At 37.8% G+C, this 144,179-nt stretch overlaps 7 protein-coding genes, 1 long non-coding RNA gene and 3 other non-coding genes across 15 annotated transcripts; 7 read left to right on the forward strand and 4 right to left on the reverse strand.

Moving 5' to 3' along the window:
- Positions 1-28,513: 28,513 nt before the first annotated feature.
- Positions 28,514-32,951, reverse strand: arf2a (ADP-ribosylation factor 2a). The gene is made up of 5 exons (XM_020931781.2): positions 32,863-32,951; positions 31,127-31,284; positions 30,935-31,045; positions 30,725-30,849; positions 28,514-30,648 (listed from the first exon to the last, which is right to left on the reverse strand). The coding sequence occupies exons 2-5, from the start codon at positions 31,272-31,274 to the stop codon at positions 30,490-30,492; spliced, it is 543 nt and encodes a 180-aa protein (XP_020787440.1). The 5' UTR covers positions 31,275-31,284; positions 32,863-32,951; the 3' UTR covers positions 28,514-30,489.
- A 631-nt stretch (positions 32,952-33,582) lies between these two features.
- On the forward strand, positions 33,583-40,870 carry wnt9b (wingless-type MMTV integration site family, member 9B). The gene is made up of 4 exons (XM_020934394.2): positions 33,583-33,676; positions 34,053-34,306; positions 36,579-36,844; positions 40,409-40,870. The coding sequence occupies exons 1-4, from the start codon at positions 33,591-33,593 to the stop codon at positions 40,868-40,870; spliced, it is 1,068 nt and encodes a 355-aa protein (XP_020790053.1). The 5' UTR covers positions 33,583-33,590.
- On the reverse strand, positions 40,182-55,644 carry LOC129408619 (uncharacterized). The gene is made up of 4 exons (XR_008632044.1): positions 55,507-55,644; positions 48,716-48,859; positions 40,774-40,854; positions 40,182-40,519 (listed from the first exon to the last, which is right to left on the reverse strand). It is a non-coding gene; the product is annotated as an uncharacterized LOC129408619 (long non-coding RNA).
- An 822-nt stretch (positions 55,645-56,466) lies between these two features.
- gosr2 (golgi SNAP receptor complex member 2) lies at positions 56,467-61,600 on the forward strand. The gene is made up of 6 exons (XM_020934585.2): positions 56,467-56,634; positions 56,834-56,898; positions 57,839-57,947; positions 58,467-58,599; positions 59,454-59,594; positions 60,784-61,600. Exons 1-6 carry the CDS (start codon positions 56,606-56,608, stop codon positions 60,943-60,945), a joined length of 639 nt encoding a protein of 212 aa, XP_020790244.1. The 5' UTR covers positions 56,467-56,605; the 3' UTR covers positions 60,946-61,600.
- A 123-nt stretch (positions 61,601-61,723) lies between these two features.
- Positions 61,724-88,008, reverse strand: gpatch8 (G patch domain containing 8). 4 transcript variants are annotated; one of them, XM_055152540.1, is made up of 9 exons: positions 82,934-83,001; positions 80,179-80,197; positions 76,353-76,425; positions 70,162-70,203; positions 68,034-68,101; positions 67,655-67,741; positions 67,399-67,542; positions 67,172-67,302; positions 61,724-66,589 (listed from the first exon to the last, which is right to left on the reverse strand). In XM_055152540.1, the coding sequence occupies exons 5-9, from the start codon at positions 68,058-68,060 to the stop codon at positions 62,641-62,643; spliced, it is 4,338 nt and encodes a 1,445-aa protein (XP_055008515.1). In that variant the 5' UTR covers positions 68,061-68,101; positions 70,162-70,203; positions 76,353-76,425; positions 80,179-80,197; positions 82,934-83,001; the 3' UTR covers positions 61,724-62,640. The 4 variants fall into 4 exon arrangements, with proteins under 4 accessions (XP_055008515.1, XP_020787701.2, XP_055008514.1 ...); XM_020932042.2 differs by lacking the exons at positions 70,162-70,203; positions 80,179-80,197 and adding an exon at positions 87,852-88,008 and having other exon boundaries at positions 82,934-83,011; XM_055152539.1 differs by lacking the exon at positions 70,162-70,203.
- Positions 88,009-88,629: 621 nt separating this feature from the next.
- map3k14a (mitogen-activated protein kinase kinase kinase 14a) lies at positions 88,630-103,537 on the forward strand. Of its 2 annotated transcripts, none has more exons than XM_020934383.2 (16): positions 88,630-88,773; positions 95,137-95,403; positions 95,811-95,889; positions 96,372-96,591; positions 97,006-97,359; positions 97,442-97,576; positions 97,653-97,782; positions 97,941-98,069; positions 99,112-99,216; positions 99,991-100,148; positions 100,782-100,932; positions 101,320-101,616; positions 101,695-101,801; positions 102,434-102,572; positions 102,652-102,752; positions 103,246-103,537. In XM_020934383.2, the coding sequence occupies exons 2-16, from the start codon at positions 95,151-95,153 to the stop codon at positions 103,405-103,407; spliced, it is 2,520 nt and encodes an 839-aa protein (XP_020790042.2). In that variant the 5' UTR covers positions 88,630-88,773; positions 95,137-95,150; the 3' UTR covers positions 103,408-103,537. The 2 variants fall into 2 exon arrangements, with proteins under 2 accessions (XP_020790042.2, XP_055008516.1); XM_055152541.1 differs by lacking the exon at positions 88,630-88,773 and adding an exon at positions 90,826-91,925.
- A 189-nt stretch (positions 103,538-103,726) lies between these two features.
- Positions 103,727-106,629, reverse strand: LOC110167787 (apoptosis regulator BAX). Its single transcript, XM_020933171.2, has 6 exons — positions 106,516-106,629; positions 105,936-105,978; positions 105,678-105,836; positions 105,164-105,299; positions 104,983-105,087; positions 103,727-104,894 (listed from the first exon to the last, which is right to left on the reverse strand). Exons 1-6 carry the CDS (start codon positions 106,544-106,546, stop codon positions 104,796-104,798), a joined length of 573 nt encoding a protein of 190 aa, XP_020788830.1. The 5' UTR covers positions 106,547-106,629; the 3' UTR covers positions 103,727-104,795.
- A 181-nt stretch (positions 106,630-106,810) lies between these two features.
- On the forward strand, positions 106,811-108,553 carry rps11 (ribosomal protein S11). The gene is made up of 5 exons (XM_020932541.2): positions 106,811-106,953; positions 107,393-107,533; positions 107,728-107,803; positions 108,032-108,161; positions 108,367-108,553. Exons 1-5 carry the CDS (start codon positions 106,822-106,824, stop codon positions 108,488-108,490), a joined length of 603 nt encoding a protein of 200 aa, XP_020788200.2. The 5' UTR covers positions 106,811-106,821; the 3' UTR covers positions 108,491-108,553.
- On the forward strand, positions 107,566-107,649 carry LOC129408782 (small nucleolar RNA SNORD35). Its single transcript, XR_008632105.1, has one exon. It is a non-coding gene; the product is annotated as a small nucleolar RNA SNORD35 (small nucleolar RNA).
- On the forward strand, positions 107,884-107,967 carry LOC129408783 (small nucleolar RNA SNORD35). Its single transcript, XR_008632106.1, has one exon. It is a non-coding gene; the product is annotated as a small nucleolar RNA SNORD35 (small nucleolar RNA).
- LOC129408781 (small nucleolar RNA SNORD35) lies at positions 108,218-108,299 on the forward strand. The gene has a single exon (XR_008632104.1). It is a non-coding gene; the product is annotated as a small nucleolar RNA SNORD35 (small nucleolar RNA).
- Positions 108,554-144,179: the final 35,626 nt, after the last annotated feature.

Raw genomic sequence — 144,179 nt, forward strand, 5'->3', positions numbered from 1 at the left:
CTTTTTACAATGTTTGTCTTATTAGAGGAAAACACAGAAAGGTTATATTTTGTACCTTAAAATGATTGTATATTTTATTATAATATATGCATTGATGTGGACTACAAAAAGAAAACAACATATTAAAGAAAGCTATTCACAGTTTTCAGAGTTTCTTGTTCATTAAAATGCTACTGAGATTAGATTTTAGACATCTAATCATATTTTGATCTCAGGTAATGAGTTGAAGCAATTTCCGGAATCACTAAAATGAAAAGAAAAAACATGCTTGAATACAAATAATAGGAAGCAGAGGATTTCATTATTCCCAAACCGCAGCCTTCTCAATATGTCCTGGTTATAATAATAGCTGCAGCCATGTCTGTGCTGTTATTACAAGCCAGGCTACCGATCGATAATGCAGAGTGAATTTGCAGTAATACGACCACAAATCTTCTTTTCTTTCCAGCGGCAGAGTGAACACAAAATTTAAATTATGCAGGAAAGCGTTGCCCAATCAGAAAGCAATTGACTGGTGGATGTCATGGTTACAGAAAAGGGTCTTCTCATGTAGTTTTGTACTGTTCAAATTGTGCATGCTAAATCTGTACGAGCCATGAAGCGTTTTAATGACCTCCTAGCATGAATTTCCACAATTTTCGTCAATTACAAAGAATAGCAGGAAATTATCTCCCTAATTCCAAATAATAATATGCAAACAAGTACACACACACAAACACTCACACACACATGCACACACAGAGTAACAGACCTTAAATTTTTAGAAATTTGAATATAAAAAAGGATCATTTTAACCTAAATCTGCATCGCTCATCTCCTATCTATCATAAAATTGCGTATTTTTTGCTTCAGTCTTATTAAAGGAATGATGGTGTCATAGAGAGAGCATATGATGATTATGCTAATGGTTGTAAAAGAGAAGCATGGTGCATTGTGGGTATAAAGTACAGGTACATTGCTCCATCCAAGAGCTGAAATCCTGAGACAGGGATTTGGCACACCATAGGAGAGGAATATATTAACACGAAGGGCAAACAAACCAGTGATAAAAGATGACCTTTGAACTCAGTGGAGCTGTAAAACCAACACAGGAGCGGAGGCAGCAGTGATATATCCATGGAGCAGGTTTATGGCTGAATTATGAGTTAGCGCCAGTGTTAAGGGTTATCTTCAGCAGAAGTGAAATTTATTATTACATACAAGTTATTCATATTTTACTGTATTGTAGTTTAGGAGTACAGGGATGGCACATAGACAACCCATAGTCTGTATAAAGAAGTGGACTAAGAGAGGGTGACATCTCCCTTAGCGTTTGACTCCAGTCAAATGAAGCTCACTAGGCTAAATTTTGAGCCGCGTTCCATACCTGGAATTCGGACCGCGAGTGTCAGAGCAACCAAAGAGCCAATCCAGAGTGATGCTGTTGAAGGTAACACGTTCCTGCACCACTGGTTTAGCAGGGAATGGGCACTTTGTGAAGCTGTCAATCAAACCTGTTGCTAAAGGTAGCAACAGAGACCTCGAGGAAGGAAGGCACCTGATGTGTGACATTTTATTACAATTCATATCTTGATTTATGGACAAAATAGCAAAATGAAAACTCAGGATCATGTAGAACGAGTTAATAAAAACATTTAAAAACCAAAATGATGAGCCTGACAGCAGCAGTTGCAGAGAGAGGGGCAACGTTTTCTGAATAGAAAGTGAATTGGATCCAGAATCGATGGAGCTGGAAGCACACCCATGCTCACTTCTTATTTGGAACGCAGTGACTTGCAGTGTAAAGATGACCATCTTTGAAACCTTCTCTACATTTCATATGTGTATATCTTTGGTAGTGGGAGAAAGAGGAGACAATTACAATGTTTTGACACAGAAGTGGTAGCCATTTTGCCACTCTGCACTTGACAATGTAATAAAACAAAATAAAAATCGTTTAGTAGGGTTATTAAACTATACTCACACTAGACAATACCAAAAACTGGTATCAAAACTCACCTGAACAACTATTAATACTGGGAAAGTAGCTTGATCTATATAAAAACTAATAATATAAGCCCACATGGAAATTACCATTATGAGCTGAAACTTGCATTAGAAACTATTGTCTAACAACAAGGTTATTATTACTGTGATATCAAAACTGGTTTCAAGCCATTGGAATTTTTAATATTGTGACAACACAATGATAAAGTGCAGACCAGGGTGTTTTCACAAAACCGTTTTCACAAAGACCGCAAAAAAGAGGTGGTCTCTGTTCGCTTGAATCCGCACCAAATGACCAACTTTGGTGCGGTTCCTCTGGTGTGAACGCGAACCCGGGTCCAAACCATAGACAGCAGGTCCAAACGAACTATGCGAAATGCATCATGGGAGGAAACGCGTCTCCTCTGCCTGAAGTGACGCACTGTACGACTCCAGCCCAGTAACAGATTGTTGTCCAGACGCAGCCGCGATTCATTTCCAAATAATTTTACCAACAATGGCCAATACAGACAATGTAATACACAAAGATCAGAGCAAGTACGTGCAATCGTGTGGCTCCAGAGTGAGTCAAAAAGAGAGGTCCCGGTGTTCCCCGTGTTCACGTAGCAACCAGCATTTGTTATTTTAGGCTTTAATTAACCAAATAATTTTATGGCAATAGCCTATTCAATTGATACAACTTTAAAAACTCCCTGTTTTTAGCCTAGTGTGAGAAATACAGTCGGACTAGATCCAAACCAGAGTCCTGAACCAGCGGGGGCAGCTCCGGTTCAGGCCGGGCTCAGAGGAGCTGGAGCGGGGAGCCTCGACCTGAGGAAGCGCTTTCCCCGGGAAGAACCAAATGCGCGGAGGACGGACGCTCAGAACAACATATAACAAACCAAACTGGACTCACGCTTCTGTCCGGATGCTGCACCACCTCGGAACCAGCCGCGGTTCTTGAGCGCGGAGGACAGGAGCAGCCCACCCGGACCTGTAGTCCACAGCGCATTCTCACTTTCCCCGCAAAGAACCAGCGCGCAGACGACGTAACGTCGACGTAACCCCCTTAGACCCAGTCCATCAAGCACTGGTCTTGCTCGCCACCGTTTGGAACCAGCACATGGAGGATGGAGCCTCTGACCAACGCGCTTGTAGGACGACAGAAGACCAAGGACCAGACCCCAGCCCCGTCCTGAGGAGCTGCGCGCTACTGTGAGCGCTGTTGGCTGCTGCTGTTACCTGAACTCTGGGCTGATGCGGTGAGTTTGTACAAAGTTCTACATGTTGCTGTTTTATGAGTTCATGATGATAATTTGAGATGAGGACGGCCCGTGGTATTAACAGGGAACATCGGTGTTGATAACTGGAGGTATCGCTGTTTTCTTGGGAAACAGAGACACGTCAATCGAACCAGTTTTGGTTCGTTTGCCGGTGTGAAAGCGGACCACACTGGAGTGTATTTGCTACATAGTAACAATTTTATTGCCTGGTGCGGACCAAATAATCGAACTAGCGGTGTGAAAACGACCTAAGTGTATTTCTTGCAGGAGAAATGTTTATTATTTACTCATTTGAAAATCAAACTGCTTTTTCGCTGTTGTTTTATGTATTAGCAGTAATTTTAGCACAGTCGATTGGCAACTACTTTGTTGTTTGGAAATCCTAACACCTAGCAAACTGATAGAAATAGCATTCAACATATTTTTGGTAAAGGATTAAATGAAAATTGCACATATCTGAAGGCTTTGGCACATATAAAGAAGCTCAGTGTTGGTTTAAGTGGGCTTCTCACCATTCTATAAATATTCCAAAAATAGAAATGAATAGAAAATGTGAGAAGCAAAGCAACATAATAAAAGATAAATAAAGTCAAAGATGAACACAAATTAACAATTTCTATTGATATGTCTGCTGTTTACAGGCAGAAAGAATAAGCAGTGAGGAAGCCAAAGAGATTCAGTCAAATTTATACCAAAGATATTGTTAACAGTAAAACTGTAATGTATTTACTACCACCGGCTGCACAAACAAGCAGCACACAGTGTGAATTCTGGGACTGGTACAGCTGGAACAAAATGTATCTCTGCTACAATCTAATCCTTCTATATTTTTACTACTACCAGGGAATACAAAATACAAATAGCAAGCTTGAATCTATGTGACATAATCTACTTTGGCCAAAAATTGTTTTTGATTCTCTCTTGTTCCTGAAATTTAATTTAATTTAAAACAGACCAACTTTTCTTCTTGTTTTCATATTGCTTGAATAGTTCCGCATGTCAGTGAACATTTATACATTTGCAGGTGTTCTTTTCGCTACAGACAACTTGGAATGCTTCACATAATTAGATCTTATCACATTGTGTACAGTATAACTGGTCAGGGCAAGACTTCATGTAAGAACAAAATGTACAACATAACAGATATGCCCCTATGGCTTGTTATCTACTAAAGATACTAAACAGAAATTAGATCATTAGGATAAACTAAGTTTGAAGGTGCACTATGAAGGTGGAGGGTCAGCTACTGGGTTGTCTCCATGGAGATGTTATGTCTTTTCCTGGAATGTTCCACAGTACAGCATTAGGTGCTTTCACACCTCTGGGCTTAAGCAGGCTGCAAAAATAATATTGATAGCCGATCAAAAAAATGTTGTCCAGTTGACAGAATTGAACTTCTCCTTTGCAAGGCAACACAGCAATATCTCCATGGAGACAAGCAGGTTTCGGACTCTCCACCAGAAAAGTGCATCTTTAATAACCATATTTGTTTAACTCTTAATGATCTGCCAAATGAGTACAATTGTATTGCTGTTATACTGTTGGTATAGGAGATTGCGTATTTTGATGGAAATCCATGCTAGCAGCGCACCATGATGTAGCATTTCATGGATCGGTCAGTGTGCTTAGGCATGTAGAAGAAACAAAGGGCTGCTCTGCATGGCCCTGGACTGCTACATCAAAGCACAGCACAGAGCAAAGAAGAAATCAATACAGACTCATGCTATGTTCAGGCGCCATCAGGTATATTCAAGCATGAAGAAAAAAATAGGGACGAAGGATAGAGGAGAGGAAGGATACGGAAAAGAGCGATGGGGCTCATTTTGAAGGCTCCCTCCCCTTCTCCCTCCACTGCTCAGATATGATTTGACCTTCCGCCGTTAAGATCATGTCCTACTTTCTTCCCAACTATCTCGTCTTTCGTCAAGCAGAAATTATTAATCTAATTCAGCCCTTCTAGTGCTTTCAATCAACTCCGCATTGTGCAACTGTCACGCATCATCTTCGTAACAATGTCTTCCTTGACGGAGAAAAAATGAACTCTTAAACATTACTATCATTAAACTTGGCGCATCACTAGGCATTTTTCATCAACATGCCTGAAACCATGACGACGACAAGAACAGGTGACCACGTTTTCCTGGGGGATGAGTGACACCTTGAGGGCACAGTGTAGGTTTTCACAGACATTTTCTCATTAGTATTCTACCGTCTATGAATCATTCAAAAACAGAAGACAGACATTACCACAACACACACACCACACACGATGTACACACTCTGTTTCACTGTGGGATAAAATACATATACCAGCACTGCAGGTGGGAATAAGCAACAGCACTGAAAAATTCAAATTCAGGAGGTAGATGCGTGTTTTTGTTGAGAAATGTTGACACAAGGGATTTACAACAGCAGTCCATCAAAAGGCTGTGGACAATGATGCCATCCATAACAATACAATTTACAATTTAAATGCAGTCCTGAAGCAGTAAAACAAATGTTATTCTACATTCACATTATTATTATTAAAGGCTGAATGTTTGGTGTTGACCCACAGAGTAATCAAGTCTTGACTCTGAAAAGGTATCTATTGGAAAAGTACAAATTAAAGGTCCTAAATTACATAAAAAGGACTATTGTGAACTTTAAGCCATTTTATAATGCGTTTTCATTCACACATTTGTGTCATCCTTTATTATTAGTTTGTCTACATCTCCAAAGATCAAGCTGCTCTGTTACACCTTGTGATGTCATGAAGCGGTAGTTTTCACGTTAACAGCTCCATTTTACATCTAGCTCAGTATAGATGGACAATTCTAGGTCTGAAATCACCCAAATGATACTAGAGAAGGTGTATGGAGTTTAAAAACACAGTGGAGCACTTATATTACTACATGACATCACAAGGTAGAACAGAGTATTTTCCATTTCCAGACAAGAACTCTTGATCAGATAAGGATACAATATTAAAACATAGATCAACCTTTTGAGCACTTTCTATTTTATTTATGACTATTTTTAAAACCTCCCTTTCGACCATTACGAATACTTAAATTATTATTTTTTTAATCATACATCTCTGTATGTTCCATATGATTACGTATATTTACCTCTGTAGGTAAATATATGTGGAACATATTGTGCAAATTCAATTTATGTTAATAATACCAAAGAATTAGTTCTGGACTAAAGCTGTCAATCATCAACTCAAGTGACAGTAAACAATGCATTTTTTACATTTTTATTGAAGTCAGTGAAAGGCTATTACATATCTCCTTTTTCTTTCTACACCTCTCAGTTCTCTCTCAACGTGTTACCAATTTCTCTCACCTTTACAAAATGTAGTAAAAGCGGACCGTAGATATTCAAACAACAACGGTATTTCCCAAATCCTGACTCAAATGTTTTCCAAATATGGCTGAAAAGCATTGGAAACATATCTAACTGTGATTTTTCTGACAAGCACCGCAACTGCTGATAGATTAACAATTAACAAGAATCACACTGGCAAGACGCATCAGTCACTTTTTTAGTGGCAATGTACTCTGTATGATGAATAAAAACATTTTAGAAAAAAGTAAAACATGAGCTGCAAATATAGATATAGGGAATTAGGTATTAGGACTGCAAGATTAGACTACCACAAACAACAAAATACTATATCTTATCCAGCAAAAAATAAATAAATAAAATAAATGCTAGCTAGTTTAGGCCTGAAAAACCCTGTTCTGAAATACATGCAATTCTTATAGTTTAAATTACAGTTTTTGTGTTTCTTTTAGTCAATTATCCTGGACACGTTGAAAATGTTTGTTAGCAGGTTGTTTTTGTTGCATACTATTAAGTCTGGGAATTTTGCTGTTTACAGAAGATATTTCTATATAATAGCAGGTTTTGCTATTTGCTAATTGCACGCCCTCAAACTGCCCTTATCAAAAAAGTTTTTTTTTATCATAAATAACACACAACATAGGCTTCACACTGTCTCAGATTTACAAACATGGCATGGAAACAATCATTTGTACTAACACTCACACAAGAGCAGTGCCTAATGAAACATGTAAACACTTGAAAAGCACTTAGTTTGTGTGAACCAACCCGACCTCTACATCTTTGAGGCCCATCTGTATTCTGCCCAGCCCCTGTTTGTGTTAAACATGCACACATCCAAACCACTGCAGACTGCTAATGCAGAAAGGATCAACTTCAAATAAACAAAACACACTTTTCCCCTCCTGTGTTCGCCATTGTGACTACAGAGGTCCTTGAGAATTTGCATGTCTTGTTTGTCTGGCCTACTATATGGGAAATCATTTTAGAATTGCTGCCATTTTAATTTAAAGAACACCAATTGTGCTCATTTCTGCTATATAATTATCATCTATGGCACCTATGAATCATTGTGTTATAATTTTAAATATCAATATTGATTTAACAACAAAAAAACAAGTCCACTTACTTCTGTGTTAGAAAACTGTGGAGTCTAAGCTGACCTTGCCAAGTTACCACATGCCAAAAGTTATCCAGTTTGTATATAAAATGGTCCATTAAATGTTCGCGTAGATCATATCACGTAGATTACAATAGAATTACCGTGCTCCAAATGTGACTTTGCTGTTCTCTCTTGTTGCAGGACAGAAGGTGTAAGGAAAAAAATAAATAAAAACTTGCTGTTTTAAAACAACACTGGGAGAACACCAAGCAATAAAAAAATCCCGGTGTGGCCCAAAATAATCCTTTCTTCTTCTGTTATTTGTCAAAGCTCTGCAGCAGAAGGTCTCTTAATGAATCCTGTAAATGCATATCCCCACTAGAGCAAGCATGGCATCAAATATTCTATGAAGTTATGAATATTTGAAACTTTGTTATGAAATGAATAGAAACCAGAAGGGTAAGGCTGAAATAATGTTATTGTGTGAAATAGGAGGGGTCAGAAAAGAGCAAGAGATAATTTGATAAACACCTCATGTAATTACATTCATAAAACTTCGATTTCACCCGCCCATTACTCAGTTCTGTTATTAGAAAAGCAATAAATACAAATGGCACAGGTCTGAAGCACCGTGTGTGGTCTGTGTTTGGCAGAACACACTAGAGAGGAATACATCAGTGCAGGTAGGAGCTTATTGATAGTTTACAGTGTCATCACGCTGGGGATGGTTACAGTGGTGACACAATCCAGACATTAGCAAACACAAACAAAAATGTTTTAAGATAATCTGGAAAAAAATACAAAAGGATTTAAAAAACTCATTTTCAGGAGCAATGGCATAGCATTTGGAGGTGCAGCCAGTGCGATGCACCAGGGCCCACAGCACTTTGAGGGCTCATCGCGGGCTATAAACAACTGTCAACATAAACGACCGTCCAGAATAGAGTAACAGATCTTCTAACAGAGTAGTGCTTTCAGTTAGCTTCACACCGCCAGTGAGGAATCATCAGGTAGCTTGGGTATTAAAACACAAATCTTTTTGTTATTTTGAAGTTGGAGAAAAAATACCATCAAATCTTCAACTTCATCACTTTGAGTAGAAGTAAAATTAGCCAAAACAGTACTTAAAGATGCATTTCTGGGTACATGTCACACTCTCTCTGCATGCAAACAAGCAGCAGATCCTCTAGCCAAACAGTTACATCATGCACCTTTAACAGAATTCTATACATTAATTGCTAACATATACTTGTCAGCAAACCAAGTATCCTCAATACTATCGCTTAACTGTGGTTAACATTGTAAATAAGAATTTGTTCTTAATGGTTTGCCTGGTAAAATAAAACTTATGGACGCTTGACAAAAATGTAATATATTTCTGTATTTCCCAATGAAAATATTCATATGATATTGTGGCAATCCATCAGAAATGTGCTATAATGTGCCTGTTAATGTCTTATTTTATGATCCATAAAAGTGAATGAACTGTTAAATTACACAAAGGTGGAGAAATCACACTTTATACCTTTGTTTGGAAAGCAGCTCTTAAAAATAAAACAAAAATTTTAAATAACAGACAGTGAGCTTCCATTATTTCTATTTATTATATGTCTTCAAAACTACAATTTTGACACATCTTACATCTTACATACAACACATCTTAATACTGTTTATTCCTATTGCCACAGTAACTTACAGAATTAAAAGTACACAACTTTATTCATTACAACTTGGGGACAAAAGATATACATAAAAGTAGTTTGTGGAAATTTGTGTTTTTTCAGTGTATATCAGTTTGTGCTGTGTGTTATCAATAATCAATACTTTTACATCCAGGTACATCTTGGATCAGTCAATGGAAACACAAAGCCACACCCATTATTTCACAGAGGGAAATAAACAGTGCAATTTCTACACCCGTTTCCTTTAGAGAAACGTGAATGTTGAGTGTCTGCCAGCACAGAGTCTGCTGAAAATACTGGAACATTAGATGTGTTATGCAGAGGCTTGGCGATACTGCATGCATAATGGCTTACAGTATCAGTTTGCCTTTGAATGTTTAAAGAACAAGATCTGAGTCAAAAATACTCAAGGTACATGGAATTAGTATTAGTCATCGAATAAGTTATTTATGTTTTTGCATCAATTTTTTCATGTTAAAGGAGTATTATGTAAAGATTCTAATAGAGGGTCCATCACCTGTTTGTTCCTATGGATATGCTATTGCTTTGCCTGGAATGTCCCACAGTATGGCATATTGGCTGGGTGACTTGATGAAACAAAAAAATGTAAAAGACAAACCTATCATATTGATCAATCACGATTTTCGATTTGATTATCTTTGGCCGTTTTCATTATGTATTTCAGAACATAAATTTGCCATTAAAGAGTCCCATTTTTTTCCCTCCAAAGTGTGAACTCAGCTCCGAACAGCATGCTTTTACTGAGAGACGATTGGCTGTGGACCTCTCAATTAAAAAGACCCAAGCTGATCATTAAATGAATGGAACTGGATCTCGATTAAAATGTTATTAATTGCACAGCCGTAGCATGGCAATAAATCTATCCCTCTATGGAGACAAGCCAATGACACCAAAGTCACGTAGTGAAACTTTAATTTTCTTTCATCTTTAAAAAATATTTAGTGTCAAATGTGAGGGACAGTTACTTTCACTCTCTGGGGTAATATATTCAGAGTAGGTCAGACAAACACACGACACAATGTGCACACGTGTCCATGAAATGACACCTGAAAAATGCATGATGGCCTTGGGAAAGTTAATATAAACAGCATCAAGAATTTAAGCAGCGTTTAACCCCAGCCCCTCACAGCTCATAATCATGTTACCCCTTTGCTTCAGCTCTGCTTTCGTAGCTCCTGTTTCCTTAGTAACAATGGAGGAATATACACAGGACTGGGAGCTATTACACTCTCCAGGTGTCCATCACAGGCTAATAAGGTGGGAAATGGCACATACAGTACCATGTACTTGTACTGAATACCATATATAGTCACCGCACTTAAGGCCAAAATAATGTACATGAACTAGAAACTTATGTTACGTTATGTCAAGTGCAAGTAACTGCATTGTTTGTTTTTTCAGTACAATCATGTGACAAAAGACAGATTTTCTTATTGAGTACACTGTCATCAGCAAATGTCTGTCAACACATCATGTCCATCTTTTGCAACTCATTGAGAGCACTCTCACTGCATCAGCTGGTATCATCTCGGTACAGAATAGAAGCAAGCTGAAGAACACTGTAAAGGTCCCAAAATTTCTCCTTCTGTGAGCAGAAAATTATGAAAAGATGCACCAAGATCCTCCAGGACCCATCACACCCCATGTTCCCAGAATTCATTGGGCTCTTGTGTGGATATTGTCCAGGCTGCAAGTCACAGAGGAAAAAGGACACCTTTGTCCTAAGGGCTGCTATCTCCCTGAAGCTAGCTGCCCTGACAAGGGACCACCTTACTTTTTTGACCAATTCAATTCAATGGAGATACTTGCTTAAAATGTGCTCAAATACCCCATACAGGAAATAGATAAGCAGTGTTGTGAGTAGGGCTGGGTATCGTTAAGAAGTTGCCGATACAATACAAACCTTGATACACAGGCCACAATACAATACATATCTCAATACAGTTAATTTTTGATTTGATGTGATATATATTTCAATTCAATTTGATACAGTTCAATAAAAATAAAGGCAAAATCATGGCTGTGATACTAAAAGTCTTTGTTAAATCATTTCTTGAGCAAAGTCCATATGAAACATGCCCATTTTAATCCTCAAAACAGTGAAAATGTCCAATGTGTCACCTAAACAAAACTGTAGTGCTGTAACAAAATATTTTAGTAAAATATACCAAAAAATGCTCTTGGCGATACAGCAGCCCACGATATTGATACTGTACCCTCACATTAACTGATATGATATATCGATATTTCAATATTTTTGCACACCATAGTCGTGAGCAAAACTGTCTTGAATCTCTATGATTTGAGCATGCATCTGACCCAAAATGCACTTATAAGATGATAACTATGCAAAAAATGGGAGATAATCTCAAGATTCACTCCAAAAAACTTCACCTCACTTGCCTTCTCCATTCTGCAGGAGTGCAAGTAACACCTTATATCAAAAAAATAATTAGCTTTAGACTTAATAAAAATGTTGGTCAACAAAGACTTCAACCGATTAAATCAACTAAAACAACTAAACTACTAAAGAACTAACAGGATTAAACCTAATCAATCTGTAACATTATAATTAGAATTTATTATCTAAATTAAACCAATCAATCCAGTTGTGGTGCATGTGGCCAAACCCATGACTGTCTTCATGATATATTACTTCTGGGGTATAATCTTTTAATAACAAAAATCAAACAACATAAAACAAAAAGAAACAAAAGCCCAATATTAGACAACCTTCAAATCTCCTTGCTGTAACCTGCTCTAGCTTTGTCACTGATTACTGCTGTGTGCCATCCTCAGCGGAGCTCCTGTTATTGAACAAGGTCACGGAATAGGAGGCAATTTTAGTGGGGCAAATTATGACCAACCAGTGACTCACTTCTACCGCCAATATTAGAAAAAAAATCAAACCAAGTCCTCTAGCGTCAGCACAACCTTTTTCACACCTTCTGCTTAGACGACAAATTTCCATCTTCGCTCACAATCAAAGAAAACCTCTCTACTGTGCATCTGTCTTATCTTTAGTATCTCATATCACGGGCTTCAAAACTGCTGATGCAATATGTACTATTTTAAACGCATGTGGTTTCCATTTCTGGTGTTACAATGAAAGATGAGTGCAGCTACAGTGACCAGGAGAAACACGGGATGTGGGTTTGGGACTGAAAAAAGAAAAAAACGTGACCTTTTCATAGTAGATGCTCTAAGTGTTTTTGGCAGTAACTTAGGCTTGTCCACCCAACTCGCATGCAATGTTTGTGCAGCTTCACTGGTAAAGCAAGAAGCAGACATTTTCTTCTTGGCTAAGCTGGACAATTGCAGGTTCATGAAGAAAAAAACATTTATAAGTCATTGCATGTATATTAGTGGCGATAACAAGCAAATGGGATTCTTGTGAGTAGAGTAGCTCCTAGTGGGGAAAATGAGAAAGGAAGGAGGAAAGATGCCATATTTGGCAGCATGACTTGCATTTACATGAACTATATATTCCTGCAAAATTGATAGAGCAGGCTGAATAAAATGAGGCCAGAATTACAATATAAATTTGAAGGGAAAAAATTAAAAGATAACCTCCAGAGCAGGTATAATGCTATGCTATGGCATCGCATGTTAAATTTTAACAGGAGGCAACTTAAACTTTCTTAACTTCTAAACATGATATTTTAAATTACACATTAATGAAGCAAGTTTCTGCTATAAATCATGAACAAAAAACTGTGCTAGAATCTGCTTATTTTATAGGACATCAACATGACAAGTTGATGGCACACATGAACGCTCAATACAAAAATACAGCTTGCATTGATTGTGGTGACAGAAAAAATATCTCCATAGTAAATCTCTTATGAATAGGAAGTAAAATGCAATATTCTAAAGGCATTCAGAGGGATAAAAATGAGCTTCAGGTCTTTACTTGCCCAAACAATGAAAACTATTGATCGATAGACTGCAGCAGTTCAGAGATGCTCTATTCACCAAGTGGTACTTATTCACAAACAACTTTGAGTAAGTGGGTGATGGAAAGTTGGTGAAAGATTGGTGTTTGTGGGACCAGAATGAGGAGATATTTTCCAACATTTTAGTCCAGCGAGTGGCAGAAGGGAGACTGCTCTGGTCCAAATCATCAGTTTGAATGGCTGTGTTACTGCCTGAGCTTCATATCTGAAGCCATGGCAGGAATTGGCCACTAGACTTTGGATTTAGCAAAAGCACTGAGTAGGTGACTTGTGGTAAGCATGTAACCTAGACAAAATACATTTTTCAGTAGTTACTGTACTAGTCCACTAACCCAGGTCATAAGATTGATTCCCACTCATACAGAGTATGAGTATCTGTTCTGCCATTAGGCAAGAATTATCATGCTGAGTATGAATGTCATGAGAGATTGATGGAGGTAGGAGAGACCTATGGCACTTATTTGTTACCTCACTTCTGTCAGTCTACTTTAGGGCAGCTGTGGCTACAGCAGCAGCTTCCCACCATCAAATATGGAGTAAATGAATAGTGACTACAGGGGAGGCTGTTTTATTTCAATGTCAAGAATGCCAAACTAGTATATAAACATATTGTATAATTTATCTAATAGTTCAAGAGTTGAAGAGGGCAGATTTCTGTTAAAGAGTGTGCAGCGTACGAGTGTACAGAAAACATGCTGTACTTCTACTGCAAAAGCAACTCTTGCTGTACTTATTATTTACCTACACTGGCCATGAATACACTGAGTCTGAAACAGCAGTCCAGACTAAATGTCTTTTATATGTTTATATGATTGGCTCTCTAGCTGTGAAGCTGTGTGCATGCCTCAGAGATATAAAGAATGGAAAAACAACTGAGGAGGTTGAAGAATTGTGATCTGAAAATTCACAACATAGGAAACCACACTTGAACACACCATACACTAAACGCTATTAGCTATCACTAGCTTGCCCTGTCTAGCCATGATTATATGAAAAGTAACAGACTTGCAGCAATGCATTTTAATTTTTAATAGTTAACCACAAGGAACAATTTCACAACACAACTGTTGGGACAGGGGGAGTTGTGTGACATGATCTACATGGTCTATGTTTAGACTGCCGCTGTCCTGTGCAGATGTGAGGCTGACACAGACACGTCCCATTTTTCATGCATGTATTAAGAACAGTCTGCAGCACTGCTATTTCAGTCACAGCAAAACACCAGGTGAGAATCAGAGGTATTAAACTGCTTTGTTCCTGTGTTTGAATCTGGGAAGTGGGGTATTGCCTTAAAACAACAAGAAGATGCCTGCTGAGATGAACCGGGCCTTTGCAGTTTTTTTATTGTAAAGTTTACTTTGAAATGTTTCTATTTTGGTTTTGTCAGATGTGGTTTATAGGTGGTGGTTTATAGGTCAGGTTTGATATTCTGTTTTATTTTATGCCATGTATTTCAGTGTTTGTTTGTTTCATTTGCAACACTATGTTAACGGTGCTGTTAAAAGTGTGAAAAAAAGCAAGCAAATATCAGAGGTCAAAGTGGAGATTTGCCACAAGGATAATGACAACAACTAGCATGCTAGAAGTGCAATTCCTGGTTCTCTGACAATATAACAGACTTTAATTAGAAACAGACAAAACACAGAGGTTATACAACATAGCTGCACTGGGGAAAGACAAATGTCACTTTAATAATGTGAAAGAACTCAGCTTTCAGCCCCTAAATATCTGTATATATTTTATTGCAAGACAAGTAAAGACAATTTATAATTATGTTTGACCATGTAATGTATCAATAATATATTCACAGATTTGGGATTTTGAAGAAACCTTAAAGTCAATATGTAAGCAGTCAAAACAGAAATCTGCCCAAATGTGAAAACAAAACACTTTTAGCTTAATTAATGTATGAATGCTGAAAGAGTAAATTTAAATTAATAGCATAACCTTTTACTTCATATTGATTTACAAAGGTAGGACTCTTCTGATAGAAGTTCCCAGAGGTGCACTACATTCTTCAACAGTATCTTCTCTTGTTATTCTCTCACAAGCACCCCTCTTGGGACTTTCTGAAACCAAGCACCAGCTCAATAGCGTTCTCTACTTCCCAAATTAAAAATCACTACACATCACTGAATGGACTGCGCTACAATCATCAAGTAAGGCAAAGGACTACTGTCAAATCAAGAACTAGTCTGATTTAAGTAAACGAGACAGCGATTTTGTCAATAAAGAATTCATGAAGTGTGTCATATGCAATATTCAGTCGATGTTTACATTATACATACTGGTTCAACTTTGATCCAGCCACTTCAACACAATCACACTTGAGATTTATGTATTAGACATTAATTAAAAAAACAAACTGATATTGCCCCAATAACTCAGGACAGTAACTTCCGATTCTGAGTTGCTTTTTTTTTTTTTTTAAATACATTTAAAATATATTACTGTCTTACTGAAAATAAAGTCCAAACATGAAAAAACTGTTGTGTCCTCCGGAGACCATTGTTGAAAATGTACCGATCCATAGCCCGTAGAAACTGGAACCCACCAGATTTATGAGATGCATGAACAGGTGTTAAGTTAGAAGTTGAATTCTAGTCTGTCTCGTTAATGTATCAAAACTAATATACTCTTTCAGTCCCAATTCAACAAAAAGCATGAGAAGAAATATAATAAACTAAATCAAAATTCAACTGGACTCTAGGAAAAAAGGACTGCCCATGGCACACCACTCCACTGGAGAATAGCTAAAACCCATATATCTGTCATTGTACAAGAATTATTACAAACAAAATTGCAAATCGCTCTGCATATTCAAAGAGAAAACACTCTGTTCCAACTTGTCATGTCATGTGGTAATACAGGAAGGACTCCACTGTCATTTTAAACTCCATACACCTTCACTGGAATCATCTGAATAATTTCAGCAAGAGAATTGCTTATCTCTACAGAACTAAAGGTTAAAGGAGCTATTAACTTGAAAACTACAGTTTAATGACATCACAAGGTGGAACAAAATATTTGGAGCTTTGGAGATGTAGACAGACTAATAATAAAGGATTACTCAAACATGTGTGAATGAAACAAAACACAATGCCAGCTATGTTTTTGAGGAGGTAGCAACGTTCTAACATGGCTTAAAGCTCGCAAGCTCGAGTCAGCTTTGCTGATATCTTCACTCAGTTGTTAAGGCTCCAGGGTGTTCAAATGTGCACTGTGAACTTGATTTTAACACATAAATCACTAATGGACCTTTTTCCAAATTCATTCAGTCATTTTGCGTAGAGCTGTCTAATATTCCTCCCCTTCCTATATAAATGTATATGTCATATTTTAAATTGTGAATCAATAACGTCCTTGAAAAGTGCTCACTGTGCATTTGAGAGACATATGAAAGAACAAATCATGACAGTGACTTAAATGCAATATAGATAAATTGCTTGTATGATATATGCAAATTATACGTGGGTGTACAATGGGAATGTTCAACTTGCTATGAGGAGATCTCTGCATGAAGCAAGGACACCATAAGGAACAGCTTGCTGCTTTGGAAACAGATATTGGCAGAATCCCACGCCACCGTCACACTGTATTTCAACCAATTTATGCACGTCTAACTGGGTCCTAGAATTTCCAGTTTGAATATTATGTTAATATTGTCGTTAATTAAGTTTAGCATCTTTACAACGCAGGCTAACGCTATTCCCAGCAGGGGCAATTACTCCATAAATGCCCTTAAAGCATGCAGCATCTCTCTGTCATAAAACATTGCATCATCGCCAGCCAATCACAGGGCTGCAGTCATGGGGCTTTGTGTGGCATGGACTTGGGAGACGGGCAGGTGTGATCCTACAATAACGATAGCCAGTTTAAACCCATCTTCCTCTCCATGATATGGATGATGTTTGTGGACAAATATTGGTGGTGACTTTTGACAATGGCTTTAAACAAAACCAACAATGCATAAGGCTGCTACAGGTTTGCCCTTAGTAAACATGTGACTAATGGTTTGACATTGTCCAATGAAAAAAGAGAGTAAACAGAACAACAGGTGCATTGAAGATATGTTGTATATACACCAGTGCAATTATGCTGTCTATGCAATAAGTTCAGCTATAAAACTAAATAACTAATATGCATTCAATTTACTAGGAACAGAATAAAAACAAGATCATTATTAAAAGAAAACCAAAAAAAAACACCTAAATCTAGAGAGCGATATGGACAAAAATTAAGATTTTTTATTTTTTTTTTACTATTTCAAAGATTCATGAGAATACATTACAAGGATTCATAAACGGTGTGATATAAAGTGACTGTAAATGTTTTGGTTGTAGTTCTAGTATCTAGTCTAGTAATCTAGTTAATCGATTAAGAAATAGGAATATTACATTTTAATATTATTAATTAGAGCCATGAATAGAAAGAAGACTACACTGTTTGGTTTGTTTTTTATGTAGAAACTGGGAACTCTTTTTGCAGCCAAGTTTTGCTGCCAAATTTTATTATGGATAATATTCTTGACATTCAAATTTTCCATATATCCAAAACTACAACTGCAACAGTATTTCAACATCTCCTTGTAAATCCACATTCTTTAATTTAGTAAAATTCTAATTTAGATTTTGATCGTAGACTTTGATCATAGGTGAAGGAGATCTGAGAGTCCGTACTTAGACTGCTGCCCCTGCAACAAGGCTCCAGATAAGCGGAAGAAAATGGATGGATGGATCATAGACTGCCCAGTCAAATGAAGCTCACAAGGAGTAAGTTGTAGGAGCAGTGATATGACTGAACTACAATTTTTTTTATTGACGGGTATCTCTTAACAAGTTGGTTTATTTGCTTATTGTGTTGCAAAATGATTGAAACTTGTATGCATGTGTTAGTATGTTTCCTTCGCCTCAGAAAATGCATGGAGTTACTTCTTGATTTCACTTCCAGTATAATTCCACTGGCTTGCTTTTCCGGGCAGTGGTCCCATTTTGCATGTGCACATTATGACAGTCTACTTTGAGCAGTATATTCACATATCCATCGCCATTTTGCTCAGTCATCACAATCATCCACAATGCTCCTTCTTCATGACTATAGCCTCTTTACACAGCAGCAGCAGCAGCTCATCAGCTCTGACTCTGGCTGCTGCAGAGCCCTCCTCCCTAGACCCCAACTCCCGCTCGGAGGATCAGCTGACAGCCGTGTGTGTGTTGACATAGAGCTAAGCTGAACATACATGATATTACATGAAACCATAAAGCCAAAGGATCCGCTGTCTGCATGTGCAAATCTATATTAGGATAAGCACGGACAATACAGGCAAGCACAAGCTTATGTGGTCTAATTATATTTAAGTTTTATGGAGGATACAATGTGTAATAGGCTTTATGTACTTGCGATCTGGGTTACTTAGTGACACCACCATCCTACTATTCTACTATTTGAATCAAAAACAGCCCACAATGTAGATGATAATGATGAAATGATAAAATAATAAAATAATAATAATAATAAGAAAGCTATATATTGAAAAGGGATGTAAAAACAAGTGTGAAAATCGATTTTATTTAGTAGTTCACTTTAAAATTCTGTTTAAACCTGAATGCCTAATTAACATAATCAACATACTAGTATAAGCTAGATAGGTCACTAGGTCACCTTACCAAATGTGAATAAAACAATTTCCAAATTTTGAAAAACAACAATACTGAATAAAGCAGACTATTTAATGAACTAACATGGTAATAGTAAATCAACCCAAATTAGATATCTCCCAAATTAGATATCTACATGATGTAAGAAATCAACAAAAACTATAGCCTAGAAACCATAGCTCAGTGGTTCAAAGAATTACAAGTCAGACTTCTAAGAACACCCGTCACAGTGAGATCCCGTGTCTAGCACATGTACCACTGCTCTAGCCGCCTCGCGCCTGTAACGCCTGTGTCTGAATCCACCAGGGTCTTTGCTAATTTCCTCTGTGCTTTGAGGAAAACGCTAAAAGTGTCAGACGCTAGAAATTAGTCCTCTCATTTTAGACTGAAACATTTGAAAGGTCAACTGCAAAACGCAAACCCACGAGCAGAGAAAATGACCAGACAATTAGAAGACTATTTAAAAGCGGTCGTGAAAGCAGCTTAGATAAACATGCTTAAAGAGATGTATGAAATTTCCACCGTAGTAACAAGTCCTTCTATTGCTTTAATCATTTTGACAACACACAGACAACATGCAAATGTAAAAGCCAGTCACCAACAAATTGTCAACTCACCGGAAAATAGTCGAAATAACCCTTTTTTGGGCTTGCCATCCTTAGAAGTTCCCTTAGTTTTATCTTTGTCTTTCATGTTGCCTGCCTCGCTCCCACCAGCTACCAGACTGTCCCTGGGTAATGGTCATGCAAGTGAGGAAGAGGAGGAGGAAGAAAGGCGGAGAAAAGAGGAGAGGGAGACAGAGGAGTTATAGGGAGGGATGCAGAACAGTAATCTAGTCCAGCTAATAGTACTATGGAAATTTAAAACGCTACTTTAAAGTTTGGTATTGGCTATGTCTTGATGGCATACTTTAAAAACAGCAATAACAATCCTATAAGCGTGTTTTATCAAAGCACTAAACAGCTTCCTCAGGGTGTAACCTTCCTATTACCCCATACACAAGCTCTGCTGCATGCATTAAATTCACAAGAAAACATTTGTTAAACAGGGATCAGTGGCAGCTTGGAAATGAGAGCAGGAAAAATATTGTAGTTTATTAGGGTAGAGTTATAAACCAATATAGCCAGTCAAATCCAGTTGTGTTAAGGAAAGGGAATTATTATTATAACAGCTGATATTGGCTCAAGGGATTCAGGCATCTTCAGACGACCCACCCATCCAACCATCTCCAGTACCATCCCCCATTTAGTCAAAGCAGAGCTGCCAAGTTCTCACCATTAAACTCTCATTACGCCTGACAGCATTTTTTTGTGATTATTTCTCTTGTAAAGTGGACTTTCTGTTAACTGGACACTTTGGGCTCTGTCTATAGGGAGCGGTCTCACGAGTCACCTCCCTCCACGCTCACACCCACCCGCACCACCTGCTTCTCTCACGCTGCTCCTGTCTCCTGCACCTGTCTCCTGCCCCTGTCTCCTGCTCCTGTCGCCTGGTCCAGTGCCTCTACATCCACAACACTCCTCTAGCACATCACACGCCTATCCATCGTACCTACTGCCATTAACTGCTCCTCAAGGGATGTCTCTCCACAAGCCCCCGGCCCAACCCCCATCCTCTGCTTTAATAACACACTGAGAGCTACACTAGCGGCTCCGTAGGACAGCACAGAGCCCCCGTAGCACTGAGACCTGCAGGAGAAGTGTGTATTAAGAAAGGGAAGACATGCCTTGGGATGGTGCATTGCCCATGCTGCGACACGGACCGCTGCAGCTCAAAGTGATCGCGTTTCCTGTTTCCCCCTCCTCTCGTTTGCTCTCTCCTCCTCCCTGGCTTTGCCGCTCTTCACAAAGCTCGTAGGTCTGTCCGTCCTCGTGCCAGTCCCCGCACTCCTATTCGCTCCTCTCCTTCTCCGTCCTCCTTCCCTTTTGTCTTTCTCGCGCTCTGTCTTTTCTCTGCGCTTCCACTGGGTCCTCCTTTTTGTGAGATGGCTCTGCTCCAGCGGCAGAGCTCCTGACAGCACTGCGCGTGTGTGACAGCAAGCACGTGTGAGTGTGTGCGTGTGCGGGCGAGTTTGGGGGGAGAGAGAGGGGCGTACTCTACAGCGATAGGTGCGAAGGGATGCTGTGCATGCCGGTGCAGTGCTGATCAGAAAATCAAGTGCTAAGAATAAGGCAAAATATGGCTCATAATCAATTCACACTCACATGCTTTTTTCTCCATTCCACTTTCTCTCTCTCTTAAAGACATAGGAGCTGCGCTGCATTGCTGGTGCCTGGGGCTCTGCTCTCATGATATGGTAATAGCTTACAGTCTAGGGACATGGTCCGATGAGGGACTCAGAAGCTGAACTAGCAGGGGGGTGGGCGGAGAAGTGCTTGGAGCATCTACTGTAGCAGGAATAGGGCGTTGGAGTGAGAAAATTGAAGGTCGGGGCTGTGAGTATAGGGTGCATATAGAGGCAGGGTGAGCTCTTGAAATACCCCCTTGTGACAACAGTAGCTAATGATGAAGCTGTGTCAAGCCCTAGGCGCACTTGTAGTGGATTGGCATGGCAACCAGAGGCAGCAGCAGCAGGTGAGAGTCAACAGCAGCATCAGTGAAGCATGTGGCTCTGCCTGCTGGGATGTTGTTTGTGAGCATAAATTAATGCTATTCATGTCACAACAAATACTACAGATGTATCATGCTGAGATGGGCCAGGCCTACCTCTGTATGTGCACACTTTATGGAAATGCAGTTAATGTTTTCTACATGCTTTGGACACTAGATTGTAATTAATTTTAAAAATAAAATGCAAACTCTTGTTCTCTGATTGTGAATCCTTGCAACTGTTGTACGCTTGCGTGAGTTCCATGAACAGAACAGCCTATCTCAAAAGTGCTTACCTTAATGGAGAATATTTGCATACTGTCTTGGCAATATTCAGTTGTGTCCTGCCAGGAGTTTGACCAGTCTTCCCCCTCAAGTCTCTCTTTCTGATGAGCCTTTTTCCTAATTAATCCAGACACAAAATTCAATATGAGACATTGACATAAGAGTTGTGTTTAGGCTGAATAATTAGGACATAAAGTTATAGAGCTGTCTGGAAAAGGTCGTTAGACGATCTCTAATATAAGCTAATGAGCAATGATGAATTAAAGGAAGTACAAAGTGTAAAGTAGAAAGAGTGTGTCAGTAAAGGCCAAGAAGAGCCTCTTCTGTGATGAGAGATATGAATAATGTATTGCCCGGCTGCCTGACGACTTACACACTATAGAAGGTCCATCACGACTGTAGCCTTCAGGAAGAGGGTATGAAGGGCAGAGGGCATATTCTCTGAAAACAACATATGTTTAGATTAGACAGTAGTGGACACAGAACAAACAAAACATGTAATGTGTGTTAAAGAACATCTATTGTGCTGATGTCTGCTATATAGTGATAATGTACAACACACGTGGATCACTATGTTATAATTTTCACATTTTAAATCGCAATATCTAAAAAACCTAATAAAATAAATAATTCGTCTGACTTCTGTGTTTGAAAACTGCGGTGCCCAATGGGAGCAAATGTCAAGGTAAGTGTTATCACAACAAAAACCCGTGAAGTTGTGAGAAACTCCGATTAAGAGGGTAAATGAGAAGGAGAAACAACTAGAACATGGTTAAAAGTCAGTTTTGCATAACAGGTCTGCTTTAAATGAAATAGCATAGAAAATCCTGTATCATATTAATTGTTCGCACTAGGCAATCCTGCAATTTTTGATAATTTTATTTATTTATTAATCCTTTAGTTAAATTATAAGTGGAAATGTGCTTTAGAATTTTGTCTTGTTTAAATACATTAGCAAGATTTTAGGTTTTCTAAATGTATATGATTACCTCTTGATAAACTGGACAGTCAAGTATAGCCCTAAATACATTTATCAATTATTAAATTAGTCATTATCTAAATTGTTTTAGTTGTTAAAGTGAGTCCTGAACTCTATCTACCGTACACTGTTCTGTCTTAAGACCAGTGTGTGCACCTCAAATGCTTGGGTAGCTGTGTTTGTGTTGCAACATGTGACAAAAAAGGACTAAATAAAGATTCTAAATTGGGGCAGAAACTGGTGCAATACTAGAGTAAAGGGGACATTTCTGCACAGATAGAGTTAACTTCACCAAAATGCATGTCCACTCATAACAGAGAACTCCAGGCCATATTGATGACAAAGGGTTTAAACCATGTATGCCTCATTGATTTCATCTATTGAGTCGATGTGAGAAGGCGCTTATTGCAGATTTGTAAATAGCTGGATAAGCATTTCTGCAGTTGGGTGGTTTGTAAAGGCCTCTTCTTTTCCACTGTCATCTTCCAGACTGAATTGTTGGACTATACAATCAAAATAATGATTAGGTTCTCGATTAATTCATGGTCTGAAAATAAACATTTGATTTCCCATATTTACAAAAGCAGTTTGTCCTGGATGTCCTCTTTCCTCTCCTGCTGGCCGGTCTGCGCCCATCGACCCAGAAAGTCCTCAGTACGTCCTGTGATACAATAGATCCGCCTTCGCTTCAGTGGAAAATGGCCATCGGAGGTTGGAGGGCTCAGAGGGAGGGGGCTGTGGAGCAATGTCAAACAAAGTGTGGCTAGGACACAGCACAAGCAGCCAAGAAAAGTGGATTGCTTCTTATTGTTTAGAGGAATTCAAGGTAGCTAAACTCACAAAACACTAAAAGGTTCTACATTATACTAATTTGACTCATGTGAGCTTTTAGCCATGTTAGAATGTTGTTGTTTCATCAAAAACATATTTGAAGTTGTGTTTTGTTTCATTCACACATTTGAATAACCCTTTATTATTAGTCTGTCATCTCCAAAGCTCAGAATATTCTGTTCCACCTTGTGATGTCATGAAGCAGTAGTTTTCAAGTTAACATTTCCTTTTAGCTTTAGTTTAAAAGAAATTTCTAATGCCAGGGTTGAAATTATACAAATTATTCTAGTGAAGGTGTATGAAGTTTATATAAACACAGTGGAGCACTTTCCGAATTACACCACATGACATCACAAGGTGGAACAAAGTGTTTTCTGTTTGAGAGAAGAACACACCGTAATATGGGCCCTTTAACGTTTAACCTTCATGCTCCACTACACAACCTCTACTTATGCATTAAATTATATGATCTGCGCAGTAGGTCTAGAAGTGATAAAAAATAAAAAATAAAGTATTTTATTTAGCAATAGAATTGGCATTAGCATTTAATACAATTTTCCATCTTCTCAAATAAAGAAACTAGCCAGGATGTTAATTAACTACAAATTGCTTTACATTACACATACATTTCATGATAATAGAATAGGCTATAACATGTAACATGTTTTGATAAATTTGCTAAAATAAACGATATCCTTCACATGTAATGCTGATATTGTGACATTGCACCAGCTTTCATTAGCAACAGAATTAACATTTAGCACAAATTTCTATCTTCTCAACTAAGGAAACTGTAAAGGTGTTCTCTCAAAATTAATTACACAATCACACATACTAGTTATTTAGCTAGATACTAGTTATTTAGCTATAATCCGGTGCAGAACATCTGTTTTTTTTTTGTTTTTTTATGATCTTAGTGTCTCTGCACATTGTCCCTTCAAATAAAGACGAAACTATACTATATAGGCTACAAAAAGGCATAATGGTGTAATAATTAAGAATTACATGTTTTGCAATGCCAAAATATATGCAGTTATTTAAGCTGCACGTAGACAGTATTAGCGCAACATACTTCATTACATTATTCAATACAAGACATGTCCGTGCTGTATTTTTATATGATTTAAAGGTCAACGTTAAGTCCAAAATTAATATTTGTATAGTATTTCTTACCTGTTTGAACTTGAGCTGTAATGCCATAATTACTTGTGATAATCACTTACTCCACGCTAACGCTAAACCATGTGGCTAAATAATAAGCTAGCTAGAGTTTGTCTTATTATTTTTATTTTATTATAGACCTATGTTTAAAAGGTAGGAATAACAACCACTACACAGGTCTATACACACACACACACACACACACGTGGGTGTGGTGTGTGTGTGTGTATATGTGTGTATATATATATATATATATATATATATATATATATATATATATATATATATATATATATATATATATATATATATATATATATATATATATATATATATATATATATATATATATATACACACATACATACACAGTCTATAGGTCAGACTCAGACTATTGTGCAAGAGCTTCAGACAGATGTCTAACCAAAAACAAGAACACCCCTGCAAAAAATGGTAAGTGGCCTTAAAATATTAATTAATCGTGCCCATATTAAGAATAGCTATTTTTTTGGGTAGCATCTTCATACTATCTCATTCCTATACGGTTTTAGCCTTAGCTTGATGCATTTCCTGTGTTAGATGCGGATGATTTGAGGGCAGATTGGACATATTGTGTGTGGATGCTTTTGGATTTATTGCCCACTGAGCAGCACCGTCTGTGACCCCGGCCTGCCAATGAATATATGTGAGGATTTATGGTATAGGCTACCACAGACGTGTAACTAGTCTACTGACAAAAACATTTCATTTTTGGGTTGCACGCACCTGCCAACCACCTCCACAGATATTTGGGTTTCATCAGACTGTATGCCCACTGTGGTCACCATACATTTTTACTGTAAGGCAAGTGGCAAATGCTTAAACTACTTCACCACTGTTCCCACTGTTTAGTTAAAGATGCGCTATGTAACTTTTCTGGGGGAGGATACATCATATGCTTGTCTCCATGATGGAAATGTGGTTTATCTGGAATGTTTCCCAGTATGGCATTAAAATTGTTTAACTCCATGGAGACAAGGTATTTGTAAAAACAAGGATTAATGCCATATTTTTGGAAATTCCGTGTATAATATAATAACATAGACTGTAAGCTATTTATAAATGTATGTAGCTAAGCCACTAGAAGTTGCATTCCAAATAGTAAGTGTGCATGGAGGCTCCATCCAACTGACTTTACATGGGAAAACAGTCACCCGTCTGTCTGTGATTGCTGCAGTGAGCCTCATCATTTTGGTCTTAAAATGCTCTGTATGATCATGGTGTTTTTATTTTGCTATTTTGTACGTGAATAAAATCCTATTCCTAATATGGAACTCATCTTCATATCCGCTCCTATGACTGCTATCCTCATGTGCTTCATTTGACTGGAGCCGAAAGCTATGGGTGATGTCACACTCCCTTAGTCCACTTCTTTATACAGTCTATGGATTGGATATGAGTGTACCACATATGCATGAGGATTTGCATTTGCTTGAGGCTAAAATATTATAACAATCATTAATCTTAGACTTTGTACATTCTTCAATATCTCCAGTGATCGATAAAACTACCTTGGGGTTGTCTTTGTAGGAAGCAGCTTCACTGTGAGGTCAATGAAGGGCCAATGTGCTGTGAAAATAACAGGTGTGATTCTACACATCAACGCGCAATTTAGTGAATCTACTGAGACCAGATTTAAAAGGTCAAGTGTAAGCACAAAGAAAGGAGAACGTGGAGAAACATATATGATTTGAATTATGTCTAGGTGAATTCTGACTCATTTCAAATTCTGAGCATGTAGGGATTTAAAGGGCTCATATTACACTATTTTCTGATCCATTTTATAATAATCATTAAGCCCTAGAGTTTCCGGTCTCTTCTAAACAAAAGGTAAAAGGCAGCTGTTAACTTGAATACTACCACTTGATGACATCATAAGGTGGAACAGAGCATTTTGAAGTTTGGCGGGAAAGACAGACTAATAAATCACAAGTCCATGTATGACCATTCATAACCAAAATGCCTGTCAATCCATTTTATCTGTCAACATTAAAGTATATTACACAAAATTGTGAACTTTAAGTCATGTTAGAATGTTACCAACTGTTCAAAAACATAACTGGAGTTGTGTTTTGTTTAATCACATATTTTTTAGTAAGCCTTTATTATTATTCTGTCTTCATCGGAAAAGCTCAAAATGCACTGATCCACCTTGTGATGTCATGTAGTGGTAGTTTTCAAGTTAGCAGCTACCTCATACCTTTTGTTCAGTGGAGATTGGCAATTCCATGCCTGAAATCAACCAAAATGATTCTAGTGAAGGTGGATGGCCTTTAAATACGCACACTTTTTGTATTATCACACAACATCACAAGATGGAACAGACCGTTTTACATTTGAGAGAAGAACTCAGCCTAAATATGCAGGGTTTTGGTGTTAAAGGTGTGTGAAATGAAACAAAACACAACTCGAGTTGATGAGGAAACAACATTATAACATAGATCAGAAAATAAAATAACATGGGCTCTTTAAAATCTCAAATATTTGCATACAAGTCCCTATGTACTTCTCCCATCTATTACCTACATGCAAATTTGTACCCAGCCCCATGTCCTCTTCAGTGTCTACACATGGCTGGCTCTATAAATACATAAAGTGCTGTTTCCTAGGTAACTGCTCAGTGGAGAAAAGGCCACCAGAAATCGAGATGGAGAGGAGCGATAAGTGGCCGCCGTGGCACTTTGACAGTCAAGCATGCCGTCATGCTACCATGACATGTCGCCACGCCAACCACCAGAGGTAAGTGGTGATTGTTACCGGGGAGCAGACAGGGAGAGGGCAAAAGGGGCTGTTGTGTTGGGACATGGGGTTTTAGGGGCTCAGAAATATGGACTTTTCCTAATCATTAATATGAGAGGGGGTCTATGTGAGACCTCAGTTCCAGAAATGACAACTTTCTGTTGACTGGCCTGAATATTTATTATGGGGTATTTTGCCATCTACTTTTTATCTTTCCTAGCCTATTAAGTAATTTTTTCAGAATTTTAGGACACCCCATCACCACCTTATATATTGGTTTTAAAAGCTGTGCTGTGGTTGAAAATTAGTCACTTTTTTCTTTTAAACATTTTGATACATTGACGAAAGGCAATAGAAACATTTCACCATTGATCATTATATTAGTTCTTGAGTAATCTTGTATCAACCCACGTCCTCCCTTTTGGCAAGGGGCGTCAGGAGGGGGTCTCACCCAGATCAGTGTAGGATCGCCACTGATTATGAAATGCAATTATTCAACAACTACCATTTTATTTCGATAGATTAATGAAATAACTCTACAACAGAATGTGACTTATCCAGTTCAAGAAAGAGTATTAATATTCCCTTTTATTTTTCCTTCATGCTCTTTTCTTAATAATTTACTGTTCACCGCTCATTAAATAACTCTCAGTTTTGGCTTTTACTTGGAGTAAGTGTTTTAAATGTGACTTCACTGCCATCCAGTGGTTACAGTAGGGCATTGCGACTACAACAGAGTTGGTAATGAGCCTCTTGTTCGGTAATTACTCGACGATGATTAATGTAAAATTAGCGCCATTGCACTAGTGTGTGACAATTTAAAACTAAATATTCTCAAAAGTCCTTAAAATGTCACCTATACACAGAGAGATGATTGTCTCAGTGAAAACATGGTTTGTTATAGATATGTATTTATTATAGCGCATGTTCAAGTTCAGTATCTGTTAAGGTTGCTCATTTGTTTAGAAACATTCTTGAAAAGTTAAAGCTTCACGAGTGGACATGTGAAACATTTTGTCCATTTTGTTTCCAAATAAAACACATTTACATATTTATATACAGTGTACATTTGGTTTTACTCCTGGAGTACCACTATATTAATTAGGAATGCATCCAACATCTATTCAACAAAATTAATTAAAACTTAAAGGTGCATTGTGCAATTTTTCTGGTCAGAGTCCGTCAAATGCTTTTCTTCATGGAGGTGTTATTGCTTTGCCTGGAATGTTTCACAGTATGGCATTAAACCTTTCTATCATCATGGAGACAAAACCAGACCCAAGTTACAGGTCAGGTTTGTGGAGAGGCCGCTCATAATGAGAGATATGATGTCTAGGTATTTTTGAGCTATAAAACCACCTGTAATTGAGCTGTTTAATGTCATATTGGGGAACATTCCTAGCAGAGCAGTCACATATCCATAGAAACCACCACGTGATGGACCCCCAACCAAAAAGTTATATAATGCATCTTTAACCAAAGACCTGAATACTGCTAATGCACTGTTCAGGACTGGACCCTTGTTTGAACATATCTTTATAGTTAGTTCTTTTTAGTGTTTTTACAGACTGCCAATATTTCTCTCTTGTTCTGAATAATTATTGTCATTGTTTAGGCCTGTCATGATAACACATTTTGAAGCACAATATATTGTTATAGAGAAAGATTGCAATAAACGATATTATTGAAACTGCTTTAGTAACTCACACAATTAAAATAAAGCAGGATAATCCCAATAAACCCATTTGTAAAATATTCACCTTCACTAAAAGGTTGAGCTGTAACAAATAAATAGCCAGGAGAACCGATAATTAGCCACAGAAATGACTTATTCAACCCTCTGCAGCTCAGATCTTTTCTTATTACAACAAAAATAACTAAAATCCCCAATTTCCTAAGAAAATGGCCACAAGATAAATACTGAGCCCCAAATATATTGTCTCATCTTTCATATGTTGAATGATAAGTCAGTATAGTGATTATCATGACAGATCTAACATTGTTATCATTGTGAGGGCTTTACTAAGATTTGTGCAAGATATGCAAGCTGTGCCAATGTTAAAAGGCCAGGAGAAAGACACCCTGTTTACCCACATGCCAAATGTCCAGTTCAACATCTAATAACAAAAACTGGTTTGGGAATGTTTGAGGTCTAGACCAGTCCAACAGCACACCAATACAATAGACCCTTTTCTTATGTAAACTGGTCTCAAGAGAAGAAAGTCAAAGGGCAGCACCTGCTACCATCTGTGCATGCACAAGTTAAACATGCAAAGAGAGTTATAATAATTATACATTACCCAAAGAAAAATACACAACCAACCTTAACAGAGAGAAAAGGGTGTCACAGAATAGAAACCAAAACACAAAGCTAAGAATACACTGTAATTTCCCTTCATATATGTAAACATGCACTCAAGCATTTATTGCCTCTAGATTTGTTCTGAAGTGAAGTTCAAGGTGCTTAATGATAAAACCTCAACACACAAAGCTCATCAGTGCCTGTTTTTTTTTTGTTGATGTCTGTTGTCTAAATGAATGACAAATAAATTCTAAGTCAGTACAGGGCTGTTAATTATATTGATAGCTGTGTAATATTGGAAGATAGTTGCTTCAGACCTAAAGTCTGGGATGGACTTTTTTTGTGGAAAGACCAATGCAAATGGTTTTGTTGCTGGCTTGAACAGATTATGTTGGATTAAAAGTAACGTGCTAGTAAAAGGCACAGGAGGGATGCTCCTACTCACATGCATCCTTCAGTTACAGGATTATTCCACAAACACACGTTTACACAGCCCACAGCTGGCCTAAAGTCCAACAGAGAAGAAAAGGGGAAAAAGACTAGAGATCCACTGAGTCCAATCACTGCTTTAAATCGTCTTGAGCTCATTGGAGAGCCACTCGAGTCCCTCGTACAGACCGTCTCCACTGGTGGCACACGTAGACTGGATGTACCACTTACGATTACGCAGAGTGTGCAAGGCCAGGGCATCTGTGATTTCTGGGGCAGTCAGTGCATTAGGCAGATCCTGCAAAATAAATAGTTATTGCATGTTACAAACTCACAAAAGATTAAATTAATATGTTGTGCTGTGCATCCATTACCTGTTTGTTTGCAAATACGAGAAGCACAGCATCCCTGAGCTCATCCTCGCCCAACATCCGATTCAGCTCTTCTTTGGCTTCAGCAATGCGCTCCCTGTCGTTACTGTCCACCACAAATATTAGCCCTGGAAACAGAAACATTTATTATTTACATAAACATGCATCAAATCTGGTTATTTTATAATGATCTTGTAATTATTTAGTGCAAACCTTGTGTATTTTGGAAGTAATGCCTCCATAGTGGTCTGATTTTGTCTTGACCACCCACATCCCAAACTGTAAAACTAATATTCTTATATTCTACAGTCTCCACATTGAAACCTATCAAACATAAAATGAACATTGTTAAAACACTGTTATTGAGATACTAGGTGTACATTTCTCACTTGCAATGAAACTTACCAATAGTTGGGATTGTGGTAACAATTTCTCCCAGTTTCAGTTTATACAGTATGGTTGTCTTTCCAGCAGCATCTAGTCCAACCATCAGTATTCTCATCTCTTTCTTGCCAAAGAGATTTTTAAAAAGAGCTGAAAGAGACCCACCCATTTTTCGTATTCTAAAAGAAGAGAAAGTGCATTTCTGTTTAGCAAAAAGAATGCTGCTGTAAATCATGGAGAAAGAAAAAAAGTATTGAACTGTTACAGTGGGTAATTGCTTTGACAGTAAATTATTTATATACATTCCTAATACAGAATACTAGCACTTGTGTGAAATTTCAAGAATTTAGACAGCTGCTGACGGACAAGATAACATGTTTTGACTTGTTCTGTTTTTTAATATTGCAGCATAGAATGGTTATTTTTTCATATATGTAATAATAAATAGATAAAGTTAAATTTACTGAAAACAATTAAAGCCTAACTGTAACTGGTAATCGATATATGGCTATTGTTTATGCTTCCTCTGCTAAAGAGCTTTTAATGACGTGTGCATGTCAGCTGCATTGTGAAACATGCAGCAGAACAAGCCCCTCTGAAACTATTAGCCCCACGTATAAAAAAAAGTGATTCAGAAAACATACACATTTTAGTAAAGCAAATACAATGTGCACTAACCATAAAGTAATTACTGACTGTACATAAATCAAATCAAAATTTTAAATGGGAAAATATTTTAAATATTAAAAAAAAAAAAAAACCTAGGGCACTCCAAAGGTTTGAATTCAGATGTAGAGTTTTACTTAAATCTGCACTGATATAGCCAAGGACGTATTATTCTTATTTTAATTTGGTAGTAAAGGCTATTAAATAAATTTGAACCTTTGAAATGCCTGTTTTTTCAACTTTGCATATGTTTTTGTATATTTCTGAAGTGCCCCAAGTAATTATGGCATTATCTAGAATTTTTTTTATAAAATGTACTCAAATTAGAAAACTGAGAACACTAAAACCTACAATGGTAAAACAAAAAGGTAGTTCTCATACAGCATCAAACTGTCAGGAAGAGAGGTTACTACTCAGTAACAAAACCAGTAAGGCAGGTTCAGATTACCAAGACATGTAGGCTTATAGATGTGGAAAATTTCTTTAACACACTTTTTTAGTATTATTGTTGAACGTGTATATGTGGGGAAATCTGAAACATATGGTATAGGGTACAACCGATTGTGGCAGCAAAATCAGGCTTGGGCTCAAATAACATACAGGGAACTGTATTATTCATTGTAATCCAAGATGACGTCTTAATTTTGCAGAGGGGTGGTAAAGAACAACAGGCTCAATAATGCACCACCCTATTTATAAATGCAACTAAATACCGCATGTACCACGCCTTTGTGCGAATGTCATATTGCAAGTATGTTTAAAAAGGAGGTATTTTGTGATTTAGTACATCAATGATCTGGTTAGTTTTTTTCAGATTAATAACAAAGATTAGACACATTCAGAGATGTTCTAGTGGGAGACGCTTTTTTAAATTGAAAAGATAATGACTCCAGCCTCGTATGATATCCAGATGACAAACGAGACATTTTAGCGAAATACAAAACAACTTGAGCTGTCTTTTCTGAACACAAACTTTCAGCAGCGTCAGTAAATACCCGCTGTTTTAACGTGGCGACTGGACTAAGGAAACGTCGGATATTACAGCCCATGGTCTAAGGAAATGTATAATAGTTATATGAGAAAATGCATACCTGAGTTTGTTTGACAGGAGTCAAGTCTCCAATCTACAAATGTCGCTGCGTTTCCGGGTTGACGTGTTCTTCTTGTTCTTGTCTCAAACTGTGGACCGCAGGAAAGTACAACTCCACCGCCTCCAAGTGGCAAAGAATATAATAACATAAAGACCAATACAAATCCATTTTGTATTATTTCTAATTTAGCCACTTCATCTTATATTTTGGCTATATCAACAAAACATAATGTCCTTTTGCCTTATGATACACTAAGCGAGCAGCATCTAAACAGCCCAGTGTCTGACCAATCCTGGATACAGTGTGCTAGACCTTATAATGTGAAAATCATATGCACCTTGGAAGAAGAACAAATTAAAGTATCTTTATGGTGGCTTTGAGGGTGCTGTAATCCCAGCCCTAATAAGACTACATACAGTCTAATAAAGTTAAGACAACACTTAAAACCCATTGACTGTACATAAAGAAGCACGATGCACCTGGGTGGCGATACAGTGGGAGGTGACATCCAGTAACATTACCGAGGCTCAATCCAATGAGGATGCTGCAAAATGATGCGCGTATCACCCCCACGCCCCAGAGCGCGCCCTACCTCTAGCGGACCTCTGGGCCCGGCGCAGCGGATTCAAAGTCTGTGTGGGGCCCCTTAAAGAGGTGCGCCGAACAGGCGGCAAAGACTTTCTCTGTTCAAGAAACAGCGAGATGAAGAGCATCGCCAACCCGGCACCATGGGCTCCAGGCTTCCACGGACCGCCTGCCTACTGCGACTTATCGCACTGTGCATCCTCCTCTCGCACACCGCAGCTTATTTTGGGTCAGAAAGTTTTTTGTTTATCACTTCACTCACGCTACTTAGTTTGTTTTAACAACGACAGGTGTATCCTATCATTTGTAACTCGTAAACACGCATAGCACACGCGTAAATACGCTCAAGTATTATGCATAACAAGCAACGACTTTGAGTAAACCAAATGTGGTTTCTTTGTTGTTAGAGTTATGCAAAGTGTTAGTGTTATACAAAAAGTGCCAGGCTCTTTATCCAGAGTTTATTACTTAGTGAGGTGGGCATTTGGGTTGGAAACGTGCGCATGCCGAAATGTAAATTAATTCAATTGAAAGAGGGGTAATAATTGCAATTTTCATGCACTTTTTTCAGTGGCTTTTAACATCTGTTTCTTTTTCATACTTAGGCTGACAGGTCGAGAACCTTTGGTGTTTCTTCCCGGGCCCATTTCCAACGACGCTCCTAATGGAAAGGCTCACCTGAAGCAGTGCGAACAGATGACCCTGACCCGGCGGCAGAAGAGGCTGTGCCGCAGGGAGCCGGGTTTGGCCGAGACGCTGCGTGAGTCCGTGCGCCTCAGCCTCCTGGAGTGCCGCTACCAGTTCAGGAATGAGCGCTGGAACTGCAGCCTGGACGGACGAGGGAGCTTACTGAAAAGAGGTGAGTTTAAGAAGGATTTTGAAGACTACTGTTTGTGATTTGAAATTGAAATATTAGTTATTAGAGTAACAGACCAAACTCATGGGTCAAAGAGAACTAACCAAGGCATGCCAACACGGTTTACATTGTCTTGTATAACTTGGTATATTCATATTTTACCCAACTTAATCAAGGGTATATAATAATGCTGTAATCCTTTATTCACATGTTAGAATACACACAAGAAAAAAAAAATGGGTTAGTTACTATACATAAGTAGCCAAGTATAAATGTTAAGAAATTATAAACTTCTCGAATTATTTTAATTCTGTTGTCCTCAGGAACAAATTGTTGGCCTATTGTTTAACTATGCACGTTACTATGTTGAGACTTGTAGATACTACTAATGATGTACATACATTCTATGCTTCTCAAATTGTTTTGTAGGTAATTTTATTCATTGTAAAGTTAAAACCCTCCTGAACAAATTGTAGGCCCATTGTTATGATGTTAAGGCATGTTATACAAGCAAGTACAAGATTAAATTTGGTTACTGTGTTTAGACTTGTAGGTGTCAGACTATGACTGCAGTAAATCATAAGCTCATGATTTAGTAGATCATTTTATTAATTGTAATTCTCTGGAATTCATTGTAAGTGTACTGTTAAACAGAACACAACTGGTTTCTATGTTGACACTTGTAAGTATTAGTCTATGAATGTAGAGTAAATTAAAAGCTTCTCAGATTGTTTTAGTAGATATTATGATTGTAAGTCTACTATTAAATTGTTCATAGATGTGACTGACTTGTAAGTATCAGCCTAATATACAGTCAATTCTAAGCTTCTCAAGTTGCTTCAGTAGGTTATTTTATTAAACTTTTCCTGATCAAATAGGTCTATCAAAACTTTTTATTGAATCATTTTATTGAATCAGTTAAATTCAAGTTTATTTATATAGCATATAAAACAACTTCAGCTGACCAAAGTGCTTCACATGAAAGCCAACCAAAACTTCCCAAATCAAATAGACCTATCAATCAGTATCAAAACTTTTTATTGAATTGTGTAGTCCTAGAGATCAGTATTGCATGTGTGAGACAGCTCTCCACTTGCCTTTTTTATGCTTATACATATTATATAGTAGATTATTGTATTAATTGTTTTGTTCAAATTCTCTTGAACTCAATGAAGTTAATTATAAGCTTCTCAAATTGCTCTATGAGGTTATTTTATTAATCGTTTCCTTCAGTTCTATTCAACTTTATTTATATAGCACATTTAAAACAACTTCAGCTGACCAAAGTGCTTCACATAAAAGCCAACAAAAACTTTCCTGATCAAATAGACCTATCAGTCACTATCAAAACTTTTTATTGAATCATGTGGTCCTATAGATCAGTATTGCGTGTGTGAGATGGTTCTCCAGCTGCAGTGCTTTGATGCTTATACATATGGATATGAGTGTGTGGGAGAGCATGAACAGGTCAGCGCAACTAATGAGGGAGTAGAGAGCCAAGAGTTGTGGTGTGGCTGAGTCCGCTGTGGCTATTTTTATATGCGGAAAGCGCCCATTCCCAGAGGAAAAGGGTGGCGCGATTATCCACTTTCATCTTGGAAAAGCCTTCCTAGTCAAAATAATAATTAATTGGTTCAAAATACATGTCTCTGGGGTAAGCAAACAACATTGAGTAACCAGAAAGAGATGCCCAGGAGATAAATCATGACATAACAGTAATGTGGTGGTAGTGGATAACTTGTAAACATTGTAAAAGTCAATCAAAAGTTGCATAATTTGAATTGCTTGTTTTGCATCTGTACAATGCAGTGTTGCCTAAGCTGACAATTATGCTGTATTTATATTAAATCTTTTTTTATTCTAGCATCTTATTTATACAGCCCTTTTATTTGATTATATCTTAATAATATGCTTCATTGTTTTATGTTGCATATCGCCAAAGCACATTCCTAACATGTTAATTTGGTAGCACTTTATAATAATATAGTTAGTATTGAGATTCATGGTATCATTAATTTTGTGGCAATGGCAATGAGCTCTTTCTGGTAACTGCTTAAAAACTATTTGAATTAAAAGTTTTAACAATTTTGTTTAGGACAGATAACAGATAAAGTTTAGGCAAGCAGTAAATCAAGAATCCATTTACTTAACCTTTTTATTAATAGATTAGATTACATAGATACATTTAAGGGCACTGCCAGGATGTGGACTACTTTTATTAACTACTCATTTACCCATCACTGAACATTACTGATTTGTTTTATGTCCCCTCTAGCCTTCAAAGAGACCGCATTTCTCCTGGCTGTATCTTCGGCCGCTCTGACGCACGCCCTCGCCAAGGCGTGCAGCTCGGGGCGCATGGAGAGGTGCACGTGCGATGACTCCCCGGGCATCCAACATCGCGAGGCCTGGCAGTGGGGCATATGTGGAGACAACCTCAAATACAGCACCAAGTTTATCAAGAAGTTCCTGGGCCAGAAAAGAGTCAGCAAGGACTTAAGGGCACAGGTTGACGCCCATAACATTAACGTTGGAATTCGGGTAAGTGTTAACAAACAGATTGCAAGACAAATATATATTGCATCAGTTCATGGGTTTGAAGTTATGGTAACAGTCCTCGATCGTCAAAGCAGTTAAGCAATTAAAATCAAAATATTGTGTCTTTTGAATGGTGAAAGGGCCTCACAAAATCCTTCAAATCAGGAAGGAATCGTGTACCTGAAATCAATGAATAGATATTTGATGACTGAGTATAATCTCTGATGGTAGGTGAGCTGTATATAATTCTATGGGAGATTTACTATTTTTGAAAGGAATATCCAAAACTAGAAATCCACAAATATTATACCTTGTCTTTATTTGATTGGCATCCACAATATTGATATCCACAACATCTACAATATTGATAATATGGCTTCAAATCCTTTCAGCTGACGACAATCATGGCTTTGGGATTTAATGGTGTCAACTTCTGAAGCTTTCTGCATAAATAATTTCACTTTTGTTTAGTTATGACAGTGAAGACAGTGCCAGTTTTTGTTCCATAGATATAAACCCAGTAATTACAGAAATATTAAATGGTCCATATTACACTATTTTCAGATCTATGTTCTAATCTTTTTTTTTCTCATCATACACATACCTGGAGTTGTTTGTTGTTTCATTCACACATGTTTAATTCACAGATCCTACATATTTAGGCTGAGTTCTTCTCTCAAACAGAAAACTCTCCGTTCCACCTTGTGATATCATGTGGTGATACAAGGGAGTGCTTCACTGTGTTTTAAACTCCATACACATTCACTAGAATCATTTGGATAATTTCAACCCTGAAATTGGCAATCTTTAAGGTCAATGCTAGCTGTAACTTGAAAACTACCTCTTCATGACATCACAAGGTGGAAGAGAGCATTTTGAGCTTTGGAGATGTAAACAGACTAATAATAAAAGATTAGCTAAACATGTATGAATGAAACAAAACACAAATCCAGGTATGTTTCTGAGGAAGTAACAGCATTATCACATGACTTAAAGCTCACAAGAATCAGTTTTGCAAAATTTAGGACCTTTAACCCTAAACCTGGTCACCAAATCTGTAATCGAACAAGAACAAATTCTACCATAGCATTCTGTTCTGCCGTCCAGCTCCGTTTTAAAGTACAGTGATTCTACAATGTTGTGATGCCACGTGAACACAACATTATTCAATTTAATTTTATCAGCGCTTTGCTGTCCCTGCGGCAAGAAAAACTTTACGAATCTAGACTCACTATGATTAGTTGAGACGCGCCTTTTCATGACAATTATATGTCTGATAGAGTACCATCAGGGGTAGTAATGTTATGCAGTGCCAGCCAAACAAGTGCCCCGTTATTTGGGATATAATATAATTTAATAGACAGAGCAAAGCCAGGCAGTTGGTGAGGTAGTGGTGGGGTCTGGGGAGACAAGTAGACTGGCGAATCGCTGGAGCCAGGTGTTACTCAGACATGATAAAGCTTGCTGTGCGGGCCTACAGGAAAATTAAAGGTCTTCCGTCAGTTGGGAACGATTATAACTGTGGCCTCTTTTTAATATACGAGCAAGCATTTTTTTCCAGTTACTTCTTCAATAAATCCTACTAATGTTCTTAACCACCAGTGTCTACAAGTGGATTTGCCCCAGGGATTTGTGTAGCGATCCAATGAGGGTGGTTTAGAGTGAGAAACAGGAAGGCTTTCTTATCTTATCTCATCTAAGTTTATTGTTTTCCACACTTTTCGCTAATGTGGCTAAAATACAGAGGTTGTGTTAACCAAAACATGGTGTGGCCGGTGCACCCTCATTTCTCAGTAAAGCCCTAAGGGGATCCATACCTGTAAAAGAAGGAGCTATGCGAATACCTTTCAACACAAGACTACCCTTTCCTTCACCTCAGCTTTAGTCTAACCTCTCTAACCCCAATCTATCTTCCAATTGACTGATCAGTAGACATGTTAACCACACAAGACACTACAACGTTACTGGGTTTTGTTTTAAAGGTGAATTGTGTAACTTCTAGTGGAGGATCCATCAAATGCTTTTCTTCATGGATATGTTATTGCTTTGTCTGGAATGTTTCACAGTATGGCATTAAACCTTTCTATCTTCATGGAGACCAAACCAGACCAAGTTACAGGTCAGATCTGTGAAGAGGCAACCACACTTACAGTCAGAATAACTGTTTTCTGTTCTGTTTTACACTGTGTCACCTGTAATTTAATACATGTAAGGCAAAGATGTTTAATGTCATATTGTGGAACATTCCAGGCAGATCAGTGACATATCATTAGAAACAAGTAGGCTATGGTCCCGCCACCAGAAAAGTTACACAATGCACCTTTAAGACAGAAAATTCTTATCAATGTTTTTCCGTGAGCAGGCATGTAGAGAGAGGAGGGTGGGTGGATTCCTCAGTCTGCGCTTTTTGTCGCCTCTGCCTCGGGCTTCAGAAAAGCTAGAAGTAGACAGAGCTAGTTCGAACACATTGGAAACCTATAAGAATCCAGGAAAGCTGTCCAAAATGAGCAATGCACACTAAATGAAATACAACCACCCCCCTCATCTAGAATCCATAGTGTCAGAAATTTTGAGCTAAAGGACCACCTCTAACCCCCAAACCCTCCCTGAAGGAACCTGCTCACTCCAGCTCAGATAGACCTCCCAGATAAGAGGCCAAGCAATGAATCAAATGGGGAAGAAGCTGACATCTTTCTACCTTTTTCCCATCCTTTATGCTGGTGGGTCTCAAACTGGGGTTAGGGTCCAAGTTAGAACAGCAGCTAATACGTATTTTTTGCCAAGCAATTAAAGGGCCCATATTACGCTATCTTCTAATCTCATCAATGTTAGACTGTTGTTTCCTCATCACAAACATACTTGTGTTTTGTTTCATTCACACAAACCCTGCACATTTAGGCTAAGCTCTTCTCTCAAACAGAAAACACTTGGGTCCACCTCGTGATGTCATGTGGTAATACAGGAAGTGCTTCACTATGTTTTTAAACTCAATACACTTTCACTAGAATCATTTGAATAATTTCAGTCCTGGAATTGCCAGTTTCTACTGAACAAAAGGTAAAGGTAGCTGTTAACCTGAAAACTACCAATACATGGCATCACAAGGTGGAACAGAGCAGACAGATGCAGGATTACTCAACATTTGTGAAGCTAAAACTATTACACTTACAATCTAATTGATAAAGAATATTTAAACACATTGAAGGATTAATTGGAGCAGTTTTGTAGACCTAGTCCTAATCGTACACAGAAGATCATAGTACTCATATGAAGTTTCATTATTATTCACTTTTCACTACGTGTATTCTGGTTTCTTTACTTTAGTTTTGGTTTGGTCCCTTTCTAATCCTGGCCCAATCCTGGTCTAGTCCTGGTTTAGTCCCAGTTTAGTCCCAGTTTTAATGTAATGATTGGGCAAGTGTGAACACACTCTTACATTTGACCCATCTGCCAATGCTACTGGGGCAATCTGGTAGTTACCCATTGCCAGGTTCTCTATTGTATATTAGCCTACACAATTAATGCATATTTTAAGATGGTACTTATCTCCTTCCTCTCTTATAACAGGCGGTGAAGAGTGGTCTGAAAACAACCTGCAAATGCCATGGGGTATCTGGTTCCTGTGCTGTCCGGACGTGTTGGAAGCAGCTTTCCCCTTTTCACGATACGGGACGGCTGCTAAAATACAAATATGACAATTCAGTGAAAGTCCTGAGTGTAACCAATGCCGCAACTGGAGAAACAGAACTAGCTGGGCCACGGAAACACAGACAAAACCTACGCACTACTGATCTGGTGTATCTGGAGGACTCCCCTAGCTTCTGCAGAGCATCGCGATACTCAGCAGGGACAGGGGGGCGGACTTGTTCTAAAGACACCACCTGCCAGAGTTTATGCTGTGGGCGAGGGTACAATACGGCCATGAGACTCACCAGTTTGTCATGCCACTGTCAGGTGCGGTGGTGCTGCCATGTGGAGTGCCAAACATGTGTCCGAGAAGAGGAAGTATACACCTGCAAAAATGCGTAGCCAGAGGACAGAGAGATTACATTGAAAAACTTTATAGACTTTGTGGGGACCGGAGATGACTGGAATGACTAAACTGCATCCCTCTTGCTCAAAGCACTGAAATCTCTGTCCTCCTGAAATAGTGGGATTACATTCCTGTACTGGACTAAACTGGATGTTAATAATCAACAACAGAAATTCAAAGATGGGACACTGTGAAATGTACTTTAAAACCATATGAATTTTATTTTCTAATGGAGATGTTATTGCTTTGCCTAGAATGTTTCCAAGTATAGCATTAGACCTGTCTATCTCCATGGAAACAAACAGATCCTGCCATGGGTTATGTCAGTATAGAGGTGACCCCGCTCAAAGTAAGAATCCATGTATTTTCCACATATTTAGAGCAATAACAGCACCCATAATGAAATAAATACAATATACATTTAAAATTATATCATGTGGAACATTATAGGCAAAACAATAATATTTCCATGGAGAGAAGGAGGTGGTAGATCTTCCATCAGGAAAAAAGAATACCATTTTCCCTTATTACATTAAATTATTGGGCTGTTTTGTCATGTGAAACGTGATATTGGTCCCTTTAATTAAAGATTAGTAAGGCCAAAAGTCAAAACAAAAATAAATTAGTAATATTGAGAAACAGGTAGTAATTAAAATTAGTAGTCCAAAAAATTCTGAATTTGATATCGCCTTACAAATATCGATTCTGCTGATATACTGGTTGGACATATAAATCGATATTTATTGGTCATGGCTGGCCCAGAAAGTCTGAAATATTTGGATTTTGATTCATACAAGTTGTTCTGTCAAGATAAATAACAGCTATGTAACACATTTGGGTCAGTTTTGTCTTATTTTATTTTTGTTTAAAGGAAATAAATGCTGTTTTCAGTCTCTGCACTGGTATCGGATCTGAAAAACATGGTACATCCCTTATAGTAATACCATACTTGTTACCATCAAATACTGCCATCATAAACAAAACAAAAAAATCTCCATCACAGTTGGTTAACATTGGTGCAGTTTGGGAAAAGTTTATGTAAATACAATATCCCTTGAGTATTTATTGGAAGTTCACCGAGTCTGCCATACTGCTGTTTTATATTGCTTTAATCCTATTATGTTACGAGATGCCTCTAAGGTACTTTTTTATAAAATATGCCTGTCTCTTTAACTGCTGTTCATTCATTTCTAAGGCTGATAAAAGCACTTAAGTTGCTCTTGTAAGTAGATAATTTTATAGATGTATGATTACTGATATGTTTTGTATGTGTTGCTGGAGTAGACTGGTATATGCCACTAAAACTATGTACCTTTACTTCATGCATGATCAGGGTTATTGTGTAAAGAAACCAACCGGGCTTCGGTTGATCTTATGGAAATGTCTATGTAAATCAAAGCCTAATGTGTTTTGAACAAAAGAGAAAAGTGCCTTAAGCAATCAAACTTGTAACACTATCTTTGAACAATGCCATAGAGAATAGATGTGAATCAATATTATTATCAGGGGACTATGTTATTGTTGGTATACACTTTCAAGTATTGAAACACAAAAAGCTTTCAATGCTTAACATTGAGTTTGCCATTAAATTTAAATTTGTTCATGTACCTAAAAACAACATCAAAATAGTACTCCTTACAACCAAAATCACTTTATTCGTCATCAGCGTATTAAAGATACAATACGTAACTTTTCTTCTTTCAGAAAAGAAAACATAGTGTACCTTTAAGTTTAGAATTACAACTGTATATATCACTGTAAAAATATTTTCTACCTCATTTCATCTTTTAGCAAATATCAAAAGACTTCATGACTTTATGCTGTAGATACGTGAGCTTATGTATATGATATGCTTTGTACAGTGTTTCTGTTAATATTCTGCTAATATTCTGGTATTCACTTGATCTTGCGCATTATATTTAAAACTGGTTTATACTAAATAAATTTAAATACATTTTTACATTGCAGTGTCTTATTGGTTCACTTTAATGCAGTTATGACACACCCTCAGATACATTAGTATATGTGTTTTGGCAATAGTGACAGCTCTGGGCCTATGCTGTGGTAGAAGAAGTACTCAGTTTTGTTACCTAAGTAAAAGTACAGTTACTGGAGGAAAAATCTACTAATAAAAAATCTACCTATATCATGCATATTTTGAGGTCTTATGCTCTTCAAATGTATTGATTTTAATACAGATTTAGGCTAAAGTTTGTTCAATAGAAACAACTGAGTCAATACGCTTTCTTTAGCTGTTTTTACTTGTATAATTTTGTTTGCTCAAATTACTGTGTTAAACTAAATCCTTCAGCCTTTCCAGCTAGTCTCAGACAATGATAAAAAATACTTCTCAGTCCAGTTGAAAAATGTAGTGGAGTAGAAAGTACAGATACCCAAATGTTGTGAAGTAAAAGTAAAAAGTATCCATTCAAATACTTTTGTTACATTCCACCACTGGGCCTATGTCTGTGTAATCCTTCAGTCGTCCATACAGGATCCATAGCAAAAGAAACACAAAAGTTTCAGAGTGAGATTTCCAACCACAGCACATACATGTTTTGTCCCCATTCTCTGCATTTGACCCACCAGCCAGTGTCACTGGGGCATTGTGGACCCATAGGAGCATTGAGGACCCATCTCCATGATCTTGAATTAGGACTACCTTAGCTGGAGGATTGCTGTTTTGGGTTAACAGTAGTCATTTTGCATGCTACCTTTTTTTAATTTGTTTTTTTATACAGTATGGTATTTAATTTAACTCTAATCTCCATGGAGACAAGCAGGCCACATTACCAGGCTAAGTTACAGGTCAGGTCTGTGGAGAAGTGTCCCCGCTCACAAAAATGAAACATGTTTTACGGTAGTTTTGAGAAATGATGCCTGTCATTGAATAAATACAAGATATAGTATGTGTTTAATGTCATACTGTGAAACATCCCATGCAAAGCAATGATATCACCATGGAGACAAGCAGATGGTGACCCTCCACCAGAAAAATTACACAGTGAACATTTAACTTTATAAAAAGAAAATAAGTGTGGAAAGTCTTCTTTCTATCATGGACAGGTTGATACTGAAGAATTTGTACTGATTGACCAATTATTTCACAATAAAATCTCTTTCAGTGTTTATCTTTTTACCTTTTGCGTGCAATAGACTGAGTGAATTCACCTTCAATTCAAATTTGCAGACTCAAGCCACCAAAACCACTTCCTGGTGATGCTGCCCCGCCCTTCCTTTAATCTAAAATCATTGTGGTCTTGCTGCCTGTGTCACCCACGGCAACCGCCCGGGCATCAGGTGAGGGGGTGTGAGGGGAGGTGAGGGGAGGTGAGGAGAGCAGGGGGCACGTGTGGGCAGGTGTTGTGCCTCCAGCCGAAAAAAACTGACAACAATAATGAAGTTGATGACAAGGATGATGATTCAAGGAAAATAGCTGACTAGCGATTGACCTATACATTTAACAGCTCTCGAAATTAACATTTAACTTTGCAACTTGTAATAAGATGCAATTTATATATGATTAAACTTGAATCACAATAATAACTAGTACACTTAGGAGCAATACAGAGGGCCATTATATAAGACATTTAATATATCCTCCAGGGTCTTTGAAGCTCCACTTTAATTGCTATCATTACATGTTATTATTCATTATTGGAAAGCCTCACTTAAAATACAGGGGAATTAGAAGACAGTTTGAAATGACTAGTTCTTTTCATGGGGTTAATGGCCTGAAAGCATCTCACCGGGTACAGTGGGCCGTATAGTGGAATGATTGATGCTTGCCGTGTCTCGGGGCAACTGCTGCTTATGATTTATGTAATAATCTTTAAACAAGGCCCTTGTTGCAACACATGTGAGACAGCGGCTATGGAGATAAGTGTGTAGTCATACAATCAGTGTAAATGTATTTGAAACAAAGCTTGATTCGGATTTGTTTAAAGGTGTATTGCGTAACTTTTCCGGTAGGTGGGGTGTCTGTCATCAGCTTGTCTCCATGGAGATGTTATTGCTCTGACATGAAACCACTCTTTTTTGCATTTATTGAATTACAGGTGGTTTTATTGCTCAAAATACTTAGAAAAACAGGCATTATGACTGTGAGCGGGGTCGCCTCTCCACAGATCTGACCTGTAACTTGGTCTGGTTTGGTCTCCATGAAGATGAAAGTTTTTATACCATACTGTGAAACATTCCAGACAAAGGAACAACATTTCCATGGAGAAAATAATTTGATTTGTTAATTTCCTGTATGGATGACATAGGTAGAAGGATTCTGTTTTAGAACTCTTTACTTCCTGTATTTTAATACTTTTTTTAGTATCTTATTTTCCACAAGCTGCCACTTAACTGATGTGAAACTATGATAAATGTTTCCACAAATATTAAACCAAACCAAATAATAATAATTAAAAAAAAAATAAGATAAGCATTTTAAGGTTAACATTTACACTTAATGCTGTTTAATGAAATGATAAGAATGGCAGATTTCTATAACTTTATCATGTAATGGAATTCATTGTTGCTGTCACATGGGAATGGTGGCATTTATCTGGAAAATTTGAAAAAAGAAAGAGTGACAAAAACTCTTACTACTTTCCAATTTTTTGTGCAATATGAACCAATAGGCTTACTGTACTGCTAATACTGCACTTAAATGGGGTACATGTAAATGTACATGTATGTACAGTATATATGTATGAAAAAAATAGAATTCAATGCAATCTCAAAAGATGTATGTAATTAACAACAATGGTTAGAAATATACCAGGGTTAGTGTAAGTACAGGTTTAAAAATCTACTCCAAAAAGTCAGATTACCCAAAAAATACTCAAGTGTTTGTAATTCATTATTTTCTACGCCTGATGAAGTCAAATCAGAGCTATACCTAATAGCACATATAAAGGTTTTTAAAGGCGCACTATGTTTTTAGGTGAAGGGTACGCCGCCTGCGCGTCTCCATGGAGATGCCATTGCTTTGGCTGGAACCACAAAATGGGCTTAAATTTATCTCTCACCACAGAGACAAGCTACTTGGCAGTGCTTCAGGTCAAATCTGTGAAAAGGCAAGCAATGCATGTTTTTCCAAGGTGTTTTCATGATCAATAAACACCTATACTTGAATAAATGCAAGATAGAAAAATTAAATGACAAACGTTGGAACATTCCAGACAAATAATTGCTCATCTGAGTATTATCAGTGGTAAACATGATGAGGCAGCCAAAAAAGGTTTAAAAATCTAGACCAAAAAGTGACGCAAAAACATTTTTAATTCATTATTTCCCACCTCCAATGAACTCAAGTCAGCTGTCATAACAATACCTAATGGCACATAAAACATTTCATTTGACGATTGCTGTATTTGTTTTGCCCCCGTGTGTCACATAGACCTAGACTGGAGGCTGGGAGATTTGAGCGACATATAAGCAGGATAACAGGGGGATAGCTCATGGCCCTGGCAGCACTCCCCCGCTGTACCTCTTGTTGTTTTATAATGAACTCCTAAAGCTTTCATTTCCCTCAGTGGCTTGGGTGGAGGGGGGTCCGGGGATGGGGGCTGGATTCGCACGCACAAGCCCCAAGGGAGGCTGCTTTGCTGGGCTACAGAGAACCAGAGACAGGTGACGGCTGTACAGAGAGAGACAGACGAAGGGTTTTTGCATATGGCTGTGTGCATACCTGCCCTGCACACCTGTGGTCACTGGCTGTGTGTTTGTAGTTGGATTTGAGCTACGGGCTTCAGCTACAGTTGCTAGCTCTGTTGTCACTATTGCGCTGTGAATGACAAACACAATGTAAAGTAATGCCTGTGTAACTCTACCTCACCTGTCTGGTTCAGGTAAAGGGTGCTATGCCGACGGAAGATGGATGGACACAAATGTATAGAGGTGTAGCCAGAATTGTACTTCAGTGTTAAGAAAATAATATCACCCACGAACTATGAAAGTAGTCTTCAGTATATTATGGAGAAACTCACTTGTACTTCAAGATTAGAAAGAGTGTATGGAAAAGCTGGCTAGACTTTGTAACACCAATAAGATCTGATTTTATCTAAGAAACCATCTTTATTCCCCAATTTTTTTTCTGCTACTTAGTCATGTCATTGTTTATTTTATTTTTCTTCACAAGAAAAGAGAGAGGACATTCTTTAAAATACTTCTAATTGTAAACTGTATATATGTTATGCAGAAAAAATTAGCATATAGTAAATAATCATAATAAAGCAGTCATCAAGAACTGAGCAACTTATTTTTTATTTAACTGATTTTGAAGGTGCACTTTGCAACCTGCTTGTTTCCACACAGATGTTATTGCTTTGCCAAGAAGGTTCCACAACAGGGCATTAAACGTATCTATCAATATGGAGACAATCTACTATTATACTACTATTGATACTTTGCAGCTGATATTAACATTGCCTGTGTGTGCTAACTGGATGCATGTTCTGTCTGAGGCTTTGTTACACTTTAATCTGAGCTTTATTTTAATGCTGGAATTACAACAGGTGAACTGATTTTGCTCTGTTAAACAAGTCCCTCTGAAATTTTCAGTTTTTCAATCACTCTCACATTTTTGTTGAAACACCTAAACAGGAGATGTTTGATTTTTTTGAGCACATGATCACAGGCTCCTGTTTAAATCAATTTTGTATTTTTTCTTGAGTTTTCAGACAATCTTAAAATGTATTGTTTATTGTCTCAACGGTAACTGATGAACATTCCACCAATACACATATATGTAGAACACCCCCAGAGTGACATCACTGCAAAATATCAATATTACTAACACAACCTTGTTCTATTTGTAATTTTTTTAAGGCAATATTTTTATTTTTATTTTTAAACAAAACACTGTCTGAAAACATGTACACTGGCATATTAACATTTTTGCTCTGTAATCTCTACATTGCTATGGTCAATGGTGTGATGGATGCCCACACCTTTGCACAACTTTACAAGATTTATTTGAAGTTTTATGGACAGACAGAAAGATTTTATCCATAACAGCAAACATACCACATGGGTTTATGGATTACTTATTTATATAGGAACAGTAGATTCTTACTGAAGCATAGAAATCCTGGTAGATATATTGCCAAAGGACACATAGCGGTTTGTAATAGGAACCTGGGAGCCCTGAGGCAAACCTCTAGACTATGCACGTTTTTGATTTCTTATAATGTTGTTTCCTCATTACAAACATACCTGGAGTTGTGTTTCATTTCATTCACACGTTTAACACACAAATCCCGCATATTATGGCTTGAGTCATTCTCTCAAATAGAAAACACTCTGTTCCACCTTGGGATGTCATGTGGTAATACAGGAAGTGCTCCACTGTGTTTTTGCATTCCATACATCTTCTCTAGAATCATTGGGATAATTTCAGACCTGGAATTGCTAATCTCCACTGAACAAAAGGTAATAGGAGCTGTTAATTTGAAAACTACCACTATATGACATCACAAGGTGGAACAGAGCATTTTGAGCTTTGGAGATGCAGACAGACTAATAATGAAGGATCACTCAAACATGTGTGAATGAAACAAAAGGCAACTCCAGGTATATATCTGAGAAGGTAACAACAATCTAACATAACAAGAGTCATTTTTTGTATAATACAGGACATTTAATCTTCGTCCTGGACATCACAATGAGACACAATGTAAATGACAAAGAGGAAGGTACATAAGGTAAAATGGATTTGGTGTGGTATTAGTTGAAGATGGAGAATACGCTATGTGGTAGGAATTTGGTATGTGAAATGAGTAACGCACTTGCTCAACCCATAACAAGAACATGGACTGCCTGGAGCTATGACAAGGCTGAGTGCATACCTCTATGGGGGGCAGGAGCAGAGGCAGAGGGTCGCTGCGGTGACGGTCTCGGGTCACCCACACAAGATGATGAGACAGGGAGGTGTCCAGAGATCCATAAACATGTAAGGGGTAATTAGGTGGGCAGTGGGGTTGAACTGACAGCTGAAACAAGAAGACAAGAAGCAAAACCATGTCAGATGTTGTAAAATGTACATGGTTGCTTTAAAAATGTATTTCACATTTGTTTAGAAATTATTTATTGCATCAAAAAATATTAGCAATATGCAAATTTAACTTGAATTGAGTTTCTTATCCCACATACTGTTTGTTTTCACTGAGAGCTTGAGAAAGCACTAGTCTCACATGACACAACAGAAGAGATGATATACTAAACATGGACCACCCTTTAGTCCATAGCAGTGATTTCCAACATGCGGGTTTGGACCGAGAAGATGGCGAGGGTCAAACTGAATACATTTTTTCACAAAGCACACTGTCAAGAGCATTTAGTTAAATCAAAGTGTATGTGGGGGGAGTAGGACTAAAATGTTGAAATGTCTAATCAGATTACTTGTGATTTATGGAGTACTGAAGTAACTGATTCAGTAATTATTAATAACTTATATATGAAATCTTATCACATGCTGGAACAAGGTATTGTCACAAATGTTACCAAAACAAAATGATAATTGTGATTTCATTAAAAAATACTGTTCTTCTGGGTTATGATATTTTCAGTCTGCATATTTTTACATTAATTTGGTTAAAGTTGTATTAAAAATATGAAGGTACAATGGAAATAAGCATTTGATAAAGTGTGGAGTGAAGACAAGAACAACATGTAACAGTCATAGGTTGCTGTTACATATTTAGTAAACGGGTTCACATTGGCATTTTGTGATGTATGGGCTAAACATGTGATAAAAACATTGATTAGGCCTATTACCTGAATTATTATGGTAAAGTATTGATACGTTGCAGATGTCATCAACAGGGAGAGTGAAGCTATTTTCAAGCTATCTTAAAACTTTTTTGACTGTTTGATAATGTTTACGTTGTGTCACCATGGTAACTGATGAACATTCAGCCAATAAAGATACATGTAGACAATATGTTATTATTGCAACTTAAATAAACTGGACATCTGGACTATGCATGCATTAATTAGACTATTTAAGACACAACTCAGTGCAGCAGTCTCGGAACTATGAAACTGGAGTAACTCAACATGGAAGCAACAAGCATGCCAAAAATCAAAAACAAAAAATTGACATTTCTGGCTAAAATATAGTTTATTTGTATATTGCTTATTTGTGTTATGCATTAATTTATCCATCTATTACACAACTCATAATGCAGTCATCTCAATACTGTGAAACTGGATCAACAAAACAAGTCAGATATTTACATTACAGTTACAGTTTTGGTTCAGCCCTGCAGTTGTGATCTCCTGCTGGGAAATTCCTGGGGGAGGCTGTTCCCATGATACACAGACACCTGGGTTTGCATCCTCTACACCCAATGGTCTGTGATATGACCATGGACGTGATAAAGCCCCATAAGGCACCCACAGAACAGCCTCCTCGCTGTTTGACGCTCGGCACTCCCTCTCTGACCTCCATTCGAATGAAAACACAACTTTCTCACACAAACAATGTCCATGATAGGAAAACACAGATAAAGCACTAGGCCTGGTGTTCTCTCAACAAGCTGCACCTCTGAGAAGAAGGTTTTGAATAGTTTCTAAGGACTATTTACTAAATTCTCTAAATGGCTGTAAATCCTGCTTTAGTATTATGGTGTCAGAGCTCTGTGTAATTTTTCTGGAGGAGGGTACGCCACCTGTGACCAGGGAGATCTGGCTTTGCCTGGAATGTTCCCCAGTATGTCATTCAAGTCAACTAAAGTAAAGTTACATAGTGAAGCTTTAAGTTGCAGCTGACCGGAAGATCACTGGTTTCACTCCCTTGTTGTATCCTTGAGCAAGACATTCGAGGTGCCTTATAGTGTACCAGTGTAACAGAACCAGCATGAAGCCTCACATTGAAAGGACTTAAAACCACCAGAATAAGTTTTGGTCCAATAATAGATCAAATCAAATACTTGATATTCAGATAGTGGTTCATGTAATAAGTGTTCATGTTTAATTACAGTACTGACTGCAGTAGCCAATTTACTGTGACAACACTATGGGACCAAGGATAAAATGTTGCCTAGCTTTCTCTGTATCTGGTCAAACATACTGCCCCCATGTTTTTATATTGTGTTAATTTTATTAGAAAGCACGTTGGTCCCCTCACAACAGTAAAGGGCTCTATAAATAAAGACTGATTGAAATAAAGATTGATTGGTGTCACTATGAAGGTTTAACAATGTGTAATGTTATTGGGTGGGCGGATAGGGGAAACTCCATGCCAGGTTGCCATGTTTGTGTGAGAATTATCAGCGCAAAGACGATGTGGACAGTATCTCTCATCCAGGAGTCCCAGGTGGTATGGCCACAGGGCTGCTGCGTGGGGCCCAGCAGATGGATCCTGGCTTTGAGGTCAGACTAAACATGCAGCTGTGAGACAACAGAGAAACAATAAAGCAAAGAGCGCCATCTTATATAAAAAGATCTAGTAAAAGAAATATTGTTATAACTTGAAAAGACTGTATTTACTCAGCTGAGATCACTTTCACTGTGGTGCACATAACACAATACACAAAAAGAGGTATGAAGAGCTATAAAGTTGTTGTGTTGTTTGGCAAACGTGAAAAGTGACACCATGAGTTCTTTCAGTGTTGCATATACACTTTTGAGCTGTGAATTACAATGTGGTTAGGATAAATATAAACAGAATAAACTGTTGCAGTGAAATCTAGGTCACAAAAAACATCTGCCTTTTGTGTGATTTACATATAGCATTTTGTTTCATTGTTTCCTACTTGATAATATATTGTTTAACCAGGCTTGGGACTGGCACAGTATGAAAAATTGTGGCAGGAAATTCAAAATGCATGTGCAAAAAGCATTTTGGAAATGTAAATCTCTTAATAAAAAAACTGTATAACTTTAAGATTAACAAAATAATTAACAATAAGTCAGACAAGTTAAACAAATAATAAAAAATCAACACTCAATTGTGTCCTATATGTACCCAAATCAAATTGGACACATTGGCCCATTTAAATACATCACTGTCTCAACACTAACAGACACTAACTGATACTGACATAAAAACTAGATTCATTTAAACAATTATTGATAAAAAGGACATATTTGACCTTTCCTGAATAGATTTAGAATGGGGGAAGAAAAGGCTTACGCTTTACAGTGCTTTGAGCTCACTATGGAGTAAAATAATAATGAACGGTAACCTACTACTGTTGCCACAGCTGCCCTGGGGTAGTCTGACGAAAGCAAGTCTGCCAATCTGCACCATCAATCACCAACTTTCATTCACACACATGACATTCATACTAAGCAAAGTGTCTTGCCTACCAAACTTGGTCCAAGTGGGAATCGATCCTCTGACCTCTGGGTTGGGGGACCACTGCTCTAACCACTGTCACACATGTAGCACTGAATAACTACTACCATGTGCTGAAAATTACATTCTATTGTCTAAAAATATGTCTTGTAAAATGATCCATGGAATATCCAAAATGGTGTTGAGTATCAAATCTTTAATTTATCAGAGTGAAGTTTGAAATGTTAGTATTACAGTGCAGACCAAACTCACTGAGGGTACATCTGAGTCTCAAAGGGGTGCGAACATAATAATACATAAGTGGGCACCTGAAATGAGGGTGTAAACATGTTTAATTGAAGTTGCAATGCATCCTTTTTCACCCCAGTAGACCCCAGTAGACCCAGGCCTGCGGTAGTATACAGCACTGTATATAAAATGATGATCAACATTATTAAAGGTGCATTGTGTAACTTTTCTGGTGGAGGGCTCATCAAATGCTTTTCTCCATGGAGATGTTATCCCTTCGTATGGAATGTTTCACAGTATGGTTTTAAACGTATCTATCTTCATAGAGTCCAAACCAAATCAAGTTACAGATCAGATCTGTGGAGCGGCAACTCCAGTCACAGTCAGAACGCCTGCTTTTCAATGTATTTTTGAGCTATAAACCACCTGTAATTTATTAAATGTACGGAAGAGCTGTTTAATGTCATACTGTGAAACATTCCAGGCAGAGCAATGACATATCCATAGAAGGAAGCAGGTGACCGGCCCCGAACCAAAAAGTTACACAGTGTACTTTTAAGACAATTAAGTTTAAAGTCTTCCTCCATATTGAAAACTGAGTCAAATTGGACACGGGGTGCATGTGGGTTAACTGTGACAGGCTTTCATTTAGTTTCATTCATTGTCTCATCAAAGCTTCAAAGTTAAACTGATCATCTCCCGAGGCGTCTCAAGGAGCTCAGTGTGCCTCTCAAAAATGACTGGTATCCAAAAACTGTTGACCCAAGGCGCTTTCTGCTCCCCATAATTTGCCTCCTCACTTTGTCTGTCTTGGGCAATAAGTGTTGATGTATGTATTATATTGACGGGAAAACATAATTAAATATGATGAAGGCAACCCAATAACATATAATTTATTCTTAATGAGTAAAATAGCGGTGTAAGGTAGTCATGGTTCACTGAGCAGTTTGTTCTTTCTTTCTATTGTGTCTCTCCCCTGGACAAAAGGCTGGGTTGATTTCAGGTGATTTCAGTTTGAACCCCAGGAAATGCCATTCTGTTATGAACTGGTGACCACACAGAAATGTTACTCAAGTCTAAAGACCCTCAAATCTTATGATATTAAAGATTTATAAATGTAGGCTGCACTGTCTGGACCCCTCAAAAGTCAAACACGTAAAATATAAGTGTGATACAGATACAAATATAGAGTTCATAATTGTGCAAAGTTTAAAAGGGCATATTCTTAAATCAACAAACATATAAGGCAACTAATCATTATTTTAGTCAACCAACCAACAATTTTTTGTCTGGAATACACTACTATAAATGGTAAATGGTCACATTTTTCTATAGCGCTTTTCCACCTTCAAGGCACTCAAAGCGCTTTACAACAAGGAACCACTCACCCATTCACACACACATTCACACAGTGTACGCAGACACTGTGGGCAAGGTGGGTTAAGTGTCTTGCCCAAGGACACAACGGCAGCATTCATCTGTGGGAGCTGGAATCGCACCAGCCAACCTGTGGGTCAGTGGATCTGACTGCTCAACCTGTGATGTTTATGTCAAGAGCTGGATTCGAACCGCCAACCTTTAGATCAGTGGGCGAATGCTAATAAATAGGATAAATTGTTAAAATATGCTAAGTGAAGACCTCTAGAAAGAGGGCCTTTACAAATACAGTCTATTATGCAAATAAAAAAAACTGTTCTTTTACTAATTATTATTAAAATAGTCAACAATTATTTTAACAGCTGATTAGTCAAATTGTTCTTATTAGAATAATTGTGACTGACTTGCAACTTTCAGTCACATTAAAAAAAAAAAAAAAAAAAAAAAAAGCTGAAAAGGGGTGACTTGTGATTTGATCCCTGTGATGATCTGCTATTGCGGTGAAATTGGTGTGTTTCAGTATGTTTCAGTTTAATGCTCTATGTTTAATCACCAAGACGCATACACACCTACTGGTCAGGTTATGTTCCGTTATGAGTGACAGTTGGGTTTAAGCGATCACAATGAAGTGTGAATACTTTAAAGTGGCTGATGACTTTAGTTACTTTTTAATAACGCAAAGGCATTCAGAGTTTAAACCAGGATAAAGTCAAAATTGTAATTTTGGTTTTGGACAATCATGCATAGTTCCCACCCAAGATCCAATAGTTTAGGTATAGCAAGTTTACTTTTACATTAATATAGTATTAATAGTTATTTGTACTATTCAGAAATACAATTTGTTACAATAGTTTCTCAGCGTGTATGTTTATATTTTATTGAAATAATTTCCCCTTCAGTATAATTAAAAGTAGCAATTCACCTATGTGCTTGTCAACAACAAACAAGTCTACTGGTAAATAAAATGTATGATAAATATATTTAAAGATTCACACAGTGAAAAGACTGTCTCCATTAATTTTGATATAAATTTGTGCTGATGTAGGCCACCTGGAGTTCAGACACTGCTCTCGCCTGTGGTGCTCAGGTGTGCAGGAAGACCAGTAAGCTTGTGTCACTCTCTCCCGAGGGCTAAAAGACGAAGGACAGACAGTGAAAACCCCACGACCTCCAGAAACAAAGCTAATGCTATACTCGTGTACGCTATGGGAAGGATCCTCTGGTTTTCCTCTGTGCAGGTAGTTAAAGCCATGCACCTCCAAACCTGGTGCCCTGAGGATGTGTTATGACAACCAAAAAAAGGAAAAAAGTTAAACTGCTGGAGCAAGAAGTGGCATGAACAGATCCCAGAGTTTTGACATGCGGGGGCTGGTGAAAAGGACCACTGTTGGAGGGAGTCTAGCCTGGAGATACAACCATCAACTCAAGTACCATCAGGAAAACTGTCTGAGATGTCTACTGAGCGCCAGGCTGCTTGGTAGGGTAAACAAATACATAGCTTTCACTACAAAACAGGAGCTTGTTACAGTTCACCGCACTGATTGGCTTAAGATGCTAATCAAGGCAATTAGTACAGTTAGCTTTGACCATAGGGAGCAAGGTGAGGCATTAACATGTCAAGTAGCACCCCAGGGTGTTTATCTCATCACCAAATTATTAGGGGAAGCACAGTTGATCTGGGAAATTTAAGTATGCAACATTCACACAGGCAGTCATTGATGATAAACTCACCTTCTGACTTAAGACGATTCTTCATAGAGATCTTTGTAATGTGACCTCCAGTTGATATCATTAGTCTTGGAGTCTCCAGTGACTTCAGGCGAGAAGGAAGCTCAGGATGGACAGGCTGATATCATGACACCTATTTGTGGAAAAAAGAGGATAGGCTAATTAGAGTGAGTCAAGGTGAGCTGACATAAACCACCCCCAGGACATGTTTCGCAGAGTCTGTCCTGTCAAATGTCAACAGATTGTGTTATAGTCCTGTGGGAGCTTGGGAAAAGGATGTCTCATATCACATCTTCCAGCAATAAAAATAAAAGAAACACTAAATCAAACACATGTACCACAGAATGGAACATTACACAGATATGGAGATTGGCATCGTATTTTTTCCAGTCTCAAATTTGTACCTATTTATGCAAGGCTCAGATGAGCTTCCTTTCTCAAATGAGAGTACTGAGATCTGAGTAATCTAGGAGGCTACTCGTAAGAATTAAAAGAGGTGAGTTATCTTAGAAAGGGGTTGAATAAGTCCTTCTCACACTCAAATCCATTTAATAAAATATGTTTATCTCTTTGATGTTTGACGATATCTAATAATATTACTAAAAAAATGACTCAAAAAGTGAATAAAATAATAAGATTAAGACTATACTTAACAACAGTTTTGCATAAATTCACATTTCGGTCTTGTCGCATGTTAAATGTTTTTCTGTGGTCCAAATTTACCTGCGGCCAAAAGAAAAGAATCAAACAAGATCGTCTATTGTCGTTTAAAAAAGCCACAAAGTAACACTTTTAATGACTAATGTGTATCAATAATATATTATAATATATATTTATATGCTCATATAGATAATTAGATATCCCGAAAAATAAAAGTTTAGTTTGCGTTTGTCAATAGAAGCAGAGTAGACCCTCTTATTTTTTCAAATCTCCGTTGACGCAGCACTTCCGGTTTACGACTTCCGTACACAGCTGATGACGTGTTCACTGCCCTGTGTTAGCCGAACAGCTAACTCGGCTAAGTTACCTGTACGATCTGAACTGCCCTGGGAAATAAAGTTATAAATCACAAACTACACGACACAACGCACGATATCGAGACATGGAGACGCTTTATCACCAAACCAATAAGTGAGTTTGTTGCCTTTTTCCCAGCCGTTTACTCAGAGCAGCTGTTCTACCTGTAAGCAAGAAACAGATGAAAAAACAGCATATGGGCCAGTTACTTTTTCAATAATAACACATCTTCTTCTATTCGTTCAGTAATAACACATGTGTTTAAAGAGTTGTCCGATGTTAATGTAGTCCTTATTTATTCATTTTTGATCAGACAAATTCAGGAGGTCCAGTCACTGATGGGAAACCTGGAGAGAACAGACCGACAGTCAGTGCACTGTGAGTAACTATAAAATAACCCATTCATTATTGTGTGTCACTTCTATCACTTCACTCTATCCAATTATTAAGAGGAAACTGTACTATGATTCATTCTTGGTGCCTGTTTTATTTGCTGACTGTGATGGTGGATTGACAGTTGGCACATTGGCCCTGGGTGGTTGTTTTTGTGGCTGGTGGTGCCATGCTGGTGCCAGGGCAGGAAGCAGCTGGGTGGGTGCAGTGACAGATGCTTGGGAGGGCTTCTTTTTAGATAATGGTGGGAGCATAGACTGTATACAGTATATGGGTGGGAGCCAGGCAACAGACACACCCCATGTCTTCTCAAAGCATGACATCAAAAGTTTAGGGTAAAGGGAAGTATCTGGGAGTAATGAAACACTAATGGAATGATTCAGAAGACCACCATATGACCACCATTGTTGTGTGCAGATGACAAAACACAAAAGAAATATTTACTTTTTATTTAGTAATGCAAAGAGGTATTATAACTATTAATTGTATGAGTGGCTGTTATAACTTGTAGAAGGTGGAAAAATACACAATCAAAGTATAGTTCAAACTTCAAAGTATAAATCAAAAGTTTTGACACGACGTCATCACACAGTCAAAGTCCCTATGTTTTAGTGTTCTTTGTGGGTAATATATCTGTAATTACTGGGCAACAGAAATAAATAAAAAACACCTGGTGGACTTATATCTGCTACATCTTATCTGTTGATAAGTCAGTGTCGAATTGATTTATTTGCTATAAAAGTATAAATAGCTATAAACAATTTAAGACTATTGCCTCACTTATTGGCTTCTATTCTCCATTATTCAATAATTACAGAACATAAAATCAAATCAAATCCAATTAAACAAATTACACTTTACTGAAGAATAAAAAAAAAAAAAAGATAATTACAGTCATAAATCAATTTTTATTTTCTATTTTTAGTATTAGAAAATGAGCTGTTTGGAAGAATCGAGCAGATCTTCAATCAGTTAGAACGTCTTGAGATCCTCGCCAGCAAAGAGCCACCAAACCGCCGGCAGAACGCTAAATTGTAAGTTGGGATTAAATCAATTGGTGGTGAGCAAAAAGCCCCAGAGTTGGCAGTACCGAGGGGAAGCCATATATCTCATAATGACATGGGGGAGGGAGGGGGAGGAGGGCACAGGGAGGGAGGGAGGGGAGGGGGAAGAGGGTTGGGAAGGAGGGGTGTATGGGATGAGACAGACAGACAGTCCCGTCCTGGCCTGTGGCGACATGGATCTATGAAAACATATCCTCGCAGTCTCCCATCATCACCAGCATTCCTGTAGCATTGGGCAAAGATTCATTTTGAGTTGGGTAAACAGGCCCTAGGGGACAGAGTGCACCCCATCCCACGACTCTCCTCTCTGATCCTAGCTGATTTTCAGAATAGGCAAGATTTACAGGGAAAAATGTGTTATTAGAATACTTTATGTGATTAAATGCTACAGGCAAAGTCTGAAAGTTATAAAATGATCTAATCAAAAGTTTTAGATCATATAAAGTATTACAAACGTCATAACTAAATAACTTTCTGTGCTTCCTCCAGACGAGTGGACCAGCTTAAATATGACACTCAGCATCTTCGAACTGCTTTGCAAAATTTCCAACACAGACGATACACCAAAGAAGCCCAAGAGCGAGAGAGAGAGGAGCTGATGAGCCGAACCTTCACAACCAATGCAAGTTTAATACATCAAACAGGCACAATATTATGACCATCAACTCGTTATTGTTTTAGTCTATAGGGGGCGACATTACTGTATAAAGATTATATGTGATTTATTTTACAATATCTGATAGGAAAATACACAAAATGTTCTAAAATGCCCAAAAACTCACAATTTTCAACATTGTTTTTATTTGATCATGATTCATGTTGTATAGCTCTTTTAGAGGTATCTAAGGAATATGTATATAGATTTCTCCAAAGGCATCATCTCAGTTAAAGGCCTTTTTTTCTGAACTATGAACTATGTCCTCATCAAAAACATATGTGGAGTTGTGTTTTGTTTCATTCGCCCATGTTTAACTCACAAACCCTGCATATATAGTTATTCTCTCAAACTGAAAACACTCTGTTCCACCTTGTGATGTCATGTGGCAAAACAGGAAGTGCTCCACTGTGTTTTTAAACTCCAAACACCTTCTCTAGAATCATGTGGAGGATTTCAGCCCTGGAATTGCCAGTCTCCACTGAGCTAAAGGTAAAAGGTAGCTCTTAAAAACTGCTTCTTGACATCACAAGGTACAGAGCATTTTGAACTTCGGAGACTAATAATAAAGTGTTACTTAAGCATGTGTGAATGAAACAAAACACAACGTCCGGTATGTTTTTATAACTACATTATAACATGGCTTAAAGCTTACAAAAAATCCATTTTGCATAATATAGGTCATATAAACTGTATACTGAACCTGTTTAAATATCAACATAGTGTTCTGTTGTATTGTGAAGATTATCTGAAGTCAACTGTAGTTTTTATTTTCCACAAACATATACAACCTTTAACACAGTGTAATTTCTGTTTATCAGGATGCTGATACTTCCATACCCATAGATGAGACTCTACAGTTAAACTCGAGTTTGCACAACGCACACAGAGGCATGGATGACCTGTTGGGCAGCGGCAGCAGCATCCTCAATGGACTGAGAGATCAGAGGGGCACACTCAAGGTTTGTCATGTTTTCACAGATAATCAATCCACAAGTGGGCTCAATCTAGGTTGAGGCAGACCCAGAACGTGGACAAGTAAAGAAGATTGCCTCAAGAAACTGCACTGTTAAAAAAGGAAGATAATTTTCTTAAAGGTGCACTATGTAACTTGTAAGCTGGAGGGTGTGCTTCTTGTTTGTCTCCATGGAGATATTATTTCTTTACACAGAATGTTCCACAGTAGGGCATTAAACATATCTGCCTTGCATTTGTTCAATTACAGGTGTTTTATAGCTCAAAAATACCTTTAAAAAATTAACTCTTACTATATGCAGGCTTGTGTCTTCATAGATCTGACCATTAACTTGTCGCCTTTGTGATAACCAAGTTTATTTCCATACTGTAAAATACTGAAGGGAATACAGTAACATCACCAAGGAGACAAGGAGCTGGCAAACCCTCCACCAGAAAAGTTACACAGTGCACTTTTAATATGAAATAGTAACCGTCTTTTCTGACCTGGTTACTAAAATCAGTCTTATTGTTATTGCTCATATGTTGTTTCTTCCTCACAAACATACCCAAGTTGTGTTTTGTTTTATTCACACACAGATCCTGCATATTTAGTTGCTGCTGAGTTTTTCTCTTAACTGAAAACACTCTGTTCCACCTTGTGATGTGATGTGGTAATACAGGAAGCGCTCTACTGTGTTTTGAACTCCAGACACTTTCAGCCCTGGAATTGCCCATTTCTACTGAAAAAGGGTAAAATGTAGCTGTTAACTTGAAAACTACTGCTTCATGACATCACAAGTTGGAACAGAGCATTTTGAGCTTTAGAGATGTACAAGTAGAAGACTAATAATAAATGTGAATGAAACAATACACAACTCCAGGTATGTTTTCGAGAAGATAAGAACATTATATCATGGCTTAAAGCTCACAAGAATCCATTTTGTATAATATAGGACCTTTAACTAGACTTGAGGCTTTGTTTCCAGAGTGGGCATTCTTCAGGCCTCCTCTTATCTGGGTGTGTCTTACCATCAAAAACCCTCTGACGAAGTGTCGTGTCAGTGCCCCTGTTGATCTTTAGTCTATACCAATTAGTGCAGCTTCAACATGTATTTGTTTGTAGTGACTGGTCTTGTAATCTTTGCATCTTGCTAATTACTGTTTGAACAATCAAGATTTTATTTTTGTGTGCAGGGAACTCATAAGAAAATGTTGGATGTGGCAAACATGCTGGGGCTTTCTAACACAGTGATGAGGCTAATAGAGCGGAGAGCTACCCAAGATAAGTTCATCATGATTGGAGGGATGCTGGCGACCTGCGTCTTTATGTTTTTAGTGATCAGATACCTCGGCTGACCCACCCCCTACTGGATAAGAGCGGAAATATATCGTGGACTTTGTATTTTTGTCATCCCTGATTAATATGAATAGTGGCACAAAGGTAAAAAAAAAAAAAATGAGTAGTTGCCTAAACACCATTGCAGTTTTTGTGTAACATACTTCAGCCACAAGATTCATCGATCTTAATATCTAATATTTAAACCCACAGGAATTCACTGCCATATACGCAGGATTTTCTAAGACCACTTATGATGAAAACAGCTTTATGATTTTATCAGTGTTAATGTCATTCTGCCTTCTCAAACACAGTTTATCTTATTTACTTTTCTAATTCTGCACTTAAATTTCTTTTAAATGTATACAAAATGTTTACTATATTTCAAAGGTAGAGTTTGGCAAACAGAATATTTAAATTCAATAAATTGTGCATTTCTATTCTGTTAGGTATTTGATGATTATCAGAGAAACACAGCTTGGAGACTCATGTGCCATGATGGGCCGCTACTGTACACTCACCGGGACTGTAGATATTTTAAACTATTTCATTATAAAAGCATTCTACTTCATGCATTTTTCAAACTTCATCTACACTCAGTCTCTTTACTACCTTCATACTGTTTAGTACCACTGTGTGACTGACTAAATTCATAATAAAAAATCTCTATTATTTTTCTTTTGTTCAGCATGTGTTTGATGAAAGGGTTAACCGTATATAGACAGTAAAATAAAACCATGTCTCTAACGTGTACAAAACAAGGACACCATCTAGTGTTCAGAGAAAAAAGGACACTACTTGTATATGAACTCAACATTTTATTTGCCAAAACAAAGTCGTTCTTTAAAAAATAATAGTTGCTACTGACATGTTGTTAATGTGTATGTTCTCTGCAGTCTTTACAAGGATAAGAGAAATTACCTGGATACATGTGTTGTCCATTAAACTTGTTCTGTTATTCAGTAGCAGTTTTAACCTCTACAATGGTTACATCAGGTTAATCTACAGCAGTTATTTACAAAATTACACAAAAGCAAAAAAGCTCTTCCTAAAAGAGCATTTAGGAAAATAATTTAAAAACGGAAAAAATACAATTATTGCAGTATACTACAATCTTATTGTTACATGATGCAAAAAAGCATCATTGTCATGTACAGATATCAGTGCAAGTCATTCATATAAACCCTTACCACAATAAACATTAGCTTTACCTCAGAGTAATGCAGACAAACTCAGCTTCACTCTCTTATTTAAAAAATGATGGTACCATGTTTGGAAACTAGATCTGAATTTAAGATGGCCATCATTACTGGACTTCACATTATAAGTAGAAATAAGAGCTAGCAGGCCATTCTGAACTGCATGCTTTGACTTGATGCCGTGACCCTCTTCCTGACATGTTTTACTTAACAAGTCAGCCATTATATGTATTTATACTTCTTTGGCTGCAAACTGAGCAGATTAAGAAACTCATGTGTAAAACAAAAACTCCAGTAGTTTGCTCGTTTAAAAATGTTCTTATTAAACACCAGTGTCAGAGGTATTATAAAACACCTTAAAGATTTAGGTCATTACCAAATGGTAATGGCTAAAGAACAGTTAATAAAAGTTAGTGTCTCTTAGGTTTTCTCACTGTAGGCCAGAAGAAAATGATTGGATCATGTGACCAATAATATGACAATTTTATATGGCTGGTTTGGTAAAATGTGCATTACTCAAGAGCCATGGTTAGGGGGGTGTTGGAGGTCCTGTCCTGAGAAGATGGGGTGGAGCAGTGGGTGCAGCTGAAGCGCTGCTGCTGCAGCGGCTTGAGAGGGCCGGGGGGTGAAGAGAGTGGGGTACAGAGCCGCATGGGGGACATGGTGCAGGGCCAGAGGAGTGTGATGAAGAGCTGATGCCGGGATTATGTGGATGGGCTGTCCAGAGAGGAAGGCAGTGGGGTGAGCTGGAATGAGGCCAGCATGTCCCAGAGAGTGTCCTAAAGAGTGTCCGAGGGAGTGCCCTAAGGGCGACAGGGAGATGGGGGTGAGGTGGTGCTGAGGGATGTGGTGCACTTGGGCGAGCTGGGCATGGGCTGGGTGTGGGTGGTGCGGGTGAGCAGGGTGGATGCCCATGGCAGCAGCTGTAGCAGCATGGTGCTGCAGGATGGCATGCTGCACTGTGGTGATGGAGGTCCCAGAGGCCACAGACACAGTGGGCTGTTGGATGTGGATCTGCTGCAGAGTGGGGGGAGGAGGGGCAGGGGCCAGGTTAGCTGCAGCTGCTGCAGCTGCTGCAGCGGCTGCTGCCGAGGGAAACGTCTTCACCTGTTTGGCCAAGAGCTGCTGCTGGATGTGTTGCTGAGCGGCCTGCTGGAGCTTGCTGTATTTCTCCATCTCCTCTGGGGTGAAAGTGATGGGCTGACTCTCCAGAGGAGCCAGTCCATCTTCCTCTGCCTCCAGACCGTCCTCCTCCAAGGGAGGGGGGTAACCAGCATAAGCGTGCATTGGAGGCTGCTGCTGCATGTCGGACATGAGTGGCTCCATCATAGGGTTTTGAGAAGGGTCCTGTTCAGTCTCTCCTTGATATGGACCCATTATCATGGGTGCTTCCTGTTCAAACAGAGGCCTGGGCTCTTGAAGCATCTGCTGCTCAGTGGTGGGCTGCTGAGTCTCTTCTGACAGAGCAGTGCTCTGAGGAGCCTCCTCCATCTTTTGCACTGGTGGAGCTGGGGGCGGAGGTGGAGGGGGAAATTCTCGAATGGGCTCTACTAGAATGACCTCACTGTCAGCCTCTGAACCCTTCCCTTTGTCGCCCTCGTCTGGTCTGGTGAGTGGAATCACTGGCTTCTTTCCTGCTTGTAGTTTACCAAAGAGTGGTAGCATGGCTTTGTTTCCCAGAGTGGGGGGAAGTTTGGGACCAAAGTAACCCTGTGGTGGGTCCTTTATTTTACCTCCAGTTTTAGTTCCTGGGACAGAATCATCAGAACTCTTTTTGGACTGTACTTTTTCCAAAAGCTGTCGAGCTGTAAGTGTGTTTTTCTGTTCTCCTGCATCTCTCGAACCACCTGCTCTCAAAGTCTGTGAACTCGATGAATGAGTGCCGCGGTTAAGGCCTCGTGAGGAGGATGCCCGAGGCGACTGGGAGCGGTAGATACGAGAGCGGTTAAAGTCTCTGCGATGTGTGTCACTGTCCGCTCTGCTCCTGGCCCCTCTGCGATGGGGTGAGCCTTTGGTGGAGGACGAGGAGCGACTGGCAGAGCTGCGGCTCCGGCTGTAGCTCCGCCTCCAGGACCTGCCACTGGTGCTGCGGCTCCAGCTGCTCGAACTCCGGGAGCTGCTGCGGTGGTGCCTCCGATGCCGCTTGCGGCGGCTGTAGCTGCGTGAGCGAGAGCGTGAGTCGTCGGAGGAAGAGGAGGAGTACTGATGCCTCCTGGACCTCCTGCGGCCCCTGCTGCCCCGTCTCTCATACTCAGAGTCTGAGGAACGTTTGGAGTGGCGGCGGCGGCGCCCCTCGGTGCTGTAGTCACTGTAACTCTCAGAGTAGCTACGGCTTCGGTGGCTGTAGCGGCTGCTGCCTCGAGAGGAGCGCTCCGAGCTGCTGGAGTAAGAGCGACTACGAGAAGTCTGACCACGATGTCGTCTTCGACTACTGCCCCGCCTCTCCCCGCGCCGGGGGGAGCGGCTATGGGAGCGGCCTGACTCCTCGCTGTGGTGCCTTCGGTCTCTGGGACTGGACTTGTGATGGCGTGAGCGCTGGTTTGAGCCCCCATCCTCACTGTCGCTGCTGGGGGGTCGACCAGAGGCCGGACTTTTCTGGGCAGACGTGGAACAGGAGGCACTTTGCAGCACACTCACATCGGTCTTCTGGCGCTTGGTGCCACTGTGCTCCTCCAGTGAGTTTGGTTTATCACTGCTTTTTGCAGACGCTCCTTCCTCTGCTCCAGATTTAGAAGGCACTTCTTTTATAGCACGTTTCCTCTTTCCCGGTTCAGCTCCAGTGCTGCCAGTGGCTGTGCTCACTGTGGTCGGTTGAGCCGATGGCACTTTATCCTCGGACTTGACCTTAGGTTTTTCTTTCTCCTCACCTGCAGCCTCCTCTTGGTCTGGACCTTTATTTTTACTTTTCTTTCGCTTGTGCTTTTTCTTCTTTTTAGTTTTTTCTTGGGCTGATTCCCCTTCTCCTTCAGCCTCTTCACCTGCTCCTTTGTCCTTTTCTTTGCGCTTTGAATGTTTGGACGACTTCTTGTGCTTTTTCTTTTTCTTCTTTTTCTTGGCACTGCTACTTGACGCCTTCAGTGCATCACCTTCTGATTGTACCGGCTCTTCCTTTGGAGCTGCCTTCTCTGTGTCGGTGCTTGAACCAGGTTTATCGGTGGAATCAGCTTCAGTTGTTGAAACAGTTGTTTGTACCTTTTCATCTGAGCCTTCAGGTTTAGGAGATTTTGATAGTTTTGCATTTCGCACTCCTTTATTACGAGACAATTTGAAATCAAAGTAAAGGGGATTACAGCTGTAAGACAGAGAGGGCTGGGCTTTAGTAAATTCAAGAAGCTCAGAGGGCCACTGTAAAGTAGTGCTTTCGTCTTTGCTCAAAACAGGGAAAAAGGGACCAGTGGGTATTTTAGGGCCCTGGTCTGAATTTACTGCCTCTTGAGTGTTGTCAGTTTTAGGTGGAGAGGTAGTCTCAGTGGATGTTGTGTTCGCTGGACATGCTGGAGTTTCCTCCTTTTTCACATCTGGAGGTGGAGGCTCAGCTTCTGGTGCAGATGTTGGGTTACTTTCAATTTCTTTTACAGTTGATGATTCGTTCGTATTTTTCTTGGACTGTTTCTTACTGCGAGTTGATCTAGTTTCACTGACTGACTTATTTTCAGTGGTTGTTTTAATTTCACTGGTTTTACTTTCACTGTTTTTTACTTCAGCTACATTGGTCTTCACCTCATTTATAACTACTTTAGATTCAGTTACATTAGTCTCTGTCTGTTCTGGGGTGACTTCAGTGGTTTTCACCTCTTTCTCTTCTTTTTCCTTGTCTTCTTCCTCTTTGCTTTGATTTTGGTCTGCTGCTTTCATGAATAACAAGAACTGAAAGTGAGGCTTCACCCGACAGTGAGCAGGCGGTATATAGTGATAGTACTGAGGTTCCTGTCCACAATACCCTTCCTCTTTTTTCATCATCATTTTGAGTTTGTTGAGAGTCGAAGCTAGAGACGCCCCATCGTCAGGCTGTTGTTCCTCTTCTGTGGGGACAATTGTAACTGCCTCTACTGCTTCACCCCCTTCAGATCCTGGTTTAGGACTCTCTGTACCTCCCCCCGCCACCTCCTCCTGTCCTGCAACCTTTTCTCCATTTTGACTTTCACCTTCCTCTACAACCTCCTCGCCATGATCGGTGAACACTGCAGCCGCTGTCTCAAGCTTCACAGGTGCTTTCTTCGCAAATGAAAAGGAAACACTAACTTTTGATCCACCGCTGCTTGGAGTAGGGGAGGAGGAACTGTTTTTACCAAGGGAGAAGCTGATGGTTGAGCCTTGCTTTGGGGAAGCTTGTTCACTTTTTTCTGCATCTGGGGCTTCCAATGTAATTTCAGGCATGTTTTCTAACGCCATGTCAGAATCCTCAACATTTTCTCCATCCACAGCTACTGTAGTAGTTTTAAACTTCGGTCCACTTCCAGGAGTACTGAAACAAAAAAATAAAATGGATGAAAATGTAAATTAATATTAAAGGTCCTATATTACATAGAATTGACTCATTTGAGCTTTCAGCCATGTTGAAATGTTACCTCATCAAAAACATACCCGAAATTACGTTCTGTCATTCACACATTTGAGTAACCCTTTATTATTATTTGTCTACATCTCCAAAGCTCAAAATGCTCTGTTCCACCTTGTTATGTTATGAAAAAGTAGTTTTCAAGTTAATGGCTACCTTTTGCCTTTAGCTCAGTAGAGATGGGCAATTCCAGGCCTGAAATCATACAAATGATTCTAGTGAAGGTGTATTAAGGTTAAAAACACAGTGGAGCACTTCCTGAATCACCACATGACATCACAAGGTGGAGTGTTTTCTTTGAGAGGCTTGTGTTTAAACGTGTGAATAAAACAAAACACAACCCCAGGAATGTTTTTAATGTAGAAACAACATTATAACATAGATCAGAAAATAGCCTAACATGGGCTCCTTAACATTAATTTCAACAGCAAAAGTAGCAAATGATGTATCTGCAATCCAACCATGAGAGGGCACTGTATGCACGCTTACCTGTCCTGCTGTTTCCTTTGCTCAGCTAGCACATGCAATCTCCGCAGCATTTTCTCTTGCTTTTTTCCACCTTTCCGAGAACGTGAAGACACATTTCTTGCAAACTCTCTCTGTTTTAACTCCTTCAGTCTCTGTATTCACAAAACAGACATACTCTTAGTAGAAGTATTTAGTATAATACTAAACTATTTCATTGTTCTTATTAAGGCTGGTCTTGTCTGGTATACCTGTTTGTGAGCATGGTCATATGAGTTGATGTGGTTGTCAAATTCCTGGTGTTTGGTGTACTGCTTGTCACACAACTCACAGTAGAAGTTGGCTCTCAGGTCTTCCAGAGCTTTAGCAATTGCCTTTTCTTTTTCCACCTGGTCCTTAAATAGACAAAGGGAAGTGTTAAAAAGCAGAATTTGCATCAATGATTTGCATGTACTATAGATCACTGCTATAGACAGGCACTGTCTCTAAAGAACAAAACAAATGTACCTTATATTTCTGCCGTAGTTCTTCTGTATCCTCCTTTTCAATTTCCAGAACTCTTCTCTTCTCTGTGGCATCTTCTGCATAATCAAGCTACAATAACAAGATACCTCGAGTTACGAAACTGTACATACACTTAAAGTAAATAAAGCAAGAAGTCATTTGTACTCATATGCCCGTCATGTGTCTCATAAAATAGTTCTCAGAGGGTATTGAGGAGGGGAGACTGCATTATTTTGCCTGGAATGTTCCACAGTATAGCATTAAATTGAACTTAAATTAGTTTCAAGCTAGATCTGTTGTTACAGCAATTTTTATCATCTACAGTAAATATACACACCAGAACTGTGTATTTCATGAGTCTGGTCTATAAAAGGCAGCTCACCTCCATCTCCATTCGTCCCATCCCCATAACGTCATGTTTGATGATAATGGGCACAGGGTCGGTGCGTCCTGAGAAAAAAAACACAGAGCAAAGTGTTAGTGAAGTTTTTGAAACTTGGTCATGTGACCAGCTCGGAGACAGCCTGCTTATAGAGCATAGGGTGCTGGGGTTAGAGAATTTTGCCTTCAAGTGCAAAGAGACCAAAAAGCTACAGTGAACCAAATACTGGCTATTCTCACAGCTTACTGCAGCCACCAAGGGCAGTGTTATTTGATCTATCCAAATAGATTTTATAAATGTTTCTATTGAGATTGTGTTTATGCTTAGATGTTTTGTCAGTGTGTGATATAGAACAGTACAGTCCTCATCCCCCTCCTGTGCCTCTTCACTGCTGCAGTCTTGTTAAACCAGAATGCCAAGTTTATCAAGGACAGCCTCAGTGACTCTGTGTGTATTGATGTGTGTCGATGTGTCTTGGAGTGTGTGTTGGTGTGTACTAATGTGTGTTGGTGAGTGTTGGTGTGGGTTAATATATGTTGGTGTGTGTTGGTGAGAGTTGGTGTGTTATTGTGTGTTGGTAAGTGTTGGTGTGTGTTCTGTGTGTTGGTGAGTGTTAATATATGTTGGTGTGTGTAGTGAGTGTCTTGGTGTGTGTTAATGTGTGTTGGTGTGTGGAGTTGCAACATGCCTGCGTAGCCACTGTCACTGCGGCACAACCGGGAGAGGAGCAGCCCAATTGAATCATTTCTTTCTAAGCTTGACACGGCTGACTGCTGCAAGTCCTTTACCATGTCTATGAGTCCAAATGTCCCTTGCTTCAAACCCCCTTTGTTAAAAATGAACTCTACTTAAACTCTGTCATGTAAGCTGTGAAAAGAGCAAGCTCTGAAGGAAATTGTAGAAAAATAAACAAACCAAAGACAACCAAAAACAAGAATGAAACATTAAAGATATAAAATATATAAAATCAAACTACTTTGGAGATTGACACATTGCTTAATCCACTCATAATCAGCCAAACAAAGCAGAGAGAAAGACAGAGTAAAATTAAAAAGGACACAAGCACTGAACTAACGGCAGAGTGACGTCACAGGCCAGGTATCGCCATGGTGACAGTGCAGGGGAATACTCACCTGGACACACATGGGATGGGTGGGAGGAGGGGGGAGGACAGACAGACAGATAGACAGGGGAATCTCATAACAAAATGCATAGAGAATTTGGACTAATCTGCTGCTCCTGTTGCCAGCCAAATACAATAATCAAACGTCCTGATTATCAATTCAGTTTGGTTTCAGTTTTTTCCTCCACAACACATTTCAATTAGTTTCTCCCATGAATTAGTTCTTGATGTATACCATTGGGCATATGGAATTATTACAAACTCTTAATACTGGCAGATTATGCTACAAATTTATCACATTTAATATTTGTTTACATATATGTTTTGTTTTATCATCAAGTATCTCTCCACTGTCTTGACTCCATCACAGCCCAATGACATGTCTGAAATCATAGATGCATGGTGTACTGACGTATAATGGCTGGCCTGGACTCGCAGGCCCACTGCAGTGCTTGATGGGAGGGATCTATGGCAGTTTCAATATTAGAGGCATTATTTCACAAAGGAAGTGAGAGAAGAGGGGCAGATGGTGTAATTTCTGTATCACAAGAAGACTACCTACTAATCACAGCATCAGAACTGAAACCACAACAGAGTGGGTGTGTTAGCCACTGCAGTGGTCTGTGTGAACGGGATCCAGGATTAAAGATTAATGAACAATTATAGTCATCCCAAACTATCACCAGTCCTCAAACACAGTGACGATACTTCCACATTACCCATTCCAGTGGAAAAGAAAGGACCAGACAAAAACAATGTGCATCTAGATCATCACAGGGTGTGAATCACAAGGTTAAAAACTGAAAACAAACAAAATGACAATGTTCTAGAAGTAATACGTATGCATGATATATACACAAGCAGCAGGATGAAGACTAATACAGAGAGAATTGGAAGCCTATGTAGCATTGGTGCTCTGATGAGAGGTAAATAAATTATGGGAGAAATCAAAACAAAAGAAAAAAAAAAGAAAATAATTCAATTGGGGGATAAAATAACATTTACCACTAAGTTTACCATCAGCACAACATGGGCAGGATCAAATAGCTGTAAAAAAGAAACACCAATTGGTTAAGCAGGAAGATTGAGGCACATAGAGAAGGGAGGGTGGGGTTGGGAGTGTGGCTGTGGGCTTTCAGGGGCAGAACTACAGGGGTGTCATGGCGTCACCCCCTACCCCTCATCCCTTCACTCAGGGCTCGGCGCTTACAGGGAACCTCTCTCACCACTCACTCGCCCAAGACCTTCTTGATTGGTTTTGGTTTGATCACGTTACAAAAATGTGCCCAAAATGTAAAAATTTTTAATTAAACTAATCCTTGACTAATTATATTAGCAAATGATTTTTGTTAAAGATGCACTATGAAACATTTCAAGAGGAGATGTTCTTGCTTCTCCTGGATTATTCCACAGTGTAGTAAGTAATATACAGTAACGTGTATTTATTGCTCAGCACTGCCAACATACAATCTTACTGTAAGCAGAGTCACTTCTCCACAGACTTGACCTGTAACTTGGCCTGGTGGCGGTTCTTGCTTCCTGCTTGGAGATGGAGTTTAAAGTCATAGTGAAACATCCCAGACAAAGCAATAAAATTTCTATGGAGGCAAACTGGTTGTGGGTTCCCCACTAGAAAAATTACACAGTGCACCTTTAACAAATAAAAATATTTTATTTTAGCCTTTTAAAGTATTTTACGCTTGTAGCAACAACCACCATTTTCCCCCGTTGAGTTTTTTTGCCTCTCAAACAGTTGTGTCAGCCCAGTTAGCAAAACTCCCTGCTATTACGTGTATTTTTTGCTAGCGTGCAGCCAGCAAGTCAAGTTCTGAATGTGCTTAACCCGGCAGCAGTGATGACATGACACACAAATGTACCTGAGAAGAAAACCAGAGGGCTTTGAGCAGTGCTTAGAGCAGACTCTGAGTTTCAACTTTCTACTGTATGTCTACATTAGGGCTGGGCAATTAGTTTAACTATAATCAAATACAACAGATTCAGCCATGTCTGATTGTCAATGATTAATTGAGAGGTTTACAGCCAATCATCTTACAGTAAAAGATTTTGGACTTTTTGGTTATTAAATGGTGCTTACTGAAAAGCCTGTCTTGTATATGTTCATAAAATCAACACTGAAATTTTGTTTGGTAGATATGCAATGCCACTTTTCACACTATCACGTAAACCAATGATTGCTTGTTCTTCCTCCAACACTGCTGAAAGCCCCAAGTTGAGTGGCAGTTTGAGGCAGGCAGGGATACACCTCTGGGACAAACATGCTGTGCAGGAGGGTAAAGAAACAAGGGGGAGGATGGGGGTCTGTGAACAGCCATGGGGGGTTGAGACGGTGGTGAGGTGGTCCCTGTAAGTTGACTCTTTGGCCCGGTCAGTAGTACATACACACACATACACATGAGTTTCACCGGTTTTGAAGGTAGAAACAAGCAAACAGGCAGAAAGGGGGGGGAAACTGTCTACTCTGCAAGCCATTCAAAGTTGTAGTTACAGCCAATCAGATACCCAGATACGGCAGCCTTGAAAGTCAGGGAAATCTAGGTGTTTTGTGGTGATTGACACTAAAGGGTGTAATGGTAGAATCATAGCTTCCTAGATCTACCTTGATTTCAAATGATTTTATTTTTGGGCTTTGTTTTTAAAGCGGAAACACTCACAATACTTAAAAGGTTTAGTGATTATAAAGCGAACAGTAGGAAGCTGATAGGGGCCATTAGCCTACGGTACACTGTAAAAAGGTTGTTACAGTAAAGTCAACTGCAGAGTGGGAGAAGGAAAGCACACCCACACATACACATACGGACATACAGAGGGTCCCAACAAACCTTACCTAAAAAGGGGCAAAAAGGACAAAAGAAGAATAAGAACAAAGTCAATACAGTGAAAACTTAAAAAGGGGAGACAATGTTTTGCAAAACTCTAAACTTTGTAGTTGTCAGAGAGGACAGGGGAGGAGAGGAAAACGGTGATCTCAGAAAGCAACGTAATGGTATGTTCATTATGGCGTTATTAGCTCAGGCTGGGCAATATGGTGATAAAAATCAAACTGAGACCAAACCCACTGACGATATGCTATTTTGGTGATTCACTACTTCTCTATAATGTAGCTGTCTACTCAAATTTTACTGTTGGTCCACCCACTTCCCCTATTGGTTAACCTTTGTAAGGCTATGAGTGAGTGACCGCTGGATTCGACCAATCACAGTGAAATGTGAACTTTCAGAAGATGCAGATGTATGTATGTATGTGAACATGATTTTTGATAAGACTGAAATCGTGATCTGGTCCCAAGAAAATTATTAAATTTTTCCCCCCATATTGCCCATCCCTATTTCAGAATGTACTACAATATTTACACCAATTATTCACTACTCTCTTGCTGCACAAAAGAGCAGGCAGCTTACATAACAGATACCAAAAACGCCAGTGGCAAAAAACACAAACATGAACCCTATGACTCGCGATGCCCTCCAGTCCACACATGAGCAGGAGATTTTAATAGTATCAGTTCACGGTCACCTTGATAGCAGACCCCAAATGATACAACTACATGACACGCAACTGTTAGCTCCTCTGCTATGAGGTAGTGTCCTGGTAAGAAGCCATAGGCCGACTGAGCGGGGCTTAGCAACTCCAAAACAACGGGAAGCACGACCATATATGTACATGAGCAGAGGAACCAAGCCAACTATGACATAAATCAGTCAAACGCTTGAGCTTTTCCAAAACTAGAGGTAATGCAGCCAATGACTATGTAGCAGATCACTATAACATCTGCTAAACTTCTAGGCGCTCTGCTAGTTACTTATAACCAAATTATAGGGACTTAATATTTTGTTGCAAATTTGTATTACATTCTACAGGCCCATAATATCTAATAGACACTAGAGGCAGGTAAAGCTACTAAGTTACTAAAGAATCTCATGATTAATTACATTTCACAATGTAATCATAAAGCACAAGAATTGCAAGAATTTTAGAAACAATAAAGAAGTCTTCTAGTCAATTCAAAACAAAAGTGCATTTTATCTGTATGTTTATGTCAAATTAACTGTATCATTAATTCACTAAGTTTGTTTTTATGAAGATGTTCACATAATAGGAGACTCGTAATCTATTACTCAACGTAAATGAAAGTGAGTTTCACTGTTGTTTGGGTCATATCAATAATTGAAAATGAAATATTGTGATATCGTAGTAATCATTAGAAATATGCAGCTCTTTATGATACTATTGATACTTTACAGCTGACAGTCATCAACATTCCCTGGGGGTGTGAACCTAACAGAAAGCACTGCTCTGTTAGAGGCTCTCTCACTCAAGTCAGACTTTAATCTACGTCAAATTGTGTTTGGTTTAGAAAACAATCTGACCAAAAAGAGCAGACTGTGCTGGAACTACAACAGGTGAGCTGATTTGTGCTTTAAAACATGTGTCTTAACACACATAACACACATATTACACATAAAATTATAGTCATGAGCTAGCTAAGTAGTCACTCTCACCTAGTTGTTGAAAATCAAACAGCTAAACAGGACTATGAACGCTTGTATTGATCACAGGCTCCTGAAAAATTTGCTGTTTAAATCCATTTAGTATTTTTTTCTTGAGTTTTTAGACTCTGATCTAAAAACATTTTTGACCATGTTTCTGTGTGTGCGCTTTGTGTCTCCATGGTAACTCCTGAACATTCCACTAAATAGACACACATGTAGAACACCCCCAGATCGATGTCACTGCAAAGTATCAACAGAGAGCAGGAGCCTGGCCTCTTATGAATTATCAGGTTCTGGATCATTTCTATTTTCTATATTCCTAATGAAACTGGCCTTTGCCCCATCCTAAGTATGACATCACCACATACCACTATCTAAAAGCCACCAATACGTTCACTATAATGATGTTTTATTACAAAATATTGTTAGTACATGACAATTATCAAGCATTTCTATCCATACTATAGGCTTGTCATGCATCATGTGTTTGCAAATTAAATTCCATTGACATGGTTAAGACAGGGATGTAATGGAAGTGTTATTGCATTAGGTACAAATTGGGTTAGTCTGCAGGTCTGAACACAGAGCTCCCTATAATCCCAGGCACATGCTAGAAAACCATTTATGCAATAATTTCTTAAGGGTTAGTCAAAGGGTGGAGACCTGCTTCTGAGTAATTATTTATGTTGCTCAAAGCTGACTTAAAATGTACTTTAGGGCTGGGATATTAAACATATTTGAGAGTCATTTCTTTTTGTCAGTGAGTGACAAATCTTCTGTTAGTAAAAGCATGTGGTTTGGAACAAAGTTCAGACTTCGAAGTAATAATTTTGTCTTTTTGTGTTAAATGGGGCAATGATGAAAAATAAAGATGAATTGAAAACTGATCAAGCAATATGTCGGAAATAAATTGATTATTTTTATTATCATATCCCCAGCCGTAATGTACTTAGGAACATCGGTTACAAGCTGAGAACAGTATATGAAAAGATGCTAGAAATGTTAGAGCAGTCAACCTACAAACAACCAACAAGTGTAGTTTTAATCAAATTTGATACAACCTAAAATGCCACGGAAACAGGCTTAAAAGTGCACAGCATGACCTTTATTTCTCAAAAAGCCTTCTGGGAAATAGGCAATGACTTTGCTTCACTCAACAATACAGCATTCACTTTAATTGACAGTGACAACTGAAGCTACAATGGCAAGATGAAGAAATCAGACAAAAACAGAAGCTACGAGGAGAGGGCAGCAACAGGAGGGCGCTCGGTGGAAACATGCCAGGACTGAGTCAGACCCACTGAGCCTATGAGCGCGGCTAGCTAGTGCTAATGAGCTGCTGACGTTAGCCAAAGCAGCCCACACGCCTACTCCCACTCCAGCAAGTCAATACGGACAAGGCTATCCAATTACAGCTGCCGCAAGCTGATGTACAACGCTCACCCACTTCCACAGTTTATTGAGCCACAGACTGCAAAGAGCTGAGGGGGGGAGATAGACCTTACAAAAGACCGCAATGCTTCAGTTCATATCTGTGCTATTAGAGCAAAGTGAAAGGACAACGATAGAGCTGACTCACAAAAGTACATTAAACATGCACTTGGTAACTTTTCTGATGGCAGGGTCTGCCTATTTGCTTGTCACCGTGGAAATCTGATTGTTTTGCATGGAAGGTTCCACGGTACGGCATAAAATTTACCGTAATTTCCGGACTACTAAGCGCACCTGAATATAAGCCATCAACTAAATTAAAAAAAACAAAAACTCATATATAGGCCACATTGGTCTATAAAGCCACAGGTGTCCACATTGTAACTTGAGATATTTACACAGAAAGATGTCACTCAGAAATATTTTTAATTTTTTTTAAATTATTAAATACCGGTACATGCTTTTTCTGAACAGTGCCTGTAACACGGCAGTAAAGCAACAGTATTACGGACAGGATTATCAGACTATGCCACTTTGTGCACTACTGTGCATGTCTCCGGCAGAAAGACCTGCTGTCCTGTCTGATATCAGGTCAGTGTTTTGTAGGATTTCAGCAGATTTCAGGCACTCATCTGCATTTAACACATGTGGGTCATTATGTCATATCCCATGGACTAATGTTTTGGCATCATAACTTATTTTATCACACGGTGATAGACAGCAGCGCTTTCTGCACTTATTCTGAGTCTGTCTATCTCTATCTCTCTATATGTAAATAAACATATATAACATATAATAACATATGCATTCTTTCTTACTGTCAAAGCAATAACATCTCCATGGAGACAATCAGGTGACAGACCATCCACCAGAAAAGTTACACGGTGCATCTTTAATAGATTATGTCTATTCTCTGTACTTTATATAAAAAAGTAAATGGCAAAGTAAATAGTTTCAGGGCTAACAACATCTGGGAATGGTCCAAATGTTAACATACAAACTCTTTTGCAATCCAAATATGGAGCAGTTTTTCTAACCTACAATGATATGTAATCGAGCAACTTCAAAGCATTTTCTTGAGAAAAGCAGTATCTCAAAAAGTAGAATAAGCAAAACCAGCATCAGAAAATTCGTCAACATAAAGAAAATAAAATTGTTTGGTAAAAAATAAATGGGTAAAAAGGGTAAAGAAAGCAGAAAGTTGTAGTTGGGTATACCAGCTTGTATGTTTGTGTGTGTGAAGTGTTGCCTTACCCTGCATTGTTTTGCCCAGGCCTTGCCCCAACTTCCATCCATGTTTCTGTAGCAACCGGTGCCCGATGTTATCCTGGCAGAGAAAACAGAGAAGAAAAACCAAAAATATTCCAATAATAAGAAGAGCTTTTACCCGCTTTTGCACGGGTCACAGTTCATTTCAAAATAAAATAATAAAAAATAAAAATTCACTCAAATCACACTATCATCACAACCACCACCAACACCAAATCTCATTTTTGCCATACACATCTACAGCATGTAACGTCAGTGTCTTCTAGCACAGATAGTGGTAAGGGCAGTGACAGTTTCTAAAAGCTTTTCGTCCAAGGTAAACAGAAAATATATGATTGAACTAGAATTACATCTCTAGGTGAACCTTTTTAAATGAATTTGTCTATAATTTAACACACCAACTTATTATATCTAAAGGAACAAGGAAGGAGGAGCGGTCAAATATATGTATCACGCATACATATATGAACCACTGATAGGGCGAGCTTTAAGTCCACAAAGAAATCAAGTGACACAGTACAGGTATGGAAATCTTGCATTGAACAAAAACCAAGACCAAGAAACTCCAAGCTTGCTGTGATACCGTAACCATGACGAAAAGGAGGAGGGGGGAGGCACCATGAAACATTTAGCAGCTGTCACAACAAAATAAAATACAGCGAGGAAGAGGAGGAGGAGGAAGAGGAGGGAGAGAGAGAGTGGTGTGAGACTGGTGTGGGCCTTGGGTTACCATTACAAGGCCCAGGGTGGACAGAGTACAGTACAGTGGAGGAGGGTACGTGAAGGCAGACATTGTGTGTATGTGCCCCCGAACTAGTTCAAAGAAGTAACTTTTTGTGCATGTTTTTATCACATTGTTTGGTTTGTTATCAATTGTCCACTCTAGTTCAAATACAAACAAAAATGATACAAGCATGTTTGTAATATTTGTTCAAGATAAGTTAGAATTTCTTGTAAATAGGCGGGTGATCTGTTGATTTATTTTCTAACTTTCTCACCCAGAAGATAACATTAACTATTAGGAAATGTACTTAAAGGGCCCATATTACACTATTTTCTGATTTCTGTTATAATGTTGTTTCCTGGAGTTGTGTTTTGTTTCATTCATACATGTTTAAGAGAGGAACCAAGCCTAAATACGTAGAGTCTCTGTTCCACTTCGTGATGATGTTGGATGATGTGGTAATACAGGAAGTACTCATCTGTTTTTTAAACTCCACACATCCATACGTCTTCACAAGCCATGAAATTTCCTATCTCTATTGAACAAAAGCTAAAAAGGTAGCTCTTAACTTGAAAACTACAGCTTCATGACATCACAAGTTGGAACAGAGCATTTTGAGCTTTCGAGATGTATACACACTAAAAATAAAAGCATTACTTAAACGTGTGAATGAAACAAAAGAACTCCAAGTATGTTTTTGAGGAAACTAATCTAAGCAGCTAAGCTAACTATGCTAAGATGGCTTAAAGCTCACAAGCATCAATTTTGCGTAATAAAGGACCTTTATTTTATTTTAATTAGCATTTATTTATTTTTTTATTAAAGTATTGCTCTTATTGAATGTGAATGTGGATTAAACATTGTTACAACTATACTAGCAATGACTAATTTATAACAAAGCAAATATGTAAGAACAAAAACGTGCACAGGTAGAAGTCTTAACTACATGGCATGTTGGAGACTATTTACCACTAGTATGGGTCAGCAGGAAAACATAACATTAGGTGAAATGCAAGACTGTCCCACCACTACACACTAGATAACATCCTCAAGCACAAATAAACAGGACACAATGAGACTTCGTAATAAAAAGCAGTGTTTTTGGTTTTCAGTTGTGATTATAACTAGTCCAAGCTTTGGCTAACATTCACCAGAGTGCTGCATTCTACCAAACAGACATACAAACCAAACAAAAAGGATATTTATAATCACAAAGAGATCGATATCAACTCTCACACAAACAGAAACGTGAAGTGGTTTGGAACAAAAACTTTAAATAAAAACAACAACAGCATGCAGCTTTTTGTTAAATCAACTTTAACAAAAAGAACTATTGGGGTTAGTAGTGCACTGTGGACACGGACAGAGGGGCAAATGGGGCAGGTGGTCGAAACAAAACTGCAACAGTGTTAGATTCAAAGTGGATCAGGCACAGAGAGAGGGAGGTGAGGAGGGCTCTGGGGGTAGGCAGAGCCACCCGCGCCACAGAGGAGTGAGTTTAGGACCATGAGGTGAGCGTAGATGGGTTAGTGCATGTGAGGGATGTCAGACACTGGCAACACGGCATCTCCGCCCCAAAACGTGATAATATACAAGGTTAGATTGATTTACTGTGTGGTGGTGCTTCATCATTGTAACTAGGTCTGGATTGTGGATCAAGATTATTTGTGATTATACAAGTCAAGGCCATTTAAATTCAACCTATATTCTAAAAAAGTATACACATAATGATTATTTGTGATTACACAGGTGGTGACATTCTAAAAAAGTATACTGTGATATAAAGTGTTTTTTAGTTTCTTGGTGTCATTTTTATGCCACATCATTTTTCTTCATATTAATTTATCATTCAGATAAATTTGATTTCAGAAAGCTCATTACAAACTGGTGGAGTCGTAATCTATTAGATAATGTCAATGAAAAGAGATTAAGATTTCTGTTAAATTGGGATATAGTTGTTAAAATTGGTTTCTTAACACTAAATCCTGATATTGCAACATTCTTAGCTGGAACAATATTATGGAATATATATATATATAAAAGGAAAATCCCCAAAATTACAAATGATAAGTCTTTTTGTTTTAACCAAATGTTTATATGTTATACAATTCAATACAAGTCTTAGTCAGATGGAAAACCATTTGATGACTTAAAATTCAACACATTATATAGTTCCCTGCTTATTGCAATTACTATGAATACTACACATTACTAATAAAGTATGTAACAGTGTAGCCAGTACTAGCCACTATGATAGGTCACAGAATAGTTATCTGTGTTTTTGCTCCTGTCCCCAAACAGGCCGCACTTCCTGGTTGGTGGAGGCGGCTCCCACTGATAGATGAGAGTGGTGCTGTGCTCACTCAGTGGGACTGTCAGATATTTCCGCAGCACGAGAGATAAGAGAGGAATCTGAGCAGCTCATCAGAAAAATACTGCCTTTATGAAGCTGTAACCAGGCCAAACTACAGACAGCACAAACTTTACGCCAGTCTGTCTCCGCTTTGTTTCTTCAGACAATTTAGTTTTATTGTCGAGAGAAGGAGAAATACTGCAGAATGTGCTGCAGTGAACCCCTCCCACCAACATAAACCACTTTTATGTCCCTCACTGCTAATGGATAAGCCAGCAATTAGGCTCTCCTGTATATACACTAGACTAGATGCAGTCTGCATATTTTAATCTATACTGTTTTAAAACAAGTATTATAGTTAGAAAAAAATATGAAATTATTAAATCTGAATTTTAGAAGGATGTGACCTGTTTGAAAAGTCTAATCTAATGACATGGGAATATGTGTGTTTAGTTTTCTTTTTTTTGTTGTTGTTGTGATGTTGATTGGATACACCAAATAAAATACTTGTACTCATATCTGAACATTTTAAAATATTAAAAGTTATATTTGTAACATCTGATGAAGCACAAGAGGGTAGCTGTACATTTGGGAGTTGCTGGGCGGAGATGAGGCGCAGGCCACGTGTTGAAGCACAGATGAGTGCACCAAAAGAAGAGACAAACAGACGGATGAAAGCAACGGCGGCGAGTCCAACAGCAGTGCAAGTGGAGTGAAGGCATTTCCATACGAACCTGGCTTTAAAATACTGGGCTGTCAAAAAAACAGTCACACGTGACACAACGTAAGAATCCAGCCAAACGCTTTGAACTGCAGTTCTACTAGCTTCTCTAAGTCTTACAAATGCAAATCTCTCTCTGCCTTTAACAAACACAAATAGTGTACAAACAGAAAAGTAGGCATGTCATTATATCCACCAACTGACTGTTAATACAAGAGAAAGAAAATAGAAAACATTATCCAGAAGTCTACAAGAGCGGGTGGCTTTAAAAGTACACTGCGCCATGTTTGGCACAGTGCAGGGCCAGAGGTATGGGAGGGGCAGTGATATGCAGGGGACCCCACAGGACCTCAGAGTGTTCGATCTATTCTGTCATTCAGGTTATCTGTACAATGGAATGAACACCACTAAAATTTATTTTGAATGAATTCCCTTTTAGGGTTTCAGACATATCTCAGAGGCTTATGCTTAGCTAACAAGTTGCTTAGCAGCACTGATTACAGAGTAAATATAATGTACTGCATGTCTCTAAATGTGCTCAAAGTAACATAAATTAGTGGGGATTAGATTACAGTGCTGTAAAATGAAAACATTAATTTTGTCATTTCCTTTTACTTACCTTTCAAACATGGAGGCCAAATTCTGTAAGTTTAACAAAATATCACATTAATACAGAGGATTTCTGTTTTATGCAAGGAAATGTTATCTAGGGATTTGACTGGCTCTGAGACAAATACTTTGACCAGAGCTTATTCCAAAATGGAACACACAAGTGTTATTATTTAATTGTTTAATGTGCCTGTGTATAATTAAAATGTTTAAAAGTCCTTAATATTTGTTGTGCTGCCTGTAGCTCTGAGGATGCCCGCTGCATATCGCTCTTGGATGAGGTTCAGTGAGGGGGCAGGTTGGGAGGGGTTGGGTGGGGCAGGAGAGATGGGGAGAGAGATGGGTCTGGGGGAGGTATAACTGTTGAAATGATTTAACAAGGAGGAGTACCGAATATTACTACCAAAGTTAAAACATGCAATGCAAAACAATGTTAGAGAGTCAGAGCGAAGACCAAAAGGGGAAGGACAGAAAGAGTAAATAGATCCCAGTAAAGTACCACACACCTCTAGCTGCCTAGAAATCACACACAATAAATGGCAGGGGCAGGGCTCTGCGCAGCTGGACCAAGGCATCTACAAAACTCCTAAAACTACGTTATAAACAATTTACTATTTGGTCACACATCGAATTAACTTGACATTTGTAAGCAAGAAAGATAATTATTTTCCACTTAAATGTCAAAGATTTTAACTAAATTGCCACATTATATAATTTAATACAGTTTACTTTTCTGTGAAATGCCAAATCTCAGCTGTCAGTGCCCCCCCACAAATAATAGCGCAGGAGCCAATGAGCCACTCAAGCCAGGTGAGCAAGCCTCCTCTCTCCATTTAAATCCTCTCTTCTGCACCCACGCATCATAGCAGGGATTTGAATAAGCTGTATGCAACATTGGCAGACTATGTGTATTTGAATGAGGGTTAACTTAGGCAATATTGGATTTAAAGCTTTAGAAAAACACACGAAATTTGATCATTATAGTTGGTAACATGATTTATAATGTTCATTTTGACACAGGCATATTTACAGTGTGATACAATTTCCCTGCAAGGCATTAGCTGCTTGAAATGCCAAATAAAAGGTTGCTGGCACTATGTGGAGGATGGCTGAATACATTATACTGTAGTTGGGTGTAACAGGAGCCAGGGCCTGCTCACCACAATGCTTAAGAGTCAGCTTATGGGAAGGGGAGCGCTTCAACGACAGAAAGAGGGGGAAGACACTGCCTGCGCTATTATCCATGTGCCTCTTCAGCGAAAAATGCAGTCCCAGTTGCACAAGCACCATGCCAGCACAGAATGACAGAGGGTACTGTACACCGAATAACTGTAGTAGAGAAAGAGCATAGAGTGAGGATAGAGAAGTGAAAGAGAGAGATAGAGAGAAGCGTTACAAGGACCCTAAGATAGGAGTAAGAAAGCAGAGCGTGCAAATACAAACCGGGTCATTGCTGCTTAGCTAATAGGGGGCCAATTCGCTGCAGGAGAGAAATGTCGAACACCCCAAGTTGTGTACAATAAGATAACTGTCCTATAGACACAAACACTATACATCAATTCTAGTCTATGTAGACACACACACGCAAGCACACACAAACGTTTCCTTTCACACCATCTAATGTGCAACTCTGTTTGTAGGGGATATAGAGAGGAAAAAGTACTGCGTTGCTTTGTTGAGAAAATAGTCTTTCATAGCTATTAAAATGTAGATTTGAATACAAAAAAGGGAATCACAGAGCAAGATAGTCAAATTGATGTGCAATGTTGTAGGAAAAACTATTATGCTTTACAATGGCAGTGCTGTATCCTCTCTATTTGTTGTTTTGTAGCTTGGAGGACTAACAATGGCTAATAATGGAAAACATCAATCTGAAGTCTATGTAAAATCCATAGATAAAACAGGAAAGTCTAGTATGCACAGTTTAATTATTCACAAAGAAAATGTAATAAGCAAAACAACACTGGAAAAGGGAGACTTAAGTATTAATGGAGATGGAAGTGTATCTAAAGGTTAGATGGTAACACTGAATGCAGCTACAATACTTGGACACATGAGTGAGGTAAGAAGGTGTGGTGGCTCTTAATATTTTCCCTGGACCAATCATCCAATCATCCACAGCTGGTCCCATGGTGCAGAGAAGACGGGGGTGGTCTTACCGATTCTATGGGCTTGTCCAGGGACGCCTGCTCCAGCTCCAACTGGCCCTCTTCATACTGGTCAAAGTGATTTCCCCCCTGCACACACAATACACTAACAGTTACTCAGTATCAACAAGATTGAACCTTTATTCAAGTTATGTAAGTGCTCATCACATGTAATTTTAACGGTCCTATATTACGCATCGACTCTTATTAACTTTTGGCTAATTAGTTTTAATGTTGTTCTCTCATCAAAAACATACCTGAAGTTGTGTTTTGTTTCATTCACACATGTTTGAGTAATCCTTTATTTATCCTATGTTTATTATTTATTAGTCTACCTACATCTACAAAGCTCAAAATGCTCTGTCCACTTTGTGATGGCATGTTGTGGTAGTTTTCAAGTAAACAGCTACCTTTACCTAAGTAGAGACTGGCAATTCAATTCAAAAAAGTTTGTCAAATTTCCATATGAAAAATTTAAAACTTCAATTTCAATTTCTTTTTTCTATTTTTTTTTTTTCAATGACGCAAGACCTCTCATTCCAGGTCTTAAGTTATGCAAATGATTCTAGTGAAAATGTATGGAGTTGGGACATCACAAGGTAGAACAGAAAAGATATCAGCCTTAATATGCAAGATTTGTGTGTTACACATGTCTGAATGAAACAAAATATAACTCCAAGTCCGTTTTTGATGAGGAAACAACATATCAGAAAATAGCATAATTTGTTCAATATTAATATTTTTCAGTGCTCCAGGAAAATATATATTTGTTCTAACCAATTTTAGAAAGCTCATCCGTGTAATTGAAAATAATCGGATGATTGAAAGCACCACAACAATTAGGGCTATGTAATGAATTTAATTTTAATCAAATTGAGATATAGAAATGGTTTCCAATCAGGAGATATTTGAATCAAAAGGTCTACAGTCAATCATCTGTCAGTAAAAACATGTGGAGCAGAGTCCAGACAGAAGGATCTGACATGGACTTTGGTTGTTAAATGGCAAATAATTGAAAGTCTGTCTCTCGGTTTATGTTCCTGAATTAAGATAGAAACCAGATGTAATTGTTTTAATAAAATTTTAATTCTAAACGTGATTGATCACTTTAATCAGTGGACTACAACACTGATCAAAATTGCTTGAAAAATAATTTACCACTTGAATGGGGAATAAAAGGACTTACAGGGTGCAATATAAATCTATCCCATGATAAAATGTTTTCCTATCTTTACTTACACCTACCTTTCTCTGCCAGTTTTACAATTCAGAACCAATTGTGTATAGGTCTGTCATGATAACAAATTATGAAGCACGATATATTGCTGCAGATATATACTGCGCTTATTGAATCCACTAATAAGCCACAGAAGTCACATATTTTACCTTTTACAGTTGAAATGATATTTGATTAAAATAAAAAATACCCAAAATCTACAAAGAAATTGTAGTTCCAAATTATATTGAACAATAAGGCAATATGATAATTACTGTGACAGGCCTAACTGTGTACAATATTCTTTACTCGTCATAGAAGAGTATCTTGAAATGTAATTTTTAGTTTTTGCACGCTGATAAAGCCAGTGACAGGCTGTGTTACCAAGCACATTCTGTTGCATTTTAAAAACCTTGATTCAATTCGCCATTATGTTTTATTTACTGCTGTCAAAACACTGACAGCTTAGAGCGAGAGGCTGCTGCTGCCACCCATCCCAGAGAATAGATTTCAATCAGAGAAAAAAATAGAAAGACTTGGGGCAATAGAATGGAGATTCACAAAATATTAAAAATAAACATGAGGGGCTTTAGAGGTCTAGATTATTCCAACACAACAAGAACATCATTTCATTTTCCGCCACAAGCTAGGAGTGAATTATAAGACAACATGAAGGATTTCAGTCTATTTCCTTGTTGTTAAATTTATTCCAATGGTGACAGCAGCGTGCAGTGAGCAGCGCCCCCTCAGATATTTGTTCCTTAGATTGCAGGCATAGCTCCACATTCATGATCCCAAACATTACGTGTGCATTGTGCCTCGTGTATAGGATTGGTGGTGAATAATGGGCTGCTATTGGGACCAAAAGGAGAGTGTTTATGGAGCTGTGTGGAGCTCTAGACAGATGGCTTCCTCTCGTCGTCAGCAGAGGAGACACCAAGGTCGTGTTTAAGAGGCTGTTTATTCTGACCTTCACAAAACATAACAAAAACATAACAACAACATCACCAAACAGTCCGGGTATTTAAGCAGATGTAGGATTGCCTGGAATCAACTAATAGAAAAGAAAAAAAAATCATGCTTTCATTTCTGACTCTAAATTCTTATGTGCAGTGAACTGAATAATAAATTAACAGGAATGCCCTTTATGATGCAACTCTCATTTATCCAGCATCATAACTAGGGCTGCACAATATTTCACAATCAAATCGAAATCTAGATAATAGAAAGTCCTCTGCAAAGAACAATATACTTTTTAACATTGAAATTTCATCACAATACCTGTCACAAAAATATCACTTAGAAACCAAATTGTGCAGCTCTAATTATAACTTTAAAATGTTTTCCTGTTTTTTGTCATCCATTTGAAAAGATACTCTTATAAACAGTAGTATACAGTATCTGTAGACTGATTGACAACTAGTATTAAATACTTTCATTACTTAATCAGTCACAATCTGATAAAAATCTAAATCTGAATCCAGATAGATTACCAAACATTTTCGTTGAACCTAGTTAACTTTAAACATAGCATGGGAATCCTGAATATTTTGAAACATCGTTTGAAGCAACTGCGATGGTCTATGGATTTCCCGGTCGGCAGTGATGAGGACATGTCAGTCCGGTGATTCTCTGGGCAGGACCTTTTTGTCGAGATAAGCAAACGTGCAAATCAACCCACTGTAATGAGGTGATTTGATGCCACACTGGAAGTCATTAATTCAGTTGGAATGGGAGTCAGCATCAGAATGAGTGAAGCTGAGGATTATGGGAATTTATGGGATTTTATGGGAATGGCGGCCGCTGTGGGAGAGCAGAGGATTTATTTATGACCCCCTTCCTCCTCGTCCCGATGTCTACAGCTGCCTTACATGGTATCAGGGAAAACTTCAAGTGAAAGTACTTAATTGAGTTCAGACCTCATATGACTTGGTATCTAGTTTAGACCTGTTCTAGACCTTGTTTAGTCCTGGTTTATAGCCCATATTCATGCACCTAACTTTTCTGTAGTTTCATGTAGTCTAGTTTTCTTGTTTTATTTATTTATTTATGTAACATTAACACTTGCCAAGGTCTTGTAATCTATAACCAAAACTCAACAGTGCAACCAAGAAAACACTGTTGTAATCACTACTGCAATATAATACACATTAATGCGGCTGCTGTCAAATAATTTATCTTTGTGTAAACTTTTTTATTGTAACAGAAAGTCTAATCTTTTCAAAATTCTTTGAATGGGGAGCTCACAACAGAAGTGCAATGCTGATATGATGGTGCCTACTGATATTAAGCAGACTTGAGACAGCTGACATTTTAGAGCAAAAAACCTTATGGGGCCCAAACGTTGTGTTGGCAAAGTCACAGAGGACATGGACATTGAACCGTTTGCTCTGCTCTGTAGGGGTTAGGTCAACAGTCTGAGGGTGTATTCTGGCTTTAGGAATATTAATACTAGTCAGTCACTAGTCAGACTATCTTCTAATGGACTTGCTTTTGAATATGGGCCAATTTGTAAGAATAACCAAGTGCCCTATTTTTACCTTTGATGCTTGCTATACAAAATTAAGCAAAGTTAACAGGCATCTGCCCCACTAAAAATACCACTGATTTGAAATCGGTTAATCAAGTATTTTCTAAAGTAAGATGCACCGAAATATTAAAAAGTTATTATCACAAACAGAGACTGTTGTACAAATACGTAATACACAACATGCAACAGCGTAGCAATTAACTTAATGTCAAAGACCAAAACATTTCGAGGAATCAAAAACCGGTTGGACTATGTTAAAATAACTCACCTGAGGTAAACTTTGTCAAGTACAAAAGTTTGAATACAGTTTGAATAATTGTATAATATTTCAAGGATTTGTAACACATGTATACTACAAAAACACACATAAAAAAACGAGCTATAAGAGGTGTTTATTTTTTTTACTTGACAAACTGGGTGCGGTTAAGAAAAACATAACACGTAAAACAAGTGCATTTGGCAAGACGTGTGTCTGCTGTGGTGCTGATGAGAAAGAAAAGGTACATTTCTAAAGTCCTTGAAAACCACTTGCTATAACAATATAAAAAATATAAAACACAACAGCATCAGTTATCAGTGAATAAAAGACATACCAGGGTTTGCTGAATATGAATAAATCATTTTGGGCGAGAGAATTCTCTATGGATATTATGAAAAATGGCACCACAACTAAAACACAAGGTAAATACAAACTAGTTAGCCGTATTTTTACGTCTTGTGCACGATCCAAACTTTTATTTTCGTTCAGCCATACAGTGATATTACAAGAGACTTCATTGTTGTTGTTCCAAATCGCTTCCAACTGTGTATACGGAGAGCTAGCATCCAACATTAGCGCAAGTCGATAAATAACCAAGGTCACCATTACTTATCTCCAGTGGGACATCGTTTTATTGCGATCATTTGAGATAGAGTTCTTCAAACGCGTATGTACCTCACTGTTTACTGCATACTACAGCAGTCTAGTACCGCAAAACTGAGCATCATAGGGAAGTAAATTCAGAGTCGCAGTGAACTAGCCCTCTCCGTTAGCACTAGCCGAGTTAGCTTGCAGCAGTAGCACGCACCTCACAGGCACAGCCAAAAGCGGAGCCAAATAAAGCAAACCATAAAGATTACACATTGCACGATCACAACGAGGCACCACAAAAATGACCTCACACGGGTTAGAGTGCATCCATTACCTGGAAATCACGTTCTTCGTTGAATCTAGAAAATCTGTCGGCCATTTTCTGAAGGCAGCAGCTTCTCTCTGCTCGCTCCGTCTGTTCCTCTGACAGCAGCGCTCTGAGCCACACACTCGGCTGCCTGCACAGATCCACCTTCCCCCTAGAGACCGCTGGACACAAGCTCAATCACGAATGGACCATTATCTTTACAAAACATAGGATAAAGCAAGCTTGCAATATAATAACAATTACTCTACCATACTGACAAATCTCCACTTTTTAATGCCTGCCTTTATTTGATCATACTATTATTCATCGTTTTAGGATGTATAACAACGTTCAGTTAAATTACGATACCAGTTTGTGAATGTTGGACACTTTCAATTGCCATCATTTATTCCTGATTCTGATCATTCCTTCCTGTTATAATGGTCTACTTAAAAAATCTAATCCAGTTGTAAATCACTTTTGCCCCTATTTGAGGATTTTAAGTAACGCAAGCTTTATTATTATTATTTTTTACACGATTTATGTATAAACATCAGTCTTTATTACTTGGCTCCCTTAGATTTTCGTATATTATACTTTATATTCCCCATGAACCATTTTCTGTAGTTCATACTTGGATCTATTATGGGTTTATGGCGCCATCCGGTGGTAGGTCTGCGTAATGTCGTGCGTAATCTGAAAAAGTGTATATGTTGCATATGTTTTCTTCTTTTCTTCCATATCTGCCTACTTTGATCATGAGTACGAGTTTAATTACCTATCATTCCTTCTTTTAACGTATGCAATCGTCTGATTTTAGTTTGTAACTCACACAAAGTAACACCCAACTTCCTGCGTAACTTTATTGTGGCGGATGCAGCCATTGCGCACTTGGCTACTTTGACAGATGAATCCATCCGACGTCTTCTAATTGGGAGCGCGGTACAAGGTGAGAAACTTCTATATAACCCTAATATTAATCTGCATTTCAACTAAAGACATTTACGGACCCGTGTGTTTTGGTTGATGTAACATATGACTGCTTTTTAGCTTGTTTTTTCGTGTGTTGTCAAAGATTGGCAAAGACGACGAGGTTTTTAGTTGTAGAAGAAATGGCGCTCCATGTAGATGCTAGAAGAGGAAGTAGACTTGAATGTAAGCGGGCCCAACGCAATTGTAAACACACTTTATCACACTTTTGCTTATCTCCTTACTACAATAGCTGTCGGTGTGAAATCTATTGTACCTAATCCATATTATAGATCCGTATCCGTTATAGGCCTTCATATTATCTAAACATTTAAGTTAAACAATCAAAAGTATGCACATTATTGTGTCCCATTGCATTCATGCTTAACTATAGCCTATGTATTTTACATTATAGGGCAAGGTACTGTAACTATAGAAATTAGAAAGATAGAAGTAATTTGGTTTTTACATGCAACATTGGTAACATCATCACCATGTTAATGGTAAATGATAAGATAGGGCGGGTAGAATAGGCCTCCACCGGATAATCGTGGTAAAAAAAGAAGAAGATCTATACAATGTACAATGTCGTTTGGCAGTCGTATATTTAATTAGAATTACGATGATGCCTCAAAAGCTTTATTAACTGGGAATTAACCCTTACCAATGGTTCATGCTGCATGAAAGTAGTGGACCTTGTTGGCCATAAGTCAAAGTCTGGGTCTGCATTCACTTTACACCTGGCATCAGTCCATCTTTAAATAAGAACCTAGCTGCTCTGTCAGTCCCAATGTCCTCTCTACTTTGCACAAAGAAATACCTTTCTCTGTATTACAAACAGACACAAGGCCTTTTCTCTCGAGAAAGCGACATTTATTTCAGCGTTTCCCACAGATTTATTTCTTCTTTTAATAGTTTTATCAAACCAATTTTTATCATTTTAAATTATGTATAGAACAGTATGTGCTTACAGTCCACTTACTTTGACTTTTTGTAGAGGTCCCACAGCCACAAAAAATGAATTTGGAAAGAGGCAGTACATTCAAGTTTTGCCAGAAATATATGCAAATGATTTAACACAGGAGATCAGTATGCTCTTGTCTACTAGAACAAACGATTCAGTAGATTAGATTATTACATTGCAATATTCTTCTGCATGTTTCTTTTTATGAATAAGTCTATGTTGTAGCAGTCTGCAGGTCAAGTCCCCTTGCGCAGCCCTTACTAAAGACATTGGAATTTCATTAATCTGTGTGGGTGTATGGTCAGAGTCGGCTCAATATAGCCCCATCTGAATGTGCAGCCTTGACTTTATGTTTACGTGTGACCGTGAGTTGGAACGGGACAAGATCTTGTGCTACAAGCTTTCACAAGACAAAATGGCCTCAAGATTGTGCACACATGAGAAAAATTATCTCGTGAGATTTTTTTCCCATGTGTTTACATTTTAATTGAGCAAAAAGGGGGTTAACTGCTGCTGAGTTAGATTTATTGGTAAGCTTTAGTTTCTAAAAGCAGTATACATATTAAATAAAGATAAAATGGTGAGACCAGAAATGAAATAAGCAATTTATTTCTTATTATTATATGTGTTATATTGTTCTTGTGGACTTGTGTGATGTCTCATCTTGTAGTGGAAATAGTGTTTTATCCCACCTTTAGCAGCCTGTCACCACACATGTAATAGTGATACTATTTAGTTCACTGTTGAATATTTTAACTGAGCAATTTGAATAATGATATTGCTAAATAAGACTGATAATAGAAGTAGACTACTGTAACTATGAATTGTTAAAAGTTCAGTTGCATTATGTATGATCTAAAATGGTGTAGTGTTACGAGTTTGATAAAACCCATTTTAAAAATCTATATAATTAGTCATTAAAATCTATCTAAGTGACATTTTTACACAATTTTAACAAAATTTTCCTCTCCTTTTTTTTTTTTTTTTAACATCGTTTCATCTGATATATTCACATATATATCACAGTCCTATGTAAATTTGTTACATTGGTTATGCCTGGTGATTTGTTTACTGCAGTGGATGTGCTTTGACATATTTTCAAACATAGATTTTAAAGTTTAAACCATCAGCTCTGAAAGGTCATAAACCACTAACCATGTCAATGGTAAAGGTTGTGTAAAATTGAACTTAATCTGACCCAAATGCCAACACACATTTTGTTTCAGGTTCAGGTATCACAATCTTTTTTAATTCTCTCAATAACCATAATCAGTTATATTTTTGCAATCCTTGAGAAATGCGCTTAAATAATTCCTGTAAATGTTTACTTGGGAGTTTAAATAGCCAACTAAAACTTAAAGAAGACATTGTGCTTGTGTCTGCTATATAGTTATAATCTGTGACGCCCATGGATCATTATGTTACATGTTGGACAATCACAATATTAATCTAAAATGACTTAATAAAAGAAACAAGTTAGCTGACTTCTGCGTTACAAAGCTGTGTTGCCCAGTGGGAGCCAACGTTGCCATAAACATCATCACAACAAAGAGTTGGCTTCTCCGATGGATAGCTGCAGATCACGCTAGCCAGCATTTTTGACCAAAATGATTATGCACTGCTGCCGAATACTACATGCATCACGATTAAGAAAATAAATTTGGAGAACAAATTATATACAGAGATGGATACTGGTGGAGTGAAAATATAATCTGGTAGATAATATCGCCCACCTATACTGATAATAACTAACAAAACAAATGTATAGTCTGCAAATAAAACTTAACTACATAACATAATTTTGACCTTGTATTTAAGTATTAATCTACCTTGTCATCTAATGTAACAAAATGAGTGCTGTATTTGAATATATTTGGATGGAAAACTGAAAGCTATCTGGCCTTATTGAAGGGAGGGAGGATGAGGGGGAAGTGGAGATGCATTTCCCATAAGTCATGTTGGCCACTCCTCCCTAACTGGCTGAATGCCAGCATCAAACACACACACACACAGCAGTATCTAACCACTGAGCCAGGAAGTTATACCGCAGAGAAACAGGTCGAGGAAAACAGCACAACACCTTTGAATCAAATGTAGACTTCAGATTTTAAAGACAACACTCAGAGATACTGGATGGACATGAAAAAACAGCATGCATAGCCTATGTGGTAAGCTACAAAGACAAGTTGCTAATCTAATGATTGTTTGTGTCTTTTTCACATTATTTCAATTAGGGTGTGGTGTCTTAGTGCAAAATATCAGAATGTGAAGGTGGTGATAAGGGCTGACACATGATGCACTTTGAGCTTTGGAAGATGTTTTTCCAATGTTGTTTGTAACTACAAATGGCAAATAAACTAACCAAATCTAATCTTTATAGCACAGTAATAGTAATAGTATTTGTAATTAGATAGGCCAACCTGGCTTGATTGCATTCTCAGATATCACCACTAGATGCTATCTATGTTACTGCAGTCTGACAGTGCGCCATCTTAGGCTTGACAGAAGAAGACCAGAGAGCGCAGGTGAACCTGAACAAAGGCCAGATTACAATTGGAGTTTTCAAAGGGTCCATATTGCATTATTTTCTGATGTATGTTAGAATGTTGTTTACCTATTAAAACATAACTGCAATTGTCTTTTATTTCATTTCATTCACACATGTTTAACATACAAACCCTGCATATTTAGGCTGGATTCACCTCTCAAACAGAAAACATTTCACCTTGTGATGTGATAATACAGAAAGTGCTCCATTGTGTTTTTAAACTTCATACACCTTCACTAGAATCATTTGGATGATATCAGCTCTGCAATCTCTACTGGATGTAGACAGACTAATGATAAAGGGTTATTCAGACATTTGTGAATATTAAAAAATACAACTCAATTTGTTTTTGAGGAGGTAGCAACATTGTAACATGGCTTAAACCTCAGAAGTGTCAGTTTAGCATAATATAGGACCTTTAAAGAGTTATTTATGGTACTACTTTATTTTCTGGTAATAATATTAATCCTATTATGTAAAGACTGTAAATTGACAGAAGGCGGTATCTAATAATACTGAGGCATGGCAGTTACCCTTTCTTAGCCCATGCTATTCATAGTCTATTCTAGTCTATTCACATCTATTACCATGCTATTACTGTGCTATAAAGTAAAGTACAGCTGCTTTATTTGTGAACCTCATGGTGCAACAATAAACAACACTGAGCTATTCCTTGCTGCCATGTGATTTCTGATTTGCAGGCCCAATAATCTCGCTGTGAGCGCCTTGAACTTTAACTTGCAGACTATTGTATATCAAGAACATGTGTAAGGGGATCGGGAAAGCCGGGAGGAAGTGGTGGTCAAATGTCAAACTGATGCAACCGACTGTAAATGCTTGAGTGTTTGGGGGACGCCTTACTTCTGTATTTTATTACCTGAAAAAAGAGGCTGTTGAGTGTGTCTAACTGCCGCTTTTGCAACTGTCATAACAACGCCATGGTTCAGTTTCCTGTCTGTAGCGCACCGCAGAGTTTCACATGAAGTTGGGCTAAACACCAAACACATGAATAACTTAATTTTTACCAAATGGGAGGATTAAAATGTCAAATGTGTGTTTGAAAGTTTGAAAATTTTGCTGTATCTATAAAATTGCACTGGTTGTTTACATGTGCAACAAAAGTCTAATCGTTATCTGATTTCTGAATTTATCAGATTATAAATGTCATGAACAAGCTACATCTGATGTGACATGATTGTTCACATCTGTTTAAAGATGGAAACTGTTTAAGTTAATTGTACTTCATTTTGCAAATACAACAGTTACACTATAAATACACTGATTAACTGACACATTTCACCAATTTTTTTTGTGTGAATGCAGCCTCACTCCAAAAATCAGATACAATCATTCGGTTATCTGATTATTCTTGTTGCCTGACTTTAACTGTTCATGTAAATGTACCCACTGTAACACAGTATTATAAAAATATGTTGTTGTAACTAAAGCTGTACATTACAGCTGTATATTACACAAGCAATATTAAGTGAATTCAACTTTTCAACAGAATTTTCTTCCTTGCAATGCCACAATACCTGATTCTGAATTAAAGTCTGGCTGTCAATGCACTGCATTGATATATTATTACGGAGATATTCTGTGAAACTACTTTTTGCCACTCACACAATAACAGTAATGCAATATAATCCCAGTAAACCATTTTTAAAGAGTCAATATCATTCAAAAGGCCTAAGCTGCAACAAATAAATATTAAAATAAAACAATAATTAGCCATAAAAGTAAGTTATTCAACTCTCTACAGCTCAAATCCTATTGCATCACAACAAAAATACTCCAGATGTTTCCACTTTTACAAAGAAAATGTACACATGATGAATATTGAGCCCCAAAATATATTGTTCCAGCTTTGATATATTGAACAACAATATAGTCACTATAGATATTATCGTAACAGGCCTAATAACAATTCTTTTTAGTCTACCAGGAAACAATACGCAGATTTCCTTATCAAGCGTTTCTATCCGGGATGTTCACACGCGAAGCAACACTGAAACTGCAGCGCTGCATATTTTTCACTGTTGTACAATGTAGAGGAACTACTTACAGCTGCTCAAAACTAGGAGTGGGCGATATTGACAAAAATGGCCTTTGTAGTACTGATGAATGTTCAGATTATATTTTTACAATACATTAGAAATATGTAAAAATGTGTCTGTAATTATCTTGGTTGAGGTTCAAGGAAAGAAGAAGTTCAAGAAAATGTTAAATTACCCAAGTGTAGAAATACTTTACTTTATACTTATGATAAAAAGGATTAAAGAGTCAATCATAGGCCTGTCACGATAATTTCTATATCAACTTATCGTTCAATATATGAAAGATGTAAGAGTCTTTTTTGGGGTCAGTATTTATTGTGTGTACAGTTTCTTTGCACTAGTGGGAAATTTGTGGCTATATTTGTTCTGTATGATAACATTTAAACTGTTAAAGGTTGAATTAATAACTTCTATGACTCATTACAGATATGTTTTTTTTTAACAATATTGGTATGATATAGATTAGTTTTTGTGGTATAAATCTGCTCTTGTTGTGTCAGTGTCATAAATTAGTTTCAGTATTATCATTTATCGTCTATATTTCCTATTTTATGGTTTTATTTATTTGTTTTTGCACTGTTGTTTTTATAATTATGTTTTTATTGTATTAAATTGTAGATTTTTATTTTTCTATGTGCAACAATTTGGAAACAGTCTTTGTTTATAGAATGTGCTATAGAAATAAAATTGATTGGATTGGATTCATCAGCATATCGCATTTCAAATTGTGTTATCTTGACAGGTCTAGTTAATCATGTATTTCTTGTCTTTCAGGTCCAATAAATGAAATGGCGGTGAGGCAGAGGATTTTCAACTCCACGTCCCCCTTTTCTGGGACGTCCCAGGTGGAGCTGAAGGGGTCATTTCCAGTCTGTACAGCTTCAGAGCAGGATACAGAAGACGAGGATGAAGATGGAAACAACAACAAAATGAACCTGATCAAATACAACCCTTTACTGAGAAGACTGTGGACGTATGGGACCGCCGAGCAGATAGGAGAGGGGCCACTGAAGACCTCCAGCTTCATCGCTCAGGCTGAATGTAAGTTCTTTTAACAAATTGGGGAAATAGATAATTGTGATTTTATTTTAAAAACCTTTTCTTTGTGTTACGCTGATTAACAAATTGCTCAAAAAATTTATGCAATTAGACTTAGATTTAGAGATTTATATAGATTTATTGATCCACAAGGGAAATTATTTGGATGCAGTAGCTCACACATCACAATATATTATAAATACAAATCACAAAAATATAAATGGTAATAATAATAAAATCAAAATAAATAGCAAAAATAAGAAGAGACTGGTGTCAAATAAGGCATAAATATATAAATTATATAACTGACAATAATAATGGGATTGTGTGAGGATTTGCTAATTGTGTCCATTCAAATTGTGATTTTGATTCCTCACAGATTGAGTTAAACCATATCTTTTTTTGTACAGGTGAAACCCAGGACTCTCAAGAATTCAGTCCATCCTATTCAAAATGCTATGTTCCATCTCCAAACTGCTTCTCCAACAGGTAAGTGGAAGTTTTTTCAGTTTCTCTACACATCCTCAGCCTCATAGCATAGCTGCATAGCTGCCAAGTTGGGCTTTTGTCTCACTCTACTCTTGAGACCCTGTCCCTGGTAGGTCATGCAGATGCACTGTGTAGCTTTTCTGATGGAAGGTCCGTCACCTGCTTTTCTATGGATATGCCATTGTTCTGCTTGGAATGTTTCACAATATGACATTAAACTGGTTTTATTGCTCAAAAATACCTAAAAAAAACAGGCATTCTGACTGGGAGAACCTGACCTGTAACTTGGTCTGGATTAGGAAAGGTTTAATACCATACTGTGAAACATTCCAGACAAAGCAATAACATTTGCATACAGAAAAGTTACACAGTGCACCTTTAAGCCACAGCTTCATCTTGTGCAATTATGCTATGAGGCTAATGATATGTAACTCTTTCTACAGTAAATTAATGGATACTTTCGGTTTCTCTATTAATTTTAGCCATTCTTCTGAGCCAAACAATGTAGCCTCTCCAGCTCCTGCGTCCATCCAGGATCTGAGCAGGTCCCCAGCTCAAAGCAACAGCAGAAAGAAAGCACGCAAGAAGCAGAAGCGCAAAGGCAAGAAAAAAACAGAGAAGAAGAGAGAAGAGAGACATCGACAGCGGGTGCCCTCTGGGGTCCCTGAACAAGAGAGTGGGAGCTCTCTGCCGTGGATGCAGGTACAAATTAGGACATGTATTCTAATTAATACTTTAAATCGCCAAGGACTTCAAATCAAATCCTTCAAATCACTTCATAAAATAATTTAGACTTCAAACTTTTCCCATGAGGTTCCTCCCAAGATAACCTTCAGCTCTCTGAACTAAAACCAACTTTAACACAGCACTAAATAAAATAGGACTGCAGCAGGCCTTGAGTAATTCTAAAGCAAGACTAACCAAATAGGCCAAAAATGTGAATACTTCTAAATGAAATCTGGTCTGGTGTTACGTAAGCTCTGCAGTTCTTCACAGTTTGAGACCCACTGGTTTACACATACTTTGTTAATATTGAAATAGTACAGTTTGGTTATGTTAATTCCTACAGAGCTACATGTTTCTCATTCACAGATTTTTCTGTATTTCTGTTTGCAGGAAGATTCCTTCTCTGGCTGCAGCAGTGGTCTGAGCAGTTCTTGTTGTAGCAGTGTTGAGTGCTCGGAGGTACAGAGCCCACGTTCTTTTTACAGTAAACCTGTGTACAACATTAGCTCTGCTGTTCCCTGGACTGGATTCGTGGGGTCTTATAGACAGGAGAGTGACTCAGACTCCTCCAGCAGCATTGGAGACTGCTCATTAGCTTTAGCAGGTCTCAGGGGCAACGTTTCCCAAGGAGACCCATGTTTCGCTGGACCATTCTTTAAAGAGTTAGAGCAGGATGTAAGAGAACAAGAAGAAGAGTGCACATTTTACTCAGATACAAATGAGGGAATAATATTTTACAAAGAGGTAGGCAACACTCAAACATCTGTCAATGATACTTTACCAAAAATAGGAAAAAATACATATGTTTTTACCCCTGATTCTGTAGGAAATACAGACAGTAGATTCTGAATACAGAGAGGGGAGAGAGTACATCTTCACAGACTTCATCAAAGAAGGCTCCTATGGGGAGGTTCATACGGCAAAAGATGTGAACACAGGTTTCACGTTTGCAGCCAAAAAGGTAAAAGCCTTTCCTTCTTCATTACAATAATTATTCACCAGATATCAGATAATTATTATTAACTATATTTTTGTAGATTGCTCTGAAGAGGTTCAACAGTGAGGAGGTGGGTGCGTGGAGTGCCCTCAAATCCTCTCGTGTTGTGGAGCTGTTTGGAGTGGTCAGAGAAGGGCCCAATGTTGTCCTTTTCATGGACCATAAAGCTGGTAAACATTTGTTTACATTGTCAAACCAAGTTTATATTACATAAGAACTACATGTTTCGATAATGTTGTGTGTAAATGTGTCTTACCATTCCTATTTTCCCGTAGGTGTGTTGTCTAAATGCTTGATTTTTGTAACATCATAATCATTGCTTCTTCAGGCTCTTTGGGGCAGCTGATATCAGAGAGGGGACGGCTCCCTGAGGATCTAAGTCTCCATTACCAGTGTCAAGTCTTCTGTGGTTTAGAGTATTTAGTGAAGAAAAGAGTAGCCCATCTGGACATAAAAGGTGTGTTTGAAATATAGTTATTTTACTCTAATTCTACAACATTAGAAAAAAACAAAAATATGTAATAATATGGCATGTGACCATATTATTTTTCAATAGTATAATTCTGTAATAACAAATTTGTCCTGAAAATGTAATTCAAAGTTGCACTGTCTAACTTTTCCAGTGAAGGGTCTGTCGCTGAAGGGTCTGTCGCCTGCTTCTCTCCATGGAGGTATTGTCTGGAATGCTCCACAGTATGGCATTACACTTATTTGTAAGAGAGATGGTAGAGACAGTAGGTGACACCACAGGCAGGGCCAAGTTACATGTCAGACCTGTGGAGGGGCAAACCCACTCACAGTAAATAAAGTAAGTTTTTAGGTTAATAAAAACCCATGTTACTCAGTAAAAGCAAGATGCCATACTGGGACATTCCAGACAAAACAATAACATCTCCGGGGAGACAAGCAGGTAGCTTGTCATAGTTTATGTTTATAGATAAAGGAAGTATTTGTGATAACAGAACAACAGATGACTTTTACTTGTTGAACTGCCTGTTAACTTTGAGCCGGAGACGGCTCTGACAGATAAGGTCTCGATTTGATTCGTAGCACCTGCTTTGTGAAACCAGATTTGAGCTGAAAAGTAGGGCTGGGAATTTCCCACAGTGTGACTCACCATGACACATTTCAGCGCATGTGCACAAGACTGAAGGACAGAGAGAAGAGGCAAGAGGGAGGGGGCCGGAAGCAGTTAGCAAAAAAGCTGGGGGAGGATAGCTGCTAGATCAAAACAAGTTGGTTTGAAGAAATTATAGGGAAAGGCTAAAAACTCTTGAGCATAGTACAGGTAAATAGGAGGTTAGGCGCCACCTGGTGTTCAGTACGAGTAGTTATATCATGCTGTAAATCTGGTTTTAATCTGCTGTTTCAAGTGATCCCATCCATTTTACATAATTTTTGTATCATTGTAGTTATATTTTTGAATTTGTGTGTATTCAATTATTTATTCAAGTCCACTGTTCAAATAATTAAATTTCTGTTTTTTGGTCTTTTCACAGCTGATAATGTGTTACTATCAGTTGATGGTCGAGACACTTTTCTTTGCGATTTTGGACACGCAGAAAGACTTGATAAACAAGGACACAGCCTCAGTAGATCCAGAGGTTAATTTCCTTTCAATATACTATCAAGGGTGACCACCTGTCCCTCTTTGGTTGTCCTGTCCAGCCATTGTATCCCCTATCCCTCATCCCACTTATTTAAAGAATGTTCCTCTTTCTTTCCCTTTTCTTTCATTGATGCTATATGAATTATAAATACAGAAATTTTATTTTTAGGGTGTACTGATATTCAGGGTTATAATACTGGCACATATTGGGTCAAATGCAGAGGACAGATTTCCCTACAAGGACAATAATGTGTATCTATTCTATTCTTGCAATTTTTTCAATATTTACATGTGTTTGAGTGATAAAAACTACAAATCAAATGGCATTAAAGCACTTTTTTGCTTAAAGGTGCACTGTGCAACATTTTGGTGGAGGGTCTGCTACCTGTTTGTCTCAGTGGAAATGTTATTGCTTTGCCTGGAATGTTCAGTGGTATGACTTTTAACATATCTAGCATTTATTAATTATGGGTGTTTTTATTGCTCAAAAATATAATAAATCCTTCTGTGAACAGGGTGACAACTCTCCACAGATCTGAATTGTAATGTAGCGTGGTAGATAGGTTTAATCTATACTGCAGAACAAATCAATAACATTGCAATGGAGACAAGCAGGTGGTGAATCGTCCACTAGAAATGTTACGCAGTGCAGCTTTAAATGTTTGAGTTCATCCATCTATGTCTATGTCTTTTTCTATAATTTGAGGTGGTCACCCAGTATTGTCTCATGTTTCCTATATAATCCTATTAATCCATTTGTGTATTTTAGAATTGAAAGGTACAGAAACGCACATGGCCCCTGAAATGGTGAAAGGTGAACTCCGTGGAGCTAAAGCAGATGTGTGGAGCAGCTGCTGTATGTTTCTTCACATGCTCAATGGGTGCCAACCTTGGACTCGGTACTACAACTGTAGACTGTACCTCAAGGTAAGATATACTGTACACCAGTGGTTATGAAAATGCACTAAAATAAATATTATTTTACAGGGATAGGACAAAAGGGGTAAGCATAAAGTTAAGTCATGACTAAAATAGACTCATCATAAACAACAAATACTACAGGAAAAAGAATCTACCATGACTACAAGTAATCCAGGAAAACAGTCAGAATCGGAATAACCATCAGTGCTACTGAATGTGAACATAATTGGAAAAAAAGAGAAAGATTTCAAATAATCAAACTGCAACATTTTTAAAATCTGAATGAAAAATGAACTAGTAAATTGTGATGAAGTAGACCATTGTAATTAGGGATGCACTGATCTTCTTTTTTTCCCGATACCAATGTTGATACTTCTGAGCCAGCACCAGTTTCTATTTACCATTTTGGTATTGAAATGGTAAAACAGATATCTTGGAACTAGTATCCGATCCATTAAAAAATGTCAGTATCTACACCATTGTCTTATAGCAGTATTGTATTGGTACATCCCTAATTATAATGATGTGATTTAGAATCTATAATTACAGTTCCCCATTCAGAGCAGAACTAAAACCGGGACACAATACAAAATACATAAAATAAATGGTAATTCATGAAGGATTATTTTACTCTTTCAGATTGCAAACGAGCCCCCACCTTTGAGAGAGATCCCGTCAGACTGCAGCCCTCTCACCACTGACGTGTTCAAAGCCGGTCTACACAAGGACCCAGTGAAAAGAGCATCAGCGTCTGAACTGAAAATAAAAACAGCCAGAGCTTTACAAGAAGGTAACTAATGCAATATTTTGATGTTTTTTGGGGATTTTAATCAACCAATCGCCATTAGTGTGTATGGCAACTAGCAGATCAAAACTCCAGGAACATTCAGATAATTGCACCACATGTATACTACAATTCAGGTTATTTAATTTGAAAACTATTATTTTGACTTAATGTTTCTATATAAGATTCCTTATATCAAGTTAAGTCAATATGGAGACTGAAAGTGAATTTATATTGCCTTGAAATATAAAAACATTATTATTATACCACTATTCCATGAATTGTTAGACTGCTGGGGTCTTTATTCTAAAGAAATCGACAGCCAATTCTCTGTCAGTAAAAAAACATTTTCTAAGGTTAACCAGAGTAATAAAAGTTGCTTTCTAATTGCAGTGGGAGGACTCACCAGCTCCGTCAAGGGACCGTACATTGAACCATTGTACAATGTCAACAAACCACCGGACAACTATTTAAGCAACAGTGTTCAGGAAACAGAGGAACTCCCAAAACTTGATAAAGTGTGGAGTGTGGATAAACCAAAGAGAGGAATTGGTGATGACAATCTCAAGTCTCATCAGTTAGACCTGGACTCAGAACCATGTGTTCAAGTCCCCTTAATTGAAAACATTCAGAAAGAAAGAAACAAGACCACCACTGTGCCAGAGCTAGAGCTACGTAAACTGGAAAGAGGTAACAACATTGTTAAAATTTGACTTTATTGTTCCTAAATTTGAGATATAACGAGTTTTCTTTACGTTTATTGGATAGATTTCTACTTGAGCAGCCTATCACAACTCCATTCAGCAGAGATGCAGGAACAGTTATTGTCTTGTATCAGCAGCGACTACTCCAATAGAGACCAGTGGGAGAAAAAGGTAATAGGTTTATTTAAAGGTGCTTTGTGCAACTTTTCTTTTCTGGGTTTTTATTTTTTTATTACTGACTAGACCCTAGAACTCATTGAATTACAACCTATATTTGCATTATTATATTATTAATTTTAGCTGCCAGAATGTGGTTAAAAGGCCCATATTACGCTCTGTTTTTGAAACATACTTGGAGTTCTGTTTTGTTTCATTCACACGTTTAACACACAATTGTATCATATTTAGGCTGAGTTCTTTTCTCAAACAAAATGTGGTAATACAGGAAGTGCTCCACTGTATTTTGAAACTCCATACACCTTCACAAGAATCATTTGGATGATTTCAACCCTGGAACTGTCAATCTCTACTGAACAAAATGTAAAAGGGAGCTGTTCACTTGAATACTACCACTGCATGACATCACAAGGTCGTCCAGAGCTTGAGCTTTGGGGATACAGACAGACTAATAAACCAGGATTATTCTAAGAAAGAAAAAAAAACACACAACTCTAGATATGTTTTTGATGAGGTAACAGCATTCCAAAAGGACTTAAAGCTCACAAGAGTCAATTTTGAGTCATATAGGACCTAACAATTTGCACAGTCTTACAATTGTTTTTCTTACATTTGCATCCTAACAGGACTCTGGTCGCTGGTCCCTCAGTCCAGGAGATGACTTCAGCTCCGGTGTTTTCTCCTGCAACAGCCAACCAGATGGACAGGTGTTCAGCATGGACTTTCTTGGCCCGTCACAATTCCCACCACCCTCTTGTTTCGAAGGCAAGATTAATATAGCTCTATTTTGTAGTATTTTAACACTTAAACGTTGTATTGACTTGTTTTGTGTCTGTGTGATTAGGAGTAGATGTGTGTATCAAAGATATCAGTCAGAGAAGTATCCGGATCAGAGAAGCCCGGCGTGTGACAGTGGGACACATCGCCACAGGCATCAGTGATCAGGTCTGGTCTTACAAGTGTATATAATTCAAGATGTACTCTGTTACTTTCCTGATTCCCTTCTGCTTGTGCACATGTAAATGTTAGTGCTTCCCCTCCTATGGCATTATTATATTTGCCGTACTTATATCATCTTTATTTAATTGCATGTTTATTAATTTCTCAAATTGGGGTTATGCTCTTATACTCAAAGAGGGGTAGTGTCTCCACAGATGACTTTAACTTGCTCTTGCAAAGTCACCTGCTTGTTTTCATGGAGACTTACTTACAAGTCGTACTTACAATAAGGTCTTCTGCTATTTTTGCTACTTCTTTTTTGTAACTTGAATTGTATTACAATCTGTTTTATGCTTTTTATTATACTGTAATGTGTGAGCTATGTCCAAGTAATTTCCTTAAGTAAAAAACAAGTGACGGATACAGAAAAGTTACATAGCGCACCTTTAAATATTGTGTACACGGAAAGCAGAGACAATATCAATGTTTTCTCTTTTAGATTTCCGAGAGGGTTTTTACCTTGGAGACACACACAGGTCAACAGATTGGTCATGCTGAGGAGGTGCTGGAGTCTGGACTTGAGCTCTGCTGTGTCTCTGCACCTGACTTCAGTCCCACCTGGAGATGGAGGGTCAAAGATGGCGTTCTTGAGACCAGATAAAGAACCATTTGAATGTGTCTGAAGTCCCTTACTTTTTCCCAAGCCTTATAACCATTGCCTTTTTAACTTCTGAATGTTTTTTTTACCGTCGTCATTTTTTTTACATACTGAATAAATGTGGTTTAAACTATGTGGTTGTCAACTTTTCCTTGTATTGGTATAATGTATAATGTAGCATTGCATTGTCATTTAGAATTAAACATTTATTTGTAGAATTAATTCACAATTTTGTAGCAAACCAATTAAAATGTTTCAAGGCCAGACATTTTCCCTAATTGTCACTCAAAATTAAAATAACAGATTTGTTATATTTCATGACTTTTACAATAATTATTAAAGCTTTTATTTTCCATTTTGCAACATACAAGGTCACTGCAAAGGGATTTCAGGGAGAAAATCTTAATCATTACAAATGTGATAGAAAATGTGAAAAATCTGAAATATCAAAGTTTGAGTAAAAAAAACACATGAAGGCACTGACAACTGACAACCAAATAATATCAAAGGTATTTTGCTTGAATGATTGTTTGAATAGCCCACATTATACAGTACTTATAAAAGGTGAGGTAAGCATCTGTGAGCAATCCAGTGCACTTTCTTTACAGAGCAACTGCCTGGTTTCCAACAGGAAATAACTCTCGTTGCTCTGTATGACAAAGCAAAAACATACAGGCAGAATTCTTGTAAAATCTAAACATTTAGGCCACGATGCATGACCACATAACAAAGACAAGGGAAGAATTTCAGTTTACATATAGAACATATTCCATATTAATCCATATTACGGGCTTAAAAACTTCCAATACATGCAGTGACAGTAGAAAATTACTTGATTTTTGATATGGGCAGTTTTTGCAATATATTTTCTGTATATCATCTTTTCCAACCACATCACTTGGTGTTGGTTTACACCAGTAAACACAAACGCATGAGGACGCATACAGACACCATGATAAGGAGGAAGTTGAGAACAACAAACTGAATCAAAGGATTCAAATTCAAAAGATTCAAATGAGAATATATTGTGAAGAGACTGAAACTGATTTCATTCAACCTGCCTTATATCATTCTACAAGAAAACAGTCTGCAGTGACAATTCCTATTTTTATACCATAAAAAATAAATTACTAAAAAAATGTATTTTCCATTCCCATCAGCCAACCTCCCACTGTTGCAGTCTGCAGTGATTCATGCACTGCTTAATTCATTAACGGCATTCAGAAGTATGCCACAACCGTCCAGTCCAACTCTTGATCTCTAACAACCCCGAGGCAGGAGAAAAGAGTGAAGCTCATGCCATGCTATAGCTTCTTATTATTTGCTCTGATTTCTCTTGTCCTGGCCAACTTTTTATTATTTTTCAATCCTTTATCCGTTTGTCCAACTCTTCACATTTTACGAATTACAAGAACAGTGGTGAGAACTCCAGCCAGGAATACACCGACCGTTTGCCATGTGGGGGTGCCAAAATGAGAACGAATTCCTTCCTTTACAAAAATATAAGTAAAAGAAACCAAGAGTTAGTACTAGATAACATTATTTGTCAAAAATCTTTTATACATTTTTGCCTATTACCCAGCCACCCTGGTCTCTGATCCAGTTGATCACATGTTCACGGAGGTAGTCCAGGGTCCAGCTGATAATTGTTCTAATGATGTCAGGAACATGAGTCAGAAGAGCCTGCAATATAAAGTATGTTAGAGATCTTTCATTTAGATGTTTTTATTATTAGTTATAGCAATGGTAGGACACTTACTTTAATAACAAGTCGACAAGCAAAGTAGAATAATGCAACTACTCTTCCCCAGTTGAATTTTCCATCTGAAAATATCTCAATGGCAACTTTCATAAAAATGTCCTTTGTTGGACTTAGTGACGAGTCTGATATCATCCTAGAGGTAAAAGGATAGAACATTTATTTGAAACAAAACGTTTCTTGCTGCCAAGTCAAATAAGCGTGGGGCAATATGCAAGACAAATCATGTTTTTTTTTTCCAATAATTTGAACAATCTCCATTTATTTTATTTTATTACATTAAACACTAGCCAAATAGTTTTCAATATTCATTTTCTAAACATAAAAAATAGAGAATCATAAAATCACAAATCATGTCAAATTTCTTATCTCCATGTGCTATTACTAATTGGTTGTAGACCTCTTGATTAATTGACCCCAAGCATATCATTGACAATTAGAAGTGACTGAATCTCAATCTTGATTAAAATTTGGCTAATTACATGGCCCTAGTCAAATACTTATTTCAGGTTACCTTTGGAGTTCCATATTTCCATCCAGTTCATCACCGATCTGCTGGAGACACTGGGCAAGTTTTTTGTGCTTTGGGTCGCACAGTTCTCGCGCTCCCAACTGTTCCCTGGTAACCACAGCGTTGCCTTCACCATGCCTTCTGACTCGCTCATATATGAAACTAGAAATAAATAAATATTTAAACACAAGATTTTATTTGGTTAATTGTCAACTGAATTGTTTACATTGTTGAATAATGTGTATAACCCACAGTACTCACTCTTTTAACAAAACAGCTCCAACTTCCAGAATCTCATTTTTACCTTCAAAATAAATGACAAATTTTAATGTTGATCATAAAATACCATTCACACCAAATACACTAGATTACAGATAACATCTAATGCATAAGGAATTGCCAAGGTAATTATGTATAACATGTACAAATGTATGTTAAAATAATACCTTCTGTTGTGAACTTCAAAATTACATAATAATTACTAATGTTGAAACAATATGATGATTATAATTTGAGTTGAGTATTCCTATACACTCGCTGTTAAGGATTCTCTTAAATAATACCGATGTTTCTTTAAATATCTTGTAGAATTATTGTCTTTTTAAAGTAAACTTGAGAAATGCAGAGCTGCCTGCCTACAGCCACCATGTTAGCAGAGTAGCTAACTTTCCTTGTTTGTCGCTAGCCTCTGTTCAACTAATGTGAAGTCCTAACAAAACATACTTTATGATCTCAATTCATTTCACGTGATGTGTCAAAAAATACTTCATACGATGACATCCGTACATATTCTGACATTATAGATTACTTAAACATTTTTTTAAAATAAATAAACTCGTACCTTGATCGCCTCCTCCCGAGTGCGATGCCATCTTGCCTCTGTGTTTGGCAAATTTCCGCACAGTCACGTGACATGTTTTGTTGTTCTTGGTCAAGCTTTATCTTTATTCAAACTTTTAAATAATCTTGATTGCCCATCTCTTGGACAAATAACGACAACATATAGCCGTAGTTGCATTTTATTATCGTGTAAGCCTATGTATTTTTATGACCTTTTTTACTCGCGAATGTCTGATGAAAAATGAATTATTGTATTATGGTAATTTACCTCATGCCTTGTCTTTTTTTCATGGATACTTATCAAAAAATGCAAATGTGTTCATGTTTTTCGTATTTTGGATCTTGTATAATCGTCACTTCCTTTCCTCGCCGTCTTTCGTCCGCCTCGCGCATCCTCAGGCCTCTTTTGACTCGGCTTGCAAAGATGGCGGATGCACAAGTACGTGTGGGGAAACGGCGTGGGGCTTTTAATGGACAAATCTAACTATTTCAAAGCATTTATTTGCACTCGTAACAGCAACACGTCTATATAAGGCGCTTTTCCATGTCGTGGCTGTGTTTTTAGTCGTTCACAAGCCTCGAAAAGAGTTGACTGCTTCTAGTCGGCTCACCCTCGTGCTACGCTCATTTAGCAACAGTGCTAGCAAGTTAGCCTAAGCACTTGCTTGATAGTTTTAATATTTTTCCCCCCACTTATAGTGACGTGACAATAGGGTTTGGCCTTTTGAGTTAATCAATAGATGACAGTTTAATCATGAATTTCACAGTTACTAAGCTTTGAGTGTTTGTAAAGATTGAGCCTTCTAGATTCCGCTGTCAGTGTATCATGTAAATGGGAAGTATGTGCTTGTCTAATAAACTTGTTCATTCTCCCATAGACCGAGAGGGCTTATCAGAAACAGCCCACCATCTTCCAGAACAAGAAGCGTGTTCTGGCTGTTGATGGTGGCAAGGAGGGCAAAGAAAAGCTCCCCCGTTACCACAAGAGTGTCGGGTTGGGCTTCAAAACCCCAAGAGAGGTAATGAATTAATTAATATTGCATCTATTTTATGCAAGTGATGTTTTTCTCACGATGGTCTTCCAAGCCTGTAGGGTTGTGACGACAAGGCCTTATGGCAGCACTGATGCATTAGAAATACATTTTGAACGTTTATGGTGTAAATCTGTAGGCCATTATAAGCTTGCTGTTAAGTTTATCTTTATTGCTTTCAGGCTATTGACGGCACTTATATTGACAAGAAATGCCCCTTCACTGGAAACGTCTCCATTCGTGGCCGTATCCTCTCAGGTGAGTCAGTCCAATGAATGTCACATTAAATGTACAGTTTAAGTTTAGTAAAGACAGAATCTGGAAGCTTTAATTATCACTACAAATGATGTATTTTCTCACGATGGTCTTCCAAGCCCACAGGTTTTGACGACAATGCCTAAAGGCGATGCTGATGTAGTATTATGACTCTACCTGAGTATTAAGAACTTGAGTACTGTGACTGATTATTCTTTGGTTGTCAATCAGGCGTGGTGACCAAAATGAAGATGCAGCGGACCATTGTGATCAGACGCGACTATCTGCATTACATCCGCAAGTACAACCGCTTTGAGAAGAGGCACAAGAACCTCTCGGTCCACCTCTCGCCCTGCTTCAGGTAATTATCTATTCTTTACTAATCAAAATAGCCTTTCACACACATGGCTTTGTGTTTGCATATGATGTTTATTCTCACGATGGTCTTCCAAGCTCAGGCTCTGACGACAGTGCCTAATGGCATTGCTGATGCATGTTATAATGCATGTTATAGTTAGATAATGTCGTAGTTTTGTGCCTGTTCTCACAGCTTTTTCTCTCCACAGGGACGTCACAGTCGGAGACATCGTTACCGTTGGAGAGTGCCGACCACTCAGCAAGACTGTCAGGTTCAACGTCCTCAAAGTCACAAAGGCTGCTGGAGCCAAGAAACAGTTCCAGAAATTCTAGGTGTGAGATGACTTAAATGTAGATTTCTCACTGTTGAATAAAGAAAACATTGTTTAAATGTTAGTCCTGAACTGTGAATCTTTCCTCACCCAAACATCTAAGTGCAAATTTTCTGATTAAAGTAATTTGGCTACAAATTTGTTACTGCAATAGGGGGACACTCAAAAAAATTAGCTAGTGCTCCTCCCCAAAAACATACTTTGCATGGCTGTGTCTAGTGACGTGAGCTAGGGTCCATTCATACACCTAACTACATTTGCACCCCATTTTCAGTTGTTTACAACAGTGGTTTCCCAAAGTGCAGAGGCCCCCAAAGGTTATACCTATGTAAGAGCTGTTTGTATTAGTAAGTCCATGAATGTATTTTTTTAAAACTTTCTAACTCTATGGAGAAAGATGACAGTATTTGAATATGAATAGTTAGAGGGGTCCTGTGTGAGCTTCACATTGAAGGGAAGCCGCAGCACAACAGACTTTCGCAATGGCTGGACGTTGATTTACAAGTATATGTATTTTAAGGCATATGCAGGCAATGAGAGAAAAAGAAACTATGTTCTAAAGTGACACCTGGTGGTCTGAACTGCATTTGCAGACAGGGTCCTTTAGTTTTATCAATCCAACGGTAGATGGCGACACACACCTTATTAAAATGCACGCAAGATGTCCATGGAAATGACGTGTTGAAATTGGTGGAAAACTGCTCTTATGTGACATCTGGTGGTCTTATCTGTACGCATGAGCTACTGTAGTTTTAACAATCCACCAGTAGATGGCGACAAACACCCAATTAAAAATGACTACCCTCAATTAGCCTATATTCTTGTACTGTAAACAACTGATATGTAGACTCCCGGATAAAAGCCTGTAAGATGTTTTGGGTTATTTACCTCATCTGAGTCCTTTGTCCCTGTTGATGTATGGGATGACAGCTTGGTGCTCTGGAATCACCAGGCCCCTGCTGTCTGCAGAGAGCTGGAGCAGAGGCGTCCTCATTTACAAAAAGATGCTGTGGATGCTCTACCCAAAGCTCCCGTCAGTGAGTGACATATGGTGACGTATCGAGGAGAAAGTGCCTATGTGACCCCAGCCACATCGACAAGGTCATAAGTCAAGATAGCATCTGTCGTCTCACAATTTATTAGCCCAGTATTTAAATATAATAATTATATACAAACCTGCTGCACATCTTCTATTCTATACTAAGATCGTCTCCTCAAGTGTTTGACCAAAACGTAAAGGTGCTTGTCTCCATGGAGATGCTTTTCCTTGGAATTTTTACATTAAACAAATTTTCTACATTAAAAATACTTATCCAGAAATAAGCAGATGGTGCCACTTGTCAAGTTACAAGTAAAATATTGGGAGAGAGACAACGTTTTTCATAACAGTAAAGGTTCAAAACTTAGTTCCTTCTTATGTCTAAGTGGACCTGGCTTCTGTAAGTGTACAACAACTGCATGGAAACTACACCACCCAAACAGTAGGAGGCTAACACTTTAGAAACAAGTTTTTTTCCGTCCGGTGAAGATCAAACTCTTTAAAATCTGCTGACTCCAGACCCCACCAGCTTATGTTTACTCATGTCATGGTGAATACTTGTGCCCATGCTTTTTTGTTTATCTAGTGGCTGAGATGTTAGCTCAGTGGGTCAATGCACTGAGCTACTGTCAAAACAAGGGCCTTATGGTGTCCCTGGGAGGAGATAACTTACATAGTCCTTAGCTGTAGAAGAAGACAACCTGATGGACAAAACAGATGGAGGTAAACTAGAGAAGTTTGTCCAAAGAAGAAAAATCTTTAATTGACAGGTCTGACTGCATAAACATGGGCATGGGGAACAAGGAGGGTTATTAAGGACAATCTGAATGACAATTGTAATTAAGCTGTTACAGACCTTGTAAGCCAATACACATGCATGTCTAACTCTAACACTATTGTCACAAGATGGAGAAGTAGAATGTCATACTATGTTATTCCTTTACCTAGAATGTTCAGGTTGCGGACAGGCCACCAAAAATGTTACATGTTTAAAATGGTCCTATATTGTGACTTTGTGATGTCAGAATGTTGTGACCTCATCAAAAACATACCTGAAGCTGCCTTCTGTTTCATTCACACGTTTGAGTAACCCTTTATTATTAGTCTGTCTACATCTTCAAAGGTCAAAAACCCCTGTTCTACCTTGAGATGCCATCAAGCAGTAATTTTTAAATTAACAGTGACCTTTTATTTTTTGTACAGTAGAGATTTGCAATTCCAAGGCTGAAATTATCCCAATTAATGTAGTGAAAGTGTATGGAATTCATAAACACAATGGGGCATGTCCTATATTAATACATGACATCACAAGGTGGAACACAGTGTTTTCCATCTGAGAGAAGAACTCAGCTTAAATATACATGGTTTGTGTGTTAAACATGTAAATGACACAACCCTGAGTATATTTTTAAAGAGGAAACAACTTTATAACAAAGATCAGAAAATAGTGGAATATGGGTCCTTTAAAGAACACAATTATTTAATGTAAAAAATGTAAAATGTCCCTTCTCTCTAAATGGGTTAGCCTGTTAAATGTTAAATTCTGCATGTTAACATCATTTATTGTCACCATGCTGTTTTCAACCATTTCCATTCTTCCTGTTATGTTGTATCAGTGGTATAATTTTCAGCCATTTTTCTCTAACTGAGCATAACAGGAACACAGAGGAGAGCAGAGGGTCAGAGCCTGGTCAGACTACATCTGGACCTGTCATCAGCACAAAGACAGTCTATGTGTTCCACCAGAGCATCCTGTGTGGAAAAGATACTGGCATTGTCAATACAGCAACGCCTCATACATAATAAGTCATAGTGTGTAGTGGTGGAAATTGCGTGGTAACTTTGCTATTCAACGGTTTCAGCCTCCTGTTGCAGGCAACATTTTGAGGACTTTTACCCATTAAAAAGATCGTTAAACGCTATGGCAACCGCACTGACTTTTATCATGAAGCCCATGGATAGAGAGTTAAATGCAGTTTGAGGCTGCCTTGTTTCCAAAGTAATACCATGAAAAGATTAATGTTTCATAGAAATTTTATGTCAACATTCTAGGTTAGGCTTAGTATATTATTCATAATACGATGAAACATAATTACTGATTTTTTTTCTGAGTAACCAAACTGTACACAGCAAATTCAAGAGTGTTAATTTAACTCGTATATTGTTAATTTTAACACTTTTACCATGCCATATGGGGTCCACAATAAAATGAGTTAAAACAACACTTTCCAAAGTGCAGAAGGCTCAACGCTGGTAAAGTGATGTAACCACACTCCTCATAGTTGAATTTGACACTGATTAAGATCAGATTTTTTTTACACTAGTGTATAGTGAAAAACTATTAACTCTATATACTGCTATGTTTTAACACTTTATGAAGTAGAAATAGTGTAGAGTGTTCTTCATGCTACACTGTTCAATAGTAACTCTTTAATCACTAAATACAGTGTAAATGCTGTGGTCATTCTAGTTCATAATCCCTTTTACAAATGTAAAATAATGAAAACCACCACAAAATTCCATTTCAACTTAACTTGTTTAAATTGTGTTGGTTATATGATGTGCATTGTTTTAGTACAAGTCATATGACACAATACTATTTTTGCAAAATCCAACTGACAGCAGGAATTCTCTGTGCCCTCAACAGTTGGTCACAATGACTGTCATTTATTTTTTTAAAGTTGATTTTTCACTGCAAACAGTCAATGGATGAATCAAGATCTTGTTTTGAATGGAATTCAGGCATGTTCATCTCCAAAAATGAGAGGAGCATGTCTGACTGTTGGAAACAAGATCTTCTCTCCATTATATAAACATAACAATGTTCACAAAAGAGGCAGTCCTGCTAATTATGAAACATTAACACTGCAGAAACTTTTTACCTCAAGAGTCAGTCTTTCACTCTTGGGGTTTCTTTTGACACATCCAACGTCCATGTTGTAGACAGTTCTTTAAATACAGGTGAAAAGTTTGTGAGAGTCTGAGGACCAAGTGCCTTGAAGTGCGTCACCAAATTCAGCCAGGTCAACAATGACATAAAAAAACCTTTGTCCTTCCCACTTCAATCACAAATTACAACTACTTAGCGCATATATAAAATTCAGTTAGTCAATTACGAAATTATTGGTGAGGTTACATTTCAGTTCTACATTGAACCATTTCATGACATACCTGCAAATCTCTGACGAGATGGTTAATGGCTTGAGCCTTCATCTTTCTACTGTAGACTTTAGGAGCTGGAGATGCATGTGAACCAGCAGCAAGACACTCACCCTAAAGAAAATCCAAAAAGAAGGAATGTGTCATTACTCTTTTTGACTCAAGGTCAATAAAAATTTGTCTGTAGGTAAAGTAGTCTGACCCGGGGCATGTGAGCACTCAGGTGGTTGAACTTAAGGCTCGATGAGTTCAGTTCAGTTTTCAGAAAATCCCAATTTTGGGGTTTATATATGCAACTACTCTGGCAACCGTGGAACGTCTGTGCATTGCCATAACAGATATAAATTTGTTTCGATTTATCTTTACATTTAATTTGCGGAAAGAGGCGCTGTAAAACCATGTAAAACCCGGACAAGAGGTGACAACAATGAAATAAATATAGGAGACATTATTTTATCACCAACATTTTTGTATTTATCACTTGAAATAGCTCATAAATAGCTCATAACTGTCCCAAATCATCGCGGTACATACACTGAGTGTAGGGCAGTCCTGTCACCACCATTACAATGACATAATGTATTATGACCTCATACATTTACTTGAGTCACTATTTACAGATACTGTACTTTCTTCCCACTGTGAAAACACCAGACATGTTTCATTTTTCATGTTTCATCCTCGCAATTGCATTAACTTTAAATGACAATCAGCTGTTTCGTCCAGTTACTTTTAACTTAAGTTACTTGAGGAGTAGTTTCCCCGAATACTTTTACTCTTAGCTACTTAACACATTTTTTTGGACTTCTACTATTTACTTATACAAAATTAAGAGTAACGTTACTTAAAAAATATATTTCTTAAGTCTAATTTGTGGCTATTTTACCCAGTTTTCATGGACATCAGTGACAGCAACATTGACTGTCACAGCTAAGTTAGTTAGCTTACTACTACTCAATACTACTAGCATTAGACCTCCAGCTCTCCCGCTAAGCCCAACACTGATGTAGTGTAATATTCAAAATAGACACTTTCTAAGGGTTTGACGTTAACACTGTGAATCAACAACTACTTATTTTACTCTACAGCATTGTCATAGTTGAAATAACTCTTGACTATGTTGACACATATCTGGATTTTCTTCACTTTACTCACAACAACACCAACACCATCAATTTAACACTTTTGAATTTGCTGTGTAAAAAAACAAAACAAAAAAAAAACAACATAGCTACACTTAAGTGATAGTACATAACTTTAAGACAGTGGCATGCTATGTGCACAATTCCATGGGAATTAAGTTAGAAAAAAACTCTCTCAGTGTAGCTCAGCAAATTTTATGCCATACTGTGAAATATTATAGCCAAAGGGACAACATTTCCATGGAAACAAGCAGGCAGAGGCACTTCATCAGGACAAATAAAAGTGTGGAGTTGGCAAGGCCATTGAGAGTAAGGACTTATGATTTTCATTGCAATATAAACATCCATAATGAAAAATGCATGCTTTTATTCTAGTTTTGGCTTTAACTAGCTAAAGAAAATATATTTTATTTGTTATATAGCTGTTTTCATTATTTATATACTGGCCACTAATATTCATATACTACTGACTGCCAAAAATAAAGCCACTACTATTATTACTGTTATTTGTACTAGTTCTCACATGAAATATGCTTACCTATATGATTCTAATACCATATACTCTAATATTCTCCAAAAGCTACATTAACAGTTTTGTAAAACTAAGTAAAAGTATTTAGTTTCTGCAGTGGTAGGGGTCAGAGAAAATTCATCGATGGATAATAAGCATGCAACGATTTATGCCTCACAGGTTAGAGGTTGCTTCATGATATCTGTAAAAAATTTAGGATCTTCTTAACTGATTTTAAGTGAGAAAACAGATGTGGCTACACGCTTGGACTTTTATCTTTCCGACCAGAACCATTCGCACTCGCCTCCTAAATGTTCAGCAGGCTTTTGATGTTGTGTATTATGTTTCTCACTGACACTACATCTGTGGCCAGAGTGTGATTGATTTCCACTCACCTGGCGCTCCTTGTGAACCCGAGATCTCTGTGACCTTTTCCTCTGAAGCAGATCCAAATTCAATATTCTCAAGTTCGGCTCTTGTTGGTGCCTACCCTTCACACAGACTCTATGTCACGAATGTGTCAGGACACTAGTCTTACATCTCTGATTTTACACCTGATCAAAGCTTGCCTGACTAACCAGTACCCTCTACATTCTGTTCGAATCCAGAAGAGACTGGACAATAGAGAGTGAAAATCCTCAGTCTAAACTTGAGACGGGCCAACCACAGCTGTTAATTTGTGGCACGTGTCTCTCAAATGCAGAAGACATCGCCTCTCTGAAATCTTCACATCATTCAGAACAAAATATATCACTTCTTTTACCAGAGATAAATACTTTACTTTGACTTTGACTTTGATTATTAGTTTGGTAAAAATCTGTGCTATTTCTCAGACATTTATGTTTTTTCTTCTCCCTTTTTTTTTTACGTGTAAGCAGCCAGTTTGTTTTTGACAGGAACAGACCACGCGTCTCTCTCTGTCTTTGTAAAGTTTAGTCAAAGCTGGAGAGTGTCTGTACGTCATTGGACAAGTGCTGCAGTAATTTAAAGGTACAATATATAGCTCTGGAGATGTCACATCACCTGCATGATTCTATGGAAATATAAAGTTAAAATTATACTTTATCTGGATACTTTTACTGCCATATTGTGGATGATTATAGCTAAAAGAACAACATTTCCATGGAAACAAGCAGGTGCCAACCCATCCTCCAGGCCAAATTGAGTCAGGTTTGTGGAGATGAGGCATAAACACCATTTGTAACTGTTTTGAGAATTGTATTTATTTATTATTTCAACAAGGCTTATTTTGTTGTTTCAGAAGCTTTCAAAATCCCACAGTTTTGTTGAGTTTTAGTGGATATGACACAAACTAATGGGAATAGGTGTAATATTCCCACAGTGAATATGCAGATTTTTCTATACATGGTGAGTTCAAGGGCCTTGTAGCAGTCAGTACATACATAATCAAATGTATTTTCATAATTCCATTTGTTAGCAGTATAACAATGTATAAGAGAAAATACATGCAAAACAAGCAGATAGGAATTTCACTACAGGAGACTGATTTGACTTAGCTTACATGCTATATTGGAATGACAGTGACAGCAGGAGAGAAACCAGAAACATTAGAAACATAACAAAAAGACACACCCCAATTGTTTAGCTGGTTTGTACAGGTTATGTGAGTTTTTACAAATCAATCAAAGTTCTTTCAAATCGGAGAATACAGGAATAACAAAGGTGTAAAGCAATAAGAGAATATTCCATATGAGATCAGTCAATATTTCAGTATCAGTATTTGTCATAGTAGCACACAGCTCTCTTTGTGTTCCTCTTTAGGCTTCAAGAACGGTGGAGTTTCAAAATCGGCTAAACGGTCCATACTCAGGTTCTTGTGATCCCTGTCACCCATGTTTCCCTCCGCTGGACCAGGACCACCACCATCAACTTGTAAAACCACCTGAATGACCGACATATGTTGTATTCCATAATCAATCAGCAGTTTGTTTTCGTTATCCAGTCGTTCATCAACAAATATCAAGGCAAGTCTGTCAATATCTAAATAAAATAATCAATAAAATCAATGTAAGCTTTGATTCAAACACAGTATTACACACAAGATGAATGTGCAGAACTGTAGTTCTACCTGTATCCCGAGGCATTTTCTGAATAATCTTTCTCTTCAAATCCAAAACAGTTAAACTCCTAAACTGCTCATCCGTATTACAAAGATCTATATAACATTTCTCTCCTTTAAATCCTGTCACTACAATCCGGTATATTCTACCAGACATTTTAGCAGATTTACGGTCGTGTTTGAGAAGCACAAAATGATCAGCCAACACCAAGAAAATGTTTTCTTTCACTTTCTTTCTTGTGGTGTACGTGGTAACAAAAGGCGAATTTAGTGCCATCTACTGCTTTTTTGTGTAACTACATTATAAATATATTTAATACATTCAAAGCAAAAACCTATAGCTTTTCTTAGTACATCAAACTTTTGCGTTTTATTAAGCAACACACATTATACATATTGGTAGCACTTTATTATAATTGTAGTAATATAGTATAGTATAGTATTCACCTTATAGACCCTTTAAAAATTGTAAACAAAAACATTCTAAACTGGATGCAAAAGTGAAATGGAACATAATTTGGTTTCAATGGGAAAACTGGGATTAACTTCAGAATATCAAAAAAATCTGAAAAATCGATTGTAATTTGGCAAATGAAAACCACCCAGTTACATGTGAGTAAGATTGGAGCCCTGTTTAAAAACATTTACAACTGTACAACTGTTTTATGTTATTTGTTAAAATAAGGAGAGAGTATAATAAACACTAAGCAAGAAAAAAAATCCCTACAGAAAAATTTTGTCCACTACAGTTTATCACTTAATCTACAGTCAAATATATTACACATTTTATCATAAATTATACTTTTTAATGAAGCTCAAATACAACTTTGGCATTAGAAATGTGTATTTTTCCATCCTTCTTAACAGAGAACCAAATTAACTAAAATGTGTACCTTGGAAATCCAAAATTGTTGTTTATTTTTGGTAATAATGTTGTAAAACTAGATCTGCTAATCAGTTAATGATTGAAAACACATTATGTTTGCTTCACTTTGCCTCCAGTTACCTCCATTCCAGACTTTTGAACATTCAGATGACACAGGATTTTAAAGGGTTTATTTAGCCCCACCCACTTTAGTCTCTAAATGCTCCATGCTTTCTTGTGGTGGTACTTCAGGTTAATAGTGTTATTCTGAAATTTTGATATTTTTGTCCAAATCACTGTTTCTATCATGTACAGGCTTTTTACTATTTCACCTTAAAATTACACGTGTCAGTGCAGTAGATCAAAGTGGCTGAGTTGGCAGTCTGCTTGGGTCATGTGTGAACTATCATGTACGCTGTCAGAGGCACCCACCTGCCCCTTTCCCCGCTCCAGCAAATCAATCAAAGTTCTTTCAGATCGGATAATACTTGAATGTATAACACCAATAGAATATTCCATATGTTATCAATATTTGTCATAGTAGCACACAGCTTTCTTTGTGTTCCTCTTTAGGCACAAAGAGGGTGAAGTTTTAAAATCAGCTAAACGGTCCATACTCAGGTTCTTGTGATCCCTGTCACCCATGTTTCCCTCCTCTGGACCAGGACCACCACCACATAAGATATAACTCGTAATGTAAATTTCAGACATGTGTTGTATTCCATAATGAGACAGCAGACAGGTTTCATCCAATACCTCATCACTGGAGTAAAATAAATCTGATATCTGAAGAACATCTATGAATGATTAATAAAAGCAATTTAAGCTGCACCAATTTAGTTTGCACAACACACAAGATGGATATGCAGAACTGTACTGTAACAAAGATTACACTATCTCTGAATCTCTCTCTTCAAGTTCAGCACTGTTAAATTCACTGATCTGAAGGTTGGTAGTTTGAATCCCGCTCTCGACACAAAACATCATTGGTTGAGTGGTCAGATCCACTGACCACAGGTTGGCGGTGGGATTCCAGCTGCCACAGGTAAATGCTGTCATGGTGTCCTTGGGCAAGACACTTAGCTCACCTCGCCCCCAACGTCTGTATGTATCTGCTGGTGTATGAATATGTGTGTGAATGGGTGAGTGGTTCCTTGTTGTAAAGTGCTTTGAGTGCCTTGAAAATGGAAAAGCGCAATATAAAAATGTGACCATTTACCAAAGTGTCATTATGACCTCCTCCTGAAAAGCAATAATCACTTTCACTCGATAAAGCACTTTAGCAGATTTTGCGTTGTGTTTGAGAGGCAGGAATTTAGAAGAAAGAAAGAAGGAAGAAGCTTCAAATGGTTTCACTCTGATTCTAAGATCACACAATCACAAGGGACTAGAGCCATCTGCTGTTTTTTCTGTGCAATAACATTCTACAAATATTAAATAAATCCAAAGTAAAAACATATTTGTTATTGTACTGCATCCATTTTTTTTCTCCATCAAGGAACAAATAAAAAGAGATATCTGTAGACCATCTGCAGTCCTACATCATTGGCTTCACAAAGCGTTGAAAATAGCTTTTGGACATGTTGTGAAGAGTGTGCAGATTTTTTGTGCCACAGATTTGAGTCTTCACTGTAAAGTCATAACTCATTTGGAGCAGAGGGTGGGGGCGGGTGGGTGCCTCTGACAGCGTACATGATAGTTCACACATGACCCAAGCTGCCTGCCAACTCAGCCACTTTGATCTACTGCACTGACACGTGTGGTTTTAAAAGAGCCTATATTACGCTATTTTTTAATCTATGTTATAATGTTGTTTTCTCATCACAAACATACCCAGAGTTTGTTTTGTTTCATTCACACATGTTTAACACATAAACCCTGCATCTTTAGGGCTGAGTTCTTCTCTCAACCAGAAAACACACTGTTCCACCTTGTGATCTCATGTTGTAACACAGGAAGTGCTGTTTTTAAAGCGTTTTTAAACTCCATCCTTCACTACAATCATTTGGAAGATTTCAGCCCTGGACATGACCATCTCTACTGAACTAAAAGGTAAAAGGTAGCTGTTAACTTCATGGTGTCACAGAATTGAGCTTTGGAGATGTAGACAAGCTAATAAACCCGGATGATTCAAACATGTGTGAATGAAACAAAACACAACTCCAGGTATGTTTATAAGGAGAACACTACAGTATAACATGTCTCAAAGCTCAAAAGAGTCAGTTTTATTTAATATAGAACCTTTAACAATAGCAAAAGCCTGTACATAATAGTTATAATTATTAGGGCAAAAATATCAAAAAATCTATACACTGCTAAAACGTAAATCTAATTAGGATGACTTGAATTAAGAATGTTCGTCATAATTTGAGATTTTCATTAAAATATGAAAATATTGCATCTTATTGCTCCACTTAAAAACAACAGCTCACAACAAGTAATTTTAATTTCTCCAGATATTGCTTTTTGCAGTGTATATCATGATACTAAATTTGGTGATACAATCCTTATCACAGGCTGCTGCATTGATATATAGCTATATGTTTTTGGTATCTTTTTGGAATTACAGTTTTGTTGCTTATTTATTGGAAGGAAACTTGTTCATGTATAATGCAAAAAAGTGCATCATGTCAGATCAGATAAATATTAAAGAACCATAAAAGTACATGATATAACTTTGTAACTGTTTATTTTATTAACATTAATTTATTTTTAATAAGCAGTGCAATGCTCAGTATTTATATTTGCATATCTTACGTTACAATAAATGTTCACATTATTCATATTTTGATCATCTGCCCACTTATACATAATACATGTTTTTCATTCAAAGTATATGATTTAGTACCCTATTTAATGTTGTGCAGTATTTTAAAATCACAGCAATGTAAATGTATGATGGTCAGTAGTGTTGGAGTAGGACAACGACACAGTGCTCAAGAAGCTACAAAAATAGCAATATTTAGTGCCAAGTTTTGACTTTTGGAGTTTCTCTTTGAGCGTGTAACACAATCTGGTCAAAGTGTGACATGTCTCACTATGAAAGGAAACAGGAGACAGTCAAAGCTACGCCCTATAGCAGCAGTTTACGCCTTCACTGAACTCGCCTTCTCTGCACAGTGAGAGGAATTCACCCTGGCAGATGGCGAGGCTGGAGCTCTGGAGGCCTGGGGGGCAATGCTACACCCTGAGACCAGGACACCTGATCGGGGCCTGGCAGTCCCTCACCTGCTGCTCTGACGCTGTGGTTATCTCATCTGTGTGACCTATTGTGGCTGCGGAGGTTGATAATGACAGTTAAGAGACCCACGGCGCGCAGGGGCAGAGGCTGGATCCCCCGAGAGAGGCCTGATCCTGGGAACCGAGTGGTAATTGATCCTTGTGTCTGCACCAGGACAGAGCAAGATCTGATTTCATGTATCACAGTAAACATTGGGCCACTGTGTGTGAGTGGATTATCACAGCAGGATCTGCAGCTTGTGCCAGAGGAGGCCACAATCAGACCAGTGATCACAATTATGTTACAATCCATCAACACTGTACATAAACAATAATAGGAGATTCAATCATGACAGCTTTTTGTCAATTAATGTCACACAGGGCAGTTGGCGCCATACTTCAAGGTGCACTGTGCACCTTTTGGTTGGAGGTCCATCACCTTCTTGTTTCTATAGAAATGTCATTGCTCTGTTTAAAATGTTCTAAAACACATCAACCTTACATTTGTTTAATTACAGGTGGTTTTATTGCTCAAAAATACATAAAACAGAAATTCTGACTATGAGCGGAATTGCCTTTCCTCAGATCTGACCTGTAACTTGGTCTGGTTTGATTGAGTAGCCAGAGGTCACACACAACTAAAAGTAAAAATGTATACCATACATTAAACTGATTAAGAATTTCCAGTGTTTTAAAAGCTTTGGAAATATGACATAAGAGTAGTAGTAGGAATAGCTGTTTTTTGTTTTTTGTTTTTTTGCCATGAAGTCATATGAATTGATCTGCCTGTTTTTGGGTGTTGTATGGCATTTGGAGGTCATTTTACACCTGATGCCCCTCCTGATGAATCCCCATATTTATCCGTGCTTGAGACTGATAATAGACAGTACTGCAGCAGGACTTTGTGTACTAGAAGAATATATTTCAAATGTCATAACGTCTTTTCTTTCACACATACCCAGTCTTCACCGTGACTGTACAAACCCTATGACCACTAATTGGCAGTTTTGGATGACCACAGTTGGGTAGATTTTACAAACTGGCCATGCCACAGAGAATGTTGTTATTGTATTTTTTCCCAATGTGTAATTTCACTGTGTCATTTTCCATGAGAAAAGCACCACCAAGTTTGAGAGGGACCTCCGTTCCCACTGTCCCAGCCAGGCAATGCCCTATAGGGCTGATCCTCCACAGCTTTTAGATGAGTGCATATTGATACTTGGCAGCTGATGTCCTCAACATTCTTTGGGGGTGTGATGCTATCTGTAAGGACTGCTCTATCTGAGGCTTGTTAGACTTAAATCTGAGCTTTATTTTGACACAATTTGTCCAGAACGAGCTGGTTTAGTTGGAGCTACAGCAAGTGAGTTTGCGCTCTTGAAAAGTCTCTCACACATGACATTATAGTCTCAACATAGACTATGTTAAGTGGACTAAGAGAGCGTGACGTCACCCAAAGCGTTCGGCTCCATTCAAATGCTGAACATTCCACTATAGAGATACATGTAGAACACCCCCAGCATGATGTCACTGCAAAGTATCAAGATCTGCCTAAAGCTGATATAGTGTAATATGGTGAAAATAAATTGTTCTTTGACCAGTGCTCACATCTGTAGTGAACAGTGACAGGCACACCGAGTTGGTATTTTGCAGTTCAAGTTAAAGCAGCACTATGTAACTTTTCTCAAGGAGGATGCACCACCTATATGTTTACATGGAGATCTTTTGCTTAGTCTGAATTATTCCACAGTATGGCATTAAAAGTATTTATCATGTGCATTTATTCAACATGAAACATTCAAGGCAAAGAAATAGTTTCTTCATGGCAACAGCCAGGTGCCTGACCCTACTCTAGAAAAGACACAGTGTGTAAAAAATAATGCTGATTTAGTATTTAACTGGTCTTGAGTTAGATATATTCTCAGTTAAGACCTTTTTTCATTCTTCTTTCCTTCTATCTTTATAAAATATGTATAGTTTAGCAACAAAACATGAGGGTGAAGAACTGGCAGAAACATTCAGCACTTTATTGGTGCTTGATCAAACCACACACAGTTTTTCTGCAACCCTCTTAGCCATAGTGCAGCAAGTTTCATTTGTACCTATATTGTTTTTGACATGGTTTCACCTCCTGGATTATTTTAGACTTGGAAGTAGTCAGGACCATTATTTTTATTTAAGGTGCAGTCTGTAACTTTTCTAGTGGAGGGTCTGCCAAATGCTTTTCTTCACAGAGATGTCATTGCTTTGTCTAGAAAGTTTCACAGTATAGTGTTAAACCTTTGTATTTTCATGGAGACCAAACGAGACAAAGTTACAAGTCAGATCTGTGGTGAGACAACCCTGCTCACAGTCAGAATGTCTGTTTTTCTAGGTATTTTTGAGCTATAAAACCACCAGTAACTGAATAAATGTAAGTTAGAGCTGTTTAATGTCATGCTGTGGAACAATCAAAACATGCAGGTGATGGACCCCTAACCAAAAGGTTACATAGCTCTCCTTTAACTCCCATTTACAACACTGAAATCTAAGTTATAAAAATATCTGAAAACATGGAAAATTCTGTTCATAACTTTTTCGGCATGTATTTCATCCTTTGTTGTCTCTATACAGCGCTAACATGAAAGGAAGGAAGTGAGTTTGGGTTCACAATTGGACTTTTCTATACAAACACCTGAGTGAATAGGGTATCTTCTTCCCTTGAGTAGATTGCAGACCGGCCCAGAACAAAACAGATGAATCACAGAGAGCCCGCCCAGCGATTGTGTGGGGGACTTAAACTGTGTTAAACTTGTAAAGACACTATCACAATGCAAGCAAAGAAAGTACAGTGTTTGTTTACAGCTCACACAATGGACGGGAACAGAGTGGGTCAGCCATGTCAGTGATGATCTTTGGCAGTTGACCTTATAGCTTTCAACTGTTTTTGTTAACTGTTAAAATATTACAGTAAAGGAGGATGTTGAACTTTTACTAACAAAACATCTTGGACAGTAATCAAATAATTCATCTAAATTTGTATTATGAAACTCAGTGGAGGGTCCGCCAACTGCTTGTCTCCACGTAGATGTTATTCCTTTGCCTGGAATGTCCCACAGTATGGAACTGAACTTGTACATCTGGCATTTATTTAATTACATGATTTTTATTACTCTAAAGTGCATCAAAAGACATGCATTTTTACTGTGGCATGACTCAACTATCCACAGATCTGACCTGTAATTTGGAATGATGGCATAACCAGTTGTCTCCATAGAGATTGATGAATCTGATGTCAAATTGTGTGACAGTCTCCATAAGACTAGAAGGGGGCATACATCAACAAAAATGTTACACAGTTTACCTTTAAAACTTCATCTGCTATAATTTAATGATAATAATGATAATGGAAATCTTATATGAAGCTTCTGTTAAGAAATCTCTGGAATTTAATTTTTTCTCCATTTTTATCTCTAAAGTTTAGGACATTGCAATTCAAAAGAACTACACTCCTCACCAACTCGTGATTCCATAAAGTTTTAATTATTATTATTGTACTATTTTGAGTCAAAAAATTGGAAATTTCTATATGCATGTTGTTATTGTTGTTGTTACCTAGCGTTTTCTAAATGACTCTACTGAACCTAGCAATATCAAACCCCTCTTCCTCAGTAAATTCTTTGATAGATTACTTGCCAGGATCAATACACTTTCTATCTAATCAGATCAGATTATTTGCTCACACCAGATAACAGTCTTTTATTGCTTGACTTGTGTATCATTGCTTTGTGTTAAATATTTAAGAGATAAGAAAACTCCCACAGATAAATACGGCATTACCCATTTGCATTCAGAGGAAAGAGAAGAAATCATTGCATTTGATCAGTGATGGAAGAAGTACTCAGTTTTGTTTCTTAAAGGTGCATTGTGCAACTTTTCTGGTGGAGGGTCCATCAAATGCTTTTCTCCATGGAGATGTTTGGCTTCATCTGGATTGTTTCACACTATATTAAACCTTTCTATCTTCATGAAGACCATCAGTTACAGGTCAGATATGTGGAGAGGCAACCCATTGCACAGTCAGAATGTTTTTTTGAGCTATAAATCCACCTGCAGTTGAATACATGTAAGGTCGAGCAGTTTAATGTCATACTGTGGAACATTCCAGGCGGAGCAATGATATATCCTTAAAAACAAGCAGGTGACAGATCCTCTGCCAGAAAAGTTACACATTGCACCTTTAAGGAAAAAGTAGAGACACCGGAGCAACAAATACTCATGTAAATGTTAAGGTATCTCACAAAAAAAGTGAAAGTATTAAAGTACCTGTTGAAAATATACTTAAATGGTTAAAAGTAAATGTATTTTGCGCACATTTTGAAGTCTCACTGAATTTTGTTCAACAGAAACAACTGAATTGAGCTTTTTTTAACTAGATGTTTTTATGAATATATTTTTGTTTTCTCAAACTACAAACGTGTTAAAAATAAACATCCAGCCTTTTCAGCAGGTCTCAAACTGTAATAAAATACTTTTGCTTTTCGCCCCTGTTTATATATGTACCTGAGTAGAAAGTACAAATACCTGCTCTCAAATGTAGTGAAGTTAGAGTAAAAAGAATCCACTTTAAAATCTACTTCAGTGAAATACAGTTCCTGAAAATATATACTTAAATACAGTACTTTTACTTTGTTGCATTCCACCACAGCATTTGATTAATTGTCTATGGGAATTCAATAGTGTGTGAAAACTTACTGGTAACAAACAATATAACAATGTTGACTTCATGGAAAAGTCAAAACAGAAAAATGCTGTTTACTGTTTGTAGATAGATTGCAGTCTATTTCAGCTTCTTTGGCCTTGAAGTGGGTAACACTGGACAATAGCCTCTTAGTCCCTTTATTGTAATAAACATATACTCAACACTTGTCTTCGGAATGAACAATGTAGATTGTTGGGAACAAGCTCCATAGAGAAAGAAGCAAAATGTAAATAGTCATACACATTTTCACAGAAGTTAGTTCAGAAACATGAGAAACTGTATTTTTGGATTTATAGCAGACTGTGCAAAGTAAATTGTAATTTAGCATCTCAAGACCATTTTCATTTATGTAAAGACTATTTGTAAGCATTACTTTAGTTTACTGAAGTCCTGTATTACTCTATTGGTTCAGCGTGATAGCTTTTGCGCTCTTGTTCTGCCCATACTGTGATTTAGTGATATTGTATATCAAAGCCTATTTTTACCTTTGTTTTAGTGCATTATTCTTTATTTAATGTTGCACCGTAACGCAGAAGGTCCTAGTTTGTGAATTTTGTTCACTGACAATGCCAAAAAAGCTTATTCTGATTCTGACTGTGTCTATTCGCACCAGAGAATGTGTCTCTTCCCACTCTTCACCCAAATTTTATGCTACTTACTGTCAAATTGCTGTGCTCAAAAAAAAAAAAAGCCAATCCAATTAGGCTTCAACTTCTTCCCACCATCCAAATATTATTATTATACTGCTCTTAGAGCCTACTGGAAATAACGAGTATTCTTCAGTAGTACCTGAATAAGACAATAGATGGACAGATACTTTATTGATCTTTACTGTGTAACTTGTCTGGTGGAGGATACATCAAATACTATACTATCCATGGAGATGTTATTCCTTTTTCTCGCAGGTTTCACAGTATGGTATTAGACCTTTCTATGTTCTTTGAGACCAAACCAGACCAAGTCACATGTCAGATCTGTGGAGGGGCATCTGCGCTTACAGTCAGAAAGCCTTTTTTTCTAGATATTTTAAGATCTAAAACCATCTGTAATTGAATAAATGCTAGGTAGAGCTGTTTATTGTCATACTGTGGAACATTGCAGAGAGTGCAGTGACAAAGCCATAGAAGCAGGCAGGTGAGGGACCACCAACCAAAAAGTTATAAATATGGTGCACCTTTAAGTTAGCAGTAAGTTATAGGTTTACTGTTTATTCACCTCATGACCCTGTGTAGTTTTAAAGTGCATGACAGATTTGTATGTGTTATGGCTTCTAGTTTAACATGAGCTGTAACACATGTAAATAGCCATCCTTAGGGTGTCCGCTTCTTGACTCACACGAAATGTACAAAAACTCACGTAGTCCGTAGTTCGTTTGATTTCTTTTATTTGCAGATTTTCAGCGTATGCAGTTCAGTTCAGTATGGTGCGGTGCGGTGCGGTCAAAGACCGTGTCGGTCGCCCTCCACAATGCCATTCTCCCCACACACCTGTCTCCCTATTTGACCTGATTATTTGACCTAATTTACCTACCTAGGACACACCCTCTTACGTGGACCCGCTCTCTTACGCTATAAACCAAAAGACAAATTGACTGAAGTAACTTAAATTGGGACTGAAAATAAATAATTTTAACATTTCTATAATTTTAAGAATAATATTTTAATAATTGTTTTTAAGGTATAATAAAATATGCATTTATGGTAAAATATAAAATAACTATTTAATAAATTAAATTATGGCTCTAACAGTATGATTAATAAATTAATTTAGGCAGATGCTATTTGCACCCAGGGTGTAAATAGCTAACATTGTTATTCACACATAGGGCAAATAGCCATTGTTGCTATTTACACCCGGGTGTATTTAGTGTGGCACATAGAAGGGCACCTGGGTGTTCCTAGACAAAAATGCTATTTACACCCAGGTTATTTCTTAAAAAAAAAAAAAAGAATCGATCAATCAATCGCAGTCTGAGCCTAATGGTTTAGTCCCAGTCAAATCCTGTTTTAGAAAAAGTGTTTTCTTATATCTGCTTATATCTGCATATCTCTGTGTACATTAGGGGAGTCGTTTTACTAGGTACACAGTTATGTATTCCCTAGTGCGATGTCACAATTTCTAACAATTTTAAACCTAAAAAATTGCCAAATTGGGAAAAACGTGAGTGAAAAGTGTGAATGTTATTGCAGAAATTTTAAATGCAGTGATTTTAACTGTGTTTTAGTCAAATGAGTAGTTTAAGCTGTCATTGGCACTTTAATGACAGAGAGTGGAGTGAGAGGGTCCCTGTTTCCTGATTAGGACCCCTACATAAACGAGGCCCAGTGCAGCAGCAGCAGAATAAACTTCCTCTCCTCGCACCAGAGCGGACACTTCCTGAGGGGATTCAGAGATTGAACCAAAACAAGTCTTTGGAAAAGCAAGAGACCAGCTCTAAATCTAAGCCACATGCTGCACTGTTCCTTATATAAAATGTGCTCTTCTTAAAATTGTCTTAGCTTGTTTTGGTACCATCCATATAACTTAAAACAACATTCTATATATTTTCTCTGCCAGCAAAAGCAAATGCCCTTCCCCTTTTCTTTTGACTTCGGGTATGATTTGTGTCTAGGATATTAACTCTAAAAGTCTTTTATTACACAAGACTCTAATGAGCTTCAAGCCATGTTCTAATGTTGTTACCTCATCAAAAACATGCTCGAAGTTGTGTTTTGTTTCATTCACACATGTCTGAGTAACTCTTTATTATTAGTCTGTCTAGAGACCTAAAGCTGAGAATGCTTTGTTCCACCTTGTGATGTCATGAAGTGTGTAAATGGAACAAAACACAACTGCAGGTATGTTTTTGATGAGGAAACATTATAACATACATCAGACCCTTTAGCTTAACTTTTTAGATGGGGTGTACCTCTCCACAGTGATGTTATTGCTTTGCCCAGAAATTTCCACTGTATGCTATTAACTCTCTATTTCCATGGAAACTAGCAGGTGAAGCTACATGGTCAAGGTACAGGTAAGATTTGTGGAGAGGCAAACCCACTCCCTGAAAGAATGCCTGGAAACAGCAGTAATAATGGATAATTGTGAGACAGATGGTTTAATGCCATACTATGGAACATTCCAGAAAAAGTAATATCCGCTCCATGGAGACAGAACACTTTTTAATTACCATAATTTCTGTGTACATTTTACAAACAAAACTCAATAAATATCTTTGCATAATCCCAAAGTTAAACCAGAAAATCATAATTCACTTTGCAGTAGTAATGTATTAATTGGCATTTCCTGCAGCTTTACTAATACACTAGGAAAGGGGACAGCATTTTTGCCTCAGAATTTATCCGTTCATTCTTTTTTCTTTTTTTGTAGCCAAACTTGGGTATAAAATGTATCTCTTTCTCTTTGTATGGTATCATTATGTAATGATCAGCTGTTTATTACCAATTGTTACATGTAAAACAGCATAGTATTTATTTATTTAAAAAATGTTTTCCTTGTGTTACACTGTTTTACATTGTGTAACAATCTGCTTTAATGAATGAAAAAAAGCTAATGTAATAACATAAACTTGAGCTGGAGTTGGCAGAATAATGTCTTTCCCACAAAATCCCTCTGAGATGAACTGGGGCCACTACTTTCTGGGAATTTCATCCTCTCTTTGGTTTTGGGGAAAAGCAGGATTTTGTGAATGTTTTAATTAATTTGATGTGTCCCTGAGTTTATTTGTGATTTCCTGCTCTGTGACTCCGATTTATATCTACAGTGGCTTTGGCCCAAGACTAACAAACACCCAAACTCTTCTCACTCTGAGAAACCGAGTTGTGAGAAAATGAGTACCATAACATGTTTTTCTTTTGTGTTTGTCCTTTTAATGCCATTTTTATCACAACCAGCTAAATAATCTGTGACTGGGGTGGCCAATGGGGGTCAAGTGTGTTGCTCAATGACAGTAAGTGTACTCTAACTGACAAATAGGCATAACTGATTATCACATATACTTATGTTATGCAAAATATATGCAGATATAGTAAGTAAAAGTAAAAAAAACAAAAAAACAACAACAACTTGAAAATTAACTTAAGAAAAGTACAATCACCTAAAATTTTTCTTAAGTACAGTACTTTTGATTCATGCAAGTTTGATTGATTGATTGATTGATTCATTCATTCATTCATTTTTATTTCGAGTTTGTGCCAAGAGAGTAGTTTGAATATTCCTGTATTGTCTTGTATTTGAAATTACTCGAATCAAATCTGTTTTCACCTACCCCCTATCCCTGTACAATGGGTCATCATAAAACACGTTGGTTTGCAGTCATTTTAAAAGAACATGACAAAAAAATCCACTACTTGCTTTAGAGCTATAGTCTGTCATGCATGTTTATGAAGAAAGTGCATATGTTTTTGTTGTGTTTGAGCCACATTCTAACTTTATGACTTTGATAATGGGGCTTCCTCTAGTTTCCAGCATCTTCATGCATGATCTCCCCTTTGCGAGAGTATGTTTGGTTTTGTTATTTTCAGTCAGCTGCCGAAAGATGTTCCTCACAGCTTTTAAGTGGATGTTAAATATATCTGGTCAATATAAGGACACTGTGATTTTCCCTATATTATTTTTGTAAAAGGAAGAAAATAGGCAGGATTGAGATAGGCTCTTCCTGTAGATGTGACTGCGCTCATGTTGTTCATTCCCAAACAGGACCTGGATCTGACCACCATCTTTCCTTTAATACTCGAGAGACAAAGAGATGTCAAAGGACGATGACCCTTTCCTGTTAATCAGAAAAAAGATATACAGGACGGAAAGGCAGCCTCCCTCCAGCTCTGCACAACCTCACGATGGAGTTTCCATATTTGTGTTGGACATGAGTTCAAAGAGCATACCTATTTTTTTTTTTTTTTAGACAATTTACCATTACAGCACTGAAGGTCTTTCCAATGTTCAAACATTTTCAGCTATAAAGGCTGTTACTAAAGAGATTCTGTGTTATGTTTAGTAACTTGATTTCATGTTTTCATAATTTCAGAAAAAAGCACAATGTGTTAACACAATTTGTGCCCAAAAGGAAGCCCTAGGGTGGATAAGAATGAAACTTTAAAGGGGTTTACTATTTAGCATGCTAATCATAGGAAAATTACTTATAACTATAAATATCTTATAACAATGCAAAACACTTAAAGGGCCATTATTATTTTCTGATTTATGTTATAATGTTGTTTCCTCATCAAAAACCTAACTGGAGTAGTCTTCTGTTTTATTCACATATGTTTAACACACAAACTCTACTGATCTCTCAAACAGAAAACACTCTCTTCCACATTGTGATGTCATGTGTTAATACAGGAAGATGTATGGAGTTTTACAAACTCACTAACTCACCTCACTAGAATCATTTGGATGGTTTCAGCCCTGAACTGCCACTGATCTCTACTGAACTAAAGATAAAAGATGTTAACTTAAAAACTATTGCTTCATGACATCACAAGGTGGAACAGAGCACACTGAGGCTATAGATGTAGACAGACTGATCATAATGGATTACTCAAACATGTGTGAATGAAACAAAACACAACTCCAGATACTGTATGTCTTTGATGAGGTAACATTATAACATGGCTTAAAGATCACTTGAGTCCATTCTGTACATTATACAATCTTTAAGAACAGAGTAATGAATAAGTAAATTACAAATTATGATCTACTTGATTACTCTTAGTGACTTGATCATTTGACTTGATCATTTTGAAAGCCTAAAAATATTTACAGGTTTATTTGTGTCAGATTAGCTCAACAGTATTTTTGCTGATATATATCTGTACATATCCAGTTTCACAGTTTGAGTGTCTCTTTTGTTCCTCCATATTTAGTTCCTTCACATCTCCCAACAATAGCTCCACTGATCTCCATAGAGACTGCGGGGGCGGGCCTTCTTCATTCTCTTCAAACATTATGGCCGACCACTGGCTGCAGATTCAAATCTTAGAGCACGCTGACCTCTGCTTTCTTCTCTGCGTCTGAAGTTCAACATTTGTCCAGTGCTTTGACCCTCTTTCTTTCATGGAGTACACTGCTCCTCGGCCGTGGGACGTGACCCTGGTAATGTTATACAAATGTAAAGCACCACATGACTGACACAGGCTCTATGGGAACTTCGCACTGAGGCTATTGTCAAAGAGACTATTGAAGAAAACAATACATATGTTTCTAAAAGTATGCCTTCAAGATATTTTATTTTAGTGTAGAGTACATATAAGCTATTGGTTGATATATAGGCCTTCTCAAGGGACCTTTATAAGTATACATTACCAAGTATAGTTTGAGGAGATCAGAATTATAACTGTTGTGAACTTTGGGCAGAGTCTCTAGTAATAATAGTAGTCTTAATGTAGCACTTGTAGTAGTAGGTTACAAGGACGGTGCCAGGGGGGGCTTGAGAGGGCACTAGCCTCCTCAAGAAAGGCCAATACTCCTCCATAACTCCCCCACGGACTTCTGGAGACCGACATTACAACTTGTTTAAAACAGTAAAGCAAATATGGTAGGAGGTGGAGGTGAGTTTGCATCCATAAAAGGCTCTAAATCAGGAGTCTCCAACCTTTTTTCTCCAGTGAACTACCTTTATAAAAAAAAAAAATGCCAGAGAGCTATCAATTTCAGCAGTCACAAAGAAATTGAGTAAATATAAGAGCCACGGCGAGCCTTAGACGAGGAACAGTTTGACGCCTATAAAACATAAACCATTATCTATTTATCAGTGCAGAAAGTTAGGCATCAAAATGAAACATTTACAATGGTAATTAATCAAGTTTTACTTACTATACACAATACACAGAATCCAGAAATCCCTTGGTGAGCTAATTGGATGGGGATGGAGAGCTACTGGATGAAATGAACAGTGTGCACCCCCACTGAAGAACTTAGCATCCCCATAGCACGTCTAATCAAAAATGTCTGGCGCCGCCTCTGGTAGGATAGTGGTATTGCATTAGCAGGGTACTGAATGATAACAAATACTTACTGAATTATAGAAAACCACTTTTACTTCATTTCTACTTATGTTATTAAAAATATTTTGCAACAACTTGAATAGCAAATTAAAAACAAAAGATTTGTCCTGTTCTGAATAGGGATATAACGATATCCAAATCCCTCACTACAATATTTTCAAGATATGCATCTCACTGTATGATATTTATTGTGATATTTTGTGGCTACTAACAAAACTGTAAATATGCAGCTTTTTTCTCTTAAAATGCCTTGACAAGATTTAATCCAAAGAACTAAGATTTAAAAGTGCTTGTAACAGTTATTTCTTCATGTAGTCTGCACTGAAATGAAGCAAAGGATTATGGTATTTATGGTATGTATTTGTTTATTTATTTTTTTTGATTATTGCTAGATGATCCACGATATTATTGTAAGGCCTTTGATGATACGATACCATGATATTTCAGTTATTGTTACATCCCTAGTTCTGAATCTTTTTAGTGAATATTTTCTGACTCTGGACTACTTTTTTGTTGCAGTGTCAATTTTATTATATACAATTTTATAGCTTGTCAAGGATTACAATTTCTTTAAAAGTAGCTCTGATGCATTAGTCTAACTATAGTCAGACCATCACCAGTGTTTGCTCGCTATCAGCATTCTTCTAAGTACTTTTTACAGCCTATAAAGAAGATAAGGACCAAAGACATAGTGGACTTTGCATTCTTTAGTTTAAAGGATGTCTCATGTTTTCCCCTCTTTTATTCTAACAGAACCCCCCACTGCTTTCTGAAGATCCACAACTATGTGCTGAAAAGTCCCCAGACACTTTAAACTTTCTTATTATAGGTTGTGTTTACTGGTGATGAATAGACAGTTTGCTTGTGTCTTCTTTGTGCAAAATGTTACCACAACTAAGCATTTGAAGAGGAGGAATGAGAAAAATAAGATCATATATTAAAATTGTGGTGAATATTGTTATGAGTTATGAGTTATAATGCATGAAGAACGTTAACAGGCAAAACACATGTTTCTGTCAATAACAAGACACAGACAGAAAAACTACTAAAGGGCTTCTGGCTTAAAATAATATATATCGTTTTGATCCTTCGTGAACTTTTTTTTTTTTAAATAAAGGTGCACTGTGTAACATTTCTAGTGGAGGGTCCTACACACTTGATATCCCCATGGAAACATTATTGCTTTGTCTAGAATGATCCACAGTATAGATTAAACCTATCTATCACAATGGAGATGAGCAGATTATAGCACTGCACTCCATTACAAGTCAGATCTGTGGAAGGTCGCCCTTATACACAAAAGGTATTTCTGAGCAATAGAAACACATGTACAGTAATGAATAAATGCTAGATGTAAATGTTAAAGTCTGGATCATTCCAGGCAAAGCAATGTCATCTCCATGGAGACAAGTATGTGGTGGAGCCTCCACCAGAAAAGCTGCGCAGGACACCTTTAAAGATGACATTATTAGATAAAATCCTATCATCTTTCCTTAAAGTTGTATTTTGGTTGATTTGTGTATGTTTGACTGATCCTGTGTTGTCCTGTATTTGAGGCTTGATTGCTCTGATTTCTTTGGTTCACCCTTTCCCCTATCCCTGCTTGTTTCCTACTTTCGATTATTTAAAAGAAATTCTGACTCTGTGTAATAAATATGAAGATAAAAATTTTTAATTGATGTTTTTCTAAAAAATCTGGTGTTTGCTGAAATGCTCCTCTGAAAAAGGTCTCAGTTCTGAACAATTTCTGCAACTGTGTAACTTTTCTGATGGAGGGTCTGCTTGTCTCCATTAAACAAATATACATTGTAGTTAATAAATTACCAGTGTTTTTATTTTTCAAAACTACTGCAAAAACATGCAGTATTACTGTGAGCAGGTCCACTTCTCCACAGACCTAACCTGTAACTTGGCTGGGTGATGTGAGCTGCTTGTCCGTGAAGATAGTTCTTTTAAATGCTATAATGCCTTTTTAAAGAAAAAAACAAAAACTTAGAGTCAAGCAAGTGGTGGACCCTTAATACTAAATACTAGGAAGATATGTAATATATCTTCTTTAAAAAACTAAACAAACCTAAACAAAACATTGTCTTTACATTCACAATCTACACTTTAAAATTAATAAGTTCCTTGAGTTTATTCCTTGTCTTGTCTTTAATCTTTATTTCTGAGCCCTGTTTTATGTCAGCAAGTCCAGACCACTTTGAACAACGCCGCCTGTGCTGTGTTACCGTGGAGACAGTTTTGTGTGGGCGGAGTCACAGATCTGCCCTTTTGCCCTGGCCTTTCCGCTGTCTGTGGCGGCACACTTTCCCCTGGGGGCATTTCTCATACTACATCTGCCCCCACTGCCCTGTTGCCCCACTCCAAAGGTCTCTGTAACTCCGCCCATAATTCTCTCAGTTTCTTTCAAATCTGCTTTTCTTCACACATACATTACTGCAACAGGCTTATATCAAGTTTTATCATCTACAAATAGCTCTTTTATTCTTTGTAAACCTTATAAAAATGTCTTCACATGCAATACATACTTCTTTTTTTCTTATTGTTAATTTAGGGGGCATTACACTTCTATGGGGTATTAACTGCAAACACATATTTAGATCACCTATGTTACCTTTTATTGTTTTAAAAATACAATATTTGGAAAATGTATGAGGAAATGACAAGCAAAAAAGATGATTTATAATACCCCTGCATGCTGGTTAGTATTACTGTCAATCATCAGCAATCCAAGTGTGGCTCCCAGCAATCAAATAAAAAACTGAAAAATTGCAAAAAGTTAAAAAATTCTCTCAACTTCTCCAAACCAATCTTGCATTTGAAGACGTTTTTGCTATATGTATTTTCCCATACCCCCATATGTCGAGATTGGAGGGCTGCTGCTTCGGGATGGGCTTCTCTCATAAAGGCCATGCACAAACACCTGCTGTGAGGGTCAAAGGTCACCAGAACATTAGCCGACCTGGCAAAGCTCCAGCCGACACACAGCTAATTCTCATGCAGCAATGTGGAGGAATACTACTGCTCGATTTGATTCACAAAAATTCACACATTTAGTAATTTGTTTATAATTAACTTGTTGTGTTAAGGAGAGTCAAGAAAAAGTCACCGCAAATATCAACCAGTGTTATTTATAGCTGCCATTTTGAGTACTTTTCACCTTTCAAAAGACAGAATATTACTTTTTTATTATTATATGTTTGAGATATCATTAAAGTTTTGCCTTATCCTGAAATAAATGTATCATGGAATCTTTATTTATGTGTGAATACAAGAGTAGCCTACGCATGAGTTTTGATATATTTTCTGTTATCATAAAATATTTAGTTGAAAAATATACATAAAACATTCAGATTCCTTTTATAGGTGACATTTTTATGACTTTTCATCATTCAAAAGCTATAATATTGCGTTTTGAATTGCCAATTGCTATGGCAACCATCTTAATTTTTCGTAACTCCAAATGCAGTAAATAAATATTCCTTAGTAAGTAGTCCTGTGTTAAAAAATAAAAAAAAGCCAGTAAAAGGATGCTAGTGTCTTTTTCAGTGAACAAAGGAGAAAATTGACAACAAATAAATAAGTCAATTTATAGATTTGTATTTGACAACACGAGCTTTAGTGAAGAATCAATGAGCACCTGGGCCTACAACAATGTATGTAAATATATGCGACCTACGTCACAGTTGCATCTTTTAAATCTGACGTCAGCTTCTTCTTTGTGTGAAATGAAACAAATCGTTGGAGGCGGTTAGAGGAATTAGGTCATTAAGTGGTTGTGTCCTTTGTCTTGTATAAAATATACTTAAAGGATAAAACACTGCAAAGTGGATTTACTGCAAATGTGTTGAATTCCTGTCAGATAATGTTGCTTAAAAATTCTTTACTATGTCATAGCTTTGCCTAGAATGTTCCACAGTATGACATAAAACTTACCTCCATAGATGCAAACAAGGGACGCCACCAGGACAAGTTACAGGTCCGATCTATGGAGAGGCGACCCAGCTCATCATATGTAGCCATTGTATGTGCTCATATGTTGACAAGATCAGTGTTATCCTATGTTACAAGCTACCTTTTACATATACTGAAGTTCAGATAGGCAGCTTTAGTGCTGAAATCGTCCAGATGATTCTAGTGAAGGTGTATGGAGTTTAAAAACAGAGTGGAGCACTTCCTTTATTATGACAGGACATCACAAGGTGTAACGTTGTATTTTCTGAGAAGATATTTGCAGGATTTGTGTGTTAAACATGTGTGAATGAAACAAAACACAACTTCAGGCACTCGTGATGAAGAAACAACATTATAACATAGATTAGAAGATAGTGTAACATGGACCCTTTAAAAAAAAACAACTAAAATAACAAACAAACAAATGACAGACAAATATTGATAGATTTGTATTTGATTGTCCAAGTTTTATAGATAATCAATGAGCCTTTAGAACAAGCACTAAATGTATACAGTCTACGTCACAGTTGCATCTTTTAAACCTGACATCAGCGCTTTCAAACCGCTTTCCCTTTTCACGTCCCTTTAAGTCCATGGCGTCTCTATGCTTCACTATATTCCCCAGGGTCCACTGCTGCCTATCGGAGCCCTGCAGGAATCATCTCTCATCTCATCAATCTGTCCCGACATTCCTCAATAGCCCTGGACAATGGGAGCACACTCTCCCCACAGCAGATGGTCCTGCCCCAGGCCAAGCCAAAACCCCATTGTTCAGGTTCAGCTCCCTGCTCCTCCCATGGTCCCATGCTGTGTCAAAGGAGATCCTGGTGCTGCTTTTGATTTAGTGAATGAATGAGTATTTATGTAACAAGTATTTATAATAGCTGTTTTGTGGCTTTGCTCTTATTTGATTTGGCTGGTTTTATTGTTTTAAGGTGTGATTAAATTCTATATTATGATTGTTGTTATTTGTGCTGCACTTTGTTTATAAAATGCACTATATAATTAAAGTGGATTGGATTGCAAGTATGAGTTAGACAACTTTTAAATGAAATATATTTAGCATAAAGATTACAATATATACTTACTTTTATATTATTATACGCTTGTTTGAGATATGAATTGAAGTTTTGTCTTAAAGGGCCCTTATTAAGCTATATTATAATGCTGTTTCCTCAAGAAAACATACCTGGAGTTGTGTTTTGACTCATTCACACATGTTTAACTCACAAATCCTGCATATTTAGGCTGCTTTTTTTTTTTTCTCAAACGGTAAACGATGTTCCAACTTGTGATGTCATGTGGTAACACAGGAAGCACTCCGCTGTGTTTTTAAACTCCATGCACCTTCACTTCTCTAGAATCATTTGAATCATTTGAGCCCTGAAATTGCCAATCTCCACCGAACTAAAAGAAAAGGAGCTGTTAACATGAAAACTACCACTACATGACATCACAGGGTGGTACAGAGCTTTTGAGCTTTAGAGATGTAGACAAAATAAAAGCTTTCAATTATTTTTCATTATTCAAAAGACATAATATTTAGTTTTAATTGCCAATTGCTATGACAACAGTACAATTTTTTCATTATTCTGAAACCCCATTTAAAGGCAACATTGCTTTTTTGATTTAAAAGTAAGCAGGCTAAAATTGTTTAAATACTGGTTCATTGACTATATAATCCACTATTTTGTTTGAACAACTAAAATATTTTCCACAATGTTACAGTTAATAGACTTGTTTACTATGTTTTTGTATTATGGATTAGTCTCAGTGGGAAAGTCCGGTGAGATGTGCTTTCGCCAAAAAGCTAATCTGAGAGGATTATTCGCTGATCTATTTCCCACAGGGATACAGACGACCTCCGCGTTCAAACATCAAGATGCTTACAGTTCATCATCCCCTCAATCCTTTGTTGACTTGTCTACAGCCAAGCTAACCCAAGCCAAAACAGTTGTTAGCATCTGAACAAACCTGATTTTTTTCATAATGTGTAACCAGATGTAAACAGGCTCATCGAGAGAAATTTGGGGGCCCGGGGCACGAAGCCTCACATCGGCCCCCCATAATATAAATTAATAGAAGGAAGGTCTAATCTGTCTATCTAATATATGTTATAATGTTGTTTTCTCATCTAAACATGCCTGGACTTGTGTTTTGTTTCAGTCACATGTTTAACACATAAATCCTGTTCTACCTTGAGATATCATGTGGTAATACCTGGAAGTGCTCCACTATGTTTTTAAACTCCATGCACCTTCACTAGAATCATATGGACAATTTCCGGGTCTGGAGTTGCCCATCTCTACTGAACTAACTGAAAAAGGTATCTGTTATCTTGAAAAATATACAGCTTCATGACATCACAAGGTGGAACAGAGCATTTTGATTTTTGGAGATGTAATAGACAATAATAAAGTGCTACTTCAACAAGTGTGAATGAAACAAAACACAGCTCCAGGATATGTTTTTGATGAGGTAACATTTTAACTTGTCTTAAAGCACACAGGAGTAAATTTTACATGGTATTTATATTTAGTTAACCATTTGTCATGGTTTAAATAATGGTGTCATAAAGTGTTACCAATTATAAACAAATGACCAGTGTTTCGAATCAAGGGCATCTAGTGTAAGAGATAAAAACCTAGTCGAAAGTAGATGGGATAGGAAGACCCAACAAAAGAAAACTAGACAAAAAGGTCAACAGTACAGGTCAAAATATTAAAATAGAAACTACATTTTGTCCTTTACCCTATTGATTGTAATACATTTTATAATCTCATTTATTGACCTGCACTGACAGCTTGTTAACGGTGCATTGCGTAACTTTTATGGCGGAGGGCCATCAAATGCTTTTATCCACTGAGATGTTATTTCTTCGTCTGGAATGTTTCACAGGATGGCATTAAATCTTCTAGCTTCGTGGAGACTAAACCATACCAAGTTAAAAGTCAGATCTGTGGAAAGACAACACCGCTCACAGTCAGAATGCCTGTTTTTCTAGGTATTTTGAGCTGACAGACCCCCAATCAAAAAGTTACATAGTGCATTTTTAAGGGGCCATTTGGAGTGTTTTTTATTGCTTTTTTGTGGGTGTGTTTCCTACAAATTTGGAGGGAATGGCGAGCATTTATCTCATCTCTTTGATGCAGGGTTCCTCTTGCATCTTTTGACTGAAACGCCATTGACCAATTAACACAAAGCTGCGGTTAAATGGTGAATGGAGAGAGAGCAGGCGTGTGTTTCTCGTGGTCTGGCTTGATTTAACACATCTGTCGCGTCGTCATGTCTTAGACCCCTCCCACTTACAGGTTGCTCGTAGCGATCCTATTATCCTGCTTTGAAAAGGTCCATAGGCTCTCCTTATAGGCTGCCATTATCCCAGTCAAAACAACGAAGGGAGAATAGGGATCTGGCACTTGAGAACACCCCCTCCCCTATACTCTGAAATGTTTAAAGAGCTTCTTTTAAACAGGCTGGTGCTGAGACTGGCCCGTTTTCCCGCCTTTTTACGTCTATGGTTGCTTATAATTATAGGCTAATTGTTGTAGAAAAGTGGCTTGTTAGCATGACAAAGAGGCAACTTTTTATACATATAGGCATATATATACATTGTGATCTAAATAATTTCCCTTGTGGATCAATAAAGTTTGTCAAATTATTATTTTTTTGTTGAAATTTGAAGTTGAAATAGTTGAAATATATGAAAAGTTGAAATATATGAAATAAAGATAATATTTACGAATAAACTGTATTCTTTATAAAAATCAAGTTTATTTGTACATCTAACAGATCCACTGGCCTACTAGTTGACGGTGCGATTGCAGCTCCCACAGATGAATACTGTTGTTGTGTCCTTGGGCAGGACACGCTACTTTACTCCTGGTGTCTGCGTACACTGGTGTATGACTGTGTATGTGTATGTGAATAGGCTGGTAGTTCTTCGATATAAAGTGATTGGAGTCCTTTGACGGTAGAAAAGTGCTATATACTGTAAATGCAACCATTTAACATTTTTATCTGCGATTGGTACAGTCCAGATAACAGTTATGATTGTCAAGATGTGATTGTAATTATTTTAATAGCTGACTACTCAAAATTATTCCAACTAATTGTTGCAGCCCTACCATGAAGGTGATTATGTTTTATATTTTGTCCTATATTGACAAAGGTTGTACAAGTGCACCAAAGCACTAGTAAAACTGTGATTTTGTTTATTTATTTATGAAACGGCTATATTTGTGTTTTATATACAAATAAAAAAAAGACAATTATCTTATATTCATCCAGTCTGGTGTAAAAGAAAAAGAGAGACCACATTTATTGGTAACTCTCATAATCTTTTGCAGCCAACATTCCAGTAGCATTTACGTAGATGCTGTATTTATAACTTCACCACAGCGAATTGGTTAAGTATTTATTTATACGTATTTATTTATTCATTTGATCTAAATCTGCATCGACCACACAACAAGTTAATACACAAACTGGACTTGGAACATTTTGTTTGTGGGAGCGGTGGTGCACAGGTCAGAGGATGTTTACAGCCTCATCCCTACGACAGCAGTCACACTGAGAGACAATAGACCAAACAATGTCCTATTTAGAGATGGCTTACTGCTATTTAAAGCACACAGGAGACAGGCAAAAACAGAGATAACTTGGGTTTTCTTAAAGACTTGTTTCACTATTTGAGAGACTGGGCACATTTTACAAAAGCAAAACCTGACTATAATTTAGATTTCAGTTATAAATAGTAAAAAATCACTGAAACACCCACTGCACCAGATGACAGAGGGACAGAGGAGCTCATTCTTCAACAAGCTCCTACAGCCCTGCTCCAGCAGTGAGAGATACAGCACTACATTCATGCCATACGCCATACAAATGTACAACAACTCACTAATGTAACAGACAACCCTCTGTCCTGTCAATCATTATTTCATCTTTGCCCTGTTTTCTTCTTACAGCCTCCGTATACAGATGAGGTATATTTGTATTACTATATTTCTATTTCCATTTTATTTTTACTTGTACTTATACATTTCGATAATTATGCCTTATTTGACACCAGTTTCTTACTAGTTTTGAAACTTATTTTGAATTTATTATTAACACTTAGATTTTTGCTCTTTGTTATTATAATCTACTGTGTTGTGTGACCAAATAATTTTAAATAATGTCCAAATAATTTCCCTTGTGGATCAGTAAAGTTTGTCTATAAGTCTAAATATTAACAACTGGACAGAACATTGCAATAAACAGGGTAAAACTATTTGAACTATTTCAACAAAAGTATGTGATAAAGATGCATTATGTAACTTTTCTGGGGGAAGGTACTTGCTTGGAGATGTTATTGCTTTGTCTACCAGTATAGCATTACAGGAGGTGACAAAACAAAGACAAGTCAGATCTGTGGAAAAGCAAACCCCCTCACAGTGAGAATGCATATGTTCAAGGTATTCTGTTAGCAATAAAATGCAATAAAAATAACTGAATAAACGTTGACAGTAGGACTCAAAATTGACTCCTGTGAGCTTTAAACCAGATAATTATGTTGTTAGCTCATCAAAAACATACCTGGAGTTATGTTTTCAATACTTTTCAATTTAACAGCTACTATTTATCTTTTGTTTAATAGATTGCCATTTCCTGGAATTATCCAAAAAGTGAAGGTGTATGGTGTCTAAAAACACAGTGGAGCACTTCCTGTATTACCATATGACATCACAAGGTGGAACAGAGTTTTTTCTGCTTGAGAGAAGAACACAGCCTAAAGCAAAGGAGAAATTCAATTTTGTCGACTGGATAAAAGTTTATTTGATCAAATACATTTCGCAGCTCATCCATGCTGCTTCTTCTGTTCTGTTTCAGTTTCTGTTAGTTAGACTGTAAAACTGTAAACAAGTAGGTGTGTTAGTTTCAGAGTAGTTAGTTAGCTCCTCCCTGCAGGCAGATATAAGGTAGTGTCCACCAGCATTCTGACCAGAACTAAAGATCCAAAACATGCTACATAGGTCTCCAGGAAGAACAGCTGATAGCCAAGGTCAGTTAAATACAATCTATCAATGAACCTGCCCAGGGACGACAGGTGGAAATAAGCACTGGTGCTACAACCTATTACAATGCATCTCTCCTGTTACGGTTAATGTAAAAATTGTGCACTGTCCCTGTCTCATTAAATAGATAAACAATAAACAAGAAGCAGCTTGGATGAGCTGCAAAACTTTTTCAACCAAATAAACTTTTGTCCAGTCGACAAAATTGAATTTCTCCTTTGCCATGGATTCTACCTGGATGACTGAGGGATTTTTCACACAACACAGCCTAGATATGCAGGGTTTGTGTGTTAAACATGTGTGAATGAAACAAAATTCAATTCCAGGTATGTGAAAAATCCCTCAGTCATACAGGTAGAATCCATGGCAAAGGAGAAATTCAATTTGTCGACAAATAAACAAATTGAATTTCAATTACATTACAAATTGAATTTCTCTTTTGCCACAACTCCAGGTATGTTTGTGATGAAGAAACAACATCATAATATAGATCAGAAAATAGCATAATATGGGCCCTTTAGATACAGTAGCATGTGCTCCCTCGATTCACCCAGGCTTGACCCTCTGTGGCTGGATTATGGCCTCAACAGATGCTGATAATATATTAAAAGTTTCATTAAGCTCAACCCAATGCTATTAAACTGCATTTATTCCACTAAGTAGTCCAGTAATTACACTCTGATAGACAGATATATGGCAATAATCAGATTTGGATTACAGTAATAGTTTAATTTCTAAACTCCGCTCAGCTTGTTGTTGATTTTTAGAGGGGCACTCTGCGGTCAAACTGAACATATCCTGTGTGGTATTCCCGTCAGTTGTCATTGTCCAGCGCACCCGTTTTAAATCAAAATAGACGCACAAAGGGTGTATTGTCTGTGTATGAAAAGAGGGGGAGAGGGTGCTTTGCTTCGCCGTATTCGGAGGCAGCGGCAGCAGCTAAACTCCAGGACAACTCTGGCATTCAGGACTTTGATTAAGGAGCAGTGTTATGCATGGCCCACTTCCTCCAAGGTGTCTGGAGGTTGTGGGAACGGGCCAGTGGAGAAGTGCAGTAGTGGCCTCATTCTTCTGGTCAATGGAGTACAAGAGATCACACAGACAGAGCCAATGGACAGATGTAGTGAAGAGAAGGAGGGAGGAGGAGAGGAGGGAAGAGAGAGGGAGAGAGGAAGAGGGAGTGATAGAGAGAGAGAGAAAGAAAGAGAGAGGGGGTGATAGAGACAGAGAGGGAGAGGATGAGGGGGTGATAGAGAGAGAGGGAGAGAGGAAGAGGGGGTGATAGAGAAAGATAGACAGTCAGAGGGGGTGATAGAGAGAGGGAGACAGTCAGAGGGAGTGATAGAGAGAGAGAGAGAGAAAGAGAGAAAAAGAGAGGGGGTGATGTAGACAGAGAGGGAGAGAGGAACAGGAGGTGATAGAGAGAGAGAGGATGGGGGGTGATAGAGAGGGAGAGAGGAAGAGGGGGTGAGAGAGAGAGAGAGGATGAGGGGGTGATAGAGAGAGAGGGAGAGAGGAAGAGGGTGTGATAGAGAGAAAGAAGGAGAGAAAGGGGGAGAGGAAGAGAGCACAGCAGAGGGGAGAGAAATAGAGAAGGAGAGGGGGAGAGAGGAGGCGTGGGGAGAGAAAGGGAGAAAGAGGAAAGGGGTGACAGAGGGAAAGAGAGAGAGACAGGGAGAGCGGGTGGCAGAGGAGAAAGAGAGGGAGAGAAAAGAAGAGAGGGAGAAAGGGAGAGAGAAGAGAGAAAGAGAGGGAAAGGGGAGTGAGAGAGGGGGAGAAAGTGGGGAGTGAGAGAGAGGAGAGAGAGGAGAGGGAGGGAGAGGAGAGAGGGAGAGAAAGGGGAGTGAGAGAGAGGAGAGAGGATAGATAGAAAGAAAGAGAGGGAGGAGAGACAAAGGGAGAGAGGGGGAG

This window comes from Boleophthalmus pectinirostris, unplaced genomic scaffold (assembly GCF_026225935.1).
Source record: "Boleophthalmus pectinirostris isolate CB_2022bp ecotype Guang Dong unplaced genomic scaffold, ASM2622593v1 HiC_scaffold_17, whole genome shotgun sequence".
NCBI classification, from domain to species: domain Eukaryota; kingdom Metazoa; phylum Chordata; class Actinopteri; order Gobiiformes; family Gobiidae; genus Boleophthalmus; species Boleophthalmus pectinirostris.

What these genes read in the sequence shown, in the direction of transcription:
- arf2a (XM_020931781.2), bottom strand. Translation starts at nt 31,274, where the DNA reads ATGGGTGGGTCTCTTTCAGCTCTTTTTAAAAATCTCTTTGGCAAGAAA. An exon ending in TACCACAATCCCAACTATTG is followed by an intron (nt 31,046 to 31,126) that starts GTAAGTTTCATT and finishes TATGTTTGATAG; the next exon opens with GTTTCAATGTGGAGACTGTA. An exon ending in TTACTTCCAAAATACACAAG is followed by an intron (nt 30,850 to 30,934) that starts GTTTGCACTAAA and finishes TTCTGTTTCCAG; the next exon opens with GGCTAATATTTGTGGTGGAC.
- wnt9b (XM_020934394.2), top strand. Translation starts at nt 33,591, where the DNA reads ATGGGCTCCAGGCTTCCACGGACCGCCTGCCTACTGCGACTTATCGCA. An exon ending in AGGGAGCTTACTGAAAAGAG is followed by an intron (nt 34,307 to 36,578) that starts GTGAGTTTAAGA and finishes TGTCCCCTCTAG; the next exon opens with CCTTCAAAGAGACCGCATTT. An exon ending in ACATTAACGTTGGAATTCGG is followed by an intron (nt 36,845 to 40,408) that starts GTAAGTGTTAAC and finishes CTCTTATAACAG; the next exon opens with GCGGTGAAGAGTGGTCTGAA.
- gosr2 (XM_020934585.2), top strand. Translation starts at nt 56,606, where the DNA reads ATGGAGACGCTTTATCACCAAACCAATAA. An exon ending in GCCGAACCTTCACAACCAAT is followed by an intron (nt 58,600 to 59,453) that starts GCAAGTTTAATA and finishes TCTGTTTATCAG; the next exon opens with GATGCTGATACTTCCATACC. An exon ending in ATCAGAGGGGCACACTCAAG is followed by an intron (nt 59,595 to 60,783) that starts GTTTGTCATGTT and finishes TTTTGTGTGCAG; the next exon opens with GGAACTCATAAGAAAATGTT.
- gpatch8 (XM_020932042.2), bottom strand. Translation starts at nt 87,896, where the DNA reads ATGGCCGACAGATTTTCTAGATTCAACGAAGAACGTGATTTCCAG. An exon ending in TGGACAAGCCCATAGAATCG is followed by an intron (nt 76,426 to 82,933) that starts GTAAGACCACCC and finishes TTTCTCTGCCAG; the next exon opens with GATAACATCGGGCACCGGTT. An exon ending in AACTACGGCAGAAATATAAG is followed by an intron (nt 67,543 to 67,654) that starts GTACATTTGTTT and finishes TGTCTATTTAAG; the next exon opens with GACCAGGTGGAAAAAGAAAA.
- map3k14a (XM_055152541.1), top strand. An exon ending in GCTCTCTGCCGTGGATGCAG is followed by an intron (nt 96,592 to 97,005) that starts GTACAAATTAGG and finishes TTCTGTTTGCAG; the next exon opens with GAAGATTCCTTCTCTGGCTG. An exon ending in GAGACCAGTGGGAGAAAAAG is followed by an intron (nt 101,802 to 102,433) that starts GTAATAGGTTTA and finishes GCATCCTAACAG; the next exon opens with GACTCTGGTCGCTGGTCCCT.
- LOC110167787 (XM_020933171.2), bottom strand. Translation starts at nt 106,546, where the DNA reads ATGGCATCGCACTCGGGAGGAGGCGATCAAG. An exon ending in CTCGGGAGGAGGCGATCAAG is followed by an intron (nt 105,979 to 106,515) that starts GTACGAGTTTAT and finishes TTTATTTTGAAG; the next exon opens with GTAAAAATGAGATTCTGGAA. An exon ending in GGAAATATGGAACTCCAAAG is followed by an intron (nt 105,300 to 105,677) that starts GTAACCTGAAAT and finishes TTTTACCTCTAG; the next exon opens with GATGATATCAGACTCGTCAC.
- rps11 (XM_020932541.2), top strand. Translation starts at nt 106,822, where the DNA reads ATGCAAATGTGTTCATGTTTTTCGTATTTTGGATCTTGTATAATCGTC. An exon ending in CAAAGATGGCGGATGCACAA is followed by an intron (nt 106,954 to 107,392) that starts GTACGTGTGGGG and finishes ATTCTCCCATAG; the next exon opens with ACCGAGAGGGCTTATCAGAA. An exon ending in TCGTGGCCGTATCCTCTCAG is followed by an intron (nt 107,804 to 108,031) that starts GTGAGTCAGTCC and finishes GTTGTCAATCAG; the next exon opens with GCGTGGTGACCAAAATGAAG.